The sequence below is a fragment of the Solanum lycopersicum genome, chromosome 2, assembly GCF_036512215.1.
Source record: "Solanum lycopersicum chromosome 2, SLM_r2.1".
Classification (NCBI taxonomy): Eukaryota; Viridiplantae; Streptophyta; class Magnoliopsida; order Solanales; family Solanaceae; genus Solanum; species Solanum lycopersicum.
The window spans coordinates 67106688-67221189 of NC_090801.1; the positions used below are offsets into that span (position 1 = coordinate 67106688).

At 31.8% G+C, this 114502-nt stretch overlaps 11 protein-coding genes and 1 long non-coding RNA gene across 33 annotated transcripts; 6 read left to right on the forward strand and 6 right to left on the reverse strand.

The window, feature by feature from the left end:
• The first annotated feature begins 9394 nt into the window (after positions 1-9394).
• Positions 9395-10118, forward strand: LOC101260290 (uncharacterized). Its single transcript, XM_004232115.5, has 2 exons — positions 9395-9669; positions 9780-10118. The coding sequence occupies exons 1-2, from the start codon at positions 9461-9463 to the stop codon at positions 9910-9912; spliced, it is 342 nt and encodes a 113-aa protein (XP_004232163.1). The 5' UTR covers positions 9395-9460; the 3' UTR covers positions 9913-10118.
• Positions 10119-12488: 2370 nt separating this feature from the next.
• On the forward strand, positions 12489-15083 carry LOC101263669 (uncharacterized). Of its 3 annotated transcripts, none has more exons than XM_019212459.3 (4): positions 12489-12809; positions 12950-13104; positions 13238-14258; positions 14623-15083. In XM_019212459.3, the coding sequence occupies exons 3-4, from the start codon at positions 13303-13305 to the stop codon at positions 14912-14914; spliced, it is 1248 nt and encodes a 415-aa protein (XP_019068004.1). In that variant the 5' UTR covers positions 12489-12809; positions 12950-13104; positions 13238-13302; the 3' UTR covers positions 14915-15083. The 3 variants fall into 3 exon arrangements, with proteins under 3 accessions (XP_019068004.1, XP_004233664.1, XP_019068003.1); XM_019212458.3 differs by having other exon boundaries at positions 12520-12809; positions 12950-13084; XM_004233616.5 differs by lacking the exon at positions 12950-13104 and having other exon boundaries at positions 12519-12809.
• A 197-nt stretch (positions 15084-15280) lies between these two features.
• LOC101259999 (uncharacterized) lies at positions 15281-18719 on the reverse strand. Of its 2 annotated transcripts, XR_739712.4 has the most exons (5): positions 18284-18719; positions 16933-17796; positions 16511-16741; positions 16267-16401; positions 15281-16195 (listed from the first exon to the last, which is right to left on the reverse strand). XR_739712.4 is itself a non-coding variant. In XM_004232114.5 (4 exons), exons 1-4 carry the CDS (start codon positions 18561-18563, stop codon positions 16012-16014), a joined length of 1803 nt encoding a protein of 600 aa, XP_004232162.1. In that variant the 5' UTR covers positions 18564-18718; the 3' UTR covers positions 15281-16011. The 2 variants fall into 2 exon arrangements, 1 of the variants encoding a protein (XP_004232162.1); XM_004232114.5 differs by having other exon boundaries at positions 16267-16741; positions 18284-18718.
• A 2833-nt stretch (positions 18720-21552) lies between these two features.
• LOC101263375 (uncharacterized) lies at positions 21553-22967 on the reverse strand. The gene is made up of 2 exons (XM_019212098.3): positions 22618-22967; positions 21553-22535 (listed from the first exon to the last, which is right to left on the reverse strand). The coding sequence occupies exons 1-2, from the start codon at positions 22895-22897 to the stop codon at positions 21967-21969; spliced, it is 849 nt and encodes a 282-aa protein (XP_019067643.2). The 5' UTR covers positions 22898-22967; the 3' UTR covers positions 21553-21966.
• A 3594-nt stretch (positions 22968-26561) lies between these two features.
• LOC104646005 (uncharacterized) lies at positions 26562-38045 on the reverse strand. Its single transcript, XM_069294418.1, has 9 exons — positions 37925-38045; positions 37667-37775; positions 34718-35094; positions 33973-34656; positions 32028-32076; positions 28247-28608; positions 27493-28170; positions 26824-27298; positions 26562-26745 (listed from the first exon to the last, which is right to left on the reverse strand). The coding sequence occupies exons 1-9, from the start codon at positions 38043-38045 to the stop codon at positions 26562-26564; spliced, it is 3039 nt and encodes a 1012-aa protein (XP_069150519.1).
• Positions 38046-40232: 2187 nt separating this feature from the next.
• On the reverse strand, positions 40233-48106 carry LOC101259695 (probable sugar phosphate/phosphate translocator At3g17430). Of its 2 annotated transcripts, XM_010317916.4 has the most exons (11): positions 47786-48085; positions 47136-47199; positions 46511-46786; positions 45008-45115; positions 44256-44287; positions 44119-44169; positions 43008-43069; positions 42666-42927; positions 41431-41696; positions 41257-41351; positions 40233-40823 (listed from the first exon to the last, which is right to left on the reverse strand). In XM_010317916.4, the coding sequence occupies exons 3-11, from the start codon at positions 46595-46597 to the stop codon at positions 40641-40643; spliced, it is 1146 nt and encodes a 381-aa protein (XP_010316218.1). In that variant the 5' UTR covers positions 46598-46786; positions 47136-47199; positions 47786-48085; the 3' UTR covers positions 40233-40640. The 2 variants fall into 2 exon arrangements, with proteins under 2 accessions (XP_010316218.1, XP_004232161.1); XM_004232113.5 differs by lacking the exon at positions 47136-47199 and having other exon boundaries at positions 47786-48106.
• Positions 48107-52198: 4092 nt separating this feature from the next.
• LOC101259390 (ninja-family protein AFP3) lies at positions 52199-56653 on the reverse strand. Its single transcript, XM_004232112.5, has 2 exons — positions 54458-56653; positions 52199-53116 (listed from the first exon to the last, which is right to left on the reverse strand). Exons 1-2 carry the CDS (start codon positions 55017-55019, stop codon positions 52725-52727), a joined length of 954 nt encoding a protein of 317 aa, XP_004232160.1. The 5' UTR covers positions 55020-56653; the 3' UTR covers positions 52199-52724.
• A 4598-nt stretch (positions 56654-61251) lies between these two features.
• LOC101259102 (nuclear transport factor 2-like) lies at positions 61252-66405 on the reverse strand. Of its 6 annotated transcripts, none has more exons than XM_010317912.4 (9): positions 66226-66405; positions 65224-65275; positions 64477-64663; positions 63255-63552; positions 62775-63173; positions 62389-62510; positions 62213-62278; positions 61818-61881; positions 61252-61682 (listed from the first exon to the last, which is right to left on the reverse strand). In XM_010317912.4, the coding sequence occupies exons 3-9, from the start codon at positions 64660-64662 to the stop codon at positions 61468-61470; spliced, it is 1350 nt and encodes a 449-aa protein (XP_010316214.1). In that variant the 5' UTR covers position 64663; positions 65224-65275; positions 66226-66405; the 3' UTR covers positions 61252-61467. The 6 variants fall into 6 exon arrangements, with proteins under 6 accessions (XP_010316214.1, XP_069150681.1, XP_010316213.1 ...); XM_069294580.1 differs by having other exon boundaries at positions 65188-65275; positions 66226-66356; XM_010317911.4 differs by lacking the exon at positions 65224-65275.
• A 4230-nt stretch (positions 66406-70635) lies between these two features.
• LOC101258809 (uncharacterized) lies at positions 70636-75306 on the forward strand. Its single transcript, XM_004232110.4, has 2 exons — positions 70636-71143; positions 74938-75306. Exon 1 carries the CDS (start codon positions 70761-70763, stop codon positions 71139-71141), a length of 381 nt encoding a protein of 126 aa, XP_004232158.1. The 5' UTR covers positions 70636-70760; the 3' UTR covers positions 71142-71143; positions 74938-75306.
• Positions 75307-76302: 996 nt separating this feature from the next.
• On the forward strand, positions 76303-77514 carry LOC138342257 (uncharacterized). The gene is made up of 2 exons (XR_011215087.1): positions 76303-76427; positions 77408-77514. It is a non-coding gene; the product is annotated as an uncharacterized lncRNA (long non-coding RNA).
• Positions 77515-78137: 623 nt separating this feature from the next.
• Positions 78138-86079, forward strand: LOC101258021 (uncharacterized). Its single transcript, XM_069294419.1, has 15 exons — positions 78138-78256; positions 78556-78657; positions 78732-78887; positions 79001-79226; positions 79345-79421; positions 79544-79592; positions 79739-79819; positions 80362-80422; positions 81538-81730; positions 81819-81946; positions 82027-82120; positions 82758-84388; positions 84478-84593; positions 84697-84792; positions 85920-86079. The coding sequence occupies exons 1-9, from the start codon at positions 78138-78140 to the stop codon at positions 81663-81665; spliced, it is 999 nt and encodes a 332-aa protein (XP_069150520.1). The 3' UTR covers positions 81666-81730; positions 81819-81946; positions 82027-82120; positions 82758-84388; positions 84478-84593; positions 84697-84792; positions 85920-86079.
• Positions 86080-89707: 3628 nt separating this feature from the next.
• LOC101258322 (uncharacterized) lies at positions 89708-113719 on the forward strand. Of its 13 annotated transcripts, none has more exons than XM_069294583.1 (19): positions 89708-89886; positions 90124-90220; positions 92391-92743; positions 92850-92997; positions 93099-94368; positions 94473-94578; positions 94674-94768; positions 95293-95430; positions 95552-95824; positions 96840-96902; positions 97092-97131; positions 98963-99038; positions 102434-102573; positions 102663-102779; positions 102883-102978; positions 110360-111989; positions 112079-112195; positions 112299-112394; positions 113562-113719. In XM_069294583.1, the coding sequence occupies exons 5-8, from the start codon at positions 94338-94340 to the stop codon at positions 95379-95381; spliced, it is 321 nt and encodes a 106-aa protein (XP_069150684.1). In that variant the 5' UTR covers positions 89708-89886; positions 90124-90220; positions 92391-92743; positions 92850-92997; positions 93099-94337; the 3' UTR covers positions 95382-95430; positions 95552-95824; positions 96840-96902; positions 97092-97131; positions 98963-99038; positions 102434-102573; positions 102663-102779; positions 102883-102978; positions 110360-111989; positions 112079-112195; positions 112299-112394; positions 113562-113719. The 13 variants fall into 13 exon arrangements, 12 of the variants coding, with proteins under 12 accessions (XP_069150684.1, XP_069150683.1, XP_069150688.1 ...); XM_069294582.1 differs by having other exon boundaries at positions 98986-99038; XM_069294587.1 differs by lacking the exons at positions 89708-89886; positions 90124-90220; positions 92391-92743; positions 92850-92997 and adding an exon at positions 107351-107564 and having other exon boundaries at positions 94005-94368; positions 95552-97131; positions 98986-99038; positions 111786-111989.
• The last annotated feature ends 783 nt before the right edge of the window (positions 113720-114502 follow it).

A 114502-nucleotide genomic window follows, 5' to 3' on the forward strand; every position in this document is an offset into this window, starting at 1 on the left:
ATAATTAAGAAATAATATATTTCTACGAAAATATATTTATTTTTCAAGAATATTTTTGAGAAAAGTAGCATAAATAAACATTAAAAAAAAACATTTTTTTTGGTACTTACCAAACAATCACCGGGACAGTATGGCTTCAGAGTGAAAAAACATAATGAACAAAATATTAAAAATATGTTTCTGCGTGAAGCCAAGTCTTTTTAATTTGTTGTTGTAACTTGTATCCATGCTGCATCATTTACGTACGTACTTAAAGTTAATTCAAAAGATAAGACGTATTACTTTGACATTATTAGCTCAAATGAAAAAAAATTACTTGATAACTACATATAACTATTTAAAGTAATTTCAATTAATAACTATTAAAAACAAGACAAATACCTAATATTGATATGTTATTACTCCTTTTATTCCCTTTTACTATTCCGGTTGCAAAAAATAAATAAATTTATGAAGAGTTTATTTGTTAAATTCCCCTATTTAGAGATACTAAAACTGGAACTCTAATAAATTTGAAAAGAATGTGTACTTAATGATAGCCATTTCATTAATAAAAGAATATAATTAAAACATCACTCGTAATTATTTATACTATCATTACATATAAAGTTAAATTATTCCACTACATCCTTAGTCATGTAGGGCACAATTTGAAACATTTGATTTTATTTTTTTTATAATTTAATAATACATAAAAATAAAAAGATTTAAAAACAGACTTGTTCTCATGATCATAAGAAATTATTTTTCGAACAAATAATTTTAATCTGAATATTATTTTTTTTTTTAAAAAAGAAATTGTGGAGGACCAAAGTCAAGTCCAAGCACTAATTACATGATATAAGAGAACATAACAATTATTATTGCAGATGATTATAACGCTGATTATGTAGTTAGGTACATTTATTTATTATTAAGAAGCCGCTTGACTATAGTTTTTGAAATTTTTGAATAAACCAAATTAGTATTCCTTCTTCTATATAATTGTGGGCACACATAATTTCATTATCTATCAAGGGCCGCAATCCACCCCCACCTCTAATTATTATAGAAAATAATAAACACATTGCATAGGTCCAAACTATATTTGTAAATTTTTATTTTATTTTATATCTATATTAAGTAATAATTATTGATTTATTGTCACATAAGAAGTATATTATATTAACCGACTTAAAATTTGAATTTAATTGTACAACACATCCTATCTACTCTTGTCTTGTCTGATGTAAGTGAACCAAACAAAGAGAAAAAAATACAACAATTAATTATTAATAATTAATAAAGAATTAGATATTTGCACGGATGCTTATCATATGATTTTATATTTTATATTTTATATTTCTGTTAGGGTCAAATAGGGCCGAACATCTTCCGTTAATTCCTCTTGTAATTAGTGGACATTTTGTTGCAAATAGTCAAAATTAGAAAATATGATAAAATAATTAAAATTAATTTTTATTCATTTTCAAAACACTTTTTTAAGTTAATAGATTGAATAATAAATTTATAAAATAATAATATTTTATGATTTCATCTATATTAATTTAGTGAGATTATAATAATATTTTATAATTTTATCTATATTAATTTAGTGAGCTTTTAATTTTCGTTCAATAGTTCAAGTACTAATCTTGTACTTACTGATAAGAGATCTTTTAAAACAATTTTTCCTAATATTAAAAATAATTTTTACAGCACTACCAATGAGTTCGGAGTCTAAATGATATAAAATATTAATAAAAATTTAAAAACGGTATATAAAATTTTATATTAATCAAAATGACAAAATCACAGGAACAACAGCGATTTACTCTACCAGAAAAAGCAAAATCACTGCTACTGTAGCGATTTTGTCAAATGTGATTTTTTTTTAAAAACAAAAATTCAAATCGCTACCTTGGCAGCGATTTTCAATTTTTTTTTTTGAAAATCATTGCCTAGGCAACGATTTCCATTATTAAATTTTTTTTGTAAAGAAAATCGCTACCTAAATAGCGATTTTCAATTATTGTTTTCTTTAAAAAAAATTGTTTCAAAATCACTGCCTTTGGGAGCGATTTACATTTTTTTTTAAAAAAAATAAAAATCGCTGTCTTTTTTTTAAACAAAATTAAAAATCGCTACCTAGGTAGCGATTTGAATTTTTTTAAAAAAAAAGAAAATCACATTTTTCCGGTGAAGTAAATCGTTGTTATTCCAGCGATTTGCCGTTTTGGTTAATATAAAATTTTATATACCGTTTTAAATTTTTTGTTAATATTTTATACCCTTTATATATCGTTTTCGTTTCATATTTTACTTGTACTACGTTGATCTCATACACTTCTTAATTTTAATTTTTTTTGATAATAGGCATATTATACCAATTAATCTTATTAATAATATTTTGAAAATCTAATTTTTACTTCTATTATTTTATGTAGTTATTCAATAAAAAAAATGAAAGATGGTGAAATTCTCTTAATTTGCTTAAATAAATATTTAAAATAATAGAAAGAGTATATTAAACCTCTTCATTTTAGAAACTTCGGAGAGTACTTAATTGACATAACGTTCGTGTAAGTAGGCATAAATAAATTCCATAAATTAAATTGCTGAATACTCATTATGAATCAAAAGCTAGTAGTACATGCTCGTTAGTTATATATAGAAGGTACTACATTCCATTTTACGTGTCATATTTTTTGAAAATTTAATTACATAAATTATTATTAACTTTTTTATATATAATTTTTTTATTATATTAATATAAAAGAAATTTAAATTTAAATATTTTTTAAATTATTTTTAAACATTCAAATTTAAAAATATTAAATCAATCATTTTAGTTTCAAGTAAATATGTGACAAATAAAAGAAAACGGCACACAAAATTGTTAAAAGTAAATATTATTATGATCTATTGTAGTATGTGTTAGTTTGTGAGTGGCAAGTGATGACCAAACAAAAAATGCATAGGCAGTTGGATTAACTGAATTCTCAAAAGGATCAAACTTAAAAAGAATATATAGTTTGTCATGGTCATGAATCGTGATCATATATTATATAAGCAATTTTGGTTTTACATTGCTATAATTAAAAATAAGTTAGTATAACAATATATTGTTTGATCGATTATAAATGGAATAAATTCATCAAATTAAATTCAAATAGGGTTCCTTTTCCCCTTAAATTTAGCAATTGGTTGATGAAAATATTGACTAACATCACTTTTGTGACCCCTCTCTTACAATTTTCTTACGTTTCAATCATTTGGCTTCTAATGATATATAGTGCGGGAATATGAGTTGTTTTGCCATCTCGTATGTCTTTTATTTTCCAATATTTTATTTTTTTACTTATAATTATTTATTTGACATATGAATCATCAATGATTGTCGTCATAAATGAATATAATTTTTTTTATTAATCAGAGATTTTAACTGTTTAAATATCAAGAAAAATTGTTAACCACATTAAGTTTCTTTTTTCATGAGGCGTAAATTTAAATTAATTCATAATTTTTTGCTAAGTTATAATTTTTGGGATAATTATTAAGTAAATAACCTACTTCATCCTTCTCTTGCCAAGTGAGTATGACCCTTTTTACATCATAGACTTTTTTTTTTAGCAACCACAACCTAAAATGTTGTAGATATTGGATGCCATTTATTGTATTATCAGTAGAATCAAGGGCTATATTTATGTAAACTTTAAAAATATGGATAAGATTTAAATAGTGATATAAAAAAGGGTATTTATATAAAGTCATCAAATAGATCAGAGTTTAATATAAATATCAAATACTAAAAAATCATGAACACACCTTCAATGGCTTCATTTGATAAATCTAAAAAAAAGTACAAAAATAACATTTTTTTTTAAAAAATAATTACTAGTATGCTATACTCATAAGAATCATCAACTATAGATATGTTTTGAAGCTACTTTATAGTCTAAGACGTGAAAAGTAATGCAGATAATTGATTGAGCAATATTAATGATAGCCTAAGTTGGAGGAACTATTTCGAGCCCACAAATAATTTGACGTCACTATTGAAATATACTTATTTTTACTGAAATTTTTCTGTTAGAAAAATATTGACCGCATTATTTCTACGGATATTTGATCAACTCGGAAAATAGAAAAAAAGAAAAATGCAATTTTTTCATACAAAAAAGAGAAAAAATTTCCACCATTTCAGTGTGAATCAATTTTTCACCGTATATTATGATCTACTTTGATGAAAAATAACTAGAAAAATTGTGTTTTAAAACATAAATTTCTCACTGATTTGGACGGAAATTTTTTTTGTTAGTGCATGGATGTCATGGCTGTGCAAGATTAGTTATAGTTTAATTATGGAATACTAGGGGAGTCCACATAATATAAGTTCATAATATTAAAGATATTCAAAAAAAGAAAGAAAAAAAAAACCTTCAGTATAAATTGAATTGATTAGGTGGTGTGAACTATTTACTCATCATCTACCTGTTTTTCCCCAGTTTGTTTACAGCTCTTTTCCTGAATTTATTTTCATTTCCAACGAAACAAAGAACAAATTTCTTCAAAGTCTCTCACTTACTTTATAGGGTCGTTTTAATTAAAAAGTAAGTTATTGATGTATAGTGTATATGATCAAAATCACATAATTTTAATTAGCTATCAAACTAATATAAGAAAACTGTGAATTACATGAAAATTTTCTGAAAAATATATGAAAATTAGCAAATACTTATTTTCATAAAAAAATTCATATTAATTATCAGAAAAATTCTCGTGTAATTCATATTTTTTTTGTTAGTGAACGTTTCCTTAATTACTTACCAAATCATTAACATATGAGGAAAAAGATGTAGTAGTAAAAGAGTAAATGATTGGCAAGATTAACGTAGTAAAAGACTAGAAGGTGTAAAAGATCGTAATCCATGAAGGGACAGAGAGTTTGTGCAGCCCAAACAAGTGAGTCATTCGTGGTCACAATATAGTGATAATGGCCATTATTTGGCATCATCATGAGATTGCTCAACCTCACGAAAGTCGTCATAATAATAATAATAATAATAATAATAATATATTCAATATAATTTTACACATGAGATATGAAATGAATAATTAAATGAGTATTATATTATCTTTGATAGATTCTCAGCTGGTAAAAAATCAATTTTCAATTTTTTTTTTTGAAAGAAATACATTTAACAGTACAAAAAACACGTTAATTTATTGTTAAAGAACAAAATTAGTATAGTTGTATAAATTAAATAAACAAAAGATATACATGTATATAAATACTTTTATCACAACAAAGAAATTTGCATATCATTTCAAATAAATAGTGAGTACTAATTTAGAAATTATTTTAAAAGTAAATATTTATATATCAAATTATTTTGAAGTTTGAATAACAAGTTTCAATTCTTTATCAAGTCAGTTCACTTGTAAAACTTTATGTGTTCCATGTCAACTTCAAAATACCCCTTTTTAACTTCTGTTTAAGATATTCCCTTCTTAAAAAAATAAAATAAAAGAAATAAATCATTTTCCCTAAGTATTTCAAATTAAGCTAGCGTTTAGTCATAAATTTTCAAATATTCGAGAAAAATTTTATCATGTGTTTAGCCATAATATTTCAAAAATATATTTTATTTTTTTAGAAAAATATGATTTATACCTATAAGTTTTTTAAAATATCAAAACTAATCATAAATTTGTATTACAAATTATTTAGATGTTCGTTGCAACAAATAATAAGTAGTGTCAATGACACTGGAGCAATGTGGTAGTTTGAAATGAATGCAACAAGTATCATTTTCATACATTGTGAAATAGACAAAGCACATGTCTTTGTTACCATGAGTCGATTGCTCTTCATTTGCATCAATAACTATATCATCACTTTCATATTCACTGAATATTTCATCACTACTTTGGTGTTCACGTACAATTTATGTAAAAAGATAAAAAGTTTGGAGTAAAATTTCAATTTTCAAACGATCCCAAATAATGATATTTTGACCAAATACTAAAAAAAACTAGTATTTGAGAATTTGAAATATTTACCAAAAAAATGACAAAATTATATGGACAAACATTATTTGTTAAACTTTTCTCTAAATATTATTTGAAAAATCTATGGCCATACGGACCCTAAATTTAAGATGGACAATTTGGGTGCTCGCTTACTTGGTGCTTACTTGTCAAAGAAAATTCAATTTTTTTTAAAAAAATTTATATTAAAAGATTTTATTTCAGAACTTCATCATTTATTTTTTAAAAAAGTGGATTTTAATGAACTATCGGATATAAATAAATATTTTTTTTCATTGCAACTATACTATTTTATATAATCATTTCATTCGAATGATATTCAATATGTACAAGATATAGTTGGCACTTGCAAATATTGAAGTCATTGCGAGTGATTTGTATACATTTATTGGAATAAGTTAGTAATACTTTTGACTTCTTCCGATGGCAACTTGTAAGACTCATAAAAAAAAAAAATGGTGCAATGAATAGTGGTAGTAATGATTTTCTGCCAATTTTTGGTAGCTCTTCATCTCATCGATTCTGGTGGTGTCAAAGTGTTACCTGCTCTACTGCTGTGTTGACTGTTTGAATTGTTGCAGAAATTGGTGTTAAACCTATAAAACCAGTGGTCCCTTACTAAGTTACTCATTCGACGTACGTGACATAATTTAATTTGATACGATAATTTTTTTTAAAAAAAATACTTTGAGACTTGTAGAGTAATCTAAAAAATTATAAGATATATGTCTGATTTTAAATCATTTCATTAATGATTTAAAATAAAATAAAAAATTAAATATTTTTTAACCATAATAAGATAAACAAACTAACACTATAATAAAAATAACTTTTAGCGACATTAAATATTGACATTAATAAAGAGTGCTAAAATTTTTATCGACGTTAGTTAAGTGCCATTAGAACTTATATTGCTAAAAGTTTTGGGAACATATATAAAGAGTGACAATTATCGTTAAAAATATATATATTTAATGATAATTAAAAATTAAATACCGCTAATAATTATTTTGTTATAATAAAAAAAAAAAAAGGTGTCGCGTAGCTTTGGGAAATGAAAAAACTATATTTGATTGATACTATTCTGTCACCCTTTCTATAAAATAATTTTTTTACTATTGACCTATCATAATCTTAAAAGCAATCTGATTGCTGGATAATGATCTCAGTTCCCAACATCAAATGTTTTTTTTTTAAAATTGTGGTGTTTGGATAGTTAAATTTGTCACCTTTCATGAACCACAAATATTAACTACGTCATTCATTTCATTAAAAATGATCTGATTTGATTTGAAATAAAGTTTAAAAATATAATAAAAAAATTTAAATCATATAATTTCAAATTAAAGTAAAGTTAAATGTACAAATTATTCTTTGATCTCGTGGCCTTAAAACATGTCATGTGAAAGCTGAAATAAAAAACTTAAAAAAAAAAAGATCATTCTTTTTAAAATAGACTAAAAAGAAAAAAAACCATTCTTCTTAAAACGGATGAACTAGTATTTTTATCTTTACTTAAATTTGAACGTGAAAGACTGAAAGTTTCATAATTTTCGATTCACTTAATTGATATCTAGATTATATCCTTAAGTATATTTTTTTTGACATTGCTTTTATCAAACTTAAATTAATAATATATGATAATACTTGTAATTATTTTTCAAGAAATTGAACAACTCTGTTTGTTTTCCCTTGCCTTAAAACAATATAATGCCATGTGCATTGTGCATTGACTTATTTAAAGGATAAACATCACCTCTAAAAGTGCGCACTACCTTTAACTTATCATTCAACTATGCTGAACTATAAAAATGTTACGCACTTAATTTTAAATTTTATTCAATATATTACAACAAAGTAAAAGAAAAAAAGGACCACAACTCTAATATTGGTCTTACAAAGAATGCTACAAGTAAATTAATTTTTCCATTTTTTAATAACTATGGTGTCTAGTAGAGATGCTTATCGGGTGATTTATTTGAATATTTATTCTTAACAATTTAATAAATTATTCTTTTATTTTTTTAATATACTAATCTACTAATAAAATATATCAAATACAATATGAATGGATTGATTATTTGACGGAAAAAAAACTTATCCACACCATTAATTTGATAAATCTAATAATTAATAAATCAAATAAATTTATTTAACGGTTCGATTATAATGTTAGTTTAAATCACACTAATGCATTTTAATTGATTGAGAAAAATGATAATGTTAGTTTAAATCACACTAATGCATTTTAATAGATTGAGAAAAATGTATGTTACCTCTTATCAATATAATTAAGTAATTTTAAACAAGGAAAAATGGTTTAATATACCCCTTAACTTTGTCATTTCGAGCTGATATACCTCTCGTTATAAAAGTTGCTCATATATGCCCTTACCGTTATACAAACGACTCACATATACCCCTGCCGTTACAAAATGGCTCACATATACCCTTCATTTTACGGAAGTTAAAAAAATAGTTTAAAATTTATATTTATTACTTCTATTTTTTAAAAAAAATTATTTAGGGGTATATATGATTCTTCTATCAAAGTTTAAGGTATATTTTAATTTTTTTCATACATAAATTATTTTTTGACTTCTTTTATTATAATTATTTGAGTTTCTTATTCTTATTCTGTTTTTTCTTTTTCATTCCTTAGTTTAAAGAAAAAAAATTTAAACTATTTTTTTGTGTGTATTGTAATTTAATTTCGTATTTGAAGAAAAAAATTGGTCATCTACAATAAGTTTTACAAGAATATTAGTGAAACATAAATAAATTTGATCATCAAAATAATAATTATAAATTAGTCATTGAAACAAAAAAAGTCAAAAAAATATATTTGACGAGGATTAAATTTACTATATAAGATTATATTTTTTAGAAAAAAATAAAAATTTAGATTGAATTTTTTTTATTTCCGTTAGAGGAAAAAGGTATATGTGAGCCATTTATTTACAAATAGAGATATATATGAGCCACTTTCATAACAAAGAATATATCAACTCTTAATGACAAAGTTGAGGGATATATCAAACTCTTTTCCCTTTAAACAATTAAGTCCAGACAAATTTGAGAAATTACATGCTCATGTTATTTTTTTTTAATCTTTATAAGATTTAAACTTCAATATTTTCTATTGCATACTTTATTGATTATTTACTAAAAACAAACATTTTCCCGTTGGATATAAAAAGACATTCTAGAGTAGTCTAATTACCTTCTTTTTTATTTTAATCAATTAAAAAAAAAAAAAAGCAAAATTGCGTTTGTCTCCACTTGACCCAGCCCCAAAAATTCGACCGTTGAAACCCTTGCTGAACGGTCGTCTTTCTGAATATAAATTAATAATTCACTCTCACTTTCTCTTAATTCAATTGTTCTGTCTATCTCTTCTCTGCTATTACAAATAATAGTTTCATCAATGGAGGGAATTGCGGAATTACCAAAATCTGCCATTAATGAGGAAACAGTTGCATCAAAAGCTCCGATGAATGAATTAGCTGAAAAGATTGTTGTTGCTGAAGAACCAAAAACACCGCCATTGAATCGACCAATGATTGTTCTTCCCAATTCTCCAATCAACACCCCTGATCGACTTAAAGTCCCCAAACCATTTAAATATCCTGAGAGGTACAGTAATTTACTTTTTTTTTTCTCCTCTGTTTTTAACACTATATATGCACAATTCATAGAGTTATAAATTCAAAATGAGTAAAAAAGAAATTGTTTTTTTTGTACAGGTACACAAGTCCAACTGATCAAATGATGTCTCCAGTTTCGAAGAGGCTTTTGATTGGTAGAAGTAGAAAGTCGAGCACATTGTTGCCACCCTCCAAAAATCGACAAGGTTTACAGCTTCAGGAGTCACTTTGAATTGTTGATTTATTGTGACTACTATTATTGGGGGTTTATGCTTATTTTTACATTCATTCATGTAGAAAAGGGGTAACAGTATTGTTATTTCTATATCGTTCACCAGACTTGACCTACCAAGTCTTGTAGGGATCATGTAGAACTTGTTTTCATGTAGATTTCACTTTTATAAATCATTCTGCAATCACAAAGTTTATTGGAGAAAACAACCACTCTCTTAGGATCGAAATAATTAGGTGGAATGTGAAAGTAATCAAAGCAAATCACGAAAAAATACGAGGAAGAAAGACATACGAGAAAAATACATGAAAAGACATAAAAATTTAATCTGGTTCGATTAATCAGTGTACAAGCGAGATTGGAGACCACCTTAATGATTGTTCGTAATGGGCCTACCGTTTAACGTATGTATGTCACGTAATTTTTGTTTTTGTACCTTGACTGTACCTCATCCCCTCTCCCACCCTTTCTATCTATCATTAGAATTAGGGCGGGTGGCGTACCTTACTGAGTACACAGAGAAGATGTGATTACAAAACATACTAATTTACTCGAAATACACAAAAGTGATAACAAAATAAATTCTTCCCCTAACCAAGACTCTCAAACCCCCAAATCTACATTGTGAAATTACTATGTTTGAAGAAATGAATCTCTATTATAAAGTTCTAAACATTTTCCTATCACGGATAAACCAATTATGAGAATTTTCTATTCTTTTAAAAAAAGAAAAACATACTTATAATAAGAAACTTATGACAAATAACCAATAGACTTATGACAAAAACATACTTATAAAACTTAAACAGACTAAATTTTATTGTTGTAGTCACAAATGTATATTACACATAATATGTCACATCTTAAAGATTGTCATAACTTCTTTCACTCGGCCTAAATTTATATTTTCATATCATAAAATCTGTTAAGTTTATGTCCGCGCAAAATCTAAAAAATTTATACAATACAATTCTTAAGGAGAAAAATTAGAGACCAACTTATTTGAAGGACAAAAGACAATTTCATAGGGAAAATTGTGTATAATGACAAATTAATAATTCAAATTAAATATTATAACAATACTTTGATTTAGTTATGCCCTGTAGCAAACTGTTTGTCAGTCGTTTCTCTCCCTCAGACTCTCGCTCACCACTCTCCCTCTATCGCTTGCCTCTCTCGCTTTTATACAAACAGAAATGTATAAAATGTTTTTGTGTTTGTATAAATCGAGAGAACATTATATATATACAAATATTTTCGTTCTCTTTTCTCCCTCTCCCAAATCTCGCTCGCCATCCTCGTCTCTCTCACTTGTACAAACAGAAACGAAATATATAAATTGCATTTCTGTTTGTATTAAGCGAGAGAAAATTGTATATAAACATGGAAATACATATATCTTCGTCATATACACTTATAATTATACAATACAAATATTTCCCTACCCAATTTTCTTTTATCTTTCTCTCTTTCTCATTTTATACACATACAAATTATACAATTGATCTTTTGTATACAACTGCTTTCTTTTGTATATGTATAGCGAATTATACAACTGGTTTCTTTGTATATGTATAGCGAATTATACAACTTGTTTTTTGTACATTATATTTATGTTTGCTATAGAGTGCAATTATACAAAGTATAACTATAGCATACAAATATGATTTTTATGTTTGCTATATGTGAAAGTTACTTAATTTTATATGGGACAGCTTTCACATATAGCAAACAAAAAATTCATATTTGTATGCTGTAGCAAAGTTTCATAATTGTGCTCCATAGCAAACATAAAACTGCATAATTCGCTATACATAAACAATTGTATAATTCGCTGGCCTAAATTGTATAATTCGCTGGTCTATTTCGCTGCAATTGTATAACTTGCTTTGCATACAGTTGAATCGAATTAAAATGTATGTATATTGCATAATTATAAGTGTATAGCAAGAAGATATATGTTTTTCTCGCTTTATACAAAAACAGAAACACAATATATACACTTCTGTTGTATAAAGCTAGAGAAAATTGTATTTCACTGCAATTGTATAATTCACAATTGTATAATTCGTTGACCTTTTTCTCTGCAATATTTGAAGTAAAATGTTTGTAAATTGTATAATTAAGTGTATAATACAAAGATATACATTTTTGCATGTGTATATACAATTTTCTCTCGCTTTATACAAAACAGAAACAGTATTATACACTTCTGTGTATAAAGCGAGAGAGGCGAGCGAGAATGGAGAGTGGCGAGCGAGATTTTTGGGAGCGAGACGCTGACAAATTTTAGCTAATGTTTGCTATGGAGCACTTTTAAATCAAACCCTAGCTATTTCATTTATTTTAGGTTATTAGTTTGCTATTATATATAATTTTCCCTTTTTTATGACCAATAGGGCCTAGGAAAATTTGGGTTATACATGAGCAATTGGCCCAATTATTCATACCCGGCCCAATTGGGGGAATATCTTTGGAGTAGATAGAAATGGCGCCAATGGTTGGTTTAACGGGAAAACTGATTAGACATCACCGATATGGCCGCTTAGCCTTCCTTTCTGTGGCAATGATTTACCTAAAATAAAACCCTTAAACCGCTATTCTTTTACATTTTTTTTCCCTTTGTTTTTTAATACTTTTTTTCTGAGCCCTAAATCTTTTCTCATTTTGAATTTTCCTATTCAACTTAATCATCCTCTCAAGTAAATTAAAAAAAATTGAATTCGTGGAATTATTCTCTCTCTTACCCCCATAATCTTGAGGGGTAAGTAGCTGTATCTTATTATTATTATTATTATTAATTTTTTAAACATCTTTGGATTATCATTAGCAAAAACAAGATACAGCTAGTAATCAAGATTTGGCTTTTATGATCGGTGGAATTCGATTAAATTTAGGTAAATTCAATTGTGTTTAATTCATAATCTTCTGTTTTGTTCTTTCTAATTAAAACGCGAAATTCTGATTAAACCGGAATCTCTAAAATGAACTGAAGCCTTTTCTTTTTTTTCCTTTTTGGGTTATTGGAATAAAACAGGTTCAATTAGAGCAGAATGTATACCCGAAATCATATAATCGACTTCAACTAGCTTGTTAAAGAGGATTGTTTAACGAGTCCGAATAACAAGGACGATTAAATTGGTCATGAATCGATGCTATATAATTGTGTTTGGTATGATAATATAAAAATGTGTAAGCTTTTTGTCATTTTTTTCGCCGAATGTGAAAATTGACTCTTTTTTGATGATGATTCAAAGTTTCTGTTTTAATATCAAGGCGATTGTGGTTTTATTATGCATTTTGTTGATTTGTTCTTGTTCTGCAGGAGAATTATTTACTCGAACAACATTAAGCGCGGAAAATTTGTGTTGATTGAAGAAGAAAATCAAAATGGAAATGGAGAACTGGAGTAGTGGTGATAATAAGCCTTCAATGCAGCAACCTGAGAAGAAACATGACGATACCAAGCCACTTATGAAAGTGAAAACATCCGGTTTATCTCCTTCTTCATCACCTCTTTCGTCTCCTACTTCATCTGAGTCGTCATCACTAGAGCTAAGTAACAGTCGAAAGGATCCTCTTGGAGACGCGGATGCTTCTTTATCTTCTCCTGATCATGTTCCTAATCAGACACCACAATGGAGTATGATAAGTGCATCTCCGCGTGGTGAAGAACCTCCACAATTTCCTGATTTTTTCCCTCAGAATCCTGAATGGAATGTAGCCAACCCTGGACCGATGAAGTCACCTCCAACGCATAATAATAACATGGGTCATCCTCCAGGTTATGATCCTAATCGGATTCCCTCGTCTATATTTTCAAGCAAGCCTAATAGCAGTGGTATGGAATGGAGTACTGCTTCAAATGAATCATTGTTTAGTATTCATATGGGAAACAACAGCTTCTCAAGAGATCAATTCAACATGATGTATCGATCTGGAGAACTTTTAAAACCAGAGGAATGGAGTAATTCTCCGTATAATAATGCACCTGATGTTAAATCCAATGACAAGAAAAACTTGCCTCCTAACCTTCCTCCTCTTGTCGAAATGGCTAAAGATAAAGAGGTAAAGAGTGAAACTAAAATGGAGAGTCCTCGTATGCAAGAAAAGATCATTGAATCGGAGAATCATGAAAATAACATCAAAGTAAACAAGACATCTAATGTCGATGAAGTTCAACATTCTCCCTCAGCGCTCAACAAGTCAGATGAATTACTACATTCTGCCTCAACGCTCAACAAGTCAGATGGTAAAGCAGTTTCTCAGTTTGAGGCAAGTTATGCTTCCTCGCCCCGCCTCTCCAATGAGAGTGGAAACAGCAGCAGCTCCTTTGCTTTTCCATTGTAAGATCTCCTTTTCACAACTACCATATACAATGCACTATGTTTTCCCTTTCTTTTTGTTCTGGTTTGCTTTTCCACTCGTGGGATTACACTGGATATGTTGTATGCACAAGTTAATCTCTTTCATGATCCATGCGTTTACTTGCTTGATCATTCATGCGTTTACAAGGTATAAGGGTTAACATTCCTCGTTTTGTGAATGGAGTGTCGATGAGAGAAGCAAAATATCAAATAACACAAGCTAGTAGTTTTAGTTAGTATCTATCTTCTTCTTGTTTTTCTCGGGTGAAGTCTGTTGTGCTGCTAGTTTGTTCCATGCATGATTACACTTGGATTGTTTATAATCGCTTTTGGTTTGTTGCAGACTACTAAACGATGCTGGGAAAACTGGCTCACTCAAAGCTCCCTCTGCGAAAATGGAGAGACCTCAACCTCAGCCTCAGCATCAGCATCAGCCACAGCCACATCCACATCCACAGCCACAACCACAACCACAACCCAAGTATGAACCAGATTCAGAACCACAAATGCAGCCACAATCACCGCAACAATCAGAGTCATACACGAAATCAGAGTCAAAACAAGCAGAGTCACTGCCAAAACTGGGAGCGACTAGTTGGTTTTCTTGTTTCTCTTGCTGGCCTCGATGTTGTTAACATAGGCTTCATCCTTGTCCATTGTATGTATGTACACAAGAAATACTAATTCATTTGGTCTTTTTGATCAAGGACGACTCCTAGAAGTTAGAACGCATGTCTTCATCATAAATTGTAAATTTTCTTTTGCCATGTGAAATGCATGAGAGGGCATACGGTGTTACATATATTACACGGGTGAATAACATTAACGAAAATAGTCCTCAAATAAGTTTAGTACAAATAACTTACAGAAACATCTTAACCCAGTAGTTTATGCAGGATGATAGCTGAAAACAGATATCATCCAACAGACATGATCACCCCCAACAAACTACTAACAAGTAAAAAAATGAGACAGAAATAGAGAAAGAGGAGGGCATGATATGAAAACAAATGCAAGTGCCTGCCAATTAAAGCTACATATAATCTTATCTGCAGAAGTGATTTACAGTCATAAGTTCCAAGAAACAAAAAGAATAGGCAAAAGGACAACGTTATCAAAAACGCTGGTGAAGTAAATCTACATATTCCATTTGATAAAGCTTAAAAAACAAGGTTACTGGATCTGTTCTAAACCACTTTTCATTATTTATATTCTGGCTAGAAGAACAGTGACTACAAAATATTCCTGTCAACCTGCAACCCAAAACCTTTGTGCTTCTGGCCAGTTCTCAACTCACCAAGGTAACCAAAATACAATCTGCATATTCCTGGATGCCCCAAATCCAAGTAATGTGAAAGCAGTAGTAGACTTGCTGATGCAAACAAAATTTCCAGCGAAAAGGAAATTTTAAGATAAAGAAAGTGAAGATAGCAGAAACGATGCTGCTGTAAATGTAAGATTACGAGATCCATCAGCATAGCAAGGTTGATAGAAGCATGATAACAATCACATCCCTTTAGCTGCACACTTATATCAGCTGCAAGTGTCTTGGAAAGAGGTCCACAAAAGTAAAAAAGATCTCGCTCCTATGCCGTCATCAAGTAAGCACTGAACATACCATCTTATACAAAATTGAGCTTCTTTTAAAATCTGTAACTCCCAAGATATCAAATCCATTTCTGAAAACATGTCACGGCTATGACATGCTAAAATACCAAAAGAGATCTGTCGGCTAGATGCATGTTCTGGTATCATTGTCATTATTAGTTTCTGGAAGAGTAATAGTAATCTGATGCCAATCAGAGCGAGTTTTAATCCAACGCTTCAGAGTGATAATCATATTCAGGATTTGAAGTACTTCACCCAATGTAAGGTCTTTAAGGCATGCATTTCTAAGAATCAAAGCAGCTTCATACCTGGAAGGCAGACAGAACATGAGGAAAAAAAACAGAATATAATTAAAAAACATGCAGCACAAATTGTTTACCTGCATTCAGATGCTGCTATTGCTGAACGTCCAACAGTTGAACAAAGAAATTTCTCAATCACGTTCCAAGTTGCATTGTGATATTGGTTAGGATTGCCACCAAGTGGATTCTCACATTTCCAAATCCTCTCATTTCTACCAACATATAGTTCAATATCAGCTTGTTTTAACTTTACTATCATCTGTTGCTCTAGTGCAGCATTTAATGCTACTGTGACATCAATATGACGATATTTAGGGTTACCATAACGTAGACAATAACCGATGTTTTCTTTGGTAGGCACAATCTTCTCGAGCTTCAAACTGTCCAACGAAAGAAGGATGACCCCTATAAGACCTTGAATGAGTTCAGGCAGCTGGAGTTCCAAATTTGAATTACCAGAGACAGATTTAGAAGCACCCGATGAGGATGGAAGGAAGGAAAACTCAGGACATACATCACCCTTGTTCATAGAACCACATAAATCACCCCTACCTGCAATACAACTACCACCATTAGTGTCACAAGAAAATTATATGACTTAGTGAACTTCAGCTTCGGTCACAATACTTCCCAATTTTGTCAATCCAAATTAGGAGTGTAATACAAGTTTATGGGTCTATCAGACAAATTATGCATGCCAGGATTAGGATGATGTACAAATAGTGTAGAAAAATCAGCAGAACCTTCAGGTCGTTGAAGCGAAGGTTGCAAATTCTTCTGGCGGAAGTTGAATTTCTTCACAAAGTTATCTCGAACAAGAGGAGGCTGAGATTGAGTACGCTGAGCAGGCTTGTTTTCTATGAATTTACTGTTATGGTTCTCTGAACTATCAGACTTTGCGAAAAATATATGTGGTGCAAACTGCACTGGTGCAACAGCTGGTGCGTGTGGGCGATAGCTGCTACTAGTTTCTTCAATTCTAGCTGGCATACTTGACCTACCGGTCATAGTCAGTTGATTTGAGTTCTTTGGTACGTAAATAACTTTAGTTTTAGTATTAGCATTAGCATTGGTTGTGGTATTGGTATTGGCATTGGCATTGGCATTGGCATTGCTATTGGTATTGATATTGGCGTTGGCACTGGTATTGATATTGGTATTGATATTGGCGTTGGCATTGGCATTGGCATTGGCTTTGGATTTGGCTTTGGCGTTGGAGTTGGAGTTGGCATTGGCATTATTGGCGTTGGTATTGATATTGGTATTGGCATTAGAATATGCAGGTTGGTTTGCTGATATAGGTTCATAAACTGGAGTCGGTATAGATTCTTGATGTAATGTGTTAGTACCAAAAGTAAGTTCTCGTGGAGATTCTCCAGCAGCAAGGCTTATCCATTGCCACACATTTGTGGCAGCAGCAGCAAGAGCAGGAGAAGCCTTAAAAGGCTGTGCTAGAAGAATATTATATCTCCTCATCCGTAACTGATGAATGGCATTGGAGAAATCCCTGTCTCCTGAAATGAGCAAATAATTGGCAGGTGCAGGATTGTCCACTGCCCAAAATAGCATATCCACCAATATTTTCTTATCACTAGCATCCTTAGCCCCTGTAAATCAAACAAATTAAATGCATGAATTTAATTAGTAAAAGATAAAAGTTTCCATTAAGTAAGAGTTATTAATAGGTTCATGAATATTATATCTTCCAAAACCTAAAACATAAAAACTATATGAAGAAGGAATTAGAAGTTGATATTCATTTATTTTGGAAACCAAGAACTCTTATGGGATGAACTGTTTCAAATTCGAATAATGAAAATGTCATCAACAATTACCAATTACCAATCCCAAGCAAGATTAAGCTGTTAGGCTAGCTACTAAATTTCTAATAAACCCCCATTGCTCAAGAAAATCACTTTCAACAAAGGTTTCAAAGAAAAACAAGATTAAGCTGTTAGGGCCAGCCATTAAATTTCTTAGAGGAGGGGGGAGAAACCTTTGAAAATCCTCTCTATACTCTGAGAAAATTATTTTGAACAATGAAAAACAAGATTAAAACGTTAAAAGGAAATAGAAGAAGGTTTGCTAGTGTACCGGCCGGGACGTGATTGAGACTGATTCCAGTACTAGAAAGGGCTCGTTGAATGTACGAGGGAATACGATTTGTGTCTCCATAGGCGGAAATAGCGACTGGTCCATTATAGTTCATCTTCATCAATGCAGCGTTTATATTCTGAGCAATTGCATGAGCGTCGCATCCCCTGGGCACCTGACAATTCTCTATATCCCACCACACCGATGTTTTCGCCGCCTGGTACTGCGGTTCCGCCGCTTTTCCGCCAGGAAGACCCGCCTTCAATTTGTCTCCGGCCATCGACTATAACGCCGCGAGGGTTCTCTCTCACTCTGCTGCCATTAACCTGATTTGTAACAACAAAAAACTTTTCAGTATATCACTTGGCACTTGGCACTTGCACAATTTGAACTTTCTCGGACTCCGCGCTTTTTAACTTATTGAAACACTTTACAAAAACAAAGCACTATTAATTTTCTTTCTTATTTAATTTCTCTTTGGAAAATTCTATTAAATCTATTTCCATTTTTCACCATTTCTCTACGGGAAAATCTATTAAATTTGTTTCTTTTTCTTTGTCCTCCTTAGGATAAGTTTGAACTAACTTGCAATTAAATTTATGTTTTCACAATTAATTGTTGAATATTTAGCTTAGAATTTGTTTTTAAATTATGTCACATGCAATTTAAATAATTCAAATATTGTTAATCCCGTATAAGATGGACGTAAAAATAATGGATCAAGAAAATGACCAAACAGATAATCAAATTGAAGTATTTGTTAACAAAGAAATCTTATTGAGTTGCTCGGAAGACTTAATGAACAATGAAAATTTATAGAAAAACTTGTGTAGAGTCATGTGTAATCAAGTGAATTTCGAGATAGGAAAGTAAGCCACCTCTAATCCTAATACTAGTTAGAATCAGTGTTTTAAACATAAGGTGTGAAGTGAGGCAAGACGTTTTACACAGTGCGAGGAGAGAAGTCCCATTAATTTACAGGGCGTAGTCTCATGTATATTTAATTTTATAATTTTATTACTAATAAAAAACAAAAGTAAAACTTTCAATGATTTATGATTCTCATGTATATTTAATTTTATAGTTTTATTATTAAGAAAATAGCAAAAGTAAAACTTTCAATAATTTATGATTTTTATTTGAGATAAGTATTAATAATCAATAATAAAGAATAAAGTATTATACTTATGATTTGAGAAATATCATTACAACAATAGTAAAAATATGATTTAAAACAAAAAAAATTGAAAAAGGTCGGGCGTACGTCTTTATTCCCAGGACTTACGTTTTTATGTTCAGGGCTTACGCTTTAAATTTTAGAATTTACGCCTTATGAACATACGTTTTAACTTACGCCCCAGAGCGTTTTTTATATGTCCCGTCCCGAGACTCATCCCAAAACATTTTTGAAAACACTGGTTAGGATTGTTACCAAAATGGATTTTCACAATTCCAAATCCTCTTAGATCTACCAACATAATAAGCTCAAAATCAACTTGTACTAACTTTAATATCTAGTTTTGCTCAAGTGCACAAATTGAAATTTTGTGGGTCAATTGAAATTGAGACTCTAGAAAGTGTGTTCATTTTAATTAGAATTCTCGGAGCTTATTCAATTCTAAATATTTATGCTTATATAAAGTGTACTAAATTCCCCTAAAAGACAGTGCGAATATTTCGGAAATTGATAGAATAATTATATAGACGTTAAATCTAAATTATCCTAGTTCAAGAAATAAGCTACTAACAGATAAATCTTAAAAGAACTATTATTAATAAAATATTCATATTTATTCAGATTTTATTTGTGCGATTGATTTACTTTCCATATGTTTTGAATTTGTTGCAAACCACAACTATTATGTGAATTTAACATTAGGTGCGTAATACAAGTTAATGGGGCTATAGATAAATTACCCGTGCCAGCATTAGGATGAATTCAGGGGTGGCTCAATGGTGTTAAAAAAAGACATGTGTCTTAGGCCCCCAAATTTAAGGGGCCTCATCTTTAATAATAATAAATAATTTTTTTAACAAATAATGAATACTATTTGTAGAAAAAATAACTTTTCATGAAAATGAAGAATTATTAGAAAAATTTGACATATTTGACGTATTATACCTTATGAAAAATAATTTAAAATAAGAATGATTACATTATCAATTGAAAACTAGAAGAAATCAATTATATAAAAGTAATTAACAATTCAAGTTTAATGCTCCGTTTAATTTTTGATCTAGGCCACTAATTAATATGCTTGAGCTGCTCAGGAGGATGATGCGTAGAAAAATCAGCTTGAAGCGGAGGTTGCATATTGTTGTGGTGAGAGTCCAATTTCACGAAGTTATCTCTACACCGAGTAGGCTTGCGTTCAATGAATTTACTGTTGTGGTTGTCTGAACTATCAGACTTTTGCGAAAAATCATGTGATGTAAACTAAATTGGTGAGTGTGGGCAATAGGTGTTACTAGTTTCTTTAATGCCAGTCATATTTCAGTTGATTTGAGTTGTTAGGTACGTAAATAGCTTCAGTTTTAGTATCAAAATAGCATCCAGGATTAGATAAGCTTTGGTCCCGGAAGCACGAGTGTTGATATTGGTATTTGCATGGGCATTGGAAAAAGCAGGTAGGTTCGCTGATATACGTTGCAGAAATTGGAGTAAGTATAGATGTTTGACAATAATGTGTTAGTAGCAAAAGCAAGTTCTCGTGGAGATCTAGATGCATAATTAAGCAACCATTCAAGCTCAATTATGTTAATAACTGTTGATTAGCTCCTGTCTTATCCCTTCTTCCTTTTGGGGAGAACTGAAAAAAATAAAGCTGCAAGTTGAAATATGTAATCATAAGTAACCCCAAGAAACAGAACGAAAGCACCTGGATGAGACTTCATTAATTGTGTGGAATTGAAGTTGGTAATTCTAACCAAAAACTGTACTTCTTGTGATGAGTTCTATACATAGTAGTTAAAACATTGCCAAACGTGGTATATGAATAATTCACTTATTAACTTTCAAATCCATTATGAAACAATTTGTTTCTTTTTAAATATTTTGTCTCGATTTTCAAACTGAAGATACAACTTTTAAAAACACAAAAACACAGAACTCGAGAGTTTTGCGTCTAATCCAATACTTTTCACCCTTCATCTATTTTTTCATGGTATGACACATTTCAGCGTGGCACAATTCACATATAGATATATATATCTGACAGTTACTTAAACATTAGTTGGTGCACATACTAATTAACAATAATGTGAGCAAATTAACAGAGAAGTCCATGGAGAGTTGATCATGTTCTGGCCAAAAGACGAATTATATATTATTTTTTTTTGACGTTGCAGGGATAGATACAAGTTCCCCCAAACATTCTTGAAGATCTCACTCCTATATATGCCGTCATCAAGTTGGCACAGAATGTACTACTGTCTTACATAATCTTAAGCTTCTTTTAAAAGCCGTAACTCCAAGATATCTGATCCATATAAAATACTAAACGAGATCTCTCAACAAGGTACCTGTTTTGGTATCCTTATCCTTATTAATTTCTGGAAGAGTGATATATACTAATTGATTGCCACAGAAAGTGAGTTTTGATCCAACCCTTCAAGTCGTTGATCAAGTGGGGAACAAGAGGAGGTTGGGATTGAGTACGCTGAGCAGATTCATATTCTATGAATTAACTGTTGAGGTTCTCAGAATCATCAGACTTTGTGAAAAAGAGATGTGGTACAAACAGCACTGGTGCAACAGATGGTGCGTGTGGGCTATAGCTGCTACTAGTTTCTTCAACTTTAGTTGGCGTACCTGACATGCTGGTCATAGTCAGTTGATCCAAGTTCTTAGGTATGTCAATAGCTTTAGTTTTTGGATTGGATAAACTTTGGGTCGCGGAAGCAGTAGCATTGGTATTGGTATTGGCATGGGCATCGGAAAAATCAGGTTGGTTCGCTGATATAGGTTTAGAAATTGGACGTAATGTTTTGGTACTAAAAGCAAATTCTGGTGGAGATCTTCCAGCAGCGAGGGTTGTCCGTTGCCATACATTTGTGGCAGCAGCAGCAAGTGCAGGAGAAGCATACACAGGTTGTGCTAGAAGAATATTATATTTCCTCATCCGCAACTGATGAATGGCATTGGAGAAATCTCCATCTCCTGAAATGAGCAAATAATTGGCAGGTGCAGGATTGTCCACAGCCCATAATAGCATATCCGCCAATATCATCTTATCACTCGCATCCTTAGTCACTGTAATTCATCAAACAAAATTAAGTTATATTAGTCCTACATATACCACTCAATTTAAAAGACTGATTGTTCCTATATATACCGGCTGGGACGTGATTGAGACGGATTCCTGTAGTAGAAAGGGCTCTTTGAATGGACAAAGGAATGCCGTTGGTGTCACCATAGGCGTAAATGGTGACTTGTCCATGATAGTTCATTTTCTTCAATGCCGCGTTTATATTCTGAGCGATTACATGGGCATCACATCCCCTAGGTACCTGACAATTTTCTATATCCCACCACACCGACGTTTTTGCTGCTGCGTACGGTGACTCCGCCGCTGTTCCGCAGGGAAAAATCGGCATCAATCTGTCTCCGGCCATCACACCTGGGACTTGCAGAGGCTGAATTTGAACTATCACTTTTTAGACCTGCGCACTTGAGAATAACCAAGGGAAAATATTTATTTTACTAACTAAGTTGAATGGTAATGTCAAGAGCGGACATTTATATACACTCTCACTATTTCTCTTTTGGTAAATCTATTGAATGATTTCAATAGAATTCCTTTTTTCCCCTCTCTCTTTCGGAAATATACTACTAAAATCAATTTCCTTTTTTTCCATTTCTGCTTGAGAAATCTAGTAAATCAGTTTCCTTTTTTTTTTTACTAGTTTGAATTGACTTGAAATTAGATTTATTTTCATGAATAACTATGGAATGTTTTAATCAAAATTTATTTATTTGTTGACCACTTAAAAATTATATAGGGATAATGCTTAACTATCCCATACGTAAATTTGACTAGAATTCTATTGCTCTCTAAATATATTCAAAATGAAATAAATACCACACAAACTGAAATGTAATCAAAAGTGTGTACACTCTCTTGAAAGACAAGTGATGTGGACACAAATTGGACACATGTCATTTTTTTATTGGTATCTTCATAATTAGTTAGTACAAATATTTATTAATAACAAAACTTATATATATATATATATATATATATATAATTAATTTATTTCTTTCTTTGTAAAATATTTTTTAAAATTTCTTTTCACCGTAATTTTCAACTAATTAATTATCTTTTCACTTTTAATTATTTTTAATAAATTATCTGTATTTTGTAAAAAATAATTTTTATAGTTTCCTTTTAATTTTAATGTTTTAATATTTTAATGTTTTATGATTTTCTTCACTTATTTGATATCCGTTCAAAATTAACTTATTTTAAATACAAGACATTTGAAATTAAATCAAAACGAAAGATGAAGAAAATAAACTCAATAGAAGAATAAAAGAGAAAAATAATGAATGCAAGTAAAAACAATAGTTTCAATTTAAGGTAAAAAAAAATGTGTATTAACTTAGTTTAAATACAAGATAAAAATAATTAAGATTTTCTTTTTAAAAATTATTTTTTTTAAAAAAATAATTTGTAAGTAAAAAAATATTTACACACATGGCATGCGAATGTGTACAAACACAACTAGCATGGGTGGTTGAAGGTGTCACATTAGTACAGAAGGTGCCACAAAAATATGAAAAAAATGAATTGGAAGTAATAGAATCTTAATTAAATTTCGATGTGTCTCTGAAATTTCGATCCTAGTCTGAAATACTTGTGTCTTAACCCAATTATATAATAATCAAGTCACATGCAAAGTTATAATTCAAATGTTGTTAACGCTTGATAAGGCAAATGTAGAAATAATGGTATTAGGAAAATAATTGAATAGATGATCAAATCGAGAATAAATTTTTTTTATTGAGTTGCTCGAAATACTTGATGAACAGTGAAAATAACTAACAGAAAATATGTGTAGAGTAGTTGTAATCAAGTGAATTTTGATACAAGAAGAAGTTATTCAGTCAGTAAACATTCTTCACTTTCAATGATAAGTTTATAAATTTGAATAATTAAGAAAATAAAAATAATGGGAGCTCCTAAAAAGGATTAAAAATAAATATTTTAAAAAATCCATTGAATTTTGATATTTACATTAGTGGGCAGGTTGAGGAAATTTATAAGATAAGAAGTTAGATAACTGTTTTAATAATCCTCAGATATTTCAATCTTTATATTGAAAAAAACCGCACATATTAATGGGATTCAATGAAACTCTGAGAATCTTAGATCTAGCTATTGTTTGAGTTATGTACACATATACAACACATCGTTCAATACATGAAATATAGAAATGCGAACTCACACTCTCTTCTTATAACTCACTAAATCTTTTAAGACTACACGTTTTCACCAATGTTGGGCTCCAAATGTCCAGCCCAGGGCCTAAGGTGGGGCATTGAAGAATGAAAAAGAGTTTCACATTGATGGTTAATAAGATATATGATCTCTTTATAAAACTTGATTAATCCTCCTCTCTTTAAGCTAACTTTTAGAATGTGTGTTAGACCTAAGATCTAATTTCACATCTGAAACCTCGCGAAAAATTGTTATGGTGCAAGAAGTTTGTGCTTCCTGAAATGAGCAAATAATTTGCAGGTGCAGGATTGTCCACTTTTACCGTTTCTCTTTGGGAAATTTATCGAAATAATTTCAATCAATTTCCTTTTTTTCCTCATTTCTCTTTCGAGAATATACTAATTCAATTTCCTTTTTTCCCCATTTCTTTTAAAGAAATCTATTTCATTTTGGGATTAGTTTGAATTGACTAGCAGTTAGATATGTTAATCCAATATTTAACTTGAAATTCATTCATTTTGTCAAAACATTTTAATGATATAATAATCGAGTCACATGCAGCAATGTAACTAATTCAAATATTGTTAACCCTTGATAAGACAAATATAGAAATAATGGTACAATAAAATCTCATTAAATTGATATTCGGTAAGCTAATAATTTTTTTAGGATAATATTTTCATCCAATTTGGATTTGAGCCTATGGAAAAAATCACCCATTTCAATAAAGTAATAAGATATTCCATATTTTCAAAAGACTCTTCTAGAATATATTATTTTTGTAATCCTCATATATTTCGTAATAGTATAATCTTCTACTTAGAAATAACTTTTATTTAGTAACTTTTGTGCTATGATATTTAAATTTAATTAAAATTTAATTTTATACATTCAAAATACCTTACTCAAACACATTCTTAAAAAATAATCGAAATGTGAATTTTTATATCAGTGCAAGTACATTTACATATAAGTTAATTTGAACGGATAAAAAATAATTATATATTGTTATCTTATGTGTTTCGTTCACATATCTTCGATAATGTTTTTCGCAAATTTCAGTAAAAATAGTGAGGTAATTAAATAACATTTGTAATTAGCAACAAAATTAAGAGTCAATTTGGATTGACTTTAAAAATAGCTTTTAAATTAAAAATTAAAAATCAAAGTTAAAATAACTTTTTGTAAGTTTAAAAATGAAAAGTAGGACAAATCTATTTTAAATTTTAACTTAATTTTAATTTTGGCAAACACTTTTCAATTTATTTTAAGTCATTCTTTTTTTTTTAATATTTGTTGAACACTTTCAGAAGTCAATAACTAAAAATTTGACCAACTTATAAGCCAATTCAAAACACTGTCTAAATTTATCGTTTATCAGGATGAATCACTTTTGAAACTTTTAACATTTTTGCGTCAAAGTCAATAGTTTTGACCATTCAGCTATTTTTTCTTGGTACAGACACATTCCAGGATTGGAGAATTCATATAGATATTTATTTAAGTGCTACTCTAACAATCATAGTTGGTACACCTACTAACAATGATGTGAACAAATTAAAAGAGAAGTCCATGGAGAGTTATTGATGGTGTTTCTGGCAAAAACACGAATTTATGTATTATTTTTTTGACGTATCAGGGATGGATACAATTTTCCTCTATACATTCTTGAGGATTGTGAATCAATTATATACAAAAGAAGTCCACAAAAGTAAAACAGATCTCGCTCCTATATATGTCGTCATCAAGTTGGCACTGAGCATACAGTCATATATAAAATTGAACTTCTTTTAAAATCCGTAACTCCAAGATATCTGATCCATTTCTAGAAACAGATGTCATGACCCTGATTTGGTATCCATATCATTATTAGTTGCTGGAAGAGTGATAGTAATTGGTTGCCACTCAGAGTGAGTTTTGATCCAACCCTTTAGAGTAATAATCATATTTAGGATTTGTAGTACTTCACCCAATGTAAGATTTTTGAGACATGCATTTCTAAGAATCAAAGCGGCTTCATACCTGGAAGACAGAGAGATGAAGATGAGAAAAAAACTCTGAGAATCATCAAAAACCATGCAGCTAGCATGAATTGTTTACCTGCATTCAGATGCTGCTATCGCTAAACGTCCAACAGTTGAACAAAGAAATTCCTCAATCGCATTCCAAATTGCATCCTTATACTGGTTAGGATTGCCACCAAGTGGATTCACACATTTCCAAATCCTTGCAGTCTTACCAACATATAGATCAAAGTTAACTAGTCCTAACTTTAATATCACTTGTTGCTCTAGTGCAGTATTTAAGGCTACTGTAACATCAGTATGACGATATTCAGGTTTACTATAATGTATACAGTAACCAATGTTTTCTTTGGTAGGCAAAATCTTCTCGAGCCTTAAAGTGTTCAACGAATTAACTATGACCTGTATAAGACTTTGAATGTGTTCAGGCAGCTGGAGATCCAAATCTAAATTACCAGAGACAGATTTAGAAACACCCGATGAGGGTGGAAGGAAGGAAAAGTCAGGACGTACATCACCCTTGTTCATAGAAACACATAAATCACCCCTGCCTGCAAGAAAATTACCTCCTTTAGTTACCTCAAGAAACTATCTGGCTTATTAAACTTCTGTTTCGGTGACAATATTTCTCTATTTTCTCAATAAAAATTAGGAGTACTGTAATACAAATTTATGGGGCTATCAGATAAATTACACATGTTAGCTTTTGGATTATGTACAAATGGCGTAAAAAAAATAACAGAACCTTCAGGTCGTTGAAGTGGGGGTTGCACATTGTCCTGGCAAGAGTTCAATTTGACAAGGTTAACTGGAACAATAGGAGGTTGGGACTGAGTACGCTGAACAGACTCATTTTCTATGAATTTACTGTTGTGGTTCTCTGAACTATCAGACTTTGTGAAAAAACGGTTTTGTACAAACTGCACTGGTGCAACAGCTGGTGCGCGTGGGCAATACCAGCTACAAGTTGACATGCCGGTCATAGTTAGTTGATTTGAGTTCTTAGGTACATAAGAATAGCATCCAGGATTAGATAAACTTTGGGCCCTGGAAGCATTAGCATTGGTGTTGTTATTGGCATGGGAATTGGAAAAATCAGGTTGGTTTGCTGATATAGGTTTAGAAATTAGAGTCGGTATATAATTTTGACGATATGTGTTGTTACGAAACGCAAATCCTTGTGGAGATCCTCCAGCAGCAAGGCTTGTCCATTGCCACACATTTGTGGCAGCAATAGCAAGAGCGGGAGAAGCACAAACAGGTTGTGCTAAAAGAATATTATATTTCCTCATCCGTAACTGATGAATTGCATTGGAAAAATCTCCATCTCCTGAAATGAGCAAATAATTTGCAGGTGCATGATTATCCATTGCCCAAAATATCATATCCACCAATATTCTCTTATCACTAGCATCCTTAGTCACTGTAATTCATCAAACAAAATTAAGTTATATAAATCCTACATACCACTCAATTTAAAAGACTAATTGTTACTATACCGGCTGGGACGTGATTGAGACGGATTCCAGTAGTAGAGAGGGCTCGTTGAACGGACCAAGGGATGCCATTAGTGTCACCATAGGCGGAAATGGTGACTGGTCCGTGATAGTTCATATTCATTAATGCCTTGTTTATATTCTGAGCGATTGCATGGGCGTCACATCCCCTAGGCACCTGACAATTTTCTATGTCCCACCACACCGAAGTTTTTGCTGCCGCGTACTGCGCTTCTGCTGCTGTTCCGCGGGGAAAACCAGGGTTCAATCCGTCTCCAGCCGCTCTTGACACTTGCACAGGCTGACTTTGAACTGCTCCCGCTATCGCTTTTTTGGATTGTGCGCTTTCCATTTTTTTGATAAAACTATAGGGTAAAAAGGAACTAAAGATTAAAAACTGTAGAGTAGGTTATCAATCAAATGATTTAGTAACGAAAGTTGATGGTTATCTCATGTTGTTGTTGAACATTTAAATATACTTTCACCATTTCTCTTTTGGGAAATCTATTAAATTATTTCAATCAATTTTCCTTTTTTTCCCATTTCTCTTTCGAAAATATACTAATTCAATTTCCTTTTTTTCCCATTTCTTTTTAAGAAATCTTAGTATTACTATTTCATTTTCGGATTAATTTGAATTGACTAGCAATTAGATACGTTTTCACAAATAACTATCAAATATTTAGCTTAAAATGAGTATATTTTGTCAAAATAGTTTAACTATATAATGATCAAAGTCACATGCAACATAACAAATTCAAATATTGCTAACCCTTGATAAGGCAAATATAGAAATAATGGTACAATGAAATCTCATTAAATTAGTTGGAAGCCTATTTCTAACTTTTTTTAATTGCATCAAAAAATTTCGGTGTTGCCACAACTCCAAATCTTTATGAATGCATATGAAATGATTTTTTTTGTACTTACATAATATTTTTTACTTATTTGATATGATATTATTAATCATTTTTTAATAACTTTAAAATGAGAAGTCTTTTTTAGATATGATTTTAAAAATTTCCTATATATGTTACTTTTATATATATATATACTAGTTTCTGGACACGCGCTTTGCGCGTGTAATCCAAGAGTGTATTATTTTTTAAAAGATAATACTACTAAATAATAAAAGGGAAAATTATATGAAATGACAAACATTCATAACTAATTATATATTAGGGGTATAGTTTATTTATTTGCATTATATAATTATAGTTTATTTTATTTTGCTATAATTAATGGGGCCCACAACCTATTATGTAACCAATTGTATAAAAACCTTATTTTCTAATTTTGTATATAATTATACACAATCTAATTTTCTCTCTCCTATTCACAATTAATTTTCTCTCTCCTTTCCTCATTCTAACGTCTTCTCCTACATTTAATACTCCAATATCAGATTTGAATTTCGAATTTTTGTCCAAAATTTCAGTAATCCCTCCTGAAGTTGAAGTCTCCTCCCTAAGTTGAAGTCAATTTCGTAAGTTATCCTTAATTTTAGTTGTTTACCTTTACTTCTAACTTATCTAAAAATTGTATATGTGTTCTGTTTTTTTTCCATATATTTTGATGAAATAATCGTTTTTTTGTTCTTGATAGATCTAAAATTCATCAAACAATGAACGAATCGTCTACATCTTTGAGGATTACCAGAGGTAGTCCTTTGCATGTCAATGTTGTTGACATTTTACCATCCTTTTCAACGGGGCTAACTCAAGAATTTGGGGTTAATGTAGGGTCTTTGGGAAAATCAAAACAACTTATACAAGAACAAACCATGGAAGAGCTGAGATCAAAGAAAAAAAACGACCCTATGGCAGTTCAACAAGTTATTAAAAATGTCAAAGCTAGGGGCATTAAAATTGACAAGGTACAAGAAAGAGGAAAGTTGTACTATTTGAATCAGAGGAAAATGATTGTGAAGTTGGATCTGAAGAACTTCATAGTCATGAGGTAGTGTCTTAAAACACAAACTTAGATACAATTTTTTTGTTAATTAGTTGTCAATATACAAAAACCATTAAATTAAATTTTGTATATAGTATATTCCATGTGAGTAATTGTATATAGTATATTGCATATTTATGTTATTTTTGATTTTTGTATATACATACAAAATAGTAATTGGACTTAGTTATACAGATGGAAAATTTGAATATATGATTAGAATTTGTATATTCTATTAGTTATATACAAATTTTTGAAGTTAGTATATATTAAGTTTACAAAGATATACAAAAATTGATATGTACATTTCTGTTTTAATAGTTGATAGTAGGGATTGTATATAGATGGGAAAATATCATATGTAATTATAATTTTGTATATTGTAGTAGTTATATATAAATTATCGAATATAATGTATTGAATATGCATATACAATTAATAAAAACATTGAATAAGTGTTAGTATATACTATATATAATTAAAAACCTGAATAACATATATCTCTTGTTATACAAATTCGTAAAATGCATTTTTGTACATGTATATATTTATTCAATAAGATTGTATATGTATATTTATTGCAATCTAATTGGATGTGCATATACAATAAAAGACATTGAATACGTGCTGGTATATACTATATACAAAAAAGGTAAGTTCATATATATAAACAGAAAATAATCTGTGAATGACTTTTTTTTTATTTTTTTTGTATATATAGGTAGGTATGTATATACAGAAATTAATTTGTACATGACTTATTATAAACAGAATTTTTTTTTGAATTTGAATGTATGGCTTGAAAATAGGGACGTTTTCCTAAAATTGTGGCATTATCTTGATTTATTGTTACCATATTTAATGCTTCAGTTACAAAAAATTTTTTAAAATAGAATTGTATAAATAATAATAATAAAAATTTATATACAAAATTAAAGACACCTTTAATAACTTAACTATACCCATATTATGTAATTAGGTAAACTATACCCATATAATGTTATTTAATCTAATAAGTTTGCCATATATGAAATTTATGTCTAATTGAGATTTCTTACTTTGTTTTACTACTAATTGTGACACTCCAATTTTCTGACCTCCAAGTGAATGCATCGAGATAATAATATGAGAAATTAATAAAATAAACTTTGTTTGTAATTCAAAAAATAAGTTTGCAAAGCTAAAAGGAAAAATAACAACTATCTAAATTAAATTTCTTGATAGTTTCGTTTTATTGGTAGAATAATGCTAGATAGTGCAAGATTAACTTTGAGTGAAGGAAAACAAAACCTTTCAACTTTTTTAATGAATGTGTTTTAATGAATGTGTTTTAATTATTGTATTAAATTTTTATCCACAAACACTTTAAACTAATTAGTTAACTATAAATATTTAAAACTAAGATGTAAAAAGTTTTATCATTTATATTTTAAAAATCATGATATTTATGAATAACTACTATTTTTATATAAAATTTAATTTGTCATACATAGCTTATCCACCATTAATCTAATATTATATGTTTCACCTTTTTTTTCCATAAAAGAAAAGAAAAGAGTAAACATCCTATTTATCACATTTATTCTTAAAGATGAAAGTTAATATATATGTAAAAATTATAAGTACGGAGAAAAGAAAAAAAAAAGGTACACATGAGCAAGATAATTAGGCATTTTATTTTGTTTGTCTCTATAGTGAAACTGAACATTTGAGCATACAAAATACAAATATGAATTTAGAGCAACTTGCTAATAAAACAAGAATTCAACTATATGAAGAGAGACAAAAAAATCTTATTATAATTCTTACTACAAATAAGTATAAAACTAACACATCAAGCTCTGATGCTTTAGTAATTGAATTCTTATCTATTCTCGTAACTGCATAAGGGAATATCACAACTTTCACCTCAAATTGTGACATTATTTCACATGTTTAGAGTTCCTACGTACAAGAATTGTAGGAGTGAGAAATAAAAGTTCTTCTTGAAAAAGTTAAATTTTATAGAACAAAATTATGGAAACATGAAAAGTCACATGAATTATTGTTAAAATAAATATAAAAAAGATAGGGATGAAATTTAATTTTAAAGATACATGAATCTACTTTAATTTCTTGATAATTACTCATTTTTATTTTTATTTACATTTATGTTAGAAATTTGAAAGGTCAAGATTATGAAATGAGAATAAGAAGATTATATATATATATAAATTATATAAGTTTTAATTTATTCTAGGACTTGAATTATTGTTAAAATAAATATAAAAAAAATAGAGATGAAATTTAATTTTAAAAATACATGAATCTACTTTAATTTCTTGATAATTACTCATTTTTATTTTTATTTACATTTATGTTAGAAATTTGAAAGGTCAAGATTATGAAATGAGAATAAGAAGATTATATATATATAAATTATATAATTTTTAATTTATTAGAGGGACAAAATAATAATATATATATATATAAAATCTATTCTCTCATCATCAAACATTCAATATCTTTAATACAGATAATATGAATAATATTTTCTTATTAAGAAATAATAAACATTATACCTAATGAATATATTTTTATATTGAACCATTGAATTCTTAGCTTGACTTTATTTCCCAATGAATCATTTAACAAAAAAGTATATAGCACAATAAATTATTTACCTACATCGTACTTTATTTATAATAAATTTATTTTTTATATAAATTCAATAAATATGATACACGATGTAACAAAATGCAATGATTTGATATACTCATTGCACTTTATGTATAATGTATTTAATTTTTATGTGATTCAATAAATATGATAAATAAATTAGTTAGATATAATGATTTTATTGTAATCAAAATTGTTCTTCATTGAATCTCAACATAATTTTAAATTAATATTTTAAATTAATAAATATTAATTTATCGATTAAATAATATCTCTACATTTAATATTTAGTGGTCGCACTTATATTAGTTTAGTAAAGTTTTACAGAATTATGAAGACAATTGAACGGATGATCAATTTGAGAATAGAATTTTTTTATCAACTTGCTCAAAACATTTGATGAATAGTGAATAATTAACAAAAAAAAAAAAACATATGTCGAATCATATGTAATCAGGCAAAAGAATGTCGATAAATTTTTTTTCGTAATCCTCATTTTTTTCGTAATAATATAATGTTTTACTTAGAGCCCAATAAAAAAAGTAGATTTTTTAAAGAAGTATTTTTGAAAATGTTGGAACTTATTTTTAAAATAAGTACTTATGTGTTTGGATAAAAGTAGTTAAAACAAAGTTGTTTATGTGTTTGACAAATAAGTGTTGGTAAGGAGTTTTTTTAATCAAAACGTCTTAAATATCCTTAAAAGTTGTTAACATGATAAAAGTTGATTAATTTAAGATTTTTATACTTAAAAAAATAAAATAAAACAAATTTATATTCATTCATAAATAATTATATTTTGCTATCATTCCCATATTTCTTTATTATCAGAATTTTTTTATAAATAATAATAATTATATATAATGATAATATAATAATATGAAAATAATTATAATAAAATAAATAATAAATCACCCCTGCCTGCAAGAAAATTACCACCATTAGTTACCTCAAGAAACTATCTGGCTTATTAAACTTCTGTTTCGGTGACAATATTTCTCTATTTTTTCAATAAAAATTAGGAGTACTGTAATACAATTTTATGGGGCTATCAGATAAAAATTAAACATGCCAGCTTTTGGATTATGTACAAATGGCGTAAAAAAAATCAGCTCAACCTTCAGGTCGTTGAAGCGGGGGTTGCACATTGTCCTGGCAAGAGTTCAATTTCACAAAGTTAACTGGAACAAGAGGAGGTTGGGACTGCGTACGCTGAACAGACTCATTTTCTATGAATTTACTGTTGTGGTTCTCTGAACTATCAGACTTTGTGAAAAAACGGTTTTGTACAAACTGCACTGGTGCAACAGCTGGTGCGCGTGGGCAATACCAGCTACAAGTTGACATGCCGGTCATAGTTAGTTGATTCGAGTTCTTAGGTACATAAATAGCTTTAGTTTTTTCATCAGAATAGCATCCAGGATTAGATAAACTTTGGGCCCTGGAAGCATTAGCATTGGTGTTGTTATTGGCATGGGCATTGGAAAAATCAGGTTGGTTTGCTGATATAGGTTTAGAAATTGGAGTCGGTATATAATTTTGACGATATGTGTTGTTACGAAAAGCAAATCCTTGTGGAGATCCTCCAGCAGCAAGGCTTGTCCATTGCCACACATTTGTGGCAGCAATAGCAAGAGCAGGAGAAGCATACACAGGTTGTGCTAGTAGAATATTATATTTCCTCATCCGCAACTGATGAATGGCATTGGAGAAATCTCCATCTCCTGAAATGAGCAAATAATTGGCAGGTGCAGGATTATCCATTGCCCAAAATATCATGTCCACCAATATTCTCTTAGTCACTGTAATTCATCAAACAAAATTAAGTTATATAAATTCTACATACCACTCAATTTAAAAGACTGATTGTTACTATACCGCCTGGGACGTGATTGAGACGGATTCCAGTAGTAGAAAGGGCTCCTTGAACGGACCAAGGGATGACATTAGTGCCACCATAGGCGGAAATGGTGACTGGTCCATGATAGTTCATATTCATTAATGCCTTGTTTATATCCTGAGCGATTGCATGGGCGTCACATCCCCTAGGCACCTGACAATTTTCTATGTCCCACCACACCGAAGTTTTTGCTGCCGCGTACTGCGCTTCTGCTGCTGTTCCGCGGGGAAAACCAGGGTTCAATCCGTCTCCAGCCGCTCTTGACACTTGCACAGGCTGACTTTGAACTGCTCCCGCTATCGCTTTTTTGGATTGTGCGCTTTCCATTTTTTTGATAAAACTATAGGGTAAAAAGGAACTAAAGATTAAAAACTGTAGAGTAGGTTATCAATCAAATGATTTAGTAGCGAAAGTTGATGGTTATCTCATGTTGTTGTTGAACATTTAAATATACTTTTACCATTTCTCGTTTGGGAAAACTATTGAATAATTTCAATCAATTTCCTTTTTTTCCCCTTTTCTCTTTAGATTCAATTTCCTTTTTTTCCCATTTCTTTTTAAGAAATCTTAGTAATTCTATTTCATTTTCGGATTAGTTTGAATTGACTAGCAATTAGATGTTTCCAGAAATAACTATCCAATTCCAATGTTTACCTTAAAATTCTTTTATTTTGTAAAAACAGTCAGATCGAACAAAACTAATTCAAGTATTGTTAATACATGATAAAGCAAATATTAGAAATAAGGAAATGGTACATTAAAACTTCACTTAATTAATGATTTTTCTAATATAATATTTTCCTCATGTTCCAACTTGGTTAAGATGATATATTTTTAGAAAACTCTTGTTTTAATATATGATCTCATTAATGTTATAAATTAATAATTCTATAAAATTACAAATACAACTAAAACAATTTAGTGAAATGTGATTCTATTGAATCATTGAATTTATTTTAAAATGAATCATTTAAAATATATATATATATATATATATATATATATATATTACAATGAATCATACACATACATCGTATTTTATGTATAATAAATTTATTTTGTATGTGAATTCAATATATCATAATTTAGGAAGATACAATTATGATTTTGAATATATATACTTATTGTGCTTTTTGCATATTTATTTTTTATTTGAATCCAATTAATATGATGCGTAAGATTCAATAATTTTAATATAATCAAAATTAACCTTCAAATCTCAAAGAACTCTTTAAATTAATAAGTACTCTATTATGAAAACAATTGAACGGATGATCAAATTGAGAATATAAATTATTTTTTTCAAGTTGTTCAAAACATTTGATGAACAGTGAAAACTAACTGTTTCGTAATAACATAATCTTTTACTTAGAAATTAATTTTTTTTAGTAGCTTTCGTGTTGTGATATTGGTCTTAGTCATTTGGTTTATATACAATTTAAATTTAATTTTATACATTCAATACTCAACACACATTCTTATAAAATGATTGAAACGTGAATTTTATGACAGTGCAAGTACATTCACATAAGTGAATTTGAAATGATCATATTAGGAAGAAGGAAATGGTTTTCGATCCATACCAATATAATTTGAATAGAAAAAAATGAATTAAATATTGTTATCTCATGTGTTTCATTCACATTTCTTCAATAATGATTTTCGCAAATTTCAGTAAAAATAGTGAGGTATTTAAATAACATTTATGAGTAGCGACAAAACTAAAAGCTCATTTGGATTTACTTAAAAAGTATAATTTTTAAGTCAAAAGATAAAAAAAAATAGAGGAGACCTACTTTTGATTTTAAATGTATTTTAAGTTATTTTTAATCTTGTTAAATAATTCCCAACTTATTATAAATCATTTCTTTTATTTATTTTAAGTTATTTTTATAATCCTTCGTCAGGAATTATTTCTCATGTTGCTCTTATTCAAAGTCAATTTGACTAATTTTCAAAGGTAAATTAGATCACATTAATTTGATATTTTAAATAAAAAAAATTGATATTCTAGAACTATTTGAAAATTACTATAAATTACATTTTTTTGTATATTAATATGATAAAAAAAATACTCTTAAAATGTTAGTCAAAATTTTTATAGTTTAACTTTAAAAATAGAAACCATGGCAAATAGTACTTTCAGAAGTAAAAAACTATCAAAAGTATATATTTGACCAACTTTTAAATCAATTCAAACACCTCGCATATCTTTTAGCTCCATTTTTAAAAAGGTATTTTGTTAATATCAGTGATCTCAAAACTAGTTAAAAGCTATGTCTTAGAGGGTAACTGTGTAATTGATAGTACTATGATTCATTAGCTAAAATTAGTAAGTCGTGAAGAATTATTCCAAAGGTAAGTTTAAAGAGTCCGTTAACTAATTGTGTGTATACAACACATCATTCAATACATGAAATATAGAAATGAACTATTTTCTTGCATTTCTAATCCTCTCTATATACTACTGGGAGTAATTCTCCTCCCTTTGATCTATCTTTTCGAGTCTAATTTAGATCCAAGACCTAATTTCACATTTGTACTATCAGACTTTGAAAACAATAGATGTGGTGCAACCGTTGGTGAGGGTGGGCAACAGCTGCTACTTGTTTGTTGTGCTTCTCTGAAACTATCAGACTTTGCTTAAAAAAGATGCTGGTCGTGGTCAGTTGATTCGAGTTCTTAGGTACGTAAATAGTTTTAGCATCAGAATAATGTCCAGGATCATATAGACTTTGGGCTTTGGAAGCATTAGAATTGGCATTGGCATTAGAAGGTTGGTTTGCTGATGTAGGTTTAGAAATTGAAATCGGTATATAATATTGACGTGATGTGTTGGTATTTCGAGAAGCAAGTTGTCGTGTAGATTTTCCAGCAGCAAGAGCCGGAGAAGCAATGTTAAAAGGGCATACGAGAAGTCTGTGCTTCCTGAAATAAGCAAATAATTTGCAGGTACAGGATTGTCCACTGCCCAAAATAGCATATCCACTAAAATTTTCTTATCCCTTGCATCCTTAACCCCTGTAATTCATCAAACAAATAAATAAGCTAGTATTAAATTTCTCACAACATTAATGGAAATGGATTAGCACGATCCTTATTAAACTTGATTCCTCTGATTAATTCGCCGAAAATGAAGCGAGGATAGAAAAAAAAGTTTGTTACTATACCGGATGGGATGTGATTGAGAGCGATTCCAGTATTAGAGAGGGCACGTTGAATGAAGGAAGGAATGGCATTGCTGTCCCCGTAGGCGCAAATGGTGACTGGTCCATGATAGTTCATATCCATTAATGTTCTGAGCGATTGTATAAGCGTCGCATCCCCTGGGTACCTGACAATTTTCTATATCCCACCACACAGACGTGAGTACGGCGATCCCGCCACAGCTCCACCAGGAAAATTAGGTTTCAATCCTTCTCCCGCCACCGCACTTGGAACTTGTTCAGCCTGATTTTGAACTGCTCCCACTATCACTTTTTTGTTCTGCGTAGCTCAATTGATTCAGTTATATCTGCTTTTATATTGTTTTCAAACATTTAAATCTTATTCCATATATTTTCTTTGAGAAATCTATTACATAAATTTCCTTTTTTTCCTATTTTTCTTTGGGAAATATATTAAATAAATTTTCGTTCTCCCCCATATCTCTTGTGGATATCTCTTTATTTTGATGACTTTTTTTATCCATTTCTGTTTCAGAAATCTATTAAATCAGTTTCCTTTTGGGGATTCATTTGAATTGACTTTGCAATTAGATTCAATTTTCTTTTGGGGATTAGTTTGAAACTTTGAATTTACTTGCAATTAGATATGTTGCCATAAATAACTGTTGAATTTTTAGCTTAAAATTCATTTTTTTGTTTACGAGATAAATTATTTAATAATCAAAGTCACATGCAACGTAACTAATTCAAATATTATTAACCCTTGACAAGGCAAATATAGAAATAATGATGTTATGAAAACAATTGAACAAATAATCAATTCGACCTAAGTGAAAATATAAAATCTTGTTTAGTTCTCAAAACGCTTTGATAAACAGTGAAAACTAACAAGAGCATTTGTGGATTCGTATGTAATCATGTGAATTTCAAAACAAAAAAGAGTTACTCAGATGATAAGCATTCTCCACCTCCAAACTTGAGGTCATGTATGGACTTGAGTAACCAAGAGGTACAAAAATAATGGGAGCTCTTTGAAAAAAATTATATTAAAAAATATCATCTCAATTATGATATTTACAATAGTGTGCAAGAGAAGAAATTTATACATTTAAATGTTGATTACTATTTTCGTAATTCTCGCCCAATTTTATTGTTATATGGGTAAGATCGTGCACATTTAATGGTATTGAATGAAACTCTGAATATCTCCAAAATCTAGTCGTTGTTTGAGTTTTATCTTTTACCTAAGCGGATGGATCATTCTGGAACCCTACTATCCGTCATCCCGCGCAAATAATTTAGATTCGAAATTAAGCCGGTCGAACAAGTCTTTGTATAGAATGTTATTGACTAATTCGAATAAAATGTTATTGAGTAACTTCGTCCGGTGCAAACAAGATAGATTCGGAATTAAGCTTACTCTCGGATGCTCGAACAAGTCTTTGGATAGGATGTCCATGACCGGTGCAAATAAGATAGATTCGAAATTAAGTCGAGCCCTTAACTAATTCAACAATAAATTGTAATTTTTTTTCTATGCTTGCCACGTGTTCATTTACATATGCTCATTTTCGTTATATTTTTGCCAATACATTGGATATGTATATGAATCATCTATTTGACTTTACTGTGTGGCGTTTTGGATCATCAAATGAATGAAATAACAGTACAACTACATGAATGATTTGCTTAAAAACAGATTTTTTGTAGTTCTCTCGTTGCTATATTTGTCCATGTCATTTAGTCTATCCAATTTAAATTTAACTCTATACATTCAATATACCCTTACTCAGCATTCTTACAAAATAATCGGAACGGAGATTTATACAACAGTGTAAGTACACTCATATAAGTTAATTTTGAAGCTATATATTCATAGAAATGATCTTCTATTCCCATTAATATAATTTAAGTAGAAAAATGACTCTATAGTTACCACATGTATTTCAGTCAGAAATCTCCAATACGATTGTACAAATTTCTGCGAAAAGAGTCATGTTATTAAATTACATTTGTAATTAGCTACAAAAATCACTTTTGAAACTGCAAGGCCAAATCATATTTGGTCAGCTTATAACATTAGCTGGGGAACAAAAATCACGTGAGAGCTATGTAAATGTTACTGTTGCTTTTCATCATTTTAATATCTACCGTCGACTTTCTTCGTGGTATACAACAAGAGGATAACTAGATATACAGAATTGATGAATGGCAAAGGTAAAATTACACATTATATGTTAACCCAGATTAGCAATTACTTAAAGTCTTTCAGCAAACAAAGAGAAGAAATGGATCCATGAATCACTTGAGATATCCGAAAACCTTTTTTAAAAAAAATTGAAGTACTGTCAATTTCTACACCAGTCCCAGAAAGTTGCCTCAGCTAAAATCTATGCTCAAGATTTCTTTGCCAAAGGCATAATAAAAGTTAACTCAACTATGGATGTCGTGCATAAGCTTACAAACTACCTTAGTGGGGAGTTGAGAGTAGTATCATGTGATGCTAAAAAATCAATGTTTCATTGAATATGACGAGCCTAAAACAATATTACAATAAATAACTAGTAGCAATATTAATGGCGGTAGTACTCTGCATAGAAATGCAATGCTTACCATAATGGTGGAGGATGTATGAACAAGACCCCGCTCTCATCAATCCTGCTTGATACTGTGATTCTAACAAATGAACCCAAAATGACATTTATAGAATTAACGGTTCTCATGGTGAATAGCTGCTAAGTGGGCTTCGCCCAAGATGAGAGACCCTACTTGAAGGAATAAAGGGTGCTTCCTCATCCACCATTGAATCTGGAGACCCATTCCTTGAACCTTTTCCTCCACTGTTCTTAACAATATCGTCTGGTACATACAGATCGGATGACTTCTTCTCCATTTTAAGTTCCTGTCAGAGGCAAATTGCATGAAGACATTTTTTTTGGCGCTGCTTGTAATAAAATCCATCTTTACTAGAAATTTTGTTTTCATGCAAGCTAAAGATTCCATGATGAACAGAGACAGACGTATATAATTAAGCAACCATGCAAGCTCAAATTATGTTAAAAATAATAACTGTTGATCATAAGTTTAGCTTATTCTCTAGCTCCTGTCTAATTTCTTCTTCTCTTTATTTCGTAGCTCCTTTCTAGACATGCTACAATGATTTTCAGACTGGAAATTGGTGCTCCCAAAAGAACAAAAGAAGTATGGATCATCATATACTGATGTTCCTTTTGGGGAAAATTGATAACAAGTGATGAATAAAGAATAAGAACACCAAACTCCAAAAAAGATAATGCAAATTCTGAAATCGAAACTTTAAAGTCATTAGATCAGACCTTCGCTATTCGATCAGAAACACTATCTACAGGAAGTTGAACAGCTCGAACATCCTTGATCTTCAAGTAGTTATACATCACAACACCACATAATGCTATACAAAAACAGAAATATTTTAGTAAGATGTTTGATGGCACAAAGCTCCCATAAATAAGAAGAAACATTAAGCTTACCAATGGCATAGCCTGTAATATTAAGTGTGGTTATTGTCGACTCTGGGAAAATTAGCGTTGAAAGGGCAATAAGTATCCAATCTTTCAAGACACCGGCAACTCGGATGGTTACAGCACCGGTTCTACCAATCACTAAGAAGATAGAGAAATTCAGAGCAAGAGCACAAAGTGCATTTGAAAAGAATATCCAGAAGTTGAATTGAATTTGTGAGACTTCCATCTCCGGCTTCTCCAGAAGATACCATGGGACAAAGAGAAAGACAAAGCTGCACGTTGAAACATGTGATCATAAGCAACACCCAAGAAATAATACGGAGGCACTTGCATGAGACTCTAAAACCAAATAAAAACAGACATTTAGAATACAGAGATAACTCTCATACTTACTTATTATCAGATTCAGGTGACATATAGCAGCAATTGCCTCTTTACAGAAAATCTCTCGCCAAGTGAGACAAAACAAAACTAAAGAGAGGAGCACGTACATAACAGAGTATGTGTCTATTTATGTGTGCACAGAACAAATTTTCCATAAAAGAACTAGCAACCAAATACTAATCCCCCTAGCATCATTTCCACCTCTTTTGACTTTATCAGACCAGTCAGGATACAGTAATAACTAATAAGTCATGCCAGATGCAGGACACAGCTGAAGACTACATGCTAACAGAAAAACAAGTATAGCCACTTGTTACCAAAAAGGTATAATTATATATATGTCAGAATTCCACAAGAAAGAAATGTGTGGTTACACTCTACCAACTTGAGCTCTAACGAACATACTCTCAAGCAATTGGAAACTAGCTATAAATTTTATAAAAACGCGATACAGAAGTGCCTCCTTCTAGTTTTAATATCAGCAGTAAACTGATCTGAGGTACATTGCAGTCATAATGTCATGAAATGATGAGCACTCTAAAGAACAAAAAGATGAAAAAGTAGCTCAAGCCCATCCCGAAAGGTACATTTATGACAGGAATCAAATGTATGGAAAAGGTTTCCAATTGTATGTGTTCTCGGTTTACTTTTCTCCTGTTCTCCCAAGTGAGAATGAGCAAGATGGGAGGTTTGGAATCATCAAAAACCGAGATCTAACTGGAATTTCTTTTTTTTCTTATTTAAAGAAGTAAGATCTTACTGGAATCATATAGACCTCAACACAGGATAATGTATTAAACTGCACCACATGAGAGCAAATAACTCAACTCAATGAGATAGGATCATCTATTACATACCTGCATGGAGCTATGTAATATAGGCTGGTGATAGGATTGAGAGTTAGTCCCTTCTTCTGAAGCAGAACTTGAGTTAGGACCAGCCTAAGCGCCTCAGCAAATATTCCAGTGACCTGATAAACTGTACCAACTATGTTGAAGTGAATTTCTCCATAAGATGAAACTACAACACCAACGCTGACCAACAGCATGTTCAGGAATAAATCGCATCTTAACTTGTCAGTTCCACAAATAACAGCCATGACAAAGGTGGCAACTGGCACTGTATTTTCAACACAAAGCTCCAATCAGAACATTTGCAAACAAAGGATACAGACATAAAAAAGTGTTACCCAGGCATACTTAGAGCTTTAAGCATCTGGATAAAGGCTACAGAAATGAACAGATAAGCTGTGTTTCCAAACCTGCAATAAAACAAACATAAGCTAACTTTACCAAAGTTCAAAAAAAACATAAGATCTTTTAAGAAACATAATATCAGAACTCATATTCATGTGAGTAATGAAACATATAGCAACTGAAGTAAATCGGAGAACACTACCCAAAGAAAATATTTTTTTGACAAATAACGAGACCCAAGTACGTGGAAAACATCAATTGCCCACCCAAACCAACAATGTACCCTACCAAAAGAAAAGAATGTTAATTATGCATGAAAGTGTCCCACATTTTTTATCACCCTAATTCTCATAGTTATATTATAATTTCTCCACTGCTTTCCCAGAGAAGTGGGAAGTGTCAAGGAGGAGAAAGGAAATTTAACCAGCCAAATTCTTCCTCTGTCATAGCAAAACAACTACTTCTACGAGACAATTAGTTAACAGAGGAAAAGCATTTGGCAGTATTCTTGAAACCAATCAATAAAACCACTGTGACAGACGACATACAAGGTTATGTAAATGCTTAATTTGGCTCAAAACTAGTTCATTCACCTCAAATGTCCAGATTGCTTGGAAAATTTATACACAAATCATCAGATAACCAGAAAAGGTCTAGTGTCAGCATCATTCGAAACAGGAACAGTAGAATACATTCTTTTCTTCTTCATTTCCACTTTCTATTAGTGAGTTCCAAAAGGCTGACTTGGTCAGTTGGACAGATGTACGATGAGAAAAACTTATGCCAATCTTACAGATATTTCTTTGAACATAAGAGCAGATACCAATGATATCACGTAAAAATATTTGTTTAGGTTAGATTTAGATTCAACGGAATAAATGGTTTCGTTATTAGTGCATGATCAGTAGGCATTAGATCATCCTATTGTTTAACGGTCAATTCTCAATGATTACAAACATGCATTCAGAACTAATTCATTTTTATCACAAGTTTCATGCCAACCCATCATTGAACCATTTACTAATTATGAGGTCACAGAATACCTTAGAAAATGCAATTGAACATTCTTATCAAAGGCAAGTAGACCTTTCAGTTCCTCAAAGTAGAATCTTACCAAAGACTTGATGCAAAGAAAGCACTAATGGGAATCACACATGTCGCATATCTGCAGATTCAGTAATAAATAGTCAATAAGATGACATACATCATTACAACTGCAGGCAATGTGGATGCAAAGGACCAAATGCTTACATTTCAAACGTCATTTTGACAGGAGATACAACCTGCAGAAAATTAACATGGATGGAAGGAAATCAGTTGATCCCTAGTCTTATACATCAAATGGAATGAAAAATTGTGCACTATATAAATTCGTTTCCCTCCAGTAGATGAGAAGTGAGCCGCAGTCAAAATTCAGAAGCTAGAGACAGACAAATGTCAAATTAGACCTAAATATGAAAAAATATACAAATCAATTTATCTGCTGAGAACTCTCCACAGGGACCAACTGGATGACTAAAATGAGGAATTCTACAAGTGGTTCTTCAGGATGACCGCAGATATTTTAGAGTCACTCAGTACTTCTACTAGTGGGAGATAGCAGGTACCTCATAGAATTAGTCGAGGAGCGCGTAAGCTAGCCCGGACACCACAATTATCAATTAAAGAAAAACTGCAGAAACCTCTCCACAGGCCTCAAGGGGTTAAAGAATACGACAAATCATTAAATAGTAACTGCTCCGCCCAGAAGCAAGCCCAGAGACAAAGATCACATCAAAAGCACAAAAGTAACAAACGTTGAGAATTAACATGTGATGCGATGAGTCGCTTCAAAATCCACAACACTGGTAAAATGAAAAATGATCATAATGATCAGAATATAAAAACACTTCTACAACAAGGTCAACAACAATCAATAGATAAGCAAGAAATGGTCATCGAGGAGCAGAAAGTGATATGCTGCAAGCAAAATAACACTGTAATTACCAATAACAATACAATACCTTGAAGACACGGATAAGAAGGAAAGCTACTAAGCCCGAGAAGCCCATATGAATCATGGTAAGTGTTATTGGTAATGGGAAATTGAAATATTTTGGTGAGAGTACCCACTGTCAAAAGAAAAAAAAACAGAACAAGAATCATTAGCTCTGATAAATGGCACTGACAAGATTAAGAATAAAACTGGAATGATACAGAAAATAATTGAGCAGCAGTATCATCCTTTTTTCCTAAAACAATGCATAAGTGCAGAAAGAAAGAAAGAAAAACAACATACAACAAAAGAACAATGATAGTGAAAAAGTGGAAGCTAGTAACACATTGCTTATCCTAATACATGGTTTCCCAATACCATCTATCCTTTCTCTTTTACTTCTCCCTTTGAATGCCCTCCTAGACCAGTTACCAAAAAACTGAAGCTCTAAAATGTTAGTCAGTCCTTTTTACCCGCAAATTACCCGGCGAAAGCAGAAACATAATTGGACTCAAAACCTAAGGAACTTCAAAAGGGTAAGTGGAGGAGGGGAGAAAAAAGAGACAAAAAAGAGAAAAAGAACGAGGAAAAAGAAAACAAAAGAAAGGAGTAAATAAAAGAGTGCTTTCAATCTTTACATTGATGTTAACGGATGACGTTCTACAGTTCTGAAAGTTTGAGATGCAACAAGTATCTTTAACAGAAGATAAAGGGGACTATCTTTGAATTTGGGGAAAATGCTAGAATACTAAAGGCAAGAGGGGAACAACAACAACATACCCAGTGAATTCACGCAAGTGGGAAGATTAGAGGGGAACCTATCCTCTATATTTTTTGAGTGAACAAAAACTACTGCATTAGTATTAATTTTTTAAAGTTAAAACCTCTATTCTAATATGCCGAGCATGACTCTCCATTTAGTAACTTCAATAACGATGATTATGGAACAATGTATATCTTTCAATGACCCATAGACCAAACATGTATGGATGTTTAATCATCAGCCAATATCATTGGTTTACAAATCAAAAGCCACAATTGGGTTATTACTCACAGTGTGGTCGGTTCCCCACCAAGATATTTTCTCTTCCATTCATGTTGTTTGGTGTGATTGGATGGAACATAAGAAACTATTTTCTAATTTTTATTCAATCTAGACTGATTGAACAAGCTGATTATGGATAGCAAATGGCTTGATGAAAAATTCCCCTACTCTTCTTCCTGACTTCCTCAACCAAGAAGCTTACAACATGCAAACTTATATTAATTGCTCCTTTGGAGCCAGAGCAAGTAAATCAGAACAGCTTGTCATTTTTTTTTATAGATGTGATAACAGCTTGTCACTTTTGGTTGTCCACCACATACATTGCCTGATCCACAATGTTAATACTAATTGTCCCTTTAAGTTCTGAACATGTTCTATTGAGTTGAAAATGTAGAATATACGAATAACCTAACCAACAAACGGAGATCATACCAAAAAAGAATTGAAGCCAAAGAAACTCACAGAACATTATAAAAAAAAATATACCTTGTTGTACAAAATAACTCCTGAGGATAGCATTATATAGACTAGGAGATATATATATGTCAACACAAGTTGTTTGCTGACCATCATCTTTTCTTCTCTCCACTTTGTGCTTTGCTAGCAGGTTTCTGACCTAGCTAAAAATGTAGAGATGCCCTCCAATCCAAAAATCTAAGAGAGGTCCTTCAGTTCAACTGCTGTTTATTCATTAAAAGATGATGTATGATGAACCAAGTCTGTTCCTGAATATGCTGTTGTCATAACATGGATTGATAGAATCTGAAAATATAAGATTTAAGTGAGGACCATGATCTTTAAAAAAATCATCATAAGAAGTATTCATTATTGACGAAACAATTAGAACGATCTCATCAGATAAAGCAGGAATAACACTTCCACCAGAAGCAAAGAAACTCATTTCATGATGAAGAGCAAACATGTATGACATGGGCAAAAACACAATTACTGCAAAAGCAACCATTATCTAAGGTTTTTATGTGGGTCCATATTCAGTCAATGGTTAGATATGAACAAATAGTAGATCAGAAGCAAGATGCAAAATGCATAATGTCATCTGGTCAGTTCATGAAATGCAAAATAACAAAATTATCACGCAATGTCTACTTACCTCAAGAACATGCAGAGACAAGCTAATGGAGCAGAGGCTAGCCAGGGTTTAAGAAGCGTAGAGTCTGTTGCAGAAAATAGTTAGCTGCTTGAGTAATATAATTACACACCTAATACTGTTTTTTTTATAGCTTCAATGAAGATCATTGCAGTAACTCTTGAGCATGGCACACATTGAGCATAAAATGTAGAAATTTACAGGGGAAAAAAATGATAGCAGCCTCTACATCAACTTGAAACTCTTTTCCCACTCTCTGTAAGTGAAACTTAGAAGCTAGTAATTTATTTCAAACAACTAATGATAGTCAACAGCACAGCCAGCCGAAATTAGCAGCTTCAAATTATCAACCATCAGCATTTCCCCGATGCTGAATAGTGATTACAATCCACACAGGTAACCATATAAGTAAATCCTCAAAAAAAATAAAAAAAAATACAAAGTACTGTACGGAACTAAAACAGAGCATACAAACAAATGAAGGAAACAAGTACAAATACAAATAACAATAATGCAGGCATCTGCAGCACGTAAAGTTTTAACTTGAAAAAAAAACACAGAAATCATAAAATTAAGTGAGGTAAAAGTGAATCATGTTGAATGCGAGGGAGTAAAATGAACGAAAATGAAGAAATAGAAGTGAAACTCCTTACGAATAGAAGAAGCTCCGAGTGACAGATCTGAGGCAAGCGAGTTTGAGAGACGGCGAGATGCGATCAATGCTCGCCCGCTCGATCGGATGATTAAATCCTTTGCCCTAACAATGCAATTCAAATGGATTAAGTTTTTTTAGCGATAGTTGTTGAGGAAGATCAAGCAAAGGTTTAGCAAGTAGCAGAAGAAGAAGAAGGTGAAGATGGAGAGTTTGTCCCAAATGTAGAGGTGTGGTGTGGTCAATGACAAGGCGTTTTCTTTTTCCCACTCACTCGCCTATCAAAATTTATTTTCAGTTCTATCTTTTTAATTAGTCGGTTAAACTTTCTTTATTTAGTTCGTTTTCTTAAAAGAAAAAATTATAGTTATTCATTGTATTATTTTGAAATATTTAAGAATATCAAAGTTATATTATATTTAGGATCCGTTTAATAATAAATTTTTCAAATAATATGTAAAACAAAAAATTGGCAAATAATGTTATCAATATAGTTTATTATTTTCGACAAATATCCTAAATTTCTAAATAATATCAGTTTTTCTAGTATTTAGGCAAAATCTTATTATTTGAAATCTTTTGAAATTAAAATTTTACCCTAAATTTTATCTTTTACAGAAACACTATATATAGTAGTTGTTTGCATTGTATTACATAATTTTTTACATTAAACACCAAAGTAATAATAAAATATTCAGTGAATGTTAAATGATGATATGGTTATTGATGAAAAATGATTAACAATCATCACAAAATAACAAAGTCATGTGTTTTGTCTATTTCACAATATTATGAAATGATATTTGTTGCACTCTCTCCAAATTATCACATTGCTCTAATTGTAAATTGACACTATTTGTTATTGTTGCAAAGATTATTCAATTAACTAGTAATACAAATTTATGATTAATTTTGATATTTTTAAAAACTTATGGTATAATATTTACCAAAAAATTCTATAATCAAACGTTAGCTTAACAACTAATTAGAAATTAAATTATTTATGAATAAAATTATTTTTAATAATATCATATAACTAATACATATTTAACTAATGATGTGTATCATCTTATACAGAGGAGACAATGAAACAATTGACATCAATAGATTAATATCTTTATAATTTTAATTAGCTATAAACCTGTCGGTCCATGGCATTGTGTGATCAACTACGATGCATTATAAATATTTAATTTTACTAGCTAAGCATATTCAATTTCTATATTATTTGGTTCTAATTTCATTTCAACGTTATTAGATAAAAGAAACACGAAATTAGCGTGGTTATTATTTGCTTCTAATTTATTTCATTCCAACGTTAAATAAAAGAAACACGAAATTAGTGTGGCTATAACCCTAGTGGATGTGAATCATTTGCATTTGTTACACAAATTATTTTAAGAGGTTCCACCTCAAAATATAATTTATCTCCCTCTTTTTAACATATTACACTATTATAATTATCATCATAATTTTTTAAATAATATAAATTGCTAGCAAATATTATATATTATACATAATAATGAACGATGCAAATAAAAATGAAATCATTATAAAAATACATTTAAACAAGTATTACATAACTGAAAAAATTATTTTTAATTTTACATAAATATTTAACTTTCAAAATCACTATGATACTTCCACAAATGTCCCGTAGGAATTTATATAATTTATAGTAGAATTAATATAGAAAAAGTAATTTATAAAAAGGCTAAATTTTATATCTATAATTAATATTATAAAAATATTACCTAAAAATAATTAAATATACTATAGATTTAATTAAAACATACAATTTATATAATATTTAATTAAAAGTTATACAATGAAATGATATTATAATATTCAAAAAATTATTTGGTGTGAAAATTGGTGTGGATTGGAGCTCAAAACACTAAATTTTACACCAAATATACGATTTAATGTATAATTTGATGTTGGATTGGAGATGGTCTAATATGTTACTATGATACAATTGATATTTTTTAAAAAAAATTCAAAGTCATAATACTCTGTTATATGAGAATATATTAATCGAATTTAAACAAACTATAATTACCAATTTATCATACTGTAAAATATCAAAACTTTAATATATCGTACCTTAACCTATCATGTCCACCCGAGTTACTAGTGCACCATTATTTCTTCCAGTAAATAGTAATTACATCTCCATTTATTGTGTCATGTTCTTCTGAAACACTAAAGTCTAGATATTTGAATTTGTCTACATTTAGACGTCATATGTAGTCAACTTTATTAGGTAAAACTGTCAGAAATTAGTAAATTACCACTATTAATGAATACTAACCAATATTAGCTAATTATAAGAGTACACCATTTATTTGTTACAAAATTTTGTCTCTGTCGGAAAGTAAGATGTCAATTCAATTAATAGTTTCCAAGATTTGCATATCACAAACACAAATTTTCTGCCATTAGATTAAGATGAAAGTAGGTATAAAGACACATTGTTGTAAACATAAAGCCCACAAGTCATATCCTATCAAAAGTAATCATCACGTGCAAACGGTTAAGCACATATATCTACTTTTGTTAAATTCTTATCTTTTCTACAAACAGAACATGACTTATTTCTTTTGTTTAATCTAATTTTATTTGTTTCCTTTCGACCAAGTACGAGTCTTAACATCAAAGTATCAGACATTTTTTCAACTGTTTCCGGAATATTCGGATTATTTTTTTATTTAATATGAACTCTTATCGTGACACTTAGGCTAAGGATACGCTATGGAATTAATTATTCTAATGATAAATTATTTCATTATTATATGAGATAATGTATATTATTAAGGTATAAAAGGTGGGATAAATAATTCAAAGATTAATTAATATGTTTTAGATCAAATACTAAATAAAACGACTCATAGTGTAAGACAACAAAGGGTCATTTGATTGCTTGTTAGAGTTATACATGTATGAGTGATACATAGATTAATTATGCAAAGTATAGCCGTATAGTTATTCCGTATTTCAGTAGCTCCAATATAAACTCCATTTAACAACTATGTGTGATTGTAATTGGTAATTATAATCAAAACGTGTAACGCGTAACAAAGTAGTAACTACAATTACTAAATATGATACTATTAGGCTTATAAATAATTGACTTCTTAACCAACAATCGAATGTTTTTCAAGTGGTTGATTATAAAATAATTAGTTTCTTTTGATTTTGTGATGACGGATCACACCTTAAAATGATTATCTCGTGACTATTGAAAACAAATTGAATCATGTCAATTCTTCCGACTTTCTCTTATGAAGTCAGAAAGATTGATGATTCAACTTTTTAAAAAAATAGAAAAACAAATAGAACTCAACATTTTTGTTTCTAATTCAATTGTATTCAGTTTTCAGTAACTTCATTCAATATTAGTGGTATGACACATTTCAGGTTACAATTCACATAGATATTTTATCTGACAGCTACTTTAACACACTAGTTGGTACACCTACCACAATAATGTGAGCAAATTAAAAGACAAGTCCACGGATCTCTACTTTTACCTGCCTATTTCTCTCCAAACTATAGTATAGTAATATTACTTTTTCAACGTAGAAAGGACGGATACCATTGTCCAAGATTGTGAATCAAATATATACTTACAAAACACACAAGATGTAAGTAGGCACCTAAAGGATATAAACACAAATTGTTCCCCGAGAATCTAGCTAAAGTGACTGAAAGCTAGGCTTACCGATTCCTCATTTTTAGATGTAAATCCGAAATTTCTGATTAAAATGAAAAATATATCATGCATACACCATCTTATTTACCACACCACTTCTTTTTGGCTGCATAGTTTCTGAAATGTCTGCCCAAACTGTACTATTTATAAAACAATAAGTAGCTTTTTTTTTATATTTTATGATAATAGTTATAGTTCTATAAAAATATAGTATTAGGAAAAGAGGATTGGCCAGGAAAAGCTCCGTAGCCTATGTATTCATGGATTGAGCTGACCATTTTTTGACCCGTGAATTAGCCTTGCCAGACCTATTAAGCCCAGATATAATGAATCAATCCATGTTGATAGCTCTATTCTCGATTACCACACTTTTCTTTTTGATGCATAATTCCTGAAATGGCTGCCCCAGCTGTACTGTTTATAAACACTAAAAGGAACTATGAAAAAGGAGATTTTCCAAAAAGAACCCTCCCTGCGTAGTAAGTCTACCACTTCATTCTGTTTACGGAGTATCTGCCTTAGCATCGCTGCTCATTTAGCAACAGAATAAAGCCTACTTGGTCAATTTGTATGTTTTCTGGTAACAAGTCCCACAAATTTGTTCCATTTTAAAGAATTTATAAGTCAAAAAGATTAAAAATATATGTTCATTTTGAGTTCAAAAAGGATACATTGGCATTTAGAAAAAACATGAAAAAATTTGAAGCGAACAAAAAATCATTGTTAACTAATATATTTTACATGGAATTACTAACGTTATCGTTAGAAACAAAGGCCGCATTGAAGAGAGAAGAGCACTAAGAAAATTTTCAAGTAATCCGACGACTCTTTAACGCCATGAAACTGCAACAGTTAAGAGCAAAGGCTGGTCAAGCTTGTTAGACTTTGCTGATAATACCACCCCTTCAAAAGTCACATTTCGTGTTGAAACCGATATGGAACCAACTGCACTCTACAGTCCCTTCATGTACGAAAAATTAATGCGGACTTCCAAATAACGAATAACTGAAAGATAAATGCCAATGGGAATTCTTAAATTTTTTTTCCCCACAGAAAGGGGATAAACTTGCCCATTGATTATGCAATATCCCGCAAGAAACTACTATCTACTCGAAAATAAAAAAAGAACCTTGGTCCATGTTACAAAAGAAGATGAACGATGATAGCAAAGCTGAATTCTTGAAGCTTTGCCCCTTTTCTGTGTCATTATAGAGTTCCACTGGCATCATCTCAACAGAGGTGAAGGATTGACGACAATTTGCTTCAACGGATTTGCAACATCACCGCCACCAGCATGTTTCACAAACTCAGCTGGGGAGAGAAAGTTACCATGACAAACACACATTATTTTTACTTCCTCTCCCTTCTGATATCTGTACAGAAATCCTTCAATCTTCTTACCATTTGGCCCCTTGCCCATTGTGGAAACACAGGGCATGTTGAGCATGTAGTTTTTGAACATTTCTTTCGCTTCCTTGCTGGCACTTCCATTACATGTGGTAGGTGGTTTTTCGCTTGTGATTTTAGGTGGTTTGGCAACCTGTTTCTGTTCATGTTCTTGCTCTGAAGGCTTGATGCTAGTCGGAGTATTTGCCCCAGTACTGTTGTCACCTGGCCCTGCAATAGTTTAAGATTGAAAATAGGTCAGCTCTTCCCGTCAGGAATCTATGTGCAAGAGAGAGACGGTGAAGAGAATCTGTCTATCAACCACCTGCAAGGACAGATGGCTTGATACAGAAATCAAAGCTTACTTCAAGTCTTAACGGCGGTAAAAACATTGTGTTAGAGAGATCACGTGCAGAACATCACGCTAGAGCATCAAGAGAAAGCACATACGTTCACCACTTGAACTAGTTGCTACTTTGAGTTGGAAAAACAGTGATAGAGGGGGGGGGGGGGGGTAAAATCTTACTACAACCCCTCTCGAAGGACCTATAGGCAATATAACTCCACTGCAAGCAGTAGCTGTTTTGAATTGGAACATACAGCGTTGCAGGAGGGGTCAAAATCTCTACGACATAGGCAATAAAACTCCACCCAAAGAGACAGGACCAGGCAAAGCTAATCAAAGGCAATAAGATTCCTCTGCAGACAACTTCTGAGAACGTACAGTGACTAAGAAGAGATAAGATTCTGCTAAAACATTGTCAGCCAAACAAAGGACGCTCAAATTCTACTACGGTAACATACCACGGCAGTGGCAGATCCAGAATTTTAAGATTGTGTATTCGTTTAGTTAATATAAAGTTGCTACACTTGGTCCAAGCTTCAATAAGTGCACAATTATTTAACCGAAGTTATCATTAGATTAAAAAAAAAACTCCTACCTTCCTGGAAAAAAGAAAGAATTAGCCTCAAGGATTTCTTACCCCCCTCCCCCGGAAACAAGTGATACCGCCCAGTAAGTCCACATGTAAAACACTCTTGGAAAAATCGGCATGTCCGATCAGTTCAAAGAATATCAGATATTAGAAGGTGAAAGAGGGGAAATTTGCAGTGAATACCACAACATTAAGGGTGGACAGTGAATTCAGGTAAACAACAGGAAAGTTCCTAAAGAAGTCCACGACTCCAGGTGCAGGTAGATGTCTTAATCTTTATTCCTTTGGCAACGTCCATCTCACTTCCTCTATAATAGAAACCTAAAGTATGGAAATTTTATTTCTCCCCTTTTCTGAACAAAATGGTTGTGGGATAATAATTTTTAGCGCACATCGCCCATAACCAAGACACTATATTTATTAAAGAACAAGATTCTTCTTGAAAATCTATATTTACAAGATCCCTAACGAAGAGTAGTAAAAGAATTATCTTTACTCTAATGAGGAACATAAGAACTCCCCCGATAGGAAGATAGTAATAGAATAGGCAAATAAATACCTTAACCACTATAAATCCGAGAATTCTAAGGCCAAATCGCCCGTAAAGATAAAAAAATTTAATGAACGAGAATAATACCTTGAATGGGTTGACTCCCAAAATCAGAAATTCCTGAAGAACCACTTCCCTGAGAAGCCATAGACCCTTGTGACAGAGGCAATGAATTTCCAACTGGACCATTATTACTCCCACCATTTTCTTCAGGACGTTCATCTAAATCAACCTTATCCTTAACCACTCGTAATTTCTCCATTCTCTTTCTTTTAGCCTCCAAACGCCTCAGAGATTGCAACTCCTTCCTTTTTCTGCACTCCTCCTCACCCTCAACAGGTAAAGAACACGTCCTCGCAATCGGACCAACAGAGAATGAACAACGCCCATTACTCTCATCCCCGCCGGAAAACACAAAGTTTGAAATTGAAGAAGAGCGTTTTAGTCTCTTAGCCCTTTCTGGGTCTACCCCAAATCTTCCATTCAAGGAAAGCCCCAAACTCAGCTCCAATTCATCTTCCTCATTAGGAATTTCATGAAATTTATTGTTGTTTCCATTCATAAATTTATGCAACAGATCTCTTGAAAAAACTTCCATCTGCATACTAGAAAAACACCTCTTTTCTCTATTTTCTTCAGCTTCAGCCATTTTAAACAAACCAAACCCCAAAACTCCAAACAACTTTTTAATTCAATTATAATAAACAGAAAATTCTGTAAACGTTAGAGAATGTAGTTGCCGGAGTTCCTGAATTCGCCGGCAAAAGAGTTAACTTGAGCCATATAAAGAAAAACAGAGAAAAAGAGGAACAACTTAATGATTCCACGACTACTTTAATATTCCTATTTTACCATTAAAATTACGAAAAAACCCTCAACGATGAAACGTAAAACGCAGCAAAAACCGACACGTGGTAGGCATGAAGAGTCCTCTTTACCCACGTGGTTTAGACAACCTGGTTTAAAGGGACGTTTGCCACAATCCCCCTTAAGGTGTCTCTTCATTTAACTGCAAACAAGAATAAACCTATTACCGGAACAACAGGCCACGTGTCGGTTAATTAGTGCCACGTCTTACAGAAAATCTCGGAGTCGTAAACGGCGTGACTCTAAAAAAGTTTTTTTTTCTTTTGTGGTCACTTGAAAAAAAAAAAAGTCGTAGCGATTAACGCAAAATACTTGGGCTGTTTTTCGAATTAGATGACAGATGGCGGTTGGATTGACCTATGGGCTACCTTTTAGTGACTGGCTGGATTTCTATGAGTATAACTATTTTATCGGGAACTGGTATTGACGTGTATCATAATCATACATGGCTGAATTTGTCGACACGTATCAATTTTGGCAATCTCGTATTTTATGCCCCTACCATGCCTTAGTTAATAACGCCTAACTTTTTTTCTCTCTCCTACGTAGCATTTTATGTGTATTATGTTAATTTAAATAAATACGTGTATATTTAATTTTATAAAATTTAAATATCAATTAAAATTAAATTTAATTTGACACATCAAAGTTATTAGTAATATTAAAAGTTAATAGGTCTTGACACACTAAAGGTTTTATTTAAAAGTATTAATTGCTCTTTAACCTAACATGATTTTGTTATATACGAAATTAAATTTGAAGATATTCGAAATTATTAATCTAAGTTAATGCTAAAAACTTAGTTCATAAATGAGAATTGTCCATTACTCTTTTAATAATTGATGTAGAACTAATATAATTGAGGCAACTAATTATAGAGACGAATATAAATTACAATAATATGAGTATGAATGCACCATTAAGAAAGGGAGACGAAAGGAAGTATTTTATTTGGTTAAGAATAAAATAAAATTAATCATCCTAAGAAAAATTATATTATATTATACATATATATGAAATGACTGATTATATTACTATAAAATAAATTTTTCGATAAATAATTTCATAACTATTTAATATTTCTAACCAGACGTGGAGAAAAATAGTCATTTTCCTCCTCTACGCCAATTAAGTTTAGTTTGTTAAAACCGCATCTTTTGCTAATTTGCTTCCACATTGGAATATCACAATTGTTGAAAGTGAAAAAATACTGTCGAAAGTTACGTGAAAAAATGTTGAAACGCCGAAAAAAAAAACACAAAAAAACTAGTGTTTGTGAATTGACAATAAAGTAGTCTCAATGATGTTTTTTTTTTTTTTCCTTTTTTTAACATAACATGTTGTATAGTACAAGAAAAGAAATGATAAGGGACAAAGAATTTTGATTCAATGAATAGAAACCACAGAAAAAGGGAAAAAAAAGGTTAGTTTAAGTTAGTGGCTCTGTCACATGAACAAAGCCACAAGTGGGTATATTAGACAAATAGTCTAATTTTCACTAACAATAGTCACTCAGATCCATCAACAACACAGCTTGACAGACAACGTTGTTTTCTTTCAAAGTTTTAGATTAATAAAAATGTAATTATTTCCTATGCAACTTGCTCTTGGTCGGTATTACTTTAAAGCAACTTGGCAACTAATTATGTTAATTCCAAAAGAAAGGTGAAAGATATTGTATTTATTTCTTAAGCATGTTGATAAATTATATACATGAATGTACCTATTAATTAACTCTTAAATAATGCTTGACCTTTGGTGTGAACATTATAGGATAGATAATATAAGAAAAAAAATACATTAGGCTAGTCTTAAACTCATGATCGTATAATTAGCTAGAACTATTTGCCACAAGTATTTTTCTTCCTTGAAAAAAAGTAGTTCAACATGCCTTAACTTTCTTATTTTTTTTTTTTAAAAAAAAAAACAATGAGGGTTAAAGAACCAAATTTTATTTTGGCAAACAATTATACTTTAACTTTTTGTAGTGAGCTAACCAAGTGTTAAAGCTATTGAAATCAAAATGAAGATAGTTTATATATATTGCCATAAAAATAATTCATATTCTAGTTATTCATTTCACATTACAAAAGTTTAATTATCATAAAAATGTAAAAATTAAATTATCATAAAGAAAAATATAAAGATCACCACTTTCAAACAATCGAATTAAATAATATATTATTTAAATTTAATTATAATTTTTATATGTAAAGATTGACACATTATGATTTCACTTATGAAAGCAATACTAGTTAAGTATGTACTAATTATTTAGAATCCAAGAATGTTAGTTAGATAGTTGTTGGTGTTTTTTTCTTTAGAGAGAAGAAAAGGGAGAAGATAAATTGAAAAGAAAGGCACAAGGTCCAGTTAAATGAATTACAATATTAATATGAATTGTAATATAATAAAAAAACATTAAAATTTAAAATTTAAACTAGGAATTAAAGAAAAATTTATTGAAAGCTCAAATAATTTATTTTATATATTACTATTTAAATTTAATTGAAATTCAAATACGAAGCGAAAGGGAAACAAAAAGGAAAAAAAGGATTATGATGAAGGAAGAGCAAGTGGTCCAAAAAGAATCTCCCAAAAATACGCTAAGGATAAAAATCAAGAAACAGATCTAAGTGGGACCCGATATTATACAAGTTGCTCTTTTACAAATTGATAAATATATTAACACGTGGATGTTGGAGTATACGTGTCGCAATATTATTAGATGAGAACAGCTAGATCAATTTGCAAGTTGGTAGTCATAGGGAGGTGGATAGTGGAAAAAGTGCAGCAGTCTTTGTCAGATAAAGATAATAACTACACCAACTTGCTCACCTACATTCAACACACGCATCCAATTTTTATCGAAGCGTATTCGTTTTAATTTATATGATATTTTTTAAATTTTAATATTTATATATATATTTTTAATTATTTTAATTTATAATAATATTTATGTAATTTATAAATTTCATAAAACATTATTTGATTGATTGACTTTGATAAGATATTTTTAAAAACAATTTTTTTTAAAAAGTTATAGCTTAGAACCATCACTATATATTTGTGATGTAGTAATTATTCTACTATGAATAAAATTAAAAAGTTATAATTAAATTATTTTTAATTATAATGAAATGATATTTTCTTAATAAAATAAAATAACACTTAAGGGAGTAATTTTGTAATTAAATTATTAATTTATCTCTATATCAAATAGGTAAAGCTGCAAGGTAATGGATAGGTAAGTGAGGTAGAGATGAATTAGGAAAAAAAGAAATAAGGATTATTTAACCAGACATGATATAATTTTAATTTTTTGAAGATACAATAAAAGAGCATTAAAATTGAGTCAAAAAAAGTGCTCCTTAAAAAAAATATGATGAAAATATTTCAGAAAAAAGATCATTAACTGTAGAAATATTTAAAATAAAAGAAATAATTGTACTAATGAAATAAAAATAAAGAAAAGAATACCAAAAAAATATACGTATTAATTAGAAAATATTACTATATCAAAAATAGTCTTTATTGATAATTAATTAATAAAAATAATTCAATTATCACTAAATATATTTTTAACAATAATTAACATTCTTAATTACGTAAATATAGATATCAACAACAACAACTCACACTCAAATTTACTAGAATTAGCGAAGCAAAAATTATCCGGTAATTGTCACATCAAGCTATAAATCGAATACTTTTGTGATTTAGCCAAATATAGTTTATATTTTCATCCAAATCTTTTAGTTATGCTACACATTATTTTTTTTTCTTTCTATTATTAGGAATCAGTAATCGTTTTAAGATGAAAAAATATTTGATTTTGGTTAGAAAGTAGAACATTAGTTTGTGAGCATTGCATATATTAAAACTTAGTACTATAAGCAAAGTCATAATTTATTATTTAGGAATTTCGAATCATAATTTTTATTTATTAGATTCTGAATATATGATTTATCATATTAGACAATTTTAGTACAATATAGGATTACTTAGCCTCTAATTATTATCTTATGTCCTACTCCTTTCGTCCAAAATTGTTTGTTATGTTACGTTTATCGAAAATTAATTTGACTAATTTTTAAAGATAAATTAAAATCACAATAATTCGATATTTTAAATAAAAATAAATAAATATTCTAAAACTATATGAAAAATACTATAGGTTATAATTTTTTACATATTAATATGATGAAATACATCTTAAAATGTTAGTCAAAATTTTCATAATTAAACTTTAAAAATAAAAATCATGACAAACAATTCCACGTCGAGAAAGTATTTAACGAATGAAACATCCTAATAAATATAGTGCGACTATTTCGTGACATTTTTCTAATATAAGAAAGAGCAATCAAAATTATTGGGATGATTTCAAAAATAGTACTTATAATTTTTATAAAGTAATAAAAAAATAATATGACATAAATTTCTTAAAATAACATCAAATCGAAAGCAATCCTACGGTCCTACGTATCCATTACTACAGTATTCTTCGTGCTACCTTATCAAAGTCGACACGTGGCAAAATTTTCCAATTTCAAATGTTATGTTCTCTTTATGATTTCTTTATTTTTTGCCCTCCGTCTATAATTATTTGACAGATATATCTAAAATAAATGTTCAAAATTATTTATCAATTTAAACAATCAAGAAATAACTAACTATTTTTTCAATTCTTTCCCCTTAATATTACTCTTTTATATTCAATTGAAAAAATTGTATAGAATTTTAATATTTTTGATATAGAAAAATTATATTTAATCAAATCATACTTTATAATAAATTTCTCGAGAAGAGTGCATGATTTTACTTAGATCAAACAACTGTGAACGGATGAAATAACTTATACGTATAAAGTATATCTTTTGTTAAAAAAATTAACACCTCATTCATTTTTTTCGTAAATCTAATACAGATAATTTATTGAGATATTCATAATTAAAATATTTTCAATCATTAACAATCAATTTTTTATGAAATTGTACACAAATCATGGCAATATTCAAAATAATAAAACTAACAACTAAAGAATATAAATTTCGAATGAAAAGCCAAAGCAAAAATTGAGCTCTATGATTTCGAAAGAAAACACTAGTTAATTAAATAAAAATAAAAACAAAAATAATAATAAAAAATATTTTATTTTTAAAAAAATTTCACGCAAAATAGACAGGTCAATTCCTAACTCCCTCTAATTATATAAGAGACAATTCATTTTCCGTATTTATTATATAGTTTATAGGGAGTAATAAATCATCCCATTAGCTTGAGTGTGAAGTTGATTTTTTTGAAATAATTCTAAAAATGTATTTAATATTTTTTCCGTATTCAACCAGACATTTTATATTCAACTCTATAGTACTGTTGCTGCGTGCTACCTTATCACAAATCGAAACGTACACAATTTTGCCAATCCCCACCTCCCAAAAATATGTTGACAACTAATTTATTAAATATAGATTCGTATTTAAATTATTATCATTATTATTATTATTTCTCACCTTTGTGGATGTGTATGATTAAACACCAAGTTTGGAAAAAAAAAACAAAACAAAGAAGACGTGGCTAGTGGAATGAGTACATTGCTTTGTCGGACGCAAGATATAAATAGAGCAACTTGTTTCGATTACACAAATATACAATTGCTTCTGTTTTACCACATTTTAGGTCGACACGTTTTTAATATTTATTTGACACTGTTTGACAACAAAGCAAAGATAATTAATCCAATATTGAATACAGTTGTTATAGACTTCTAGTACTTAATTGATTAATAGAGGAAAAATTAACTAAAATAACAAACATTTAGCCTATTATAGCTACAACTTTAAAAAATTGTTATCAAGGTTACAATTTCTTCAATTCTTTTAGTTAACCTGATTTGAATTTTTATAATTGAGTTTATATATAAATTCAAATTTTTATATATACTTGCTTTAGTTATTTGTAGGAAAATTTCATAATAATTAACGTGAAACATAACATTACCTACATAAAAATTAAGTTAGAAAAAAAATGATATTCGATAGTTGAAGTTTGAAAGAAAACAAAGGCCGATAATTGAAAACGAAAAAAGTATAATAAGAAAAATATCAAACTAAACTGCACAATTAACCTGTTGGTGCCAATGGCAACACAAAGCTTGGTCAAAATTTGCAACACAAAACTTCTATGCTGAAGAAGGAAACACCGTCAAAATTTGCAACATAAAACTTCTATGCTGAAGAAGGAATTTGGCTTAGGCCACCTCTCCGTCCGCCTCTCCCTCTTCCTTGTTGGTAACTTTCACCACCTCGTCCTCCACGACCTCCATTAAAATCACTTCTACCATATCCTCTACCTGCACCACTAAAGTTTCCGCGGCCCCTGAAATTTTCATTTCGGTACCCTGCTCCTCTTCCGGTAGGGAAACGACCTCTCCCGCTACCAACTGCAATAGGAAATTGAAAATGCACATGCATCAATTATGTGAAGAAGTTGTGGTCCAAACAAAGAGATTTTAACAAAACAAATAAAAGTGAGAAGAAATTGATGACTAATTTGTTAGTTGTAATCTGTAACTGACCTCTACTTGTAGTTCGCTTTATTTCAAGCTCAGCTTGAAGACCTCCAATTGTAACAGGTGAGGCCTGAATAAAAAATTCGTACATATAACTCATGAAACCGACAAATGTAACCATAGCGCCATAATAACACACGTTTTCACGTAAAACAGATAAATAAAATGGGGAAAGTTTATAACCTAGTTTTAGATTCATGATGAAACATCAAATTTGGGCCAACTTTATACAGACTCAATAAAGTAAGAAAACTTATGGTTCCTAAAATACTAGATCTCTTCAATTTAAAACTTCATGGCACACTTCCATACACACAATTGTAGCATATAATCGGGATGCTGGACAAATTTTAACTTCACATGAAGATGGCTATCTAAAAAATTATTTGAAGGGGACAAACCTGTATCGCGCTGTTCATGGAGTTCAAATCTTCAAATTCAACAAACCCGAAGCAGAATCCTTGTTGCTGCAGAAACACGAAATCAATAGATATTATTAAAGATTTATAAAATTAAGTATAAAATTAAGTAGATGAGAGGAGGACAAATGAGTAAAAAGTATGTTTTCTGGACTAACCCTATTACTTCTAACTTGTATGCCTCCTTGCATAATGGGTCCAAATCTCTTAAATTCAACCTCAAGTTGAGCAACAGTAACATTTAAAGGCAAATTGCGGATATAAATGGAGTGTCCCTCAGCTGGAACCAATAAATAAGAAGATTGTAAGCAATAAGAAAAAAAGAGCCAATGGAGAAACTGTTAAGTTTGATCATGCAAGTAGTAGCAACGGCTCATTGTATGAAGAAAAACTCAAACACTTGTCTATGTACTTCAGCATTCCTTTACATCCTATAATAAAATATGAAAGTTCTATTCTAATATAGCAGCCCGGTTGGATGCTTCACAAATGAAAGTAATGAATGATATATTTCAAGCAAGTGAAAGATTTTTTGATATTATACCTCTGTACTGAGCATCTTTAGATTCAGATGCATTACCCCCAGAGGCAGTATGAATTGATGATTCAGGAACAGGAGCTTGTGCCACTGACTTAACTGGCTGCTTTTCAGTCTTTGCGGGAGCCATTCTTGAATTAGAGGGTACATAGATTTTGGCGGGCCCTTTCTTTGTTTGAGAACTTACAATTGAAGCATAAGATTTCTTAGGAGCATCTTCTCGGGAAACTGAAGTAGCTGGTTCTGCATTAATATGGGATTCAGCACCCACCATAATCTCTCTTTCATCACCAACTACCTTCTCATTTTCCAAAGAACCATGAACTACTTCCTCAACAATTTTTATATCTTCTGCATGAGAGCTAGGCTGTCTGTGATTCGAAGGCTGAAGCACATGAACTGGTTCTAGAATCAAAACAAAAAAGCCAAGTAAGCAATTTGAAAAGTAAAAAGAAGAAAAGTGTGGAATTAGACAAAATATCCAACCTGGATCAGGCGTCAAAGGCACGGGTGCTACATCCTTGACCGCATTAACCATTTCTGAACTGTTATCAGTCTCCACTTGTTCTGCATACCTAAGAACATCATTCAAAACAAAGTAGCCTTTGTCCTGTGGAGCAAGGAAAAAAGTCTGGGTGAATTGCTTTCTCGTGTTATCTTTTCCAGTTAAGCATCCAGTAACCAATACAATGACCCCATCCTTGTAGGACTGTTGTGCATCTGCAGTCTTTATCTCTGCCTTATAATTCTTGTAGCCTAATGAGCATATCATGTCATTGATATTCTGATCCAACATAAAGATAAGTGAAAAATCAGTTAAAGATAAGTGAAAATTAGTCAGAATTGTGGAATGAGAAATCAATTGTTATTTTATATTGCAAACTTGCCAAGATAAATATGTGAACATGGTGCAAGGTAAGAAATAGAGAAAGCACTTCACCATTTTGCCAACTACTTCTAATGGTAAAACTTTAGAGAAATGATAACACAACTCTCCCAGAGAATGCAAGTTTCTGAATGTTACATCATAATCGCAAGATCATTCTGAATTGTATTAGAATATTAAATAGAGTTCCAATTTTCTCGAAAAGAAATTTCTTGCAAATCATTTAAACACTAGCTTTGAAGCTACAAACCAAGAACCTTATTATTTCAAGATATTGTAGGGTTGACAGGTTTCGCGATATGTTCATACATCTTAATAATTTCTAAAAGTGACTTGCAACTGCACAAGCCCAGCAGTTTAATTGCTCTATTTATGTGGTTGATTTTCATTCTTATTGTCAATCATTAACCAACGCCAAAGTAAGACTAAGAGTCTATAGTCCTCTACGTAGTTTATCATTTGTCCAATTCCCTGTGCTTCCACATCCAGATGCAACTAAGTTCTTCACTAATAGCAGGTCAGATTATATTCAGCATTATACAATCAGTTTCTTCTATGGAAAAAGTCCTCAAATGTGCCCCTCAATTATCGACTTCCACCAAACTTAACCACCCCCACCCCCCCCCAAAACAGAAGTTTCCAGGAGATCACACGATTTAGAAGGGGTGAAACTCTCATTGTGAACTAACACCTATGATGTTGATAAACCGACAGCAGATAAAAGTTTGTATTAGCCTTAGAGTTTTAGACCATGTTTTTTTTCCCTTATTCATAAAAGTTCTCTGGTATAGTAGAAGGAACAACAATTGCATTTATACTCACTTTCATTGTTGTCACGGATGTCATCACGCCATTAGAATTTGGGCGGCTTAAGACACTTGAATCCAGACAAAATCTGTATACCAACTCTGGGGAGTGGTGTTGAATTTGGTAATACTGCTCAACAAAAGCATTTCCGATCACTTGTGCAGCAGGGGCAGAAGGTATAGCTGTAGTTTCCATAGCCATTCTGTACAAAATTTAGGGAAGAGTCAAGACAATAGTCAGTAAAAGACCAGCCCTGATGTGTAATGTGTACAAGTAAAAAAGTAATAGTTTGACAAAAATATGCATCACAAAGCATGTTCGTCCAAGGAAAAAAGAAGCACAACATAGTAGTTCATAGTCTGAAGTAATAGAGCAACATTACTAAGAAGAAACTAATCAAGGGTTGAGGTTGAGAAATCATCCATGTTAACATACACATATTAAATCCCAAATTAGATAACACAAAAGTCAATAAGTAATCCATGTTAACATACAGATATTTCCCAAATCAGATAACACAAAAGACAATAAAAGACTTAATTACAGAAAAGGAAAAGTTAGTCCTAAGGTGGACTCATTGAGCCCTAAAAGCAACAACATAGAAGGTCAGAAGAATGCATCTTCAGAAACAAATTCTTTTCCGGTCAATAAAAGTTCTGATGACAACACCTCAATCACAAACAAGTTGGGGTCAGTGTTATAAATACGGTACTATCTTAGACTAACAATTATATAACAACAATAAATCCAGCGTAGTCCCACATGTAGTGTGTAAGCAGCCTTATCCCTCGACTCAAGTATGGGGAGACAGACACTGCAATAATAAGAAAGATTAAAAAAAAATATAAAAATACTATAGTGGCATAAAAATCTTCGACAGAGCTAAAAAGTTGTAGAAATCATAAGGCGTAAAACACAAGTACTAACATAACAAAATATAGCCCAAACTAATTGGTATTTCCTACATAGATCTTTTAGCGATGAGAACTTTTGTAAAAATTAAAACAAAGCTTCTCTTGAAGCTATAAAGATAAAAGACTACATTAGATGGACGATGACGACCACACTCAAAAAAAAAACAAAAATTTAATCAAATTAAATCATACAAATCAACAAAAACAAAAGAACTAGCAGTAGCATTGAGGACGAATGGCACTACAGAGCCAGGGGAACCTACCTATAAGAGGTAAGGGTCCACGTGAACCCAATAGCTTATGTTCCACAGTGTATTTGTATTAAAAAATTCACAAAATATGTATTATTTTTCTGACTATATGAATCAAACTATTATTAAGTATTATTGTATGAACAATCGACTTTAAATCCCGAATCTGCCTCACACAGCATTAACCGTTCTGAGAAATCAATGTGTTCGACTAGGTAAAGTTACATTTTTTTCTTCATGTATTAATGTTGGAAGAACTCAAAATTGCAAAATTTACAGATCTGCCTTCAGTTTTCCATTCTCTCACAATAAAAAACCAAACAGTCCCAACAACAATAAATCAATCGATTAATTCGCCACATTCCAATCAAACAGGATTTATTAAAATAAGTAAAAAAATAAATTGGATATTCATCGTGATTAAGAATAAAACGCTGATCAAGATGAAACAGAACAAAATTTGAACTGGAAAGAAGAAAAATTGTGATGTGTGATGGGATAACTGTCCATTGTAGATTAGATAGTATACTAATATTAAATTAAATAGAAAGTTAAAGTGTGATTAAACAAATCATTAACAAATTAATGAAGAAAATTACCTTAGAAGAAAGCGAAAGGAAGACAGATTTTTGTAGATTTGATGAGTTTTACGGAAGCAACTATTATTATGTAGTTAAGCCGATGAAAGGGACTGACAATTAAGCCAAAAACTAAACTTCAATAGTGAACGATATGAGTAGGAGTCGGCAAGCTTTGTTAGGCTAAACTACTGAAAATTCAAGTCTATTTAGGATTTGTTTATCATATTATATTAGAATATTTTTTATTATATTGTTTGTCTTATTATATTTGAATAATACGTTTTATAACATTTTTGAATCTTTATTTATGATAACTCCTAATTCATATTGAAATATGCCTTTTATCCTAATTAAATTTATTTTTTTATTAATATTAATAAATAAGAATGCCTATTTATTTCGGATGCTACTTGTTATTTTCAAGAAAAAATTGGCTAAAAGTATTCTTGGAATGTCCGAAAATTCAAATATAAACTTGTTCATTTATAAGGCTAAAAATATCACTTAATCCACTTTCTTTTTTCATTTTTACCATAAAATCTAACAATCCTTTTTAATTATTATAATAATTATTATTTATTACACGACATTTTTTAATTGCATAAAAAAAATTTTTGAACACGTTAATATTTTTCTCAACCACCCCAATGTAATTTTGTAGCCCAATATACGAATTAGAAGTATATTAAAACCTTTTCAGATAGTCCATATATATTTTTGGCCCTTTTCTGTCACGGCTGGAATCTAGACCCCAGACGAGACCGGCGTCGTTGACCTCTCAGTGGTCGCAAATAAGTCTACTTACGTTATTCTTACTTTACATAGGTTAATTTTAGCGAAAAATTTGAACTTTTTGATTCTTTAATCATACTTGTTAAACATTCTTTATATTTCGTAATCGTTCATCATCAACCATCTAACAATTAAGAGATAAGCAACTGAAAGAAATAATTCATTAAGTATTAATTGTAATCGGTCAAAATAACACCAATACAAAGTCTGAACCAAAACATGAAAGAAGCGCTAGTGGAACATGCTCCACTAGCTTAACTCTAAACTACGCTAGAATGTAAAACAGTAGCATCCTCGAAAGCATGAGTACCTACCAAATTCCGGATGAATGCTGACGTCCGGATAGCTGCAACAACGAACCTGTAGCTCTACCGTCCACCTGTGCCTGCACCTAAAAGTAGATGTTTGTATGGAATTAGTACACACTTTACTAAGTATGGGTATATGCACGCACACACTAGGGACATGCATGAGGAAGAATAGCTCTTTTCTAACAACATGATTTTTGAAAGTCAAGTCAGTGGACATGCCAAATTGAGATTGGAAAAGTCATGCCATGAGAGTGACATGCATCATTATAATTATCGTATGTCACACAACACATAACATATAACACATAGTTTCTTTCATATTATTCATTCATATGCTATGAGACCTTGTTATCATGGACTTGACCTTAAGACTTTTCAAAATGAGGGCTCAACATATGGGACCTCAACTAGGGAGTCTTCGTTAGCAAACACAGAGTCTGCTTCATTCATTCATACGTACCTCATTTAGTTCATTCATAGGCCAGTGTGAACACCAGCTATACCTAGGATGTAGCTTAAGACTTTCATCGGATTTGTTGTGCAATGATTAGGAACAACCTAATGTCATTACCTGAATTTAGCTCGCCTCTTGATTATCCTATCCTAACACCTTCGATATCGTTCATTTCTTTATATGATTCATTTGAGGTTGGTATCGTTCATTCATTGGGAACTTTAACTATAATCGACATAGATCATGTGAGCATCATGAAATCCAGTGTCTCCCCCACGCCGAAAAGATGTGGAATCACCGACCAAAGCGATTCAATAACATACTAGCGTACATGGGAATTTAACCCCGCCAGATCCCTATAGTGGCAATATAGGTTCAAAGACTAGGAGATATGTGGAGACCATACCCAGCAAGCCGGACAGTCTCATCTAATGAGAGTTACGTGAACCTCCGCCCTTCCCGAAAGAAGGCATCACCGCTCATAGCTAGCCTATCGGTGCTCAGTATAAAGTTCCATTACATTCAACTCATACATCATGGAAGTTGACTTCTGGTATGAGGACATCATAGCTCAATAGATGATTTCTCATCTCATCATTAGTATTAAGTGTTTTAGACTCAATATTTTCATTAGAGTGTTCATAGAGACTGATCTCTTCATTATCTTACACTCTCATTTGTGAGTATGTATTGGTAACATTTATTTATGCTCATTTGAGATTCATCATATACATTAGCCTCACATTATGATTGTCATTACATTCTTCATTATTAGCACTTTTGTTTTTTCATAATTACTCACCTCTTATTACGTGAATATTCATTTCTTCATTTCATAGTTCATCTCATCATATGTCAATGCACTTGGCCATTTATCTTACATTCATACTTAACCTTCCTAAGATTCATCATTTCATTACGTACATCTTAGGTTTACTTAATTTTTGAACGTATGTTAGACTTATGTGTCTATATATACAAGCATGGGGCTTCATTTATATTTCGTTAAGTGATTCTTACTTTCCTAAGGTTATGCATTTCAAGACTTATGTATCTTGTATATATGACAAGATCTTGAATTTTTTTTAATCTAAGTAGATGACATTATACTTGAATATTTTATTCACGTATGACTTATGTATCAATACGGAGTTTTGGGCATGGGAACCCAAATCTTGAATCACTTGGATATCATTTATATTTTTCATTGATTTTATTTCTAATATTCATGACATTAGAATTTTATTTCTAATACTCATGGCATTAGAATTCTAAATTAAATCTCAATAATTACATAAAAGAATAAATTTTCTATTTTTAATTAGAATTCTAAATTAAATCTCAATAATTACATAAAAGAATTAATTTTCTATTTTAATTAGTATTCCAAATTAAATCTCAACATTTACGAGAAAGAATAAATTTTCTATTTTCTTTTAAAAATCAGTCCAAGTTACCTCAACGTCCACACCACTCAAAGAACAATTTCTCTTCGCCTTAATGTTTTTGGTTGCTTTGCTTTTCTTAAAATTTCATGTGAGTTCTTCAAGCGTGAAGAACTGTTGATATTTGGCAGAATAACGTGAGAAAGATGGAGAACGTGAGAGAGAGTTAAGAAGCGTGAGATAGAGATCAACTATTAGGATTAGGAGACTAATTCAAGACTTAGTCAAATAGAATTTAAATTAAATTAATACAAATCTGGTTTATTTTAATTAATACGCGAAAGGACCATTATGCCCTTAAAAATTTTAAATTTTAAATTAACAATTAAATCACCTTAAGTACCTATTATTTAATTTATTTACTTATTTTTTTTCGGATCGTTACATTTTTTGTATCTCCAATAAAAAAAAAACTAGAAAATATTAGAAAGAATTAGAGAAGAATGGAAATAACTTATAGTAAGATTTAAGAGCAAACATAAACATTATTTATACATTTTTATTTGTATAAAGTGAGAGGCTTGAGAGAGAACTGAGAGTGACGAGCGACAGAGGGAAAGACTTACGACAATGTGTTTATTGCAAATTGTTGTTAAATGAAAATTTAGCTTTAATATTTATTTTAATAGTTATATAATACATAATTTTTCCTTTTTTATATTACAGTTTTAAAATTAGGAAGTTTAACTTATAATTTTTCTTTTTTTAAAAAAAAAACATTTAAGAATTTATTTAAATTACTACGAAAATGCTTAAACTTTATTTTCCATTAAACAAACTTAAACAAGTCAATTTAAGTAGACATACAATCCAGACGTTTGAATTTACTTAAAAAAGTTGATTAGACCTATTTTAAGTTAGTTTTTAATTTTTAAAAGTATTTGATAAATATAAAAAATTTAAAATAAGTTCAAAAAATAACTTAAAATAAGTTAGAATGTGTTTAACAATGTTAAAAATAACTTAAAATAAATTTAAAACTAAAAGTAGGTCTCTCTTATTTTTTTTAACATAAAAATCATTTCAATTTGACCTTTTATTTCGACTTAAAAATTATCTTTTTTAAGTCAATCCAAAATACTCTTATTCTTGAATCTTGCGTCTTAAATTGTTAGAACATCTAGATTTTTTCTTTCGAAAATTTACTATTCCTTTTGTTTCTCTTTTAGTTTTCATGTATTTTAAAAATACTTGTTCTAAAATAACAATTAATTTGAAAAATTAAGAAAAATTAATTATTTTTTTCTAATTTTGTCTGTAATATAAATTATTCCAGAATGAAGAGGCACAGCAAATATATATATATATATATATAAGAATTAAAGGGATTTATAAGGAGTAGTTGATAAATTTTCACATGAGTTTTCTAGCACCTTCTTTTCTTTTTATTTTTCAATTTATGTGTATTACTCATAAGGAAAAGGTTTATTATATAAAATATTTGAGAAACAAAAATGAGCAAGGCGATTTAGGTCCAATTATCCCTACCCAATTTGAAGACATAACATTAAACCGCAAAATCAAACAGATCTCATTGAGCAAATTTCTTCAATGGCTTCGTCAGGGAAATCGATGATCCAAACCCTAAAACGGTTCATGAAGAAGCCATGGGAGTTCACCGGACCTCAAACAAGCCCCGAGTATTTAGACTCTATACCCAAGGCAGCGGAGTACAGAATCTTCTGTCCTGCCACTACCCAATCTCAGGCCATCATCCCCACATCCGATCCTGAAACCGTCTTCGATATCAAGTATTATTCTCGTGACCAGAGGCGTAACCGTCCTCCAATCAAGCGCACTTTCCTCACCAAAGCTGATGTTGAGAAGATGAGGATGGAGTACAAATTTGATGTCAACGATTTTCCTAAGCCTTATTTGACTGCTAAGGTTGAAGAGGATGAAAATGCTATTGGTGGTGGCTACCAGAAATGAAGGTAATTTTTTTTATAATAATAATTGGGGTAGATGAACGAACTGAACTACTAATATTCCTCGAAATGAAGGTATTGTGATTCAATTTTAGGGGTTTTATTATAACCGTTTATCTATCATTGTTGGAAATTGAGTTTGTTATTTGAATAATCAAGCAATCATTATTTCAACCGCATATGCCTTTGTTATCATTGCTTTTGTACTATGTTTTATTTGGACCAATTTCATCCGATACTGATAAGTAATTTGCTTTCAGGGCACATCCAGAGTTCTCTAAGTCCTCATTGTTTCGTATAGATAGTATTTGAGCTGGATAGCTAGTGGTCCGATTTAGGAGGAATGTGGAACTTCTCTTCAATTACAATTGTTGGGGAGTTATCACATTTTTCTTGAATTGGTGTTTTCTTTGGTTCCTTTTCAGTAAAGACTTGTAGACATGTAATCTGAAGATGTTGTGTCCCCACTTGTTTTTAAGTGCTGTGGGTTTGGAGGAAAATGTTTTTTTTTTCATGTAAAAAATATTTCTATATCTTTTTGTGGTGTTTGGTTGATTATGAAAGAAGGTGACATATGGAAGTCATACAAGGTGTAGGATGGTGTATAGCTTGTGTTTGTGTGATATCTTCGAGTACTAAATGTTGAAGACGCTTAAGGGTTAATTGAGACAAGTGATATCATGTAAGAGTTGAGTTAGCTTTGGGAAGGAAATGGAATGTCATTTGATGTTGTAAGCACTTGACGAGATTTTATCTGTTCCCTCCCTCTCCTAGTGGGAAAGTAAAACGGGACGTAGTGGAAACTTTGGTAGCAGTCTGTAATGAGAACGTCAAATAGGTTTCAGAAATATGCTTTTTGGGGCTTACTTGAAATTAGATTAAAGGGAGAACTGTTTAGCTAGGTTTGTGCAATTTGAGAATTATTTTTTTCAGGAATATCTGTTGGGTGTTGGGAGTCTATCACATGAAACACAAGAGGTAAATCTAATCAACACATTGAGCTTCTGTTGCCTCCTTTAGCTGCTTCCTTCCTTGCTGCCCTTCTCAAAACTTAAGTTTTGATGGATGCATCCTCTCTTCTTTCCCTACTGTCATGAGCACCTTTGACCCCTGTTCTAGTTTTTCTTCCGTTTCCTTTTCTAATGTCCTCCCCTCTACGATTGTCTATGTTTCAAATTGGCGGCGAACCCCTACTTTCAACCGATTTAGAAGTTTCAAGTCTTCTCCTTTTTCCTTTTTTTACAGGAGAAAACTCCATATTACAGCAGATAATATTGGTGTTAATATCACCCAATTAAACATTCTGTTCAAAATTAACCACAACTGATACTTTTATCACACAAATAATGTGCTATTACGTGCCCACTTGTGCCTGAAAGACTTTAATTGCAAAAAACTGGCTTCATCTTTGGTATCACTTAATATCTACCCCAAATAGCACTAGTTGATAAGGTTTTGAAAGGGGATTAGCTTATTTTCGTTCTTTTTCCATAACCCGTTTGGGTATGAGTAGTTTGACGTTGTTTTATGCATTTTCTTCTTTTATCTTAAAGCACCAGATCATCTCTTAGTACGAACTAGAAATCATGTAGTGTCTGTTTCTTTGTTTGCTGTGTTGAACCATTGAAGAGGATGATTCAGGTGTGTCAATAGGTAATAGTGAGATAGGTTTGTCAAAATGAGGTTTATTATTCTAGTCAGCTTCTCTAATTTATTAAGAACTGTATAGAAAGTAAAGTTTGTTTTGCTTTCTTCTGATCGCACTAAACAAACATACAAGGGCAGATAAATGCTTTACTAGAGGGAAGTATAGTAATCCGTCCCCTTAGAAAAAGAGCGCAAGCTTTAAATAGCACAAATGGAGAAAAAGTACAAATATGAATTTTTAGTCCAAGACTTGAGATAATAAGCATGAATAACAAATATATGGCCAAAGAAGTTGAAAAAAATATATGGTAGAGTCAAAAGTGATATATCAATTGTTTAGTGTGACCGAGGCGCTTATTGGTAAGGAAAATATGTCTTAGAGCCTTAATGATGCTGAAGTGCACATCAAGCAATGCAACACGCTTAGCATATTTTGCGTCTCGCTTCAGTGCTTATGTGCGTCTTTGACAACACTGGGTCAGTTAAAAACAAATTATCTCGATGTATTTTTATAAACATGCAACTTTTCCTTATAAAAACATTTCATCAATGTTAACATTATAGTTGACATGGCAACTATTCGTTCTGATCAGATTTATAATTTGTTTTACTTAAGCTCAGATCAAGTTGACAGTGTTCTTTTGGGTAGAAAGGAACAGGAAAACTGAATTGGGAACTCTTAAAACTAATGGAACGATAGTAAGTTTTTTTTTTGATGAAATGAGGCATTTCATTGCTGGTATCAATAAAATTCAGAGTTACGAAAACAAGTAGATGATAGCTTCAGTAAAAAAAAACTAATAAATGGTAAAAGTTCTGTTTCATGCTAACAGGGTACATAGCTAGAATTGTCATATTTCAAAATGGTTGCGTCTTGATCTCTTTGTCTATGTAACTATGTAAATATAGTTATGTCCTTTAACTTCTGTTGATACTCGTCTAGATTAAAGTAGCCATTGAGATCTTTAAGGTACTTGAGAGTTATAAATTACAATTGGTTTGAGATAATGAACATATGAGAACCATGATAGAGTCGTTGTGATGGGATTGTGGTGTTATTTAATTTGTATAACTTGTCTGAAAAATTGCCATGCTATTTTCATTCTATAGCTAGTTTCTAGGAGATGATGAAAAAAGAGCAAACCAGCTGAAAGTATGTCTAGAATCCATGCTTGGTGGTGTTCTTAGGTTGAGGCAAGCAATGCAATAAACTAGGAACATTCACAGAATGTTGTGAGTGGTTTTAGCCCTCCAAGCCGTAAAATCTATTGTCCTTTTAGTTGTGTAAATGAGCTAAGCCAATCCTAACATTAGTCGGGTTCAGCTCACTTGGTGCATTAAGAGATGAGCTGAAGGTTGAGTCTAATCAAGCCCGAGCGCAAGACAGTCGGTTCAGTTTCTTTTTTTGGTTGATAACGGTGGTGTGAATCGTGTGATGTCGGGGCCAGCTTTCATGCACCTCGGTGTTGGGTCTGAGCTAAATATCTGCTCTGCAGGATGGTTAGCTTTTATCACAAACATTAATAACTATTACCCAAACTAGAAATGTTAAAAATAATGAAGACAACCTTAACAAAAATAATTATACGACTCTCATGTTTGGAAATGAGTTCTGCAAAGTGTTAACATATCCTTAAATCTTTAAACAATTGAAAAAATAGAAATAAATGCAATGCATCTGATGCTGAAATAAGACTCTGGATTTGTTGCATTTGTCTAATATCTGAGTCCATGAGAGATATAAAGGATGCTGGAGATAAGTAGGAGGGTTGTTTTATTACTAGCAATATATCTGTGCTAATTGTGCATCTGATTTTGATCTTAGGCCAATTAATGAGATAACTTTGGGATATTCCATAAAGTGAAGCTTATCTGCATTTTATAGCGACACCTTTTCATACATTTAATCCCCTGTTTAGTATTTGAATGGTCAAAGGATGACTAATTGTGCATAGAAATTATCTTTGCAGTTCCGGTAACAAAGAAAAAAAAGTGTTAGCTGCTGTAGCACCCCACAAAATGGAAAGAAGTAGTTTTTTTTTAATCTTTTCAAAACTGCTGTTTCTTTTATCGTCTTGGAGATATCAATTTGTTAACTGTGTGTTGATATTATCATATACAAATTCTAACTATTTGAACTCCCTCTCTACCAGGCTTTGTTCTTGTGGCGAAGACTCCACTTGCTGTCAATAATGGTAGCTGATGATGTTTTGCAGTGTCAGCCAAGTGTATTGCATATGTACTCCGTTTTTTAAAAATGTTGAGATATATATTCTTGGAGCAATTTCCTTTGGTTTTAGAGTGATAAGTTTCACCAGTCGAATAATTTTTTTTTTCATTTAGCTTATGCGGATTGTTCCATGTCTTGTGCTTGAAAGAGTGAAAGTTAGTCGAACGTCGCATCTGATTAGCTATAGTCTGATTTTGATTTCCCAAAGGTAATTGTGTAGCAGCTTTGTCTGATATCATACCATGGAGTTCAATAAGTAATGAAATTTCAATTTTAGGTTTGGCTACTGAAATTGGTCATATTCTACTGGACTTTTTTACCACAGGAATCGACTGAATACTTCCTCCTGGCAGGAACATTTTTCAAGATTGAATCCTAACTTTGTCATCATTAGTTTCCAACTAAAAAATAGAGTTTAGGGTTGAAATGAAACAGGATTAAGTTAGTCATTTTTGTAACCAATAAATTGAACAAATAAATGGTATAAAGTACCTTTCATAATAACACTAAAATTTGCACTAAAAAGTAATTCATCCAATTACAATAACAACAAATCTATTGAAATCAATTATGTGGGGGTTTGAAGGTAGAATGTTCATTATTTTTATCAATATCTATCCGAGATAGAAAATCGAAAGATTTTCGTTTTAAGCAGATAAAAGTATTAACAAAATAAAAAGCACACCCACAAGGTAAAAACAATTGAGTCAAAATGTTAAAATGAGAACAAACTCTTCTCTTAAATAAATAAATAAACACTAGAATAATATGTATCAAGACATTTCCTTTTAATATTGATATTCGATAACATATTCTACAATTGTTTGATCTGATAGTATTTACTTTGTAATGTATTTAGGATGATTAAAAATATATATTCACATTTTAAATGGTAATAATATTCAGGTATATGAAAAATATCAACTCGTTGTTGTATGTTACTAGTTTAAGTTAAATAAAATAATATTTTAAAATTTTAAAATATATAAAATACTGATTAATAAATTTATAACTAAATATTTAAATTTTGAACCATAAACTGGAGATGCTAAAATTTATAGGATAACATCAAAAACACATTATCTTTGGATTTTTTGGTAAATAGACTCGGCTTATCAAAAAAATAAAATAAAAATATATGTTATAATTATAAATTTGCAAAAAGTTACTATATTTGAGAGTATTAACTAGTAAATAAATACGTGTATTATTTTATTTCCGCGTCCACGCGTTTTGGAAAGCTATAAAACAGAGACCACCTGATCCGCTGAAAATTTCTTACGCTACCATCTAGAGTACGCCATCGGAATGATCTCCGATCAAAACCCTAAACCCCCGTATCAGTTATGCCGCCGATCTAGCTGCTTCTTCCATACGTGAAAAAGAGTAACTCAGAGAACTTGATGCAGTCAGGTTTTCTTAAATTTCTCGCATGTATTCTTTTATAGAAAAATCAAGAACTCTTAAGTTACATTCATATAAAAATAGAAACTGTAGTTTTCTTGAATATATTGGCATTGCAAATATCAAGGAATTTCAAGAAATTAGGTTGTTATTCTCGCAGTGTATGTTAAGTATGTTAAGGATGTTCAAGAATTGAATGGAATGTTGTGGAGTTGTTCTTGAACTCAAAAACAAAAATTAAGTAGTTTAATTATAGGAGTTTGTGATTTGTAGTAATTTGAATGAAGACACTCAATTGGACAGACTTTCAGAAAGGTTTGTGTAATGCAAGAGAATAGAGAATATATGGTTCATCTTTTCTGATTTTGTTAAAACAAAAATTAAGTAGTTTAATTATACGAGTTTGTGATTTGTAGTAATTTGAATGAAGACACTCAATTGGACAGACTTTCATGAAGGTTTGTGTAATGTAAGAGAATAGAGAATATATGGTTCATCTTTTCTGATTTTGTTAAAACAAAAATTAAGTAGTTTAATTATACGAGTGTGTGATTTGTAGTAATTTGAATGAAGACACTCAATTGGACAGACTTTCAGAAAGGTTTGTGTAATGCAAGAGAATAGAGAATATATGGTTCATCTTTTCTGATTTTGTTAAAACAAAAATTAAGTAGTTTAATTATACGAGTTTGTGATTTGTAGTAATTTGAATGAAGACACTCAATTGGACAGACTTTCATGAAGGTTTGTGTAATGTAAGAGAATAGAGAATATATGGTTCATCTTTTCTGATTTTGTTAAAACAAAAATTAAGTAGTTTAATTATACGAGTGTGTGATTTGTAGTAATTTGAATGAAGACACTCAATTGGACAGACTTTCATAAAGGTTTGTTGTAATGTAAGAGAATAGAGAATATATGGTTCATTTTTTCTGATTTTGTTAAAACAAAAATTAAGTAGTTTAATTATATGAGGTTGTGATTTGTAGTAATTTGAATGAAGACACCCAATTGGACAGACTTTCATAAAGGTTTGTCTAATGTAAGAGAATAAAGAATATATGGTTCATCTTTTCTGATTTTGTTAAAACAAAAATTAAGTAGTTTAACTATACGAGTTTGTTATTTGTAGTAATTTGAATGAAGACACCCAATTGGACAGACTTTCATAAAGGTTTGTGTAATGTAAGAGAATAGAGATTATATGGTTCATCTTTTCTGATTTTGTTAAAACAAAAATTGAGTAGTTTAATTATACGAGTTTGTGATTTGTAGTAATTTGAATGAAGACACCCAATTGGACAGACTTTCATGAAGGTTTGTGTAATGTAAGAGAATAGAGAAAATATGTTTCATCTTTTCTGATTTTGTGAATGTTTTGTTGGCTTGCTCAAAAAGCAGGGACCAGTGAGCTCTTTAATGAATTCTTTATGTTCTTTTGTTAACTTCTTTTGATGACGAGGGCATATGCTTAATATGAAAATTAATACTATTGTTTCTTTTCTTTAGGTTGATACTCCATTCTAGACTAATCTTCTTATGTTTGTTTGTTTATAAGCTGTGTAATCGTACTTTGAACTTGAACCAACTTTCCACCAGATATCTGCTGCTATGTGACTGTTTCTACATCTTCTGTTTATGCTTCCTTTTTGTCCGGTCATTTTATCATGGTTTCGTATGCTCGCTTTACACCAGCTACACCAAAATACAACCATTAAGATGAATTGCATACTTCCCCAGCAAGTTTTGGCTTTAAAGGAGAGGCTCAGTGGCGTTCCTTTGTTGGAAATCGTCACTAAAACTCACCGGAAGCCAAATGGATATCGCAGGTTTTTCAGGTAAAGTTCTTATGGTTTTTAGTTCATAGCATCCATTAGAATAGGTGTAAAACTACTAACTTGGTCTTTAATCTTGCCATTGCATATGGGAGGGCAAGTGTTTGTACCTTGGAATTGAAGATCGTAGACAAAATGTTGGTGCAACAGGTAATTCTGTATAACCCATTCAAAGGAAGAAAATGCATTCCAAGTACTTCAAGTTTTCTCACAATTGAAACAAATAAAATATATTGATTTATATACTTTGTACTTTTAAAGTTGTACGCTGTCCTTCCTGATCTTTTGGTTTGCATGTATAGTCTTGGAAGTCCAAAGAGGATCTTGCATTCTCTGCAAGAGTCTTGTCTAAGAACCACCCTTGTGCATCCGAGTGTCTCCCTCAAAATTGTTGATATTGAAAGGTCCGTCTTTGTATACCAGCTAACTTCAGGATATTTCCTGTCTAGTTTCTTAGATTTTGTAAGTTTGTGTGCAGTGAGGATGTCTTAGTTTGCACGTGTGCTTCACCTTTTCCGTTGCCGCTATTGTATAGTGGGTTTGACATTCTTCTTAGTTCCCTTGACAAATTGAATGCAAGTGATGGTTCATTCAAGCTCTCAAGATACGTCTCAGGTCCTGATGTTTTCACAGTGTAGGTATACAGTCCCCAATTGATGGATAAAGAGATGCAATAAGTCTTCTTTTCTACACCCTACTCAATCTTATGTACTCTTGTGACGTCTGACGGAGTCATCTGTTAATAAGGGGCGGATGTTGTATTATTCCTGGAGGATTTGGTGAGAGAGATGTGGAGGGTAAAATTCTTGCTGCCAAATATGTCCGTGAAAACAGGATTCCTTACTTGGGCATATGTCTAGGCATGCAAATTGCAGTTATCGAGTATGCTAGATCCATTCTTGGGTTGCAAGATGCGAACAGTACAGAGTTTGATCCCAACACTCACAACCTTTGGATAATTTTTATGCCGGAAGTTAAGTTCTGATATTTCCTCTTCATCATGAACTTCCCTCATGATCTTCATATGTTTGAGGTCTCATTTTAGTAGCAGATATATTAATCATATATTATTCTATTGACCAAGTTCACAGGGTTCAAAATCGCATATGGGTGTACCATGCGTCTTGGATCAAGAAGAACGTATTTTAGAGTCAAAGATTCTAAATCTGTAAAACTATCAGTACTTCCTTTCCTCCAACCTCACTGCATTGGCTGTATCTTGATCTGTAGCCATTTTGGAGGACTTCTCCTATTGATATTACCAAGTGCCTAAACTATATTGTTTCTCAGATGTCGCAACCGGAGCTTTGTTGATGAAAGGCACCGTCATAGATATGAGGTTCAGCACTTTTTTTTCTTTAAATTTGGAATTGTGGTGTAACTACTGTGCATCTAGGTGGACAAGTTTAATAATTATATGTGGACCATAAGATGTGATGTCTTTAGTAAGGGATGCATGCCAAAAATTTATCCTGTGCTATGTAGGTGAATCTTGATATGGTGCAGAAATTTGAAGATGCTTGTCTTTCTTTCCCTGGCAAAGATGAAAGTGATCGGTACATGGAGGTGAGCCTTTTATATAATTGAAATTATGAAGTCATGATAGATATTCGTAGTGTTGTTGTTGATTTTATTATAATTATGAAGCCATTGAATGGGAAGATGTGGAGTTTTTCTTGTTGAAGGCCCCACTCACACTACACTAAAAAAAACAAGTAGTTTAATTATAAGATTGTGATTTGTAGTATTTTGACACTCGATGGGACAGGCTTTCCTGTACACCCTCAGTGGTCATTTTCTTTTACATGGTTTTGACCTTTCGATTTTGATTGTTCCTTAAAACTTGAAAATTGTGTCAAGTAAGAGAATGGGGAAGTATATGTTTTCTGATTTTGTTAACGCTTTGAGGATCAACGGAGGTGGGCTGCTGAGAAATATGTCAAGTCGTTCTTTAATGCAATTTTAATCGCTTAGAGTAGTTACACAGAAGGCAGTGATCGGTGAGGCTTTTCAATGAATCCTTATGTTCCTTGGTTTGCTACTTCTGATTACGATTATATGCTTGTTATTCTTATAAGTAGATTGCTCCTAGTTTGAACTTAACCCAGTTTCTATCAGGTAATGTTGCAATAGGAATTGGGACCTGCTATGTTAAGGTGGATGACAATGGTAAGTGTTAGTTTCTTTGACATTGTTCTAATGCATTTAATGTGCTGAAAGTTCTGCTCATTATATGACTTAATCATCTGTAGCTGTACCTTCTTTTGAAGGATCATTTGAGGTTGTACTTTCTTTTGAAGGATCTCGTGTTTCACGAGATGAACGAGTGCTGATGGAAAAAATTTGGTGATCTTTTTGCAAAATGTTGAACTGACATCATCTTTTCTATTGTATTGATACTGCTGTACATAATTTCTTTTGCGTGACAACTATGATGTTCATAATTGAATGCTTGTGGTAGTCTATAGGATTGCATACATTACTCAACTAATAGTTTGTTTGATAGTTTGTGTTCATTAGTATTCTTTCACAGATGTTGTTTTATTTATTGTTTGCGGTTTTATTTGTAATTGGGCAAACTTGTATGGCTGTACACCACAAAATTTTGATGCTTACACTTTGGTTTTACTTTATTGTATGGCGTTCATGAACATTGTTTCCTGGTTCTTCATTTGCAATAAAATACTTTCTATACCTGTACGGCCTGCCCAAAAAAAAAGGGGGGGACGGGGGATAAAATATAATTTTTGTTGACCACTTCTGTATGTAGAGAGATGTTTTGATTACTTAATCTAGCTGAAGTTGAGCTAGAACATACATATTCGTTTGTATGTATTATTTTCCCAGCTTATGGAGACAACATATAGGCCCGTTCTTTCATCTTGTATCATAGTTTCTTTTTGCCTGGCCATTTTAATTAAATAATGTTTTATATGCTTCCTTTACACCACCGACATCAAAATTCTGCCATTCAAATGTTATGCTTGCTTTCCCAGCATGTTTTGGCTTTAAAAGAGAGGTTTTGAGCTTTATTTCTAACCTTTTTTTGTTGGAAATTGTTACTAAAACCCATGGGATTCCAAATGGATATCGAAAGGTTTTAAAGGTAAAGTTCTTCTGAGATTTAGTTGGTAGTATCCATTAGGATAGGTATAAAACTACTAATCTGGTCTTTGTTTTTTCCATTGTTTACCGTATGACAAGTGTTTGTACCTTGGAATCAATTATTGTAGATAAGAAACTCTCAAGAATTATTTGATACCATGAGCTGTGCACTCCTCTAGGGTGGATGGGGACTCACATAAATGGATTGATGCTTGAAATCGAGGTAAAACAGATAAGTCTTACAAGGAAGAAGAAGTCATACAACTCTTCCATTTTACCATGGCAAGAAGTTCTTTGCCACGAGTGAGTCTTCAAGAAAGGCAGAAGGAAATAATAATATTAAGACAGTTCATGATGTGTTACTCATGCCAGGTAATTTGTCTTTTGTGCTTGTTTGTGTTAATAATCAATTATGACAGGAAGTGTGTGCAACTAATTAATGTTCTTTTCGATCATGCAGAAACTAGAACTGTAAGGAGACTGCATCATTCTACAGAAGCTATCTGGCTGGAGCTTCCACGACAGTCATGAGTCATCCCATCAATGTGATTAATCTTCAACCCATGACAGTGTATTTTCTGATGGAAGGTAATGTTATCAAATTTCTTGGGAGGGTTAGGTTCTTTCTGATATTAATTACTCACACGACCTGATGTTTCTCCCTTCAGGCCAAGTGTGAAAATGGAACCTGTCAACATCTGAAATAACAATTACAAGCTCAAGGGGAGTGCTCAAGTACGCACAATGGGGAGTCAAAAGAAGGTAGATCATTCTTGCCTTTTGTTCCTGACCTGAATAGGTGCTGAATTTTTTTAGTGCATGTTTCAGTCATACAGCTATTCCATTTTACCATGGCAAGAAGTTTCTTAGATTCTGGGACAAAATGCAGGGACTTCTGTCCAGTGATTAAATATGCTAACACTGTTAATCTTTGGTATTATTCTAGAGACTCGAGAGCTTTTGAGGATACTTTTTTATGCATCCTATGTTTCAAATGGTATCAGCTTACCTCTTTCAGTTTTTAGAGTTACTGAGTTAGTATCTTTTCTCTTCTTTGATGTAATAAAGAGAGAAATATATTAATGACATGGATCTTAGAGGAAGTTGCTTCGTTTGAACACTTTAAATCTACTTTAACGTTCTAACAGTTTTAATAAATACAAGAAATTGTTAATTAGAATGTGGGAGGATTAAGGAAAAGCGAGAATAGGCTCTGAAGAAGTGACAATTTTCATATTTTTCTTGACGAGCGGAGGAAGTGGGAGCACATGTAAACAGAAGACTGTGTTTAGTTCTTGGTTTTTGATTGCAGACCATGGAGTAGATCAAACCTGAGAACTGTTGCACTTTTTAGGATTACTGGATCTTGTTTCACTGATTACTTTGTCTGATAATGCAGATATTTTGCTATGAACTGGATTAGGAAGCTATCAATGGCATGTTATTTATTTGTTAGAAATGCTGCTCATCCCAGTTCAACATTTCTACTTTGTGTTCCATATGTAGGTTAAGAGAGGAGTAGTTTGAATTATTATCTCAAAAATGAAAATAAAAAGAAGTTTGAATGTTGGTATATACCGTCCTTAAGCTGACTTTTCTAAATGATGCTTCACAATCAAGCTAGAAAAAGACTAAGCAAGTGATGTCCTAATGAAATGGTGCACTGAAGAGTGCACTGGCAGGAGTGAGATTCGATCTTCACAGATTATTCGGTGGGGATGTGCTTCTGAAAAGCATGATCCTGAGTCCAGATTCCTCTGTCAAATCATACGTTCAAGTCTGTCAATTGATTTCTCTCTTGCTCATTGACAGTTGGTGTGAACTGGAAATCCAGAAACGCTGCGCACACCCATTCATCTAATGTTTTTCCTAAGGATGGTGATTTCCTGGATAATAAATTCAGTGCTTCAGGTAGCTAGCTCCAGTTGTAGATCAGACTTCCTGTTAATTTCCAGACGGGAGGAATCTTTAACAATTGTAGCTGGCAGATCAACAGAGAATGTCTCATTTAAGGAATCTCTTGTACTTGATAACAGTTCAAATGTAAAGCATGAGAGAAGGAAACCATTTATGCAGAGCGGTTCTTTGCGCAGAAGCCTCACACATGATGAATCATCTTTTGATAGTTATGAAGATATTAAGTTTGAAAAAAGTAAATACAGAACCAAACAAAATCACCTATAATATGATTTTAGTGTTGAATTTGAAGTAGCTGAGGATGTTAATCAGGTCTTAAATCATAGGTCTCTTTCAGGTAAGGAAATATGATTTGAGAAGTTTTGCTGGGGCAAAACTAAGAGCAAGGCATTGCAGAGTCAAAATAGATTCAGAAAAGTCTGCATTAACCAGGACATTCTAGAAGAATACGATCATCGGATGGACTTCTTTGAACAGACTGCTGAAATGTATGATTCCGTCCTGCCATATTTTAGTCCAGAACCGCGTCTCTTCTGTCACCAGATATCGGGACCTGGTTTCGAGATGTTAATCCTTACATTGCTGAAAATGGGATTGAAACTTCTGTTGAACATGAAGTTGGTCTCACGTATATTTTTAGAAACATGGAACATAATTTCGTTGTTCCTGCCATAAATAATTTGAGAAAAGACGACTGCTTGTTCCCAAATCCTGCAAAATTTGATCTTGATTTGTATGCTTGTTCTAAAGAGGATATGGGGCAGTATAGGGGCTCTTGATGCGTGGGTTGTTTATAGTTCAGGTCCTTCTGAATTCTATTATGAAGGAGATGATTTGTCACTTTTACATTCTCATGGTGTAGATAACCTTAATAATTATTTGACACCACGAGCTATGCTCTCCTCTAGGGTGGATGGAACTCGGGTAAATGGATTGATACGGGAAATCAAGGTAAAACAGATGAGCTTATAGGATGAAGAGGATCAGAAGAAGTCATTCAGCTCATCCATTTTACCAAAGCATGGAGAAGTTTTTTGCCACAAATGAGTCTTCAAGAAAAGCAGCAGTAAATAACATATATTGTGACTGTTCGTGATGTGCCACTTATGCCAGGTAATTTGTCATTGAGTGCTTGTTTGTATTAATAATCAATGATGAAAGAAAATCTGGGCAACTAATTAATGTTCTTCTCTATCGTGCAGAAACTACAGCGATAAGGAGAGTGCAGCATTCTGCAGAAGCTATCTGCTCGGAGCTTCCACATCTATGTAATCAATCTTCACCCAAGTTGTGGTGACTGTGTATTCTCTGATGAAAGGTAGGTCATGTTATCAGCTTTGTTGGAAGGGTAAGGTATCTTTCTGATATTCTCTCCATCAAATAAGTTAGCAACTCACATAACCTGATGTCTCTTTCTTCAGGCCAAGTATGAAAATGAAACTAGCTAACATCTGGAATAACAAATTACAAGCTCAAAGGGGAGTGTACAAGTACACTCAATGGGGATTCAAAAGAAGGTAAACGATTCTCGCCATTTCCTGACCTGAATAACAGCTGAATTTTTCTAGTGCATGTTTTTCAGTTAATTAGCTTCATTTCTTCTTCTTTTTTGGGTAATAACTGTGAACTACTACCATTACTCCAACATGAAAACTTCAAATTTACAACCTAAAGAGCACCTATGGTCCCAACCACCTCTAAGAAGAGGTTTAGGACTATCCAGGTCTCAAACAAAACTGTTCCAGGAAAAAAAACCATAAGCTATTGCCAAATACAAACAAATTTATTCAGTTGATCTAAACTATTTGCTTTCTAGTTAATCTTCTCAGCAGATTCTGACACCACGCGGTTCCCCTTGTGTTCTGTAGAGTGGTATTCGAGCTCGCTTCTTTCTGTATTTGTACAATTGCACAACTTGTACTCACATCTATGCTTCGAAAAATCTTCCAATTCCTAGCTTTCCATGTGTGATGGATCATTGCCCCTCATACTGCCGCCAAAACTTCCTTTTGTATTTGCTTCCATTTCCTTCGTTTCAGCCATTTCAGACTTTGGGGCATCCTTCTAAATCATTTGGACCTCTGTCCAGTTTGCCAGACCATGTCAAACTGCAGTAATCCATTGACATTCGGAGAATAGGTGTTGAGGAGTTTCTATCATGCCTGCCAAACAGAGACAACACTTTGAGGAAATATCTGTGTTGGAACTTCATTTGATTGTTTGTTTAAGAGAGGAATTCCATATTATTAATGACTGCAGTATCTTTTCATTCGTTTAGGAATAATTTGGACCTGGAGCACAGTGCAAATAAATGCATGGAGCAACTCTCTATCTCTCTTCCACACACACACATGAAAAATAGTAAAACGGAACATATTGTATAGATTGAGGGTTTAAAGCCTTTCAAGTGTCGTTTGATCATTTTATGTTCTAATAGGGTTAATTAAGACAAGTGAATTACGAGTTGTAAATTTCTAAAGGTTTGCTCTTTGAATTATAAGGCTGAATAGGTTTTCAATTTAATTTGGAAAACTATTCACGACATCATTCATGTTTTAGGAAATACTTCACTATCTAACAATATTCCCTTGCACGTGTTTTGTAAGAAAATGATTGGTTCTTTTTTTCTTTTTTGGTAATGCAGGTTCTGTGTAGCTGGGGTGTTGGGGCATCTCCAATCCAAACACCTAATTTTACACCAAATTTGGTGTTAACCAAATTTACTGTAATCAACTCCAACCTACTGCATCGAAAAATAATTTATTTTCTCTCATTATTATTATTATTATTTTTTATTTCATTTATATTTTTTTATTTCATAAAACATTTTCTTTCTATGGTTCTCCTTTTATAATCGTTTAATATAAAATTATTTTGTATCATAATTTTTTAAATATATAAATTGCTAGCAAATATTATACAGTATACATAATAATGGATTATACAAATAAAAGTAAAATTATTAATGAAATATAATTAGATAAACATTATATAATTGAAGATTTTATTTTAAATTATACATAAACATTAACTACGATGCTCCCATAAATGTTTTATTAATGCATTACATAATTTAAAATGAGCTTTTTGTCCTCCATTTTTTTTTATATCGAGCTAAAAATTATTGAAATTGATAATTTTCATCTATTGTCATTTCTACAGTCGGTGCTGGACCTTTCGATACATCTTGAATTGATGCATTAAGATCACGCACATTCTCAATTGTATTATTTTTTTAAAAATTTATATGTTTGTATTTTTATTAACACAAATTTAATTTTTTTAAAAAGTCATATAAAGAAAAATTAATTTATAAAAAGCTAAATTTTATATCTAAATTAATATTATAAAAATATTCCACTAAAAATGATTAAATATACAAAAAATTTAATTAAAACATACAATTTATATAATGTTTAATTAAATGTTTGTGTAGTGAAATAATATTATAATATTTAAAAAGTTATTTGGTGTGAAAATTAGTGCAGGTTAGAGCTTAAAACACCAATTTTCACACTAAATATAATAATTAGTGTAAGATTTGGTGTTGGGTTAGAGATAAGAGTATCGGGAGTGGTATATTCCCATAGCCTTGAGATCTTTCTTTTGCTATTCTCCAGCAGCTCTAGGAGTTCCCGTTCTCGCTTTTCTTGATCTTCCAAGCTTGAAGCTCGCCTGCTTTGGTCTTAGTCTAGCTAATGTGGAACTGTCAAAATTTCTACAACAGTGTAGTCCATTGACACTTACAAGTACTCATATTTCACCTCATTGAATTAACTCTAATCTTTCTCGTGTGGAATCTGGCTTATGTTCTTGCTTAATTGTCGTGTCATGTCTCTGACTAAACTTCCCTTTTTTTTTTTGTTACTTTATTGTTTTAATTAACTTCGATTTATTGCCCATATGTAGCTATTTTAGTAGTTTATTGTAGAGATTTTTTTATATGTGTGCTTTTATGGAGTTTACATTGCAATTATATTTCTTTTGAGTTTTGATAAATGTCTATTGTTAATTGCAAAAAGATATAGACTCACTTAATCTTGAATACAGATCTGTGTATCAATTAGATTACTCACATATCTACTATGTTTATCTCTTTATAGAAACAAGTTTTTGTTGGTATTTCGTCAACGCATCGCTTAGATTAGTTTCTATGTGGAAATAGTTATTTGAAAATCCAAAATGAAATGAGCAGGCACTTCTATTTATCTCGTAATGTTAACATACAACTTTCAAATCTCTATAATTTATTTTTCACTTTTTAATATTTATGGATGCTATTATGTTTGGTGTTAATTCAATTTTATTACACAAAAGTCTTATTTGTATAGATATTCTTGTGACTTGGACATTTTCTTTTACAGTACAATGTCGTTGATAATTAAATGAGATGTTAATTGATAATTAGTAATTGTATAGAGCAACTAAAGTTATGAAAGTTTTGGTCTATTATTTATTTGAATTTAAGGCTAATCTTTTCATGCTTATGTCTTTTCTCATCCTCCTTCAATGTTATTATGCAATTTTTTTAATGATTTTAGAATCTCGTACTTTGTGAATTATATTTTGTTATTTATATATTAAGATATTTTTTTGTGCCATTATATCTACTTTTCGGTGTATTTGAGATAATTAAGAATTTATTTTAACATTTAAAATAATTGTATTGTTACTTTGCTATGTACAAGTCATGTTGACTTTGTGGCAGTTAAATGAAAATAACATGGATATTTTCTAGTTTAAGTGAAACAAAGTAATATGAATATGTTAAAAGTTTAAAATAAGATTTATGGTCATGAGGGATGGATGTATTTAATTTTTGCTGTTTAGGATTAAAATTTTGAATTATCAATTTTGTAATCTAAATAGATCTGTGAATATTGCATCTTTCTTCTTGCGATAGAAGTTAAACTCAGCTCTGACAACTAATTATGTTCTTCCCGTCCATAGTGACTGCAAGTTTACTTTTTATTGTATTTGAAAAATGAAGTACTCGCAAACTTACTTTTTATTGTATTTTAAGGAGGAATAAGACCAAAAAAATGAGAATTAATGACGAGAAGAATATAGTTAGGGTCAATTTGGAAAGTCACTTGGTAATTGAAATTGGTGTAATTAATTACACTTACCTGTTTGGTTGCCACGTTGTAATTACGCTAAAATTATACACGTCGTGTTTGAATGTCAAAATGTTATAACACATGTTCTGTTTGTATGAATAAAGGCAATCACAAAATTATGATAAATTTTAAAAATAAGAATTAAAAATTTATACTAGACAAATAAGAAACTTTATAAATGACATTAAATTAAATAGTTAATATATATATTCTTTTTTGAAAATATATTAATGAATAAACATATTTTCTGTAACTAATATTATGAAAAAATAATTGATTTATATTTTTAAAATTAATATCTTTCAATTGAATTGATCGTAACAACTAAAAATATGAAGTTTTCACGAACATCGTGAAATGCATGTTTGATAAAAAGAATAATATATAAATAAAAATGTCATAAATTATTAAATGTTTGACAAAAATGTTATCTATCAAGTCTAATTAAAAAATATCGAGCAATGTAAATTCAATATCTACTAAACAAATGAAACTGAAAATATAACATAGCAAAATTTTGAACATAATACTCTTATAACAAATTTCAACATAGCAATAAATATGATTTATTCTTATTTTTCTTAATTAAGAAAACGTAAGTCTATAAATTCTGTTTTAATTAAAAACTAAAATACTAATAAAATCATACTAATGAGAATATAAACATGGCAGATAGAAATAGATAATACGAAAAGAATTACATAAATACACGTAAAGTAAAGTTGAAAATAAGAAGAAAATAAAATATACATAATAATATAAAATAATAAATAAACTTTTACAAATTTTTAGAATAATAATAATAATAATAAAAATTAAAATAATAGAAGCAAAGAAAATTAAAATAAAAAAATTAAAAAGTAATCAGGTGGTAATTACACCATGTAATATTGACAATCACCGCCTCTGCGGTTGAATTATAGAGTATAATCACCCCCTGCCAATTATCGCTAACCAAGTAATTAAATATCCTTCCAAACAGGACAAGACAATTTAATTACACCAAATCTAGATACCAATATATCCTTCCAAACATGTCCTAAGTTTTTGTTAAAATAGACTTACTATCACTGAACAAACTTGAAATTTAAATAATTTAAGTTAGTATGTGATAACAATTTTCATATTATAAATGGAATAGTTATTTTTTAATTGTTATTGTTATAATCAATGAAATATAATTTTTTAATTAAAAAATTTGAAAAATAAATAAACTAGTACTAAAATAAAATAAAATAAAATAAATATATTATTATTAACGCGTTTATTTTTCTCCGCGTATTCAAATGCTATAAATAAGAGCTCACTGCTCACTGCAGAACTTCTTCATACGCTAAACTCACCACCGTCGCAGAAGCGGAAGCTACCGGAGTATAGAACTCGCCACCGTCGCAGGACCGGAACTTCATACGCAACCGGATGAAACCCCTAAAACCGAATCAATTTTCCCGCCGTCAGCTTCCCATCATGTTAGAATTCTTGAAAAATCTGGTAACTCGATGGTACTGTAAGATTTTCTTATCCATATTTAAAATAATCAAAGAAATCATTCTTTATTTTGAGAAACTCAATAAATCTTTTCTTTCTTGAAAAATAAGAATTTGTTTTCACTTCTTTAAGGAGAGAGGGGATGAATGCCCGAGACTATTTCTGTCAAAGGGGTTTTCTTGGATTATTGCACAAGTGTTGTTGACTAGTTCTTATAAAACAGACTTGAATTTCTGTCAGGGGTTTCCTGAATGATTTCACCTGGGTTATTGATGAGTTGCTATAAAACAGACTCGATGCTGGTGCCACCAAGATGTACTAATTTACCCCTTCGAAGGTATTGAATGAAAAGTTGTGGAGTCGTTCTTGAAGCCCCACTCGCACGATTCTAGTTTAATTATAAGAAGTTAAGTATTTTTGAATGAAGACACTCAATTCGGCAAACTTCCGTAAATGCCCTCAGTGACCAATTTCCTTTAAATGGCCTGTAGACCTTTCGACTTTGATTGTTTCTTAAAAATGGAAAATTGTGCCAGGTAAGAGAATGGTGAATTATATGGTTCGTGTTTTCTGATTTTGTTAATGTTTTGAGGATCTGTAGAGGTGGGCTGCTGCTAAGAACATCATAGTTATGTGAGTAACGATGAAAGTTGTGCTTTCATGCAGTTTTAATCTTTTACACTATAGTTGCACCTGCAAATTTGTGTGTTGCTTGCAAAATAGGCAGTGACCAGAGAGGAGGCTCTTCTTTTGAATTCTTATGTTACTTCCTTTGCTACTTTGCACGATGAGAGCATATGTTTTGTATGAAAATTGATATTCTCAGACGCTCCTTTTTGGTATATCATAATTTTCTTTATTCACAACCCTTAGTTCTTTTTTCAATGAGATTTACTTCCTTAGAGGACTGTCCTTTCTATTTTCTTATGCTTATAACTTGTGTACTCCTAGTTTGAACTTTAACCCAGTTTCAACTTTCCACCCGGTGTACCTGCTATATATAGATGGATGACAATGGTAAGTTTTAGTTTCTTTGACATTGATTTAATGCATTTTGATGTGCAGAAAGTTCTACTCAATTTGTATTTTACTTTATCACTTCTTTTGAACGATCTGGTGTCTCATGCTGATGGGAGAAAGATATGGTAACGTTTTTGCAAAATGTTGGACTCACACCATCTCTTTTTTTTAATGATGCTGCTGTACATAATTTATTTTGCGTGTCAACTATGATGTTCATAACTTGGAATGGTTGTTTAGTCTATAGGATTACATGCATTACTCAACTAATAGGCTGGTTGATGGTTTGTGTACATTAGTATCTTTTTACAGATGTTCTTTTATTTATTGTTTTGTGGTTTTACTTGTAATTGGGAGAACTGGTATGGCTGTACACAACACAAAATATTGATGCTTACATTTTGTTTCTGCTTTTATTGTAAGATCTCCATGTACATCACTTTCCTGGTGCTTAATTTGACCATTTAATATGCTAAAACTGTTGATTTTTGGTAGTATTGTAGGGACTCAAGAAATTTCGAGGTTACTATTTTATGCATCCTTCGTTTCAAAAGTATCAACTTACCTCCTTCAGTTAAGAGTTACTGAGTTGATATCTTTTCTCTTCTTTGAAGTAATAAAAGGGAGAGATATATTAATGACATGGATCCTAGAGGAACTTGCTTCATTTGAACACTTCTTTTTGAAAATTAAAAATACTGCTTCATTTGAACACTTCTTTTTGAGAATTAAAAATACTGCTTCATTTGAATACTTTAAAGCTGCTTTAATGTTATAACAGACAACAGTTCTAAGAAATACAAGAAATTATTAATTAGAATGGGACGATTAAGGAAAAGCGAGAATAGGCTTTGAGGAAGTGACACAATTTTCATATTTTTCTTTAATGAGTGGAGGAAGTGGGAGCACACGTAAACAGAAGATGACGTTTAGTTCTTCTTAGTTTTCGACTGCAGACCATGACTAGATCAAACTTTAGAGCTGTTGCACTTTTTAGGATTACTGGATTTTGTTTCATTGATTACTTTGTCTGATAATGTAGACTCTTTGCTATGAACTGGATTAAGAAGATATTGACTTCAATGCCATGTTATTTAATTGTTAGAAATGCTGGTCATCACCAGCTCATAGTTTCTACTTTGTGTACCATATGTAGGTTAAGAGAGGAGTGATTTGAGTTATTATCTGAAAAAAGCAAAATAAAAAGAGGTGTGTGTGTGTGTGTGGGGGGGGGGGGTTCTTGTTTGTCTATTAGAACATGTCTCTTGTTCATTTTTGTTCCATGTTAGATGTGCAATCGAATTGCCAGAATATGTGCAAAACATTCAGTGTTATGCCATTGTGTAGTTCTATGACTTTCTTTTTTCGTAAGCTACTTTTGGAAAACCTAGATAAGAATATAGTTGTTGAAGTATCCTTCTCATCTATTGCTATCCCATCCCTGCACCATTTTTCAGATATATTATACCTGTGAATTATGATATCAGGAAAAAGAGGTGCAGGATCCAGAGTTGCTAAGCGACACTTGAACTTCCTTCCTGCAGCCAAGAAATTGACTGTAGAATGCACTGTCAGGAGTGCAATTCGATCTTCACAAATTATTCTGTGGGGAAGTGCTTCTGTAAAGCATGATCCTGAGTCCAGATTCCTCTGTCAGATCAAAAGTTCAAGTCAGTCAATACTCAAATGATTGCTCTCTTGCTCGATTGCACAATCGGTGTGAACTGGAAATCCAGAAACTCTGCACACCCCTTTAATCTAATGTTTTACCTATGGAGGATGATTGCCCGTATAACAAATTCAGCGCTTCAGCTAGCTCCAGTTATAAATCAGACTGCCTGTTAGTTCTATGACTTCATTTTCTCTTGAGCTACTTTTGGAAAGCCTGATAAAGTTGAAGTATCCTTCTCATCTATTACTATCCCATTCCCTGCTCCACTTTTCAGATATACCTGTGAATTATGAGATCAGGAAAAAGAGGTGCAGGACCCAGAGTTGCAAAGTGACACTTGAACTTCATTCCTTCAGCCAAAGAAATTGACCGGAGAGTGCACTGTCAGGAGTTAGATTCGATCTTCACGGATTATTCTGTGGGTAAGTACTTCTGAAAAGCAAGATCCTGAGTCCAGATTTCTCTGTCAGATCAAAAGTTCAAGTCAGTCAATTGATTGCTCTCTTGCTCATTGCACCGTCAGTGTGAACTGCAAATCCAGAAACTGTGCGCACCCCCCTTCATCTAATGTTTTACCTACGGAGGATGGTTTCCTGGATAACGAATTCAGTGCTTCAGCTAGCTCCAGTTACAAATCAGACTGCCTGTTAGATTCCGGATGAGAGGAATCTTGAGTAATTGTAGCTGGCAGATCAACAGAGAATGCCTCATTTAAGGGGACTCTTGAACTTTATAACAGCTCAAATGTGATGCATGAGAAAAGGAAACCATTTATGCTGAGCGGTTCTTTGCAAAGAAACCTGATACATGATGAATCATCTTTTGATAGTGATGAAGATATTAAGTTTGGAAAACGTAAATACAGAACTAAACAGAATCGCCTTGAATATGATTATAGTGTTGAATTTGAAATATATTTAAGAAGTTCTCCTGGAGGCAAGGAAATATATTTGAGAAGTTCTCCTGGTACAGAACTCAAAGCAAGGCATTGCAGAGGTCAAAATAGTTTCAGAAAAGTCTGCATTAACCAAGGACATTCTAGAAGAATACGATCATCGGATGGACTTCTTTGAACAGACTGCTGAAATGTATGATTCCATCCTGCCATATTTTAGTCCAGAACTGTGTCTCCTCTGCCATCAGATTCTTTGCTCATGACCAGGTTTCAACATGTTAATCCTGACATTGCTGAAAATGGGATCGGAACTTCTGTTGAACATGAACGTTGTATCACGTATACTTGTGGAAACATGGAACATAATTTCTTGGTTCCTGCCATAAATAATATGAGATGAGACGACTGCTTGTTGCCACATGCTGCAAAAAGAAATCTCGATTTTATGCTTGTTCTAAAGAGGATATGAGCATTATAGGGGAAGTTGATGCTTGGGATGTTTATAGTTCAGTTCCTTCTGCATTCTATTATGATGGAGATGATTTGTCACATATACATTCTCATGGTGAAGAAAACCTTAAAAATTATTTGACACGCGAGCTATGCTCTTCTCTAGGGTGGATAGGAACTCGGGTAAATGGATTGATGCTGGAAATCGAGGTAAAACAGATGGGTTACCGGAGCCGGAGTTCCAATTAGCAATAAGAGAAAAAGAAAAAAAGAAGTGAAATAAGCCTTAAAAGGCCAACCCCGAGCTTATAAGGAAGAAGATCAGAATAAGTCATTCAGGTCATTCATTTTACAAAAGCATGAAGTTCTTTGCCACGAATGAGTCTTCAAGAATGGTAGCAGTAACTAACAAATATTATGACTGTTCATGATGTGCCGCTCATGCCAGGTAATTTGTCCTTGAGTGCTTGTTTGTATTAATAATCAATGATGCAGAAAATGTGCCCAACTAATTAATGTTCTTCTCCGTCGTGCTGAAACTACATATGTAAGGAGACTGCAGCAGTCTGCAGAGGCTATCTGCTCGGAGCTTCCACATCAATATAATCAATCTTCCACCCAAAGTCGTGGTGATGGTGTATTCTATGATGAAAGTTAGGTCGTGTTATCAACTTTCTTGGAAGGGTTAGGTCTCTTTCTGATAAGGAATCAATTATGTTAGTAACTCACACGGCCTGATGTTTCTCTCTGCAGGCCAAGTGTGAAAATGAAACTAGTTAACATCTGGAACAACAAATTACAAGCTCAAGGAGAGTGTACAAGTACACACGATGGGGAGTCAATAGAAGGTAAACCATTAGGCCATTCCTGCCATTTGTTCCTGTCCTGAATAAGAGCTGAAATTTTTCTAGTGCATGTTTCAGTTAATTAGCTTCATTTCTTTCACCCAATTTTTCAAGATTATCTTAAACTACATTCTTATTAATCATGAAAGCATTATAGATTACCATGTCTCGTTACATGCTTCCTGGGCCGCATAAACTCTTTCAAATTCCATCTGATCTTGTAATAGAATTGTTATGCCTGACATTTTTTACTTACAATTTCAGAATTCGCACCAACAAAAACTCAAAAAGTTTCTTATTTCTCGGACAAAATTTCAGAAGTTGCACCAAAAATTATTTTGAGATATTTTTCTTTATTCCTTTGTCTTTGTTTTCATTTGTGTTGGAACAATGACCCTGATATGGATGGAGTGGAAAAGATTCAAAGGAATGAGGATAAATATAACACGGCTACTAATTTTGGGGTGCAGCATAATTGATGGATTGGTGATGTTACCATTCTATTTATTTATTGTTTATTTTCGTAGGTGCAATTATGCTTGGAGATGCGTTGTTACCTTCAGCATGTTCTTTCATTGTTGAGGAGTTGAGGCAGACTTCATTATGTTTAAAATGAGTGGAAAATTGCATTTCAGGAAATATCTGGTTTGGAACATCATTTGAAGGTATGCTTAAGAGAGGAATTCCATATAATTAATGACTGCAGTATATTTTCCTTTGTTTGTGTGCTTAACGGGAGAACCAACTACTTTTTCTCTTGTCAACTTGGGTGCTCTGCTTGAGCAGATTGCTAAGTTAGGTTCATTGAGTAGTGGTTCCTCCAAGGCATGGCATGAATAGCATCGTCATGAAATCAACCTAGAGCGCTTTGCAGAACGACTAAGATCATCCGTATCCTAGTGTCTAAAAGCTCTCGTGTGAGTATACATAAATTTGTTCTTCTTTCTACCTACCAAACAATAATTTGGCACTGCAGATATCTATTTTGCGATCATCATATTGAAGGAGAATTTGATCTGGAGCACAATGCATCTAAACAGATTCAACAAATAAATGCATGTACTAATCTAACTCTAGCCTTTGGTGGCAGCAACTCTCTTTCTCTCTTCCACACACATAAATGAAAAATTGTATACTGGAATAGATTGACAGTTTTTATGCAAGTACTGCTACTCAGTGTATACAATATAGGGAAATGCTATGATAATGAAAACAGTAATTTGATTGGAACATCATTCATTTTGCTAGTTGTTAATACAGGATTTAGGAAGTCACTTTAACTAACAGGAAATAAGAATTGGGATTAGGAATTATTGGGAATAAAGCTACACTGAGTTATAAATACACAAGGGCTGAGAGAGATTGCCCACCTCTGTTGCGAAGCGTGGTAGGCCTGCGCCGGGGGAGCATACCATAGGGAGGAAAGGGAGCGTGGACGGTGGAAGAGCCAGGGGAGGCTGGGTCATTTGACGGAAATGGAAGGCTTTTCCCTATTAGAGAAGGCCCTATGGAGTAAGGGGAAGTGGATGAATTCTTAGAATAAGAGGGAGCTGTTCTCAAACCTTTTACGACACTTTATAGCTTATTCTCTTCAAATATTCCTCTTTCTGAAGGATATATGTCTGTCTAAATGTGGAAAACAAAGCATGACAAACACTTCTTCTCTGGCTAGTTATTCCATTTTGAGGTATCAATATCAGAGTTTATATTAGTTATGTGGTCCATGTTAAAAAGCAAGAAGGATCTTTTAGGGTTTAAGCCTTTCCAGTGTCACTTGTGCGCATTGTCTTTTTATGTCCATTTTATGTTTTAATTGGGTTAATTATAAAAAGTGAATTACGAATTGTGACTTCTATCAGAAGAGCTTTTTTGTTGTAATACCATCAGTTACAAAACGATGCTAGAGGTTCTCTCTCTTTGAGTTATAAGGCCTTGAAGCTTGAATAAATTCCAACTTAATTTGGAAAACTATTCATGACATTATTCATGTTTTAGGAAATACTCCACTATCTAAATAGATTCTCTTGCAAATGTTTCAAAAGAAAATGATATTTGTTTTTTTTTGATAATACAGGTGGTTCCGTGTATTTTGGGCGTTAGTCCAACTTATGTGGACCTGTAAGAATTTCTTCGACATGTTAGTCCATTGACACTCACAAGCTCTCATATTTCACTCCTTGGTTTAATTTGTCTTTCTTGCTTAAATGTTGTGTCATATTCTTTGAATTTACTCCCCCGGTTTAACATTACCTCCTTCCCTAATTAATGCCTTACTTTAGTTTATTCTACACCTCTCATTTTTTTTTTTTGATTATACATCAACAAGAACCGGAGGGGATGAAACCGAAGGCTCCCAATGAGATTCGGTAAGATGCTGCTTTTATACCTTTTTGCCCTTCAAATGTCATCATTAGACAAACTTTTGTTATTCATTACTTGTATTTGTTTTCCATTTCAATTTCCCCTTACATCATCAACTATTTCAAAGATGAAGACACACGTGTAGTTGTTTGTACTTCACGCCACTCTATGAAATTATTTCTATGTGGAATCTGTTTGTCGCCAAGTTAAGATAAACTACTTAGGTGACATTTGTTTACAACTTTGAAAACAGACTTTTCTAACTTAGAGTTCGACTATTTGGTTATTTTGAAAAGGTGATTGGTAATTTTCTAATTCTGATAACGTAATTGGAAGTTCCTACTAATGTTCAGACCAAAAATATAAATTCATTCATTCAAATTAAAGTAATACTTACAAAATGTATTTATAAAGATAAAACATATGAACAAGGTGTTTTTCGATGATATTGACAGTTGATATATGTATGTTTCTTTGTTTATATTCAATTTTTTTTAGAAGTTTTTAAGCTTGGATGCTATTAAAAGCTAACAGTTACTATGCTTTTCATTTGGAGCTAAAAGGATTTGGTAGTTTCTTTCTAGAAAAAGAAAAAAGAAACAATCATGGTCTTACCTTTCTCAGTTTTTTAGATAAATATTAGTTTTTTTTAGTGATGAATGTTGAGGTTCAAGAAATAATGTTGTTCCTTCTATGTTTATTCCATATTTAAATCACTATATTGCATTCATAATCATTATATTCTTCTCTGTTGAAATGAATCTACCTTCCCTCATGAATTCATTTATTATACTAATTGGCCAAATTTCCCATTAGTTTCACTTTTTTACAAAAAAACCGCATCCCCACATAAGCCACTCACAAATAAAAACTATTCTTTGTTCTTGAAGAAAAAAGAAATTCATAGATCATTTAACTACAAGATATGGAATGGCAACACACATTAGCATTTTATAATTGATCATAATATTTCAAATCTACTATAGATTTAGAGTAACTCATATTGCCAAAATATTCAAAACAAAAGTACTACTTATCCTAATAAATATAAGCAATGACAACATAAACAATAACAAGGGAGTGAACCAAATACTAATTATCACGATTCAAGACAATCTTGAAAAAAGTAAAAAACAATTAATATAATGCCAAAAATGGAATTAACTTTCTTTTTTTGGTCAAAGAGGAAAAAATTAATCTTTCAGAGCCACCTGCCGCCGCAATAGCCATTTTCCTGGCTATATTCCCTTGTAAAATGTCCCTCTTCGCCGCATTTGTAGCATCCCGCTATTCCTCCACCGCCTCCCTGGCTACATTCCCTTGCGAAAGAAGGAGGGGGCTGCTACAAATATGGGGAAGAAGGGCATTTTGGAAGGGATTGTAGGTAGAGAAATGACTATGGGAGGGGCGGAGGTGGCTCTGGAGATTAATATTTCTTCTTTGACCAAAAAAAGAAAATTAATTTGATTTTTCGCATTGTATTAAATGTTTTTACTTTTTTCATGATTGTCAAGAATCATGATAATTAATATTTGGATCACTCTCTTGTTATTTCTTATATTTATTAAAATAAATAGTACTGTTGTTATAAATATTTTTGCAATGTGACTTACTCTAAATGTATGCTGCATGCTTTGAAGTGTGTCAATTATGAAGTGTTAATATGTGTTGTCATTCCATCTTTGTGTTCTAGATGCAAGGTATCTTGTAGTTAAATGATATATGAATTTCTTTTTTTCTTCAACAAGAAAGAAGAGTATGTATTTGAGAGTGGTTTATGTGGGGATATTTTTTTTTATAACTTTTAAGTGAAATGGATGAAGTTGGTTGACATAGCATGTTCTCTATGGAATCCTCAGCATTCTCTAACATCCAATGGAAGGAGCGGAAACCACGCTGGATCATGAATCAGGTGCTGGAATACTTTCTGATTTACTGCCATCTGTAGCTATTTTAGTAGCTTAGTATAGCGATTCCATACATTGGTTTTTTTTACGGAGTTTACATTGCAATAACATTTCTTTTCATAAACGTACTACTGTTAATTGCAAAAAGATGTAATCTCACTTATTCTTGAATAGAGATTTGTATGATGTATCAATTATAGTACTCACACATCTACTATGTTCCTCTAGCTTATCTCTTTATTATAGAAGCAAATCTTTGGTTGGTATTTCGTGAGCACATGCTTGGATTAGTTTCTATGTGGAAAAAGTTGCTTGAAAATCCAAATAAAATGAAAAGACACTTCTATTATTGCACAAAAGGCAGTGACCGGTGAGCTCTTCGATGAAATTCTTTATGTTCCTTTGTTAACTTCTTTTGATGATGGGGGCATATGCTTTATATGAAAATTGATACTATTGTTCTTTTCTTTAGGATGATGCTCAATCTAGTATCATAATTTTCTTCTCAAAACAATATTCTTATATCTTAACTCTTATTCCTTTTTCCATGAGATTTTACTTACTTATAGGACTGTTCTTCTTATGTTTGTTATTCTATAATTTGTGTAGTCTAAGTTCAAACAGGTATAAGGCTCTTGCGTCTCATCTGCTCCCGGTGAACAAAATACTCTCTCCCATTGATTATGGGAGAACAATGCAAAACATAACCTTGTTTCTAGCTTCTTTTGGTTGCAACACCAAACAGATCAACGTTAACTAGGACATGTCATACATATTTGTTTTACTGACTGTGGTGTTGTATTTCTCATTACAATGTGTTTGCTGCTTCCAAGACTGACAAGTCTTCCTGTTTGAACTTAGACGCCTGGTTTTGGCTTACCCAATCGTTTCTGCTTCCCTTTAAATGGATTTCGCAGTCTTTTCGTTCAAATTTGCATCAATTTTCATATATTAGATATTTGCTACATACATCAATCTTCTGGGAGCCTTGGTATCTTTAGGAGATAGTGACATTCAACTGTATATTGATTTTTGAGTGGGATCAGAGTAAAGGAGTGGCTCATATTCTCAGGAGTTGCAAAATTGTAGGTCAATTTGGGCCATCCATTCTCCATGTTATTCAGAAATGAGCCCTACCAAAAATTTTAGGTTGATTTTCACTAAACAGCTGTGTAGGTTGGAAAACACAGCTTTGACCTATTAAATATGCTAACACTGTTAATCTTTGGCATTATTCTAGAGACTCAAGAGCTTTTGAGGATACTTTTTTATGCATCCTATGTTTCAAATGGTATCAGCTTACCTCTTTCAGTTTTTAGAGTTACTGAGTCAGTATCTTTTCTCTTCTTCGAAGTAATAAAAAAGAGAAATATATTAATGACATGGATCTTAGAGGAAGTTGCTTCGTTTGAACACTTTAAAGCTACTTTAACGTTCTAACAGTTTTAATAAATACAAGAAATTGTTAATTAGAATGTGAGGATTAAGGAAAAGCGAGAATAGGCTCGGAAGAAGTGACAATTTTCATATTTTTCTTGACGAGCGGAGGAAGTGGGAGCACATGTAAACAGAAGACTGCGTTTAGTTCTTAGTTTTTGATTGCAGACCATGGAGTAGATCAAACCTGAGAACTGTTGCGCTTTTTAGGATTACTGGATCTTGTTTCACTGATTACTTTGTCTGATAATGCAGACATTTTGCTATGAACTGGATTAGGAAGCTATCAATGGCATGTTATTTATTTGTTAGAAATGCTGCTCATCCCAGCTCAGAATTTCTACTTTGTGTGCCATATGTAGGTTAAGAGAGGAGTAGTTTGAATTATTATCTCAAAAAGGAAAATAAAAAGAAGTTTGAATGTTGATATATACCATCCTTAAGCTGACTTTTCCAAACGATGCTTCACAATCAAGCTAGAGAAAGACTAATCAAGTGCTGTCCTAATGAAATGGTGGACTGAAGAGTGCACTGGTAGGAGTGAGATTCGATCTTCACAGATTATTCGGTGGGGATGTGCTTCTGAAAAGCATGATCCTGAGTCCAGATTTCTCTGTCAAATCATACGTTCAAGTCTGTCAATTGATTTCTCTCTTGCTCATTGACAGTTGGTGTGAACTGGAAATCCAGAAACGCTGCGCACCCCCATTCATCTAATGTTTTTCCTAAGGAGGGTGATTTCCTGGATAATAAATTCAGTGCTTCAGGTAGCTAGCTCCAGTTGTAGATCAGACTGCCTGTTAATTTCCAGATGGGAGGAATTTTTAATAATTGTAGCTGGCAGATCAACAGAGAATGTCTCATTTAAGGAATTTCTTGTACTTGATAACAGTTCAAATGTGATGCATGAGAGAAGGAAACCATTTATGCGGAGCGGTTCTTTGTGCAGAAGCCTGATACATGATGGATCATCTTTTGATAGTTATGAAGATATTAAGTTTGAAAAGAGTAAATACAGAACAAAACAAAATCACCTATAATATGATTTTAGTGTTGAATTTGAAGTAGCTGAGGATGTTAATCAGGTCTTAAATCATAGGTCTCTGTGAGGTAAGGAAATATAATTTGAGAAGTTTTGCTGGGGCAAAACTAAGAGTAAGGCATTGCAGAGGTCAAAATAGATTCAGAAAAGTCTGCATTAACCAAGGACATTCTAGAAGAATACGATCATCGGATGGACTTCTTTGAACAGACTGCTGAAATGTATGATTCCGTCCTGCCATATTTTAGTCCAGAATTGCGTCTCTTCTGTCACCAGATATTGGGACCTGGTTTCGAGATGTTAATCCTTACATTGCTGAAAATGGGATTGGAACTTCTGTTAAACATGAAGTTGGTCTCACGTATATTTTTAGAAACATGGAACATAATTTCTTTGTTCCTGCCATAAATAATATGAGAAAAGACGACTGCTTGTTCCCAAATCCTGCAAAATTTGATCTTGATTTGTATGCTAGTTCTAAAGAGGATATGGGGTAGTATAGGGGCACTTGATGCGTGGGATGTTTATAGTTCAGGTCAGGTCCTTCTGAAATCTATTATGAAAGAGATGATTTGTCACTTTTACATTCTCATGGTGTAGATAACCTTAATAATTATTTGACACCACGAGCTATGCTCTCCTCTAGGGTGGATGGAACTCGGGTAAATGGATTGATACGGGAAATCAAGGTAAAACAGATGAGCTTAAGAGCTTTTGAGACTCCGTTTTGTTAACAACAGGTACTCTTTCTGCCTTACTTTAACAAGTAAGCAAGTAAACTACCTTCACGGGTAAGGACCTCCTCGTGCGAGTCCCCATGCAAGAAGGCATTTTTCACATCTAACTGATACAATGGCCAACGGTCTGTTGCTGATTTTAAGTCAAAGGAAAATGTTTGACGTTTTCTCTTTGATTTAATAGGATGAAGATGATCAGAAGAAGTCATTCAGCGCATCCATTTTACCAAAGCATGGAAAGTTTTTTTCCACAAATGAGTCTTCAAGAAAAGCAGCAGTAAATAACAAATATTGTGACTGTTCGTGATGTGCCACTTATGCCAGGTAATTTGTCATTGAGTGCTTGTTTGTATTAATGATCAATGATGACAGAAAATGTGGGCAACTAATTAATGTTCTTCTCTATCGTGCAGAAACTACCTAGGTAAGGAGACTGCAGCATTCTGCAGAAGCTATCTGCTCGGAGCTTCCACATCAACGTAATCAATCTTCACCCCAAGTTGTGGTGACTGTGTATTGTCTGATGAAAGGTAGGTCATGTTATCAGCTTTGTTGGAAGGGTAAGGTATCTTTCTGATATTCTCTCCATCAAATAAGTTAGTAACTCACATAACCTGATGTCTCTTTCTTCAGGCCAAGTATGAAAATGAAACTAGCTAACATCTGGAATAACAAATTACAAGCTCAAAGGGGAGTGTACAAGTACACACAATGGGGATTCAAAAGAAGGTAAACCATTCCCGCCATTTCCTGACCTGAATAAGAGCTGAATTTTTCTAGTGCATGTTTCAGTTAATGAGCTTCATTTCTTCTTTTTTTTGGGTAATAACTGTGAACTACTACCATTACTCCAACACAAAAACTTCAAATTTACAACCTAAAGAGCACCTCTAGTCCCAACCACCTCTAAGAAGAGGTTTAGGAATATCTAGGCCTCAAACAAAATTGTTCCAGGAAAGAAAACCATAAGCTATTACCAAATACAAACAAATTTATTCAGTTGATCCAAACTATTTACTCTAGTTAATCTTCTCAGCAGATTCTGACACCATGCGGCTCCCCTTGTGTTCTGTAGAGTGGTATTCGAGCTCGCTTCTTTCTGTATCTGTACAATTGCACAACTTGTACTCACATCTATGCTTCGAAAAATCTTCCAATTCCTATCTTTCCATGTGTAATAGATCATTGCCCCTCATACTGCCGCCAAAACTTCCTTTTGTATTTGCTTCCATTTCCTTTATTTCAGCCATTTCAGACTGTGGGGAATCCTTCTGAATCATTTGGACCTTTATCTAGTTTGCCAGACCATGTCAAACTGCAGTACTTCCATTGACATTCGGAGAATAGGTGTTGAGGAGTTTCTATCATGCCTGCCAAACAGAGACAACACTTTGCATCCTTCACATGAATGTTCAATCTCATCATTCTAGACTTGGTGAGCAGTCTGTTCTGGTTTGCTAACCAAACAATAAATCTATGTTTCGGCTGCATAATTTTTGTCCATATAAGATTGGCTTCCCAAAGGCTGGTTTGAGCCCCTATCAGTGCATTATAGCTCCTTGTGACTGAATAAGTGCCACATTTTGTCAACTTGTATTTGTCATTTTGGTACCAATCTGTCATCTTAGTTTTCAGAGAGGTCAACTTTCTCCAGTACCAGCTACAATCTGTCGGTGGTATGTGATTCCAAATATTTCCATGTTGCTTTAAATACACTCCATGTACCCATTTTACCACGAGAATGTCTTGCTTCTCTGAAACCTGCCTTAATAACTTCCCAACTGAAGCTTCATTCCAATTTCTGCACCCTTTAACATTTTGTCCTCCAAATTTCATTGGGAGGCACACCTTGTCCCAGGCAACCAAATGTGCCTTTCTCTGATCAGTACTACTTCCCCATAAAAAATCTTTGCATTTTCTATCCACGGCCTTGAGCACACTTTGAGGTAAAATGAAGACTCCACCCTGAAAGTTAAATATTGAAAAGAAGACACCATTAACTATTCGTAATCTTCCTGCACAAGAGAGCTTCCTAGCATAAGCATTATTTACCTCAGTAATCTTCTCCACAATTTGGTGACACACCATCTTACCCCATTTCTTTGAGGATAATGGAAGCCCAAGATACCTAATAGGTAGAGTACCTAAAGAGAATCCCTGTCATGTCCAGTATCTCCTCCTTTAACTCATCAATAATCCCAGCTAGAAAGATATTGGATTTCTCCACATTAGCACTAATCTAGTGGTATCACTAAAGTGCTCCAAAGCTTTCCTGACTCTTTGAATGGACCTTATATCCCCTTTGCAGAAAATCATCAGGTCATCCGCAAATATTAAGTGAGTCACCCTTTGCTCCTTACACATGGGATGGAATTTGAATTCGGGAATATTGTTAGATACTTCACTATCTAACAATATTCTCTTGCACGTGTTTCATAAGAAAATGATATTGTTTTTTTTTTTTTTTGTAATGAAGGTTCTGTGTAGCTGGGGTGTTCGGATATCTCCAACCCAGACACCTAACACCAAATTTACTATAATCAACTTCAATCCACTACACCGAAAAATAATCTTTTTTTTCTCTTTATTATTGTATTATTATTTTTTATTTCATTTATTTTTTCTTATTTCATAAAACAAATTCTTCCTATGATTCATATTATTTTCTTTTATAATCGTTTAATATAAAATTATTTTTTATTATAATTTTTTAAATAATATAAATTGCTAGCAAATATTATACGGTATACATAGTAATGGATAATACGGATAAAAGTGAAATCATTAATGGAATATTCCATTAGAAATGATTAAATATACAAGAGATTAATTAAAACATACGATTTATATAATGTTTAATTAAAAATTTGTATAATAAAATAATATTATAATATTCAAAAAGTTATTTGGTGTGAAAATTGGTGTGGGTTAGAGCTTAAACACCAAATTTCACACTAAATATAGAATTTAGTGTAAAATTTGGTGTTGGATTGGAGATAGTCTTAGTCTAATTAATGTGGAACTATTAAAATTTCTTCAAACAGGTTAGTCCATTGAAACTTACAAGCACTCATATTTCACTCCATTGAATTAAATTCCTCATGTGGAATCTTGCTTATGTTGTTGCTTAAATGTCGTGTCATGTTCTCTGACTAAACTTCCCCTTTTTAATGTTACTTTATTGTTTTAATTAACTCTGATTTATTGCCCATATGTAGTTATTTTAGTAGTTTATTGTAGAGATTCTATATATGTGTGCTTTTATGGAGTTTACATTGCAATTACATATCTTTTGAGTTTTAATAAATGTCTATTGTTAATTATGAAAAGATATAGACTCACTTAATCTTGAATACAGATCTGTGTATCAATTAGATTACTCACATATCTACTATGTTCATCTTTTTATAGAATTAAGTTTTTGATTGGTATTTCGTCAACACATCGCTTAGATTAGTTTCTATGTGGAAATAGTTGTTTGAAAATCCAAAATGAAATGAGCAGGCACCTCTATTTATCTGGTAATGTTAGCATACAACTTTCAAATTTCTATAGTTTATTTTTCACTTCCTAATAATTATGGATGCTATTATGTTTGGTGTTAATTCAATTTTATTACACAAAAATCTTATTTGTATAGAAATTCTTGTGACTTGGAAATTTTCTTTTACAGTACAATCTCATTGATAATTAAATGAGATGTTAATTGATAATTAGTAATCGTATGGAGCAACTAAAGTTATGGAAGTTTTGGTCTATTATTTATTTGAATTTAAGGCTAATCTTTTCATTCTTATGTCTTTTCTCATCCTCCTTCAATGTTATTATGCAAAATTTCTAATGATTTTTAGAATCTCGTACTTTGTGAATTATATTTTGTTTATTTATATATTAAGATATTTTTTTTGCGCCATTATATCTACTTTCCGGTGTATTTGGGATAATTAAGAATGTATTTTAACATTTAAAATAATTGTATTGTTACTTTGCTAAGTACGAGTCATGTTGACTGTGGCAGTTAAATGAAAATAACATGGATATTTTCTAGTTTAAGTGAAACAAAGTAATATGAACATGTTAAAAGTTTAAAATAAGATTTATGGTCATAAGAGATGGATGTATTTAATTTTTGAGAAATCTATTTTATATGTATAACATATTTATTTGTAATCTTGTTGTTTAGGATTAAAATTTCGAATTATAAATTTTGTAATCTAGATAAATCTGTGAATATTGCATCTTTCTTCTTGCGACAGAAGTCAAACTCAGCTATGGTAACTATTTATGTTCTTTCCATCCATAGTGGTTGTAAGTTTACTTTTATTGCATTTGAAAAATGAAGTACTTGCAAGTTTACTTCTTATTCTATTTGAAGGATGAAGGAGGAATAAGACCAAAAAATTGAGAATTAACGATGAGAAGAGAATATAGTTATATTTGGAAAGTCACTTGGTAATTGAAATTGGTGTAATTAATTACAGTGACATGTTTGGTTGTCACATTACACTACAATTACACATATTCTGTTTGGATGTCAAAGTGTAATAACACATGTTCTGTTTGCAATCACAAAATTATAATAAATTTTAAAATAAGAATTAATTATTTTAAATTTATACTAGACAAATAAGAAACTTTATAAATGACATTAAATTAAATAGTTAAGATATATATTCTTTTTTTGAAAATATATTAATTAATAAACATATTTTCTGTAACTAATATTATGAAAAAAATAATTGATTTTATATTTTTGAAATTAATATCTTTCAATTGAATTGATCGTAACAACTAAAATTATGATGTTTTCGTGAACATCGTGAAATGCATGTTTGATAAAAAGAATAATGTATAAATAAAATGTCATAAATTATTAAATATTTGACAAAAGTTATAAATATAGCATATAACATAAGTTATAAATTCAAAACAAAATTTTGAACATAATACTCTTATAACAAATTTCGACATAGCAATAAATATGATTTATTTTTATTTTTTCTTAATTAAGAAAACGTAAGTAAATTCTATTTTAATTTAAAAATTAAAATAATAATAAAATCATGCTAATGAGAAAATAAGAGCTCACTGCCCACTGCAGAACTTCTTCCTACGCTATACTCACCACCGTCGCAGAACCGGAAGCTACCGGAGTATAGAACTCGCCACCGTCGCAGAAGCGGAACCTACCGGAGTATAAAACTCGCCACCGTCGCAGGACCGGAACATCATACGCAACCGGATGAAAACCCCTAAAACCGAATCGATTTTCCCGCCGTCAGCTTCCCATCATGTTAGAATTCTTGAAAAATCTGGTAACTCGATGGTACAGAGTAAGATTTTCTTATCCATGTTTAAAGAAATCATTCTTTTTTTTAAGAAATTCAAGAAATCTTTTCTTTCTTAAAAAATCAAGAATTTGTGTTTACTTCTTTAAGGAGAGAGGGGATGAATGCCCGAGACTATTTCTGTCAATGGGGTTTTCTTGGATTATTGCACAAGTGTTGTTGACTAGTTCTTATAAAACAGAGTTGAATTTCTGTCAGGGGTTTTCTGAATGATTTCACCAGGGTTATTGATGAGTTGCTTTAAAACAGACTCAAATTTCTGTCCGAGTTTTCTTGAATGATTTTAAAAAAGCATCGATGCTGGTGCCACCAAGATGTACTAATTTACCCCTTCAAAGGTATTATATGGAAAGTTGTGGAGTTGTTCTTGAAGCCCCATTCGCACAATTCTAGTTTAATTATAAGAAGTTAAGTATTTTTGAATGAAGACACTCAATTAGGCAAACTTCCGTAAATGTCCTCAGTGACCAATTTCCTTTACATGGTCTATAGTATAGACCTTTTGACTTCGATTGTTTCTTCAAAATGGAAAATTGTGCCAGGTAAGAGAATGGTGAATTATATGGTTCGTGTTTTCTGATTTTGTTAATGTTTTGAGGATCTGTAGAGGTGGGCTGCTGCTAAGAACATCATAGTTATGTGAGTAACGATGAAAGTTGTGCTTTCATGCAGTTTTAATCTTTTACACTGTAGTTGCACCTGCAAATTTGTGTGTTGCTTGCAAAATAGGCAGTGACCAGAGAGGAGGCTCTTCATTGAATTCTTATGTTACTTTCTTTGCTACTTTGCACGATGAGAGCATATGTTTTATATGAAAATTGATATTCTCAGATGCTCCTTTTTGGTATATCATAATTTTCTTTATACACAACCCTTAGTTCTTTTTTCAATGAGATTTACTTCCTTAGAGGACTGTCCTTTCTATTTTCTTATGCTTAAAACTTGTGTACTCCTAGTTTGAACTTTAACCCAGTGTCAACTTTCCACCCGGTGTACCTGCTATATATAGATGGATGACAATGGTAAGTTTAGTTTCTTTGACATCGATTTAATGCATTTTGATGTGCAGAAAGTTCTACTCAATTTGTATTTTACTTTATCACTTCTTTTGAACGATCTGGTGTCTCATGCTGATGGGAGAAAGATATGGTAACATTTTTGCAAAATGTTAAAACTCACATCATCTCTTTTTTTTAATGATGCTGCTGTACATAATTTATTTTGCGTGACAACTATGATGTTCATAACTTGGAATGGTTGTTTAGTCTATAGGATTACATGCATTACTCAACTGATAGGCCGGTTGATGGTTTGTGTACATTAATATCTTTTTACAGATGTTCTTTATTTATTGTTTTGTGGTTTTACTTGTAATTGGGAGAACTGGTATGGCTGTACACAACACAAAATATTGGTGCTTACATTTTGTTTCTGCTTTTATTATAAGATCTCCATGTACGTCACTTTCTTGGTGCTTAATTTGACCTATTAAATATGCTAAAACTGTTGATGTTTGGTAGTACTGTAGGGACTCAAGAAATTTCGAGGATACTATTTTATGCATCCTTCGTTTCAAAAGTATCAACTTACCTCCTTCAGTTAAGAGCTACTGAGTTGATATCTTTTCTCTTCTTTGAAGTTATATAAGAGAGATATATATTAATGACATGGATCCTAGAGGAACTTGCTTCATTTGAACACTTCTTTTTGAGAATTAAAAATACTGCTTCATTTGAACACTTCTTTATACTGCTTCATTTGAATACTTTAAAGCTGCTTTAGCGTTATAACAGACAACAGTTCTAATAAATACAAGAAATTATTAAATAGAATGGGTCGATTAAGGAAAGGCGAGAATAGGCTCTGAGGAAGTGACAAAATTTTCATATTTTTCTTTAATGAGTTGAGGAAGTGGGAGCACATGTAATCAGAAGATGACGTTTAGTTCTTCTAAGTTTTCGACTGCAGACCATGACCAGATCAAACTTTAGAGCTGTTGCACTTTTTAGGATTACTGGATTTTGTTTCACTGATTACTTTGTCTGATAATGTAGACTCTTTGCTATGAACTGGATTAGGAAGATATTGACTTCAGTGCCATGTTATTTAATTGTTAGAAATGCTGGTAATCACCAGCTCATAATTTCTACTTTGTGTACCATACGTAGGTTAAGAGAGGAGTGATTTGAGTTATTATCTGAAAAAAGCAAAATAAAAAGAGGTGTGTGTGTGTGGGGTGGGACAAAATGCGGGGACTACTGTCCAGTGATTAAATATGCTAACACTGTTAATCTTTGGCATTATTCTAGAGACTCGAGAGCTTTTGAGGATACTTTTTTATGCATCCTATGTTTCAAATGGTATCAGCTTACCTCTTTCAGTTTTTAGAGTTACTGAGTTAGTATCTTTTCTCTTCTTTGAAGTTATAAAGAGAGAAATATATTAACGACATGGATCTTAGAGGAAGTTGCTTGGTTTGAACACTATAAAGCTACTTTAACGTTCTAACAGTTTTAATAAATACAAGAAATTGTTAATTAGAATGTGGGAGGATTAAGGAAAAGCGAGAATAGGCTCTGAAGAAGTGACAATTTTCATATTTTTCTTGACGAGCGGAGGAAGTGGGAGCACATGTAAACAGAAGACTGCGTTTAGTTCTTAGTTTTTGATTGCAGACCATGGAGTAGATCAAACCTGAGAACTGTTGCACTTTTTAGGATTACTGGATCTTGTTTCACTGATTACTTTGTCTGATAATGCAGACATTTTGCTATGAACTGGATTAGGAAGCTATCAATGGCATGTTATGTATTTGTTAGAAATGCTGCTCATCCCAGCTCAGAATTTCTACTTTGTGTGTCATATGTAGGTTAAGAGAGGAGTAGTTTGAATTATTATCTCAAAAAGGAAAATAAAAAGAAGTTTGAATGTTGATATATACCGTCCTTAAGCTGACTTTTCTAAACGATGCTTCACAATCAAGCTAGAAAATGACTAAGCAAGTGCTGTCCTAATGAAATGGTGGACTGAAGAGTGCACTGGTAGGAGTGAGATTCGATCTTCACAGATTATTCGGTGGGGATGTGCTTCTGAAAAGCATGATCCTGAGTCCAGATTCCTCTGTCAAATCATACGTTCAAGTCTGTCAATTGATTTCTCTCTTGCTCATTGACAGTTGGTGTGAACTGGAAATCCAGAAACGCTGCGCACCCCCATTCATCTAATGTTTTTCCTAAGGAGGGTGATTTCCTGGATAATAAATTCAGTGCTTCAGGTAGCTAGCTCCAGTTGTAGATCAGACTGCCTGTTAATTTCCAGATGGGAGGAATTTTTAATAATTGTAGCTGGCAGATCAACAGAGAATGTCTCATTTAAGGAATCTCTTGTACTTGATAACAGTTCAAATGTGATGCATGAGAGAAGGAAACCATTTATGCGGAGCGGTTCTTTGTGCAGAAGCCTGATACATGATGGATCATCTTTTGATAGTTATGAAGATATTAAGTTTGAAAAGAGTAAATACAGAACAAAACAAAATCACCTATAATATGATTTTAGTGTTGAATTTGAAGTAGCTGAGGATGTTAATCAGGTCTTAAATCATAGGTCTCTTTCAGGTAAGGAAATATGATTTGAGAAGTTTTGCTGGGGCAAAACTAAGAGCAAGGCATTGCAGAGTCAAAATAGATTCAGAAAAGTCTGCATTAACCAGGACATTCTAGAAGAATACGATCATCGGATGGACTTCTTTGAACAGACTGCTGAAATGTATGATTCCGTCCTGCCATATTTTAGTCCAGAACCGCGTCTCTTCTGTCACCAGATATCGGGACCTGGTTTCGAGATGTTAATCCTTACATTGCTGAAAATGGGATTGAAACTTCTGTTGAACATGAAGTTGGTCTCACGTATATTTTTAGAAACATGGAACATAATTTCGTTGTTCCTGCCATAAATAATTTGAGAAAAGACGACTGCTTGTTCCCAAATCCTGCAAAATTTGATCTTGATTTGTATGCTTGTTCTAAAGAGGATATGGGGCAGTATAGGGGCTCTTGATGCGTGGGTTGTTTATAGTTCAGGTCCTTCTGAATTCTATTATGAAGGAGATGATTTGTCACTTTTACATTCTCATGGTGTAGATAACCTTAATAATTATTTGACACCACGAGCTATGCTCTCCTCTAGGGTGGATGGAACTCGGGTAAATGGATTGATACGGGAAATCAAGGTAAAACAGATGAGCTTATAGGATGAAGAGGATCAGAAGAAGTCATTCAGCTCATCCATTTTACCAAAGCATGGAGAAGTTTTTGCCACAAATGAGTCTTCAAGAAAAGCAGCAGTAAATAACAAATATTGTGACTGTTCGTGATGTGCCACTTATGCCAGGTAATTTGTCATTGAGTGCTTGTTTGTATTAATAATCAATGATGACAGAAAATGTGGGCAACTAATTAATGTTCTTCTCTATCGTGCAGAAACTACAGCGACAAGGAGACTGCAGCATTCTGCAGAAGCTATCTGCTCGGAGCTTCCACATCTATGTAATCAATCTTCACCCCAAGTTGTGGTGACTGTGTATTGTCTGATGAAAGGTAGGTCATGTTATCAGCTTTGTTGGAAGGGTAAGGTATCTTTCTGATATTCTCTCCATCAAATAAGTTAGTAACTCACATAACCTGATGTCTCTTTTTTCAGGCCAAGTATGAAAATGAAACTAGTTAACATCTGGAATAACAAATTACAAGCTCAAAGGAGAGTGTACAAGTACACTCAATGGGGATTCAAAAGAAGGTAAACCATTCCCGCCATTTCCTGACCTGAACAAGAGCTGAATTTTTCTAGTGCATGTTTCAGTTAATTAGCTTCATTTCTTCTTTTTTTTGGGTAATAACTGTGAACTACTACCGTTACTCTAACATGAAAACTTCAAATTTACAACCTAAAGAGCACCTCTGGTCCCAACCACCTCTAAGAAGAGGTTTAGGACTATCCAGGTCTCAAACAAAACTGTTACAGGAAAAAAAAACATAAGGTATTGCCAAATACAAACAAATTTATTCAGTTGATCTAAACTATTTACTCTCTAGTTAATCTTCTCAGCAGATTCTGACACCATGCGGCTCCCCTTGTGTTCTGTAGAGTGGTATTCGAGCTCGCTTCTTTCTGTATTTGTACAATTGCACAACTTGTACTCACATCTATGCTTCGAAAAATCTTCCAATTCCTAGCTTTCCATGTGTGATAGATCATTGCCCCTAATACTGCCGCCAAAACTTCCTTTTGTATTTGCTTCCATTTCCTTCGTTTCAGCCATTTCAGACTTTGGGGCATCCTTCTGAATCATTTGGACCTCTGTCCAGTTTGCCAGACCATGTCAAACTGCAGTAATCCATTGACATTCGGAGAATATGTGTTGAGGAGTTTCTATCATGCCTGCCAAACAGAGACAACACTTTAGAGATACATTTATATGGGACATTGCAACATGAAATGGGTCTAAACTGACTAGCCGATTGTGACGCTCTGGTACTTTGGGAATTAAAGAGATCATTGTAGCATTATTTGCTTCAAAAGTTTTCCATTCCTAAAGAATTGCAAAACTGCCTCTGTAACATCATTGCCCACCACTTTCCAAGCCTTTTTGTAGTAATCACTTCCATATCCATCTAGACCGGGGCTCTTATTACTGCCAATGGTAAAAATGACTTTCTTGACATCATTTTTAGTATATTTCTTTATCAACTCAACCTGCTGAATGAATGTTAATGTATGACCATGTCTTTAGTAAATTTCTAAAGGTTTGCTCTTTGAATTATAAGGCTGAATAGGTTTCCAATTAAATTGGAAACCTATTCACGACATCATCATGTTTTAGGAAATACTTCACTATCTAGTATTTTCTTGCACGTGTTTCGTAAGAAAATGATTGGTTCTTTTTTTTTTTTTTTGGTAATGCAGGTTCTGTGTAGCTGGGGTGTTAGGGCATCTCCAATCCAAACACCTAATTTTACATCAAATTTGGTGTTAACCAAATTTACTGTAATCAACTCCAATCTACTGCATCGAAAAATAATTTATTTTCTCTCTTTATTATTATATTATTATTTTTTATTTCATTTATATTTTTTTATTTCATAAAACAAATTCTTTCTATGGTTCTCCTTTTATAATCGTTTAATATAAAATTATTTTGTATCATAATTTTTTAAATATATAAATTGCTAGCAAATATTATACAGTATACATAATAATGGATTATACAAATAAAAGTAAAATCATTAATGAAATACAATTAAATAAACGTTATATAATTGAAGATTTTATTTTAAATTATACATAAATATTAACTACGATGCTCCCATAAATGTTCTATTAATGCATTACGTAGTTTAAAATGAGCTTCTTGTCCTTCATTTTTTTTATATCGAGCTAAAAATTATTGAAATTGATAATTTTCGTCTATTGTCATTTCTACAGTCGGTGCTGGACCTTTCGATACATCTTGAATTGATGCATTAAGATCACGCACATTCTCAATTGTATTATTTTTAAAAAAATTTGTATGTTTGTATTTTTAATTTTATGAGGGTAAATTGTAGTTTATATAACTAATATATAGTATATTAACACAAATTTAATTTTTTAAAAAAGTCATATAAAGAAAAATTAATTTATAAAAAGCTAAATTTTATATCTAAATTAATATTATAAAAATATTCCATTGAAAATGATTAAATATACAAAAAAATATAATTAAAACATACAATTTATATAACGTTTAATTAAAAGTTTGTGTAGTGAAATAATATTATAATATTTAAAAAGTTATTTGGTGTGAAAATTAGTGCAGGTTAGAGCTTAAAACACCAAATTTCACACTAAATAAAATAATTAGTGTA

Coding starts and splice junctions, on each gene's coding strand:
- LOC101260290 (XM_004232115.5), top strand. CDS start 9,461: ATGGAGGGAATTGCGGAATTACCAAAATCTGCCATTAATGAGGAAACA. Junction 9,670..9,779: donor CCATTTAAATATCCTGAGAG/GTACAGTAATTT, acceptor TTTTTTGTACAG/GTACACAAGTCCAACTGATC.
- LOC101263669 (XM_019212459.3), top strand. CDS start 13,303: ATGGAAATGGAGAACTGGAGTAGTGGTGATAATAAGCCTTCAATGCAG. Junction 14,259..14,622: donor AGCTCCTTTGCTTTTCCATT/GTAAGATCTCCT, acceptor GGTTTGTTGCAG/ACTACTAAACGATGCTGGGA.
- LOC101259999 (XM_004232114.5), bottom strand. CDS start 18,563: ATGGCCGGAGACAAATTGAAGGCGGGTCTTCCTGGCGGAAAAGCGGCG. Junction 16,742..16,932: donor TTCGCTTCAACGACCTGAAG/GTTCTGCTGATT, acceptor GTTGTATTGCAG/GTAGGGGTGATTTATGTGGT. Junction 16,196..16,266: donor ATAGCAGCATCTGAATGCAG/GTAAACAATTTG, acceptor TCTGCCTTCCAG/GTATGAAGCTGCTTTGATTC.
- LOC101263375 (XM_019212098.3), bottom strand. CDS start 22,897: ATGGCCGGAGACAGATTGATGCCGATTTTTCCCTGCGGAACAGCGGCG. Junction 22,536..22,617: donor TCTCAATCACGTCCCAGCCG/GTATATATAGGA, acceptor GATGAATTACAG/TGACTAAGGATGCGAGTGAT.
- LOC104646005 (XM_069294418.1), bottom strand. CDS start 38,045: ATGGATATGAACTATCATGGACCAGTCACCATTTGCGCCTACGGGGAC. Junction 35,095..37,666: donor TCAGGAAGCACAGACTTCTC/GTATGCCCTTTT, acceptor TTTACCCTATAG/TTTTATCAAAAAAATGGAAA. Junction 32,077..33,972: donor CCCGCTTCAACGACCTGAAG/GTTGAGCTGATT, acceptor TCCCTTATGCAG/TTACGAGAATAGATAAGAAT.
- LOC101259695 (XM_004232113.5), bottom strand. CDS start 46,597: ATGATGGTCAGCAAACAACTTGTGTTGACATATATATATCTCCTAGTC. Junction 45,116..46,510: donor GAGTTATTTTGTACAACAAG/GTATATTTTTTT, acceptor TTCTTTTGACAG/TGGGTACTCTCACCAAAATA. Junction 41,352..41,430: donor TATTACAGGCTATGCCATTG/GTAAGCTTAATG, acceptor GTTTTTGTATAG/CATTATGTGGTGTTGTGATG.
- LOC101259390 (XM_004232112.5), bottom strand. CDS start 55,019: ATGGCTGAAGCTGAAGAAAATAGAGAAAAGAGGTGTTTTTCTAGTATG. Junction 53,117..54,457: donor TGGGAGTCAACCCATTCAAG/GTATTATTCTCG, acceptor AAACTATTGCAG/GGCCAGGTGACAACAGTACT.
- LOC101259102 (XM_004232111.5), bottom strand. Junction 61,882..62,212: donor CCATGAACAGCGCGATACAG/GTTTGTCCCCTT, acceptor TTTTTTATTCAG/GCCTCACCTGTTACAATTGG. Junction 61,683..61,817: donor AAAGCGAACTACAAGTAGAG/GTCAGTTACAGA, acceptor TTCCTATTGCAG/TTGGTAGCGGGAGAGGTCGT.
- LOC101258809 (XM_004232110.4), top strand. CDS start 70,761: ATGGCTTCGTCAGGGAAATCGATGATCCAAACCCTAAAACGGTTCATG.
- LOC101258021 (XM_069294419.1), top strand. CDS start 78,138: ATGAATTGCATACTTCCCCAGCAAGTTTTGGCTTTAAAGGAGAGGCTC. Junction 78,888..79,000: donor GGTCCTGATGTTTTCACAGT/GTAGGTATACAG, acceptor TCTGTTAATAAG/GGGCGGATGTTGTATTATTC. Junction 79,820..80,361: donor AAAGTGATCGGTACATGGAG/GTGAGCCTTTTA, acceptor AACTTAACCCAG/TTTCTATCAGGTAATGTTGC.
- LOC101258322 (XM_069294583.1), top strand. CDS start 94,338: ATGACTGTTCATGATGTGCCGCTCATGCCAG. Junction 94,579..94,673: donor TATTCTATGATGAAAGTTAG/GTCGTGTTATCA, acceptor TTCTCTCTGCAG/GCCAAGTGTGAAAATGAAAC. Junction 94,769..95,292: donor CGATGGGGAGTCAATAGAAG/GTAAACCATTAG, acceptor TTATTTTCGTAG/GTGCAATTATGCTTGGAGAT.